Consider the following 133,392-nt stretch of genomic DNA (forward strand, 5'->3'; position numbering starts at 1 on the left):
CTAGTTTGTTAAGTATTTTTATAATGAAGGAGTGTTGAATAGTGTCAAATCCCTTTCCTCAGCTACTGAGATAATCATGTGACTTTGTCCTTTATTCTATTCATGTGGTCTTTTAAAATAATTGAGTTTGGGACCTCCCATTGCAGGGACAGATCCCATTTAGTCATGGGGTGTAATCATTTTTATATGTTGCTAGGCTCAGCCTGCTAGATTTTGTTGCAGATTTTTGCATTCATAGTCACAGTTTTCTTTTCTTATGAAAGCCTTACCTTATTGGGGTATCAGCGTAACACTAGTCTCAAAGAATGAGTTGCAAAGTGTTCCCTTCTCTTCAGTTTTTTGGAAGAGTTTAGTATCAGTCCTTTAAATGTTTGGTAGAATTCACCAATGAAACCCTCTGGCTCGAAGCTTTTCTTTGTGGGTAATTTTGTTTTGTTTTACTAACTCAATCTCTTGTTAAAAGTCTATTGAGACGTTCTACTATTTCCTGAGTCAGTTTTGGTAGTTTATATCTTCCTAAGAATTTGTCCATTTTGTCTAAGTTATCTAATTTGTTGGCTACAGTGTTCAGAGTATTCTCTTATAATCTTTTTTATTTCTGTAAGGTCAATAGTTATGCTGTAAAAAAAAAAAGAAGAAGAAGAAGAAGAAGAAAAAGAGCTTCTTCTCTCAAATCTCTACTCTATGCCTTTTCTCAATACTTAACGTTTGACACCCAAATGTGGGAGGGTTTTTCCAACACCAAGAAATTCTCCAATTTTCTGTAGAAACCAACCGGATGCCCTACAGTGCAATAGCCCTGACACTGTCTGTTGGAGTTAGCAAATCTCCCACAGACAAAGGACTCAGCACCACAGGACTGCACACATGCCCCCACTGTAGATGCCAATTGCAGTTCCAGGTTGTTACCTGTGCTTCTGGCCAACTAACTATAAATCACAGATTCCTATTACACCCTCTCCTTCTGATAATTTGCTAGAATGGCTCACAGAACTCAGCAAACAATTTACTAGATTACCAGTTTATTATAAAAGAATACAACTCAGGACGGCCACATGGAAGGGATGCACAGGGAAAGATATGTGGGAAGGGACAAGGGGCTTCCGTGCCCTCTCCAGCAAGCCACACTCCCAGCAACCTCTGTGTTCACCAACAGGGAAGCTCTCCAAACTCTGTACTTTAAAGACTTTTCTGTAGGCATGATTGATTACATCGTTGGCTGTTGATGATTAACACAACTTCCAGCCTGCCCCAACTCCTCTCAGAAAGTTGTGGGGGTGGGATTGAAATTTTCAACCCTCTAAACAAGTAGCTGGTTCCCCTGGCAACCAGTTCTTCCCTGCCCCAACCCTTAGGAGGTTTCCCAAAGTTATCACATCGTTATAAACTCAGGTGTGATTGAAAGGTGAGTGTTAGGACTAAAAAGACATGGCACTCCTTTCGTCGTTATCTCTCATCACTTAGGAGATTCCGAAGGTTTTAAAAGTTCCGTTATCAGTAACCTGATGGAGACCAAGTACATATTTCTTATTATAAATTGCAATGTCCTCTTTTTCATTCTTGATTTTAATGAGTCCTGTTTTTTCTTGATCAAACTAAAGATTTGCCACTTTTGTTGACCTATTCAAAGTACCAACTTTTTGTTTTTTCTCTTGTTTTTCTAAGCTTCATTAATTTCTACTCCTCACATTATTGTTTCCTTCTGCTTTCTTTGGGTTTAGTGTGTTCTTTTTCCCCATTTCTTTTTTTAAAATTTTCATTTACTTATTTTTGGTTGCACTGGGTCTTCCTTGCTGCCCATGGGCTTTTTCTGTAGTTGTGATGCTCAGGTTTCTCTTGATGTCGAGTATGAACTCTAGGGCTTGTGGGCTTCAGCAGTTTCAGCCCAGCTCTAGGGTACAGACTCAATAGTTAGGGTGCAAGGGTTTAGTTGCCCAGGCACTTGTGGGATTTTTCCCAGACCAGGGATTGAACTTGCCTACCCTGCACTGGCAGGCAGATTCTTAACCACTGGACCACCAGGGAAGTCCCTTTCCCCCACTTCTTAATGCAAAAAGTTGTTGATTTGAGATATTTCTCTCTTTTTTAAATGTAGGTATTTGCAGCTATACATTTTTAACTGTTTTAGCTGCTTCCCATAAGTTTTGGCATGTTGTATCTTCTTTTCCTTTCATTTCAAAGTATTTTCTAATTCCCTGTGATTTTTCTCTTTTACACATTGGCTATTGAGGAGTGTGTTTCTAATTTCCACATATTTGTGAATTTGTGAAAAACAGAAATTTTTTCTGTTGCTTTTACCCCATTATATAAAGAGAACAGTCTTTGTATGATTTTGATTCTATTAAGTTTATTGTGACTTGTTTCATGGTGTATTGTATGACCCACCTTGGAGAATGTCCCACTTGTGATCTTGAGACAAATATATATTCTGCCAGTGTTGGATGGAGTGTTTTATAGATATTTGTTAAGTCTAATTCATTTGTGTTGAAGTCTTCTATTTCCTTGTTGATCTTCTGTTTAGTTCCATCCATCCCCATCCCTGAAAATGGGCTAATGAAGTCTCCAACTATTACTGTTGAATTATATATTTTTCTCCCAATTTTGTCCATTTCTGTTTTATGTATTTGAGGGCACCGTTGTTAGGTGAATATATATACTTGCCATATCTTCCTAATGTATCAATCCTTTCATTATCAAGTGCCCTACTTTAGTATCTTTTGTTTGTTTAAAAGTCTATTTTTTTCTGGTATTAATATAACCATTCAGCTTTTTTATGCTTGCTATTTGCATGTTATTTCTCTTACATCATTTTATTTCCAACCCACTTCTATCTTTGTGTCTAAAGTGTATCTTCTATGAATAGCAGATAATGATATCTTGTTTTTAAATCCAGTCTGACAACTTCTGCCTTTTGATGAGATTGTTTAACTCATTCACACTTCATGTTATTATGTATATAAGTTGGAACTACTGTTTTCTGAATACCAAGTCTTCCTTTTGTTTAGTTCCTCACTTTGAATTTTTTTCATTTTGCTGGAGACCTGCTTCCAGTAAATTTCTTATGGCTATATGTGGATAATACCTTTTCTGAGTTTTTGAAAAACTGAAAATTTTGTCTTTTATTCTTATGCACAAACAATAGTTTGGAAGGGTATAGAATTCTAGAATTGCCATCATTTTTCCTCAAAACTCTGTAAACTTTTAGCCATTGCCTTCTAATACTCACTGTTGAAGGGGAACAATCTAATGCATCTTTCTTTCCTCTTTAATCACATTTTAACCTACTGAACTGTTCTTACTATGTTAACACGGAAGATTTATAAAAATCCACAAAATACATCCACGTACAGACTTTTTTCCAGTCAATTCTGAGGATAAATCAGGAAACCCTCTTGGCATAAAGATTTAAATTTAAGGTCAAAAAAATAAATAAATTTTCAGGTCAAGTAATTTTTCATTTTTTCTTTGGTTATTTTTTCTCCTCTATCTTTCAATATATTTTTCAAATTCCTTTTCCATAAATGCTGAATCATTCTATCTAGTTTGATATCTTATTTTGTCTTTCAGGATTGTTGTTTCTTTTTCCTTTTTAACCAAGTGCTAGAGGAGCTTCTTAAATAGAGCTTTTTAACGAATTAATTTAATTGTGCTAATCTATTTTTTCAATCATGTTTTGTAGCTCCAAAAACTCCCTTTGCTTCTCTGATAATGCCTTTTCCTAGTAGCCTGCTTCTACTTACGTCACTGCCGTATCCTCCCCAGTCTCACTGCTGCAGTATGGCTTCATAAGATGGTGCTTGTTTTGAATCCTCAGAGACTCACTCTGATGAATGTTTTCACGTGTCTAGAGAGCTTTCTCAGAAATAAGGTGAAGATAGTTTAAGGCCAGTAGCTGAAGCAGTTGCATTAATAATTCCTCACATTGATGAATTGTGAGACCAAAGGAAAAGGAAATTCTACATTAGACTGTTTATCTAATTGACCTCAGTTACAGAAACTTGAGATAAATATACTTCTCATTTATGGCATATGACCACCTTCAGGCTGTGAAAATCCTACTTCTCTTACTTTATTTATGCATATATATAGGTAAATAGAGTGCCTGAAGAACTATGGACAGCGGTTCGTAACATTATACAGGAAGCAATGACCAAAACCATCCCCAAGAAAAGAAATGCAAGAAGGCAAAGAGGTTGTCTAACAAATAGCTGAGGAAAGAAGACAAGCAAAAAGTGAGAGAAAGATATATCCAACCAAATGCAGAGTTCCAGAGAAGAGCAAGGAGAAATAAGAAAGCCTTCTTCAATGAACAATGCAAAGTAGAGGAAAACAATAGAATGGGAAAGACTAGAGATCTCTCAAGAAAATTGGAGGTGTCAAAGGAACATTTCATGCAGGATGGGCGCAATAAAGGACAGTAAAGACCTAACAGAAGCAGAAGACATTAAGAAGAGATGGCAAGATTACACAGAAGAACTATACAAAAAAGGTCTTAATGACCCAGATACCCATGAGGGTGTGGTCACTCACCTAGGGCCAGACAACCTGGAGTGTGAAGTCAAGTGGGCCTTAGGAAGCATTACTACAAACAAAGGCAGTGGAGGTGATAGAATTCCAGCTGAGCTATTTCAAATCCTAAAAGATGATGCCTGTAAAGTGCTATGCTCAATATGTCAGCAGATTTAGAAAACTCAGCAGTGGCCACAGGACTGAAAAATGTCAGTTTTCATCCCAATCCAAAGAAGGGTAGTGCCAAAGAATGTTCAAACTACCAGACAATTGTTCTCATTTCACATGCTAGTGAGGTTATCCTCAAAATCCTTCAAAGTAGGCTTTAGCAGTATCTGAACCAAGAACTTCCAGATGTACAAGCTGAGTTTAGAAAAGGCACAGGAACCAGAGATCAAATTGCCAACACTCATTGGATCATAATGAAAGCAAGGAATTCCAGAAAAACATCTACTGCTGCTTCATTGACTACACAAATGCCTTTGACTCTATGGATCACAACAAACTGTAGAAAATTCTTAAAGAGATGGGAATACTAGACCACCTTATGTGTCTCCTGAGAAACCTGTATATGGGTCAAGAAGCAACGGTTAGAAACTTACAGGGAACAATAGACTGGATCAAAACTGGGAAAGGAGTACATCAAGGCTGTATATTGTCACCCTGCTTCTTTAACTTACATGCAGAGTACATCATGTGAAACATTGGGCTGGATGAATCACAAGCTGGAATCGAGATTGCCAAATATCAATAACCTCAGACATGCAGATGACACCATCTTATGGCAGAAAGTGAAAAGGAACTAAGGAGCCTCTTAATGAAGGTGAAAAAGGAGAATGAAAAGCTGGCTTAAAACTCAATGTTCAGAAAACTAAGATCATGGCATCTGGTCCCATCACTTCATGGCAAATAGAAAGGGAAAAAGTGGAAGCAGTGACAGATTTTATTTCCTTGGGCTCCACAATCACTATGGACAATGACTGCAGCCATGAAAATAAAAGATGCTTGTTTTTGGAAGAAGAGCTATGACAAACATAGACACCATATAAAAAATGAAAGACATCACTTGGTCAACAAAAGTCAATATAGTCAAAGATATGGTTTTTCCAGTAGTCATGTATGGATGTGAGAGTTGGTCAATAAAGAAGGCCGAGCACTGAAGAACTGATGATTTTGAATTGCAGTGCTGGAGAAGTCCCTCGGACTGCAAGGAAATCAAACCAGTTAATCCTAGAGGAAACCAACACTGACTATCCATTGAAAGGACTGATGCTGAAGCTGAAACTCTAATACTTTGGCCACCTGATGCAAAGAGCCAGCTTGTTAGAAAAGACCCTGATGCTGGGAAAGATTGAAGGTTAAAGTAGAAGGGGGCAACAGAAGATGAGGTGGTTAGTTAGCACCACCAACTCAATGGTCATGAATTTAAGCAAACTCTGAAAGATAGTGGAAGACAAAGAAGCCTGTCATCCTACAGTCCACAAGGTGGCAGAGTCAGACACAACTTAGCAACTGGACAGCAACAACAGCAGAGTCTAGCGAACTCTGGCTGACATGTAGAAGGCATTTCATAAACCTTTGTTGAAAGAATGATCAAATCTTCAGCAAACACTGGGCAACCACGTGGAATCTATGATGAAAATGGAGGGCTTCAGTTGATCCTGCAGTTCCATCTTTTGACCCCAAGAGAGGGCACAGAACCTGGCTGTAGATCATTGCTTCCTAATGCTAGTGGGACCAGGGGTCAAGGATTAATGTGGTCCTGCCCTGGCAGGCTTCGGACAACAGACCTAGAATCTGAGTCAGTTGAGAGCAAAGACGAAGATGAAACAGGAGCCAAAGAAGTGTGTGTTGCAATTGTGATAAATGCTGTGTTAGGGTTACTTGGAGCTAGAGAGGCATTTGATAGTGACGTTGGAGGAGGGTAGAAGTCAGGGAAGACTTTTCTGGTACTTGAGAAGAAATTAATATGGATCAACCAGGTAACAAAGAGAGGGGGACATCCTTTTCTTTCCTTCTTCATTTCTTTTTCTTCTGCCTCCTCTTTCTACTCTTCCAGTCCTTGTCTTAGAATTCTGAGTGTGCCAAAGTTATGCCAAAGGAAGCCTATGTCAGTTAGGGAAGAGGCTCTTCTGTTGAAACAAAAGACCTAACAATGTGCTACCTTAAATAAATTAACAGGCTTTATTTTCACACAACAGTCCAGAACTGCAGGATTGCACTGCCCACCCCCACATGTGGCTTCCATGTCTGCTCCAGGGGCCAGCCAGCAGGAAGGGGGGAAGGGAGGAAGTGGAGGGCAACCTACTCCCTTTTAAAAGATGTTACTCCCCTGGTAGGCCAGTGGTTAAGAATCTGCCTTCCAGAGCAGGAGATGTGGGTCTGATCTCTGGTTGGGGAATTAAGATCCCACAGCAAAGCCCTCATGACACAACAAAGTCCTGGTGCTGTGCTTAGTTGCTCAGTCATGTCGACTCTTTGCAACCCCATGGACTGTAGCCCGCCAGGCTCCTCTGTCCACGTGGATTCTCCAGGCAAGAATACTGTAGTGGGATGCCATGCCCTCCTCCAGAGGATCTTCCCACCCCAGGGATCGAACCCAGGTCTTCTGCATTGCAGGCGGATTCTTTACCACCTGAGCCACAAGGGAAGCCCAAGAATACTGGAGTGGGTAGCCTATCCCTTCTCCAGTGGATCTTCCCAACCCAGGAATTGAACAGGAGGAAATGGCAACCCACTCCACTGTTCTTGCCTGGAGAATCCCATGGACGGAGGAGCCTGGTGGGCTACAGTCCACGGGGTCGCAAAGAGTTGGACACGACTGAGTGACTTCACTCACTCACTCCTGCATTGCAGGCAGATTCTTTACCAACTGAGCTATGAGTTTACTGTCTGAGCCATCAGGGAAGCCCCAACAAAGACCTAGTGCCCCCCCCCCCAAAAAAAAGATGTGATCTGGACATTGTATATACCACTTCTTCTTACACTCTTTCAGCCAGAAGTTAGTCATGTGACCATACCTACTTGTAGGGAGGCTGGGAGATGCAGCCTCTGGTAGCACAGGGAAGGGATAATGCAGAACAGTTGCCAGTATCTACTGCAGAAAACAAGATCATTAACCCAGAGAAATCAATTCACTTCTTCAATGCCTATTAGCACTTGCTTGGGTGTTGACAGAAGTTTTACGGGCCAGAGCAGGGAACCTGGCTGGGCCCTGGCTTGGATGAGGGTAGTTCATCTCAATTAACCCTAACATTGTGTTCACACTTATCTAAATAGATAGGGAGGCAAAGGGGATTTCTTTTGATCAATTGGCCAAGCGGACAGAAGAGGATGTGTATCTTCCCAAGGCCATTCAGCAGGCCAACAAGCTCCTAACTCCCTCCCCCGAGCTCCAGCCACACGACCTTCCCCGCATAGCTCAAGGCCAGGTCACTGAGCTCCAGGGCCTGTCCTCATCCACTCACCTTGGATGAAGATCAGGGAAATCTAGTTGCTAATCCATTTAACACCAAGCACTGGGCATTCTTCTACCTACTTTACACACATGACATTGAGGCACTAAAAAAAAAACTTAAACAATTTGCCTAGGGCCACAAATTTGGGCCCTAGGGCTTCCCTTGTGGCTCAGCTGGTAAAGAATCCACCTGCAATGTGGGAGACCTGGGTTCGATCCCTGGTTTGGGAAGATCCCCTGGAGAAGGGAAAGTCTACCTGGTTCCAATATTCTGTCCTGGAGAATTCCATGGACAGTATAATCCATGGGGTCGCAAAGAATTGGAGGCAACTGAGCGATGTTCACTCACAAATTTAGGGCATGGTAAAACTGAGATCTGAGCCCAGGTGGTCTAGCTCCAGAATCCATGATTTTAATCTGTTACACGAGACCGCACCTGCTGCAGAGAGGAGGTGGCCTCTCCCGTCCCCATGACCTCAAGTCAGAAAGAAGCCAACCTCAGATTCAGAGCGAACAGACATTTGCTGAACGTCTCAATGTGCAGGGAAACTTGACTCTGCCACTCGTGGAGGTTCTGAAGCAGCAGACACTTAAGCCTTCCCCAATCCCCTCTCTACCCCCTGCCCACCTATTCGCCAGGTTCTCCCACACCAGAGCCTCGCCAGAACATCTCTGCCTCACCCTGCCCTCTGCCCACCCTCTGCCCACCTTCCTCCTCCTTCTCTAAGCCCAGGATGCTTCAGCCAAGACTGGTCAACTGGCCACCCAGCTCTGACCACAGCCACTTCTGTTCCACTGGGCAGGGAGGAGGGTGAGCACAGACCAGACACAGTCTGAGCTACTGTGTGAAGGCAGGCTCTCTGGCCTCAGCCCATGGGGAGGGTCTGGCTGCTGAAACCCTATTAGCCCAGACACACAGGCTCGGGAGAAGGCGGTCAGGGAACACGAGAGTGGCTGTTAAGTAGAAAGCACCATGCGTGTTGCCCCCGTTATTCCCTTTCTGCACTGTCACTCTGACAAGCTCTGACACAGGGGATTAATTTTTCATGCCACTCTGCCACAGACACACAGATTTGTTTGGAGCGATGACAAACGAAATGCAAATGTGGCTGGGGGCACAGGGCTGAGATGCGGAGACCACGGGTCACACCCTGCTCCGGCCTCACCCACCTGTCCCATGACGCCCGCAGCCGCCACTTTGCACCTGCCACATCCCAGTGGCACTGAGGAGCCAAAGGTGACTGGCAAGGAGAGGGCACACAACACTCTCAGCGGGTAGCAGGCAAGTTGATTAAGAAAAATTCACTCCCTCAATACGGCTTCTGATCGCATGTTTATCTTCATTTGAACCATCCTGGGTAGATGTGTTTTAATTGCAAGCCACTTCCATTCTTTTTCCAGAAGCAGGCAGGGCATAAATTATAAAATAAATAAATGATTAAGAAACATCTAATTATTGTTATTAGTTTCTTACTTGAAGGTACTTCTAAGCTGCTTCTTATTAAAGTCATTCATCAAGGAGCCACTGTGCCCTTTCTGGAGGCACTGCTCCCAGGACCAACTCGAGGCTCGACCCGCGCTGCTTAATAAACACAGGAATATTGATGGCTGTGAATTCCTCCCTCAGCCTAAACTCCAGCTTGATGGATTGATGCTTCCTAAACATGGCGACTATTTCTCCAGCCATTCATCAGCCCCACCACAAATACAGGTGTCAGCCCAAACAGACGTCAGCCTCTAACTGCCTCCCCCAGAGCAGACGTGGGGAGAAAGCCTGCGCTGTCCCACACAGGGACCTCATCCATTTTTCATGTGCTGCAGTCCCTTGACTTATTAAATATTTATAACAATGTCATTATTTACCAAACAAGCTACCAGGCTGTGTCCGAGGTCCCCAGAGCCTGGCTCCTGCGTGTACAGAGCAGGGCTTCCCCCCACCCCAGCACCCCTTTTTCCTCTGGAGAACCTTCTCAGTGGGTCTGGCAGACAGGTCTCTCTCCCTTCTTGCATGAATGCCTTTGTAGGTTCTCCCCAGGCTTGCCTGGAGGGGATGGGGTGGGGGGCTGGAGGTGCGTGACTCTGCTGGAGACCGACGCATGAGGAAGCTAAGGCGCTATGAGCAGGGGCTCCCACCGGGCCCCCCTTGCCATTCCGCCATCCTTGCCATGCTGAACTCACCAATCCCCTGATCCACTCCCCACGTCACTCTCGTCTGTCTGGGACCACCGTCCCAAGCTCTAATGCTTCCAGGTCATGGCAGATTACATCTGCAGCCAAGGACAAAGAACTCACAGGCTCCACAAGGATTAACTGGGTGCCTACAGGTGTGGGGCGCTGCCTTAGGTGCCAGGGACAGTGCAGTGTGGCAGACACCGGGCTCTCTCCCCAGCACTCACCAGCTCCCGTAAGTTGCTTCTCTGCTGGAACCTGCCCTCCCACACCTCCCCCAACACTGGCTGGAAATGGTGGTTAGTCACTTCCTTTGCTTTCCTTGTAGCTTGGCCATGGGCAGGTAACCAAGATCCTGGTCAATGGATCCGAGGGGAGGGTTTCAGAAAATGCTGAGGGGTTGGGGTGAGGGGGCGGATCTGAGAAACATTCCCCTCCCTGGTCAAGACACTCTGGTAGAGAAAGGCCCCATCTTTCTCTGCTGGATGTCATCACTGAAGGCCAAATCTGAGGACCTGCTGAGAACGGCAGAGAGAAGAGCCTTGGTCCAGGCTGAGGCGCTGAGCCAGCCCTGCACTTCCCTGCTTCTGACCTTCTCATTAAGCGAGGTTTTTACCATGTCTTTCTTTCACCACCAGAATACCCCCATGGGCCTCCCTGGGGGCTCAGTGGTGAAGAATCCACCTACCAATGCAAGAGATGCGGGTGCCGCCCCTGGTCTGGGAAGATCCCACATGATATGGAGCAACTAAACCTGTGTGCCACAACTGCTGAGCCTGTGCTCTAGAGACCAGGAGCCACAACGACTGAAGCCTGCTTGCCCTACAGCCTTGCTCCACAACAAGAGAAGCCACCGCAGTAAGGAGCCTGTGCACCACAACCAGAGAGCAGCCCCTGCTTGCTGCAACTAGAAGAAAGCCCGCACAGCAGCCAAGACCCAGTACAGCCAAAAAGTAAAAATAAAAACCTCCCTTCCCCAAAAGAAAAAGAATACCTCTGCAATAAAAAAGTTGTTGCAGGCAAGATACACTGGTGGATGCTAAAATTAGTGGGCCACAGGAGGAGAGATGGGACAGTTGCATGACCTAACGTTACCTCCCCAAGACATTTATTAAGTCCATAGGGAAAAACAGCACCTTTACAATGTAGAAACCCAGAAGACATCACCTTAACCAAATGGCCAATGTTTTACCACCACCAGTAAAAGGACATTATCAGTCACCTTCTCCCTCTGATACGTTGTTTTTGGAATATTCTTGCCAAACAATGAAAAATCTCAGTCTGACCATGACAAAGCATGAAATAAATCCAAACTGAGACACATGCTATAGAATAACTGGTTAATACTCTTCAAAATTGTTAAGGTTTTGAAAGAGTGAAAGTCAAAGTTGCTCAGTCGTGTCCGACTCTTTGCAACCCCATAGACTATACAGTCCATGGAATTCTCTAGGCCAGAATACTGGAGTGGGTAGCCTTTCCCTTCTCCAGGGGATCTTCCCAACCCAGGGATTGAACCCAGGTCTCCCACATTGCAGGTGGATTCTTTACCAGCTGAGCCATAAGGGAAGCCCAAGAATACTGGAGTGGGTAAGCCTATCCTTTCTCCAGTGGATCTTCCCAACCCAGGAATCAAACTGGGGTCTCCTGCATTGTAGGCAGATTCTTTACCAACTGCGCTATCAGGGAAGCCCCTTGTGAAAGAGTGAGGTCTGTCAGTTTGGAGGAACTAAGGAGACATGTCACTTCAACATAACATGGGGTCTCGGACTGGTTTCTGGAATAGGAAAAAAAAAGACATTAGTGGAAAAACTGGTAAGATTCAGATAAAGTCTAGTTTAGTTGATAATAGTAAACCAGTATTAATTTTGAGTTTCAATAAGTATTTTGGTTCTGCAGAATGCTGACATTAGGGGAAGCTAGCACTTTGCTGGAGCAGCCATGAAGAGATACCCCACATCCAAGGTAAGAGAAACCCAAGTAAGACGGTAGGTGTTGCGAGAGGGCATCGGAGGGCAGACACACTGAAACCATAATCACAGAAAACTAGCCAATCTGATCACATGGACCACAGCCTTGTCTAATGCAATGAAACTAAGCCATGCCGTGTGGGGCCACCCAAGACGGATGGGTCACAGTGGAGAGGTCTGACAGAATGTGGTCTACTGGAGAAGGGAATGGAAAGCCAGTATTCTTGCCTTGAGAACCATATGAACAGTATGAAAAGGCAAAACGATAGGATACTGAAAGAGGAACTCCCCAGGTTGGTATGGGTAAACTCCAGGAGTTGGTGATGGACAGGGAGGCCTGGCATGCTGCGATTCACAGGGTCCCGAAGAGTTGGACACGACTGAGCTCTGAACTGAAACTGAACTGAGGGAGGAATATATGGGAATCCTCTGAGCTATTTTTTGCAACTTTTCTATGAGTCCAAAATTAATTTTTAAGTTTCAAAAAATTAAGCCAATGACACTCTTCTAAACTGTGTTTCCAAAAAGTAGCAATTTCCCCACTTCTGGAATTCACTGTAGTAAAAATTTACTCAGAGATTCCACACAAAAGAGGACTTCATACAATGTAGAAGGATTCCTCTTCTAGTAACTGCATTACTAAATGCAGTTGTATAGGTTGATTATTAAATTTCCTTAATAATAGTATAGAGTATTGGAGTAATAATGAAAAAAACACACAAGTTTTGAAGTAGTGGGCCTATGTTTGTATCCAAGATGTACCACTTAGACTGGTGTGATTGTTAGGTAAGTTGTTTACTCTCTCTGCACCTCAGCATACATGCATAGATGGCACCCCACTCCAGGACTCTTGCCTAGAAAATCCCATGGACGGAGGAGCCTGGTAGGCTGCGGTCCATGGGGTTGCGAAGAGTCAGACACGACTGAGCGACTTCACTTTCACTTTTCACTTTCATGCACTGGAGAAGGAAATGGCAACCCACTCCAGTGTTCATGCCTAGAGAATCCCAGGGACGGGGGAGCCTGGTGGGCTGCCGTCTATGGGGTCACACAGAGTCAGACATGACTGAAGGGACTTAGCAGCAGCAGCAGCAGCAGCAGCATAGTCAAATTTGGTTGTACACTTTGTTCCTTAGAGCTGAAAACATACAAAATGACATAAGTAACACAGCAAAGACAGAGACTCAGCTTTCATGGTGACTGCATTCTGGTGGGGAAGACTCATGACAAATTAGTACCAGTGAAGAAGTAAGAATATCAGAGACTGGGATGTGCTATAAAAATACAGTAGGGTGATGAAATGAAGAATGAAAAGAACTAAAGAATTGAATATAGAGGTATTCATTTTAAAAAATGACTGCAGAGTCAGGTGACAAGGACGCTGGATGTGGGACTCCGTGTGGGATGAGACAGGACCTGCCATATGGACATGCCAGGGAAGAACATTCCTGGCAGAGGAAACAGCCAGCGCCAAGGCCTTGTGGTCAAGACACTCAGGTGGCTTCTATGCCTGCAGTGAAGGAGAGTGACATAAGACAGGACTGGAGAAGTGGAGAGATTTATTTAAGAGGCTGATGCAGAAGCTCAGTCAGGAGACTATAGTGACCCGAAGTCAGATGTCATCAGTGGAAAGAAAGGTGGGCAGATTCAGTACATAATTGTGGGATCACTGTAGACGGTGACTGCAGCCATGAAATCAAAAGACACTTGCTCCTTGGAAGAAAAGCTATATTAAACCTAGACAGCATATTAAAAAGCAGAGACATCACTTTGCCAACAAAGATTTGCATAGCCAAAGCTAAGGTTTTTCCAGTAGTCATGTACAGATGTGAGAGTTGGACCATAAAGAAGGCTGAGCACCAAAGAATTGATGCGTTTGAACTGTGGTGTTGGAGAAGACCCTTGAGAGTCCTTCGGACAGCAAGGAGATCCAACCAGTCAATCCTAAAGGAAATCAACCCTGAATATTCATTGGAAGGACTGATGTTGAAGCTCAAGTTCCAATACTTTGGCTACATGATGCAAAGAGCCAATTCACTGGAGAACACCCTGATGCTAGGAAAGATTGAGGACAGGAGAAGGGGTGACAGAGGATGAGATGGTTGGATGGCATCACTCACTCAATGGACATGAGTTTGAACAAACTTTGGGAGATGGTGAGGACAGGGAAACCGGGCATGCTGCAGTCCACGGGGCTGCAAAGAGTCAGACACAACTTAGCAGCTGAAAACAACCAGGCTTAGACAGGGTTTGCAGATGGATTAGATGTAAAGATAGGCCTGAGGGGAAAAGCAGAGTCAAGAATGGATCTCGGGTTTCTGGACTGATCACCTGGAGCGGATGGTGATGCCATTTACTGAGCCCTAGAAGCAGATGGGAAAATGGGTCAGAAGCAGTATGTAAAGAGATAATGCTTGAAAACTTTCCCAAGTCTGATGCATGAAGTGCAGGATAGAAACAAACCAGAAGATAACCCCACACCAGACCCATCATAATGAAACTGAAGAAAAACAAAGAGAGGCATCTTCAAAGCATTTAGAAAATAAATACACACCTTCAAAGGAACTGACTTATCTAGAGAAATAATAAAAAGTGAAAGACCATGGAATGAAAATGAAAGAAAATAACTTCCAACATAGAATTCTATCCTCACTGAAAATAACCTTTAAAAGCAAAGGCAAAATAAAGACATTATAATCACATAAAACCTAAGAGAATGCATCATTAGTTCAGTTCAATTCAGTCACTCAGTCATGTCCGACTCTTTGCGACCCCATGAATTGCAGCACTCCAGGCCTCCCTGTCCATCACCAACGCCCAGAGTTCACTCAGACTCACATCCATCGAGTCCATGATGCCATCCAGCCATCTCATCCTCTGTCGTCCCCTTCTCCTCCTGCCCCCAGTCCCTCCCAGCATCAGAGTCTTTTCCAATAAGTCAACTCTTTGCATGAGGTGGCCAAAGTACTGGAGTTTCAGCTTCAGCATCATTCCTTCCAATGAAATTCCAGGGCTGATCTCCTTCAGAATGGACTGGTTGGATCTCCTTGCAGTCCAAGGGACTCTCAAGAGTCTTCTCCAACACCACAGTTCAAAAACATCAATTCTTCAGCGCTCTGCCTTCTTCACAGTCCAACTCTCACATCCATACATGACCACAGGAAAAACCATAGCCTTGACTAGACGGACCTTTGTTGGCAAAGTAATATCTCTGCTTTTGAATATGCTATCTAGGTTGGTCATAACTTTTCTTCCAAGGAGTAAGCGTCTTTTAATTTCATGGCTGCAGTCACCATCTGCAGTGATTTTGGAGCCCCAAAAAATAAAGTCTGACACTGTTTCTACTGTTTCCTCATCCATTTCCCATGAAGCGATGGGACTGGATGCCATGATCTTCGTTTTCTGAATGTTGAGCTTTAAGCCAATCTTTTCACTCTCCTCTTTCACTTTCATCAAGAGGCTTTTTAGTTCCTCTTCACTTTCATTAGCATGGGCTTAAAAAAGAAACACGAAAGGAATTCTTCAGGAAGAAGGAAATTGACCACAGAAGAAACACTGAAATGCAGGAAGGAAAGAAGAGCGATGGACAGTAAATATCTTGGTAAGTCTAAGTGAATACTGGCTTTAACATCAATTATGATAATGTCAGTGAGGACTTCCTTGGTGGCACAGTGGATGAGAATCCGCCTGCCAATGCAAGGGGCACAGGTTCGATCCCTGGTCTGGGAAGATCCCACATGCCAAGGAGCAACTGAGCTACAACTACTAAGCCTGTGCTCTAGAGCCCGGGTGCCACAACTACTGAGCCTGCCCACTGCAACTAGCGAGGAGCCCCTGCCCCCTGCTACTAGAGAAAAGTCCACTCAAAAGCAACAAAGGCCCAGCACGGCCAAAAATAAATGAATGCAAAAACAGGATAGAAAAAATAATAGTAATGTTTGTTGTATAAGTTATATACACAGCCATCCCTCAGTATCATGGGAGATTGGTTCCGGGACCCCCACCCCCACCTCGTGAGTACCAAAATCTGAGGATGCTCAAGTCCAAGGATGGCATAGTACTGTCAGTTGTCCATGTTCACGGGTCTCCCATCTGTGGATTCAACCAATCACGGTGTAGAAGCCACAGAAGGGAGGGCTGACTGCGTATATATATGCTAAACACACATTGAATCTGAATACACAACAAATAGCAAAGGGCAGAAAGGGTAAAATGGGGTTAAAGTGTTCTAAAACGCTGAAGGGGTAAAAATTACCAGTTTTTCTTACACTCTTTTAAAAATCAAGAATGCCTGTTGAAATCACAAGGATAACCACTGAAAGAAAAGCAAAAGAATGAAATACAGAAGTGAAAACTGGAATTTAAAAACTGCAAGGAGATCCAACCAGTCCATTCTGAAGGAGATCAGCCCTGGGATTTCTTTGGAAGGAATGATGCTAAAGCTGAACTCCAGGACTTTGGCCACCTCATGCGAAGAGTTGACTTATTGGAAAAGACTCTGATGCTGGGAGGGACTGGGGGCAGGAGGAGAAGGGGACGACCGAGGATGAGATGGCTGGATGGCATCACGGACTCGATGGACGTGAGTCTGAGTGAACTCCGGGAGTTGGTGATGGACAGGGAAGCCTGGCGTGCTGCGATACATGGGGTCGCAAAAAGTAGGACACGACTGAGCGACTGAGCTGAACTGAACTGAATCTAAAAGAAAGAAGAGAAAAAGAAAAACAAAACAGATAGGGTAAAACTAAATACATTAGTGACCATATTAAAAGTAAATAAACCAAGCATACCAATTTAGCCTCCCCACCATCATATAGATACTGTTAGCCACAATTAACAGGTAAAGAATTTGAGGCACAGAGAGGTGAGCTGTCCAAGATTGTCCAGCTAGGAAGTCATGGTACCAGGGTTCAAACCTAGGAGCCTGCCCCTGAGGCCTGAGCACGCCACTTCCCCTCTGTTCACCCAACACTGTTTCAGGTCAGCACAGGACTCTACCAGATTCCTGTAACAAGTTCCTAACCAGGGCTTGCTGGTGCCACGTCGTTGCCATGGTGACCATGCTAACTGGATCTCATCTCTCTTCCAAATTAAAATCGCTTCCTGGATTCTCATTTACTTCAGGACAAATGTGTATGGTCATAAAAGATCCTTCCAGATGAAGCCTCTGGCAACCTCCCTCCCCCTTCAGTCACTGCTTCCTGCCTTCCTGTCCTACATTCCAGAAGACTGGACTCCTGAAATTTCCAGAAAGCGCAAGCAGTTTCCCCAGCCTGGGATGAGCAAGTTATGCTCAGATGCCTGCTCCTCTGTAGAGGTCCCCTGAAGGTCAGAGTCAGCCCCTCCTTCCCATCCCGAGGCCTTTCTCTGTGCCACGCCCTGTGCTGAATGCTTAGGGCATCTTTCCGGTTTAACTCCATGAAGTACCATCACTCTTCATCTTCTAGACAGAAAGCCAAATGCAGAAAGGCTAAGTGGATTACCCAAGCAAATCCACTCCTCCAGTTGGTAAATATTTACTTAGTAACTACTTAGTAGTGACTTACTTGTGCCTGGCACTCTCCTAGGTGGTGGGAAAAGAACAGAACAAACAGCCATGCCCTCCTGTGAGCACACAAACCATTTTAGGTATACACACTGTACCCCACACACAGCTCTAATGGTAAAGAGCCCGCCTGCCAACGCAGGAGACGCAGGTTTGATGTTTGGGTGGGGAAGACCCCCTGGAGGAGGGCATGGCAACCCTCTCCAGTATTCTTGCCTGGAGAATCCACGGGGACAAAAGAGCCTGGTGGGCTAGTCTGTAGGGCCATGGAGTTGGACATGACTGGAGCGACCTGGCACACACATGACTGTATGTTGCATATATACTGTACAGATAGTGGCTGTTGGTACTAAGTGACATGAAGCAAAGCAGGGAGGAGGGAGAAAATGTGAGGCTGGGTGCAGTGTTTTACAAGGTGGCCAGGGCACACCTAGCTAAGAGGCTGACATCTGATAAAAGACATTAGGAGATAAGGGAGTGAGCCCGGGCACCTCAAGAGACAAGGCTTCTGAGCACAACAGCAGGAAGTGGCTGGAGATGGGGTGGGAATGTGGAGGTGCCTTGAGGGAGGAAAAGCAGAAAGCACATGCTGAAATCTTCATTATCTATCCACCAACCTAACCCCGACTAGACAGCAAGTTCCTTGGAGAACGGTCCTGTGTCCAGACAGACAGGAGGCGTTGCTAAACAAAGAAAAGTGAAAGTGAAGTCACTCAGTCGTGTCCGACCCTTTGGGACCCCACCGGCTGTAGACTGCCAGGCTCCTCCATCCATGCTCCTCGGTCCATGGGATTTTCCAGGCAAGAATACTGGAGTGGTTTGCTGTTTCCTTCTCCAGGGAATCTTCCCAACCTGGGTCTCCCACACTGCAGGCAGACTCTTTTATCATCTGAGCCACCAGGGAAGCTTGGACTTTAATTTTGAATCAGACAATTAAAGGGGTGCTTTCCCCAACACACCCTTTTATGGATTTGGAATCCTGAGGCTGGCGCTGACCACACAGCATCATTGCCCACCCCGTGCCTTCCCTTTCCTGCTCTCTGGAGATGAGGACTCTGACACAACGCCCCTGTGTCCTAGGAACTGGATCTGTACACCGAGGGCCTCTATGAAATCTTCCTAAACCAAGGAAAGCTACAGGAGAGCCTGCTGGCAGCAGGGAAGCCCAATTCTGACCACAACACTGGTTTCACTCACGTTGTCTTCCCACTTTCTTAAAGAAAAACTGAGCTGTTTTAAATCCAAAGAGCAAGTCAAATTACTGTCAGCCTCCTGCATATGCCAAGAAACAGGGTACCAAGCTGATGGGTTACGCTGCATCAGGCAAAAACCTGTCTGGGAGAGGAGAGCTCTGGTCCTCTGTGTGGAAATGTGGGGAGGGGGTGAGAAACACGGCTGAGGCCAGACCAGGTCAGGACTGAGCTGCAGAGGGTTCTAAATGAGGAAGACCCAACCCACCCAAAGAGGGCACACCTACCATACGACCCATCTCAAGACAGAGAACAGAGCCACAAAAAGAAAACCGAAGACGTCCACCTGGGAGAATTCAGGAGGTGCCAGGGAAGGAGAAAGGGCATCCTGGGGGCTGAGGGTGGCTTCAAGCCACACCCTGTGGAGTGACAGTGACCTGGAATCAGTCACGGGCCCCACAGGAATATGTGTGCCAGGAAGAGGGGATTTATCAGGCTTTTGCTTTTTCCAGGAAGACTGACACAGAAGGGAAACATGTGTGGGGAGATATTGATCATTCAAATATTTGAAAATCATCTTCCAAATTCTAAGGAGACAGTGATCTTTCAATACTTGCCTTATTATTAAAATGACTACGGTATCTATCTTTTTTACAACGTGAACATTTTTGGACATTAAAGATGCCTCTCAAATGATGAGTGTACCACATGGTTACATTCTCTCATACAACCTAAAGCACAATCTTACCAGTTAAAATTAGGTTTATGGTGCTGTACTTTAGGTTTTATGGTTCACTCATCCTTGGTTAGGAACAGCCTCCCCGCCCTAACCCTAAACCATAATGCTGTGCCATAGGAAAATAAGATCTGTCCTGTGATCTGTATCCAACAATTCTTAGGAAAAATGATGGCTGGTGGTACTTATCTAAACTGAAACCCCTATCCACTTATAATGCTCCTCAACTCATATAAGAAGCATTCCCACATAGGCTAAGAACTTGAAGGACGGACACCGTTGATAATGCTGACCTCTAGTGCCCCCAAGTGGTTGTAGGTGATGTGACATCCTCAATAGGGAGTCATCCTGAGAGGTGACATCTTCATCACAACAGGATGGCGGAAAAAGAAGCTATCAGGGGCAAGAGGGTCCAGAAAAGATGGTTCCTTTTAAACCGCTGTTGCCTCCCATCATAAAATCTTGGTAGAAGAGAGAAATAATACAAAAGTTTGAAAGCCCACTGGAACTGAGTTAAAATGTGAGGTTTTATCTACTTCCAGGGCCCATGCCTCTTGAAGAAAACGGCTGCATTTACTCTTGGTTATGAAAATTAAATAAGCATGGATGAGATTTTTTGTTTGTTTTAAAATGTTACTTACAAAATGTATGTATCCTTCTGCAACCTGTTTTCACTTAATACTATAACTTTAAAGCATTTTGTATCCATCAGTATAGTACAAGTACCTGTTTAATTTCCAAAGTTAGTTTAAACACCAAAAATATGGAGGTTGGCAAGGGGAGAAAGAGGAATATGGCTTGAAGAGGGCATCATGTAATAAATTTATTATATTTCATTACATTTTTCCACTTTTCTCTTAAATTCCAACTGTATACTATATAATCAACTGCTGTTCCAGAAATAAAACATTTTAAACATAAAAATATAAATTTTGCTTCTTAAAAGTGCATACACTTTGAATAATAAAACATACAAATAAATAACAGAAGTCAGTGACACATCTCATGCACTTGTTCTAAAATAATTTAAAATGTATGATACACTTTGTTCCCAGCCTCAAGGAAAGACATCCTGCCTTCCATATTACTGTACAACTAAAAAAGAAAATCATACACAAATCACTATGAATGGTGCATGACCACCACCAAAGCATTTTGTTATACAGTGATATGACATGCAGCTTTTAAGACAACTATAGAAATTCCACGGTAAAAACTTAAGAGTTCAATCCAGAAACTACTTTTGTAATGGGGCTTGAATTCAATTTTAACCAGTGGTGAGAGGCACAGTTGGTGAGCAAAACCAAAGGGAACATAAATGCATATGTGAAAGGCCTACAAGGAGAACTTCAGCTCCAGAAACACAGTAACTGCCCCCCCCCCCATTTGGTATAATGACACCTCACCATTTAGAATAGCACCTAGGGGATTTCATATTGCATTTTCACCGTTACAACTGGTATCACTGCTCAGGGCAGCCTTTCTAAAGGAGCATTTCCAACTTGGGTTTTTACTTCTAACTTATTCCTTGAAGTGCTGAAAACCTCCAGTAAACTGTGTTTTCTTTTTCTGTAGGCAGCATCATGCTTAACAGGCAGAAATCACCTGGGAAGCACAGCAGCTTATTTTGAATATATTCTTAGTGCATTCAGCTCACCACAGATTAAAACTAAATTTCATTCGCCTCCATAGGTAACATGTACTGCCAAATTTTTGGATGCAAAGTCATTTTTTTAGTTACATGAAAAAAAATACTGAGGGTTACTGACCACCGCCCTCCCCCCCCCAAAAAAAAACCCAAATAAAATGCTTCACAGTCATAAAAAAAAAATCCTGAAACTATATTCTGGATAGTAAGAGAGTGAGCTAAATATTCCTAAATAGGAAATTGGGCAGCAGCCTAGGGTTTGCTACTGTAACTATTACCAGGTGACCATGGTCTATCAGAATCAGGGACAGCTTTTTCAAAGCCACTGGAGGTTTTACTTTAGCATTTTCTAACTCAGAGTGACCACCCTGCTCCCTGCCAAGGTCTGGCCCTGCTGTGGCCTCTGGTAGAGAGGCTGTGGGAAGGAGGCAAGCCCCACGGGACACTGACGACTCCAGTGAACTCCAGACCCCTGGCTCCCACCAGATGGGCAACGGCTGAGGCACTCAATGCTCCGAGCTCCTCACATCAGAAAGGCAGCCCCCCTTATTTCAAACAGGAGTTTGGTCAGTTAACTTTTTTTTTTCCCTTGTCTCTCTCTCCAAAGCAACAGAGGACTCTGAGTCATTTGTGAGTACGTCACAAGGCAGTGATTCTTGCCATATTTCTCAGCAAAGGGAAGGTGTATCACAGTGCTTCTCAATTCTGCAAATTAGAAACACTTCCGAGCTTTAAATATCTTGATGGTAGCTCCTGGGACCTGCCACTACACTAATTAGATCAAAAGCTGAGGAGTGGGACCGAGGCATTTTTAAAAGTTCCCCAGACAATTCTAGTGAGCGCTGGATATCCCAACCTCAGACAAGTTCTTCGCAAGAGGCTTGATGGAATCCAGGAGAGTACATGAGATCTGAAAAAAGCCTCCCAAGTCTGGATCTCCCTTCTCCCTCAACTGGGAAACACCAGTCTTAGACGACTGTGAGCAGCTCTAGAACCTAATCCTCTGTGGACGCTACCGTACGCTCACAGCTCAGTCGCACTGTGACCAGTGGTGGGGAAAGTGCCAAAGCTTTCCAGAACAGCTCTAAGTCTCTACAAAAGTGTCTGAAAATTGTTAGCACTGTTAGAAGTCACATTCTTTCCTTGTGACCACGATAGAACCCTAGAAGATATAAAACATTAAGATCTATAGAAAATGGCAGGTTATTTTTAGAACAAAATACTTTAGGAAAGTCTTCTGGCTAAATACAGTATATAAACCACTGTGTGTTAAACACACCCATTTCCACTCCTGCTTGCAAAATACTTATTTTACACACAATCTTGCCAATGATTAAAAAAAAAAAAAAAACCGGCCAAGAGAAACACATGCAAAGCAAAACAAAAAATCACATTCATGCTTTTCAATACTGATTATAGAATTACAGATTCAAAAATAGAGCTCCAGAATCTAACAGATGTCTTTTTTTTCAAACTCACATTGAGTGTAAGTAGTCTGTATTTTTTCTTAGTTGTTTGCATAGGTAGTAAGAGCATGCTTTCTGGGTTAGACGGAGGCCATGCAAAATTATTTCCATTACTTGGGGGAAAAAAATGATTGATCATGCTCAAAATGCAGATGCAAAAACACTTTGAGAGTTGATCAAACGGCAGTATGGACTGTCCATTTAAATAAACGCATGGGATTTCCCCCCCAAAATATGAAGTTAGCAATAACATTACCCTTTAAGAAATTGAAGACAGACAGCCTGCACGGTAACAGCTATTTTTTGTGTTTATGTTTATGATATAGGCACTGGTTTGTCAGCAACTTTGCTCTTCTCAATTCCAAGTAATACAAAGTTCAGTGTGCCTCATAGAATACGTTTTATTGAAACTGTGCTTGTGATTTGCATACTAGCTCAAAAATCCAACCCGGGAACACTAATAATCTTTGCATCCAATAATTATTATAACCTACACAGGAAAACAGTATCTCCAGCTGCTCAGTAATTGGTCAGAATGAAATTTAACATTGGATGTCAATCTACTTTTTAAAACACGTTTATTTGAAATAAATGAGCTTTGTTCACAGCTCTTCTGTTCCTTTTTTTGTAAAGGCTGTCACCTCTGTTTCCTGTACATTCTGTCCTGTTTTCTTCATGATAGGTTATTTTAGAGGGATGACCATTTCCCCCCCACCACCCACAGAAATCCCCACATCCACCTCACACAAATGCAGGTGACCAAATTCTAAAGAAAAGGGACTGCAGATCGGATTTCCAACCTCTTAGTCGAGACAGCACAGTCTGAAACAGGATGTGACAGTAAAATGTCTCCAAAGATGAAGAAGGGCACTTTTGGTTTCCAGAACAGAGCAGACTTGTTCAGGAGGCCCCCAAGCCTCGGCCGATCACCAGGATCCACTTGAGCTTCCTGCTTGGGAGGACTGTCGCCCCGTCTAGGACATCACTGGCACCCCTGGTTCAGTGGAGCTCCCAGGGCCCATCAGCTGCACAAACTCCCGAAGCTTGCAGCTTGCCTTTACAAGCAAAGCAGGCCCTCAACGAATGTTTGCCGAATGCATGATGAAAGGAAGATTGCAGAAGAGGTCAGGGCAGCCTCACAGACAGTAACAGTACTCTGCGATACCACAAACACTCCCATACCCATTTCTATCGGCCCAGTGGAGCATTACTTACTTTCAGCTAGGCTGCTTTTAGGATGAGAAAATACACAGAAAAGGTGGGAGACGGTCTTGAGGTGCCACACGCTTAAGTTTCTTTGTGCTTCCCCATTACATTAGGGGTTACAAAGGCAAGGTGCAGGGCTGTTGGAAGGAATGATGAAGACTCAGTGCACCCGATGTTCACGGGAAAAGAAATCAAGGATAAAGGTTTTAAAAAGCAAACAAACATTACAGATGCAACACTACTGTTGGTGATTAGTTTGTGCCTATCAGGAAATATGACTGCTCTAATCAGGCCCACCTGGTTGTCAACTAGGAAGGGGTCTACCATCTTCAGCAGATGATTTTTAACCCCAACACACATATAAGCTCATTGTGCCAAACATCTCTGAGAAGAGAAAAAACAGAACACCGAGTCCCTAACTCCACCAAAGAACAGAACTGAACCAAGTGTAATTTTTCTAGAAGATACCTCACATCACAAAGAGCATCTCCAAACTTTTGAGCAAAATATCCTTTTTCTGTGGCTTAAAGGTTGCAACCTAATAACTAAGGATGAAATTTTCACTGCTTACCAAGATGCCTAGACAGTGCCATACTTCCTGATTTCTTTACCATTAAAATCTGAAACAGGAACTAAATTCCATAGACATACAGTTTATAGATATGCAAAGTTTATTTCTAGATCCCATGGAACTTTAATATATTTCATAGATTTGGGTTTGTTTTTTTTATTATTATTATAAAGACACTAAACACAACAGAAAATCCATTCTTGGAGAACTCCGAAATATTTACCCCTGGGAAAATTAAATTACATTCTATTAATGCTTAACTGTTTATATTCCCCACCTCCCCTCCAAAAAAAGTGTTATTAAAACACTGAGTAGTCCAACTGTGATTCTAAGACTGTTTCAGAGCTTCAGATAAAAGATTTAAAATGAGATTTACCTATTAAAGAAAGATGAGAGGTTCAAATAGACAAACACTCAATTCCAGATATTGACAACCCCACATTTGGTGCAATCTTTTTAGGAAATCAAAGTGATACAGGAAAACTCACGGTGGCTAAACACTGATGGAGCTGTCAATGTGCTGCTCGAAGCAACAAGATCAAGATGGAAGGCAGTCACAGCCCGGCAGGGGAGAGTGAAGCTGCTCTGGGGAGCCAGACGCCTGCACGGTGAGATGAGGACTCCTGGTAGAGTGGTGAAGTCAGGATCAAGCACAACAGGCTCAGAGTAAGTGGATTTCACGGAGCACTAGCATAACTCTCACAAGGCCAGATGTGTTGTCTTAAACGTCGCAGGGGTCTACAATTTCAGCTTACCCCCAACACACGTGGCCTCCAGACTTGCAGGTTAACCTGCTCGTGCTCAAATCAGCAGCAAAATAAAGCAACCTACTAGAAGCATCTCCCTAGAGGCATTCACAGAAAAGAAAGGGGGAAAAAAAGAAAAACAGGGCAGTGCAGAACCCATAGCTATGCAGGTAATGTATGTTCTAGTTACTTGGCACACGGCAATACTGAAAAGGGAGATTATATGAATGGATCCGTGTACAAGGTGTTCAGGAAGAACCTGAAGAGTCCATGACTTAAAAAAAAAGTTAATATGTAAACGCGTATAAACTTAGCATGCCATATTTCACAGCAAAGTGACAAATGCTATTCAAAGAGAATCAGAACCATGACTCTCTTCGACATTTTTAAAAAATGGAAAATAAAAAAGCTAAAAATCCCAGAACACCTCCTAAAAGCTTGAAATAATCTATATACATATCTTGCCTATCTGTGAATTTCTTGAGGTTCCCTTTTTCTCTAAACAAGAAACGCAATTTTCACTGACAATGCCAGATGAAACAGGCTCCAGCCTGCTTGTGAGTTTCATTACATCTTCAGCACAAAGAAGAAATAAATGCATTCCTGAAAAACAATCCCAACGAAGCCTGACAGGCAGGACCAGTGTGCACATAACACTGTCACACGTCGCTCGAAAACACCACCACTGGCTGCTGGCATCAGGCGACTTCTTTCCTCTCCAGGTTACAAGACGAGGAAACACGGGTGTGCGCACTCGGGGCAGCATGGGGCCTTCCATTTCTAACATAGGAAAAAAAGCAACACCAGAGAAGGAAATGGCACAGATTTATGCATCCAGTCTAGAATTCATTTCTTTTTTTCCAGGAATTTTCTCTAGTCCATTTCAAAACCCCAATGACCTTAGTGAGCAAATTTACAAGGGAAAAAAAAAATGTTAACTACTAGTGACTGGCTTTCTGGCTATCCGACTTGCCATCTCTTAAAACACATCCCACAGGTCAAGACAGCTTATGGCAATGCACGTCTTTGCAGATAGGAAGGTGGTGAAAGGCTTCATTTCTACCTCTAAAAACTTCTCTCTGTGGCAGTAGGAGAAATAACAGCAACCCACAGGCCACCTTGTCTGATGCTTTCACGGATGCGCAACCGTCCTACACTAGCTGAGTATATACCTGAGAAACGTTAGTGTGAAAATATTGCCCTTGACAAAAACTGGTAAGATGGGGCCAAAGTGCAGAAAGCGACAGTTTTCCCCTCGGTTTATTTCACTGTTAGTGTCACAGTTCACAAGAGTTCCTGGTGCCACGTGACAATCCACAGCTGACGACAAATTCCGCTCAGATGAAACGAGAGTCAAGTAATTCATCCTTCTACAGAGCACACTAGTGATAGCTTAACTGGTTTCACAGGTTTCAAATCCCTAGTGTCCAATGAAAGTCGTTAAGAGTTCTCTAGAAAGAAATATGTACAGTTACTAAAGGGACCGTCCAGGGTATCGTCTATAATTATTTCAGTTAGCTTGGTGTCAATGCTTTGCCTATGGCTGTTATTTGGTTCAATGGCAGAATAAGGCGACGCTTTTAACAATTTGCAATTGAATTCTCCATATACACACACACGCGTGCGCACAAACACACACACACACATACACACACACACACACATGGCAGGCACATGACCCCCAAAAAATACAAAACAGAAGCATAAAGGGCTTTGGTGGGAGGGAAGGGGTTCTAAATAAATTAACATCTTTACAGATAAAACACCTGGACTGCAGAAGTATCACTGAGGTTTCTGAGAAGGCCGTGCAGAGGTTTGCATGCTAGAAGGTAACTTTCTGGAGGATTTCTCAGCAGGCTGCCTGCACCCAGGAGACGAGGGCACTGCAGAATCGAGCTGAGAAGTCTTGGGCTTGCGAGCAGACAGCAGGGAAAGTTTAGCAGCAGCGGGGTCCTTGGAGGCGAGCGGCTCTTTCCCAACCGCACTGGCATTTGGCTGCTGGGAGCCTGGCGACTGGGAGCCTTTCTCTGCCTTGTCATCCACTGCGCTCTTACAGACGGACCTGACGGAGCCCCCGCCCGCCTTCTTGGACAGCAAGGCGGTCTTGCCTAGATCTGTTGACCGCCGGGTCTCTTTCTGTCTCAAGGCCGACTTGAAGAAGGACAGCCCCTTGTCCTCGGACTTGCTGTCCCTCTTCAGACCAGCCTTCACGCTCATGCTGGGGGAGCGCAGGCTGGCCATGGAGGAGCTCCGCACGTGCTTGCTATCCGCCCTGCCGTCCCCGGCCCTGGCCTGGCTCACGCGCGGGGAGTTGGGTTTGGAGCTGGAGGTGACGCTGGCCCTGTCGGAAACCAGGCTGTGTCTGGAGCCCTCTCGGCTTAAGCTCCTGTCTGAAGTCCTGCTCTTCCCAGGAGGGAAGGGGCCCCTCGGGGCAGGGCCTGAGGCTTTCTTTGCAGATGTGGAGGAAGCAGTGTAAGCGAGGGAAGAAGCCGACTTCTGCTTCTGGAGCGAAGGGGACGACACAGACTCATGGGACTTGGGGGAGGACTCCTTCTTTGGGGCAGGGGCCGGGGACGAATGCCGTCCACTGGCCCTGGAGGAAGAATCGGCTTTGCTTCGGGAGCGGGAGGGCTTTACGGACACTTTCACGGGAACGGGAGAAGAAGGGGACGTACTGGAAAGAGAGGACTCCTGGCTGGCCAAGGCTGGTCTCCCCTTCCGCAAGCTTCGATCTGGCTCAGAAGTGCCTTTGGCGCTGGGGGATCTCTTGGTTGTGCTCTCTGGCTTCTTTGCGAGGGAGCCTGGGTGGCTTGGGGATTTCACCTCTTTGACTGGAGAACTGTCTACAGAATCGCTCTGATCCACGTATGCAATCTGGTTATTGTTATCAAATGGATCAGAGACAGGGGGCAAGTGATCCCCATGTGCTGAGCTTCTGCTCTGTGTGTCCACCACGCTGGAGTTCAACTTGCGGGCATCTGACTCGTCTCTAAACACACCTTCCATGACAGCCAGAGGGGCCCGACCCACAGCCTTGTGCTCCCGCCGACTGTGACTGTCACTCGAGTCCTGGTGGCTGCTGGACAGGTTCCTCAAGCTGCCGAAGCAGGAGATGGAGACCTTGTCATCCACTGCCTCCCCGATCTTCTCCAGGGTGGACGCAGAGGTGTGAATCGGAGAGTCCCCTGAGAAGCGGGAAGGGGAACTGGAGCGCATTTGCAGCTTGGCAGACAGGGACCAGGAAGGCCGGATGCAATTTTCATTGACGGCCAAGGGGCTGGTGACAGACGGTCTGGATGACAAGCTCTGGCGCTGGACACTTCTCACGAACGGACGAGTTGAGAAGCCTCCTGAATGCAGCAAAGAGATTACCGTTAAGCCAAGCCAACAAGATGCGCTAGTAACATGTACAGAACAAACGAAGGCCAGCCTCAGGGGACGACGGGAGCGTGACCTTCAGAGCCAGTGCGTCTGGGGTCAGTGAGTCATCACGTGATTTTAACTTTTCTGAGCCTTTACCTATAAAATAGGGGCATTCTAACTTCAGGACCAGCAAAGCACCTTCTTGCTCAACATCAGGGCTCAGCAGACTTTTACTCTAATGGCCAAGACAGTAAATATTTTAGGCTTTGTGGGGCAGCTGTTCAACTCTGCCCCCCTAGTGCAAAAGCAGCCACAGGCAACAAATAAACAAACAGGTATGGCTGTGTTCCAACAAAACTTTTTTTTGTTAACAAATAAAGACAGGGGCCATATTTGGCCTGTGGGCCATAATTTCCTGACCCTTGTAACTCACAGAGCTACTAGAAGAATTAAATAAAGTCTTCAAAGTCCTGTGCCCGGCAAGGTACCTGACATTGCACACTGCTCAATAAACGTGAGCAGTTCATCTTATTAAGGACACTGGGGCCCACAGCAGCAAGGTCCGTGCCCATGACCACAAAGGTAATTAGAGGCAGAGCCAGCAACAGAACCACAACCCCTTCCCCCAACTCAACATCACAGGCAGGCGGGCCTGTGATCGCTGGCTGTGAATGCCATCAGTGGAAAGGACTAGAGACAATACACTTCTACCCTGAGTGCCTTAAAACTTTCAAGAAAAATATTCATAATTAGAGCAGTAAGTGACTTTGAACTTCCAAAGAAAATATTCTAAATGAAATTCTCCACACTTGCTACTGGAGCTGTGGTATTAATACAGCTCCGTCTGGATGAGACCCTGAGAGACAGGCCCTGGTCCATGGGCATCACCCAGCACGACTGTATGATGATGACCCCAAAGAGGATACCGATTCCCCCAACTCCGCCATTTAAAACAGACTGGGGGCAAACCATATCTAGGCTCACTGTTGAAACAGTGAGCTCGAAGTTTAAAGGCTTTGCTGAAAACCACCTCTAAATGATAAACAAGCCGAGGGGCACTGTCAGTTTTTCATGAAATGTCAGGAGTGCCAGCCAGGAGCTTGGTGGTTATATCCCAAGACTCTTACGCTACAAATGAAGACGCAACAGTCGGAAGAAGGGGCAGAGCTGGAGGTGGGAGGGAGTTCTCCACGTCAGGCCTTCCTCCAGACTCCCGTTTTCTTCCTACAATTTGTGTTCAGATTTACCCATCACCACCAGCAAGCAGCAGTTTACTAGAAGCGATGGAAATGCAGGCCACAGACTGACTGAGGCCTGCTGGGGGTGAGTCACCGAGCTCATGGTATCCCATAGAGGCTGAGCTCACTCTCTCCCCCTCCCAACGCTCAGGACTCCAGCTGCCTGATCGCCTCCCCCCAGCTTGGGGCCCTGGGTGGAACGGAGGGCTGTGTTGCCACTAGTCCAGCGGGATCTGAAGGCGAAAACACCAGAGCTCAATTTTTATCAGCTTTTCCAAGCTTGCATACTGTGACTGCTTTCAAAATCCCCCCAAACAGCTTTATAAAAAGGTAATGGCTTCTGTTCTAGCTGCTTCTGCACTCCCCAAGTCCCTCCAGGGAGACAGCGTGGTGGGAAGGAGAAGCCGAGCCAAGTCAGGCGCTCCCACACCAGGCCCCGCATAGCAGCTCATCCCCAGGCAGCCTCCCGCAAAGCCCTCGGCAAACCGCAAGCTCGCCGAGTCCCCTCACAGCTACTCTGAAGAGTTTAAGAAGCACTTCGATTAAACTGTACCCGTTACCGTACAGAGTTAAAGTTCTAACCTCCACGTTTAGACTTTAAAAGTGAAAAACGACAAAGTGGAAGGAGAAAGTCCTGGATCCCAGAGGAAAAGCGAGAGGCCCGGTGATATAAAAGGTTACATACGATGGTGACCACAGCCACGCAGTCCCCTCACTGTCACCCTCTTTGATGTTCCCCCAACCCCTTCTTGGCACTTGGCTCCTCAATACGAGGGAGCCTGTGTGCGTGTCCACAAGTCGCCGTTTTGGAAATCTGTCACCGAAACCCAGACCCACCGTCGTCTTCACTCCTCTCCCCGGTCATCTCCACGGACTCAGACAGCGAGGCCAGGGAGGTGCGTCTGGAGGAAGCCGCAGAGGTCACGCTGGCTTGCTTGCTCCCCGGGAGTCGGCTCACCCAGTGTTCACACAAGGAGGAACTCGTGGAGCCTGCAGGAAAGGAAGCGGGCACCGAGGTCAGGCCAGAAGCCCGGGGACCTCACTGTCGGGCCGGCGCTAACTCCCAGACCCCACACCATGCCCGCTCGAATGACCGCTGTGAGGATGAAAGAGGGCAGACTCCCACTCACGTCTGTAGCTGTAAAATCCAAGTACAGGGACGGACACTTCATAAGGCAAAGTCTTAAGAGCCAGCAACAGAATGGAACAGACACAACTGTTCATACCTTCCATCTACCCTAGAAACGTTTACTGAGCACCACAGCACTGTTCTAAGCACTTGCAGTAATACTCCAGACAGAGAGACGAAAGCAAGCAGCGGTGTACTGTTACTTTCCTGGCCTGTTCGGTGAAATTTTTAAATCATTTAAACCACAGTATTAATATACAACAAGCAAGCACACACACACACAGGGCCACGTGCCGTTCTGTCTTGTCTGTTCCAGGAAGGCCCTTAAATATGAGTTAGGACAACAGAAACCACTCCTGAGATGGAGAGCGTGCAGCAGCATGACCGTCTCGAGACCTCAAGGGGGTGTCAGGTCCGAGCACATCTGACTCTGGAAAGCACTGCGGGACGGCACTAGAGCCGTGAGTTCGCGCCTTCTGTGAACGAAGACAGCAGCTTCAGACTGAGTGCTGTACCGCGTGGGGCGTGATGCACCAGGGGTCTCTCTGCCTCAGCGACGCTTTCTCTGAGTGGCTTCCGGCTTATCCCTCACAAGCTTTGAGGGGCGCAGGGATGAATAACTGATCACACACTGCCACGTTCCAGAACTCTGTCCTATTCTCTCAACCCCAACGTGGCATTAAGACACCTTCTCCCCGTTTGGATTGTGTGTGGCTGCATCAACATTAAGTGTGGATACTGGTTCTTGTGTTTGTTTAACACAACAGACTAGATCTCATCAAACTAAACCCAAGCCCTCTGTGATTATTACAGCCTTCAATCCTTCTCCTAACAGAATAGGCCAGTCTTACTGGAAAAAAAGAATAATTTGTAACGGTGCTTTACCCTTTACAAAAGGCTTTAACGCCAAGTTTATCTGATCTGCTGGACACAACGACCTCATGAGGTAGGTAGTATTATTACACCCCTGTTACGGATGACAAATATGTGGCTTAGATGGGACATGCTCCAAGATAACCCGACCAAGGGGTGGCAAAGCCGAGTCTGGTTCTGTTTCCAAATCGCTCGGTCCCTCTACTCTGTGAGCACCCGGTGGTGCTCCTCAGCTCCCTCGCTCACTGACTCCACAAGTAAGCACACGAGCGTGCACTGAGCCGGACTCCACTCCACCTCCAAGGCAACTCCTGGTCACAGTTGCTCGCACATTCCAGCCCCGTCTCCTTGACTGCAACCATTCTGCCTTCAGATTAAATGCAAATGTGACAATTAACCTGATCCAACCGGCAGAATCAGAGGACCTTCTGGAGAAGTCCTCTGGATCATCAAGTACCACCTTCCGTTCTCAGAAAAACCGCCCCTGGAGTGGAATGGTCTTACCTGCCACCGAGCTGTTGGCCGACCACGATGGTATAGCCGTCCGCCTCTGGTAGAAAAGGATGTATGCCGTCTGCGTGCAGACTTCATCTTCTGACAGCTGCTGCACATCACTGTCGTCGAAGCAGTACCAGAGGCCGTCCACGGAGTTCTTGCAGAACGCTGCCAAAGAGAGCCCACCAGCCATCAGCACCGGGGTGGCCACTCTGGCTGCTCCGCTCCACCCACAGACACCGCTTCCTTGCCTCACATAATTTAATAACTTTTTAAGGTTGCAGGCAGTAATGCAGAGAAAGGATTAAAAAAAAAAAAAAAGCCAAATTCCAAATCATACACAAGCAAGATGTTTCACGAAATTCCAACCTATTCCAAATGGATGAAATTCTACTTAATCTTAGAAAATGAGTATTTGTTAAACCAACGGCTTTCAACCAGAGATGATTTTGCCCCAGGGGACACCTGGAAATGAATGGAGACATTTTTGACGGTCACAACTTGGGGGTTGGCAGGGCAGGTAGGACACTAATGATGAGTCGGGGATCGAGACCAGGGCTGCTGCCAAACAGGCTACCGTGCGCAGAACAGGCACCACAACGAAGAGCTACCAGCAAACATGCTAATGTGCCAGGACTGAGAAGCTCTGCTTTAAGGATGCTGTAACATTTTAGTGTTTTGAGAACTAGAAATCATGATATTAACAATCAGTTCAGTTCAGTACAGTCACTCAGTCGTGTCCGACTCTTTGCAACCCCCTGAATCACAGCACGCCAGGCCTCCCTGTCCATCACCAACTCCCGGAGTTCACTCAGACTCACGTCCATCAAGTCAGTGATGCGATCCAGCCATCTCATCCACTGTCGTCCCCTTCTCCTTCTGCCCCCAATCCCTCCCAGCATCAGAGTCTTTTCCAGTGAGTCAACTCTTCGCATGAGGTGGCCAAAGTACTGGAGCTTCAGCTTCAGCATCATTCCCTCCAGAGAAATCCCAGGGTTGATCTCCTTCAGAATGGACTGGTTGGATCTCCCTGCAGTCCAAGGGACTCTCAAGAGTCTTCTCCAACACCACACTTCAAAAGCATCAATTCTTCGGTGCTTAGCTTTCTTCACAGTCCAACTCTCATATCCATACATGACCACTAGAAAAACCATACCCTTGACTAGACGGACCTTTGTTGGCAAAGTAATGTCTCTGCTTTTCAATATGCCATCTAGGTTGTTCATAACTTTTCTTCCAAGGAGTAAGCGTCTTTTAATTTCACAGCTGCAGTCACCATCTGCAGTGATTTTGGAGGCCAAAACAATAAACTCTGACACTGTTTCCACTGTTTCCCCATCTATTTCCCATGAAGTGATGGGACCAGATGCCATGATCTTCGTTTTCTGAATGTTGAGCTTTAAGCCAACTTTTTCACTCTCCTCTTTCACTTTCATCAAGAGGCTTTTTAGCTCCTCTTCACTTTCTGCCATAAGGGTGGTGTCATCTGCATATCTGAGGTTATTGATATTTCTCCCGGCAATCTTGATTCCAGCTTGTGATTCTTCCAGCCCAGCGTTTCTCATGATGTACTCTGCATAGAAGTTAAATAAGCAGGGTGACAATATATAGCCTTGACATACTCCTTTTCCTATTTGGAACCAGTCTGTTGTTCCATGTCCAATTCTAACTGTTGCTTCCTGACCTGCATATAGGTTTCTCAAGAGGCAGGTCAGGTGGTCTGGTATTCCCATCTCTCAGAATTTTCCACAGTTTATTGTGATCCACACAGTCAAAGGCTTTGGCATAGTCAATAAAGCAGAAATAGATGTTTTTCTGGAACTCTCTTGCTTTTTCCATGATCCAGCGGATGTTGGCAATTTGATCTCTGGTTCCTCTGCCTTTTCTAAAACCAGCTTGAACATCAGGACATTCACGGTTCATATATTGCTGAAGCCCGGCTTGGAGAATTTTGAGCTTTACTTTACTAGCATGTGAGATGAGTGCAATTGTGTGGTAGTTTGAGCATTCTTTGGCATTGCCTTTCTTTGGGATTGGAATGAAAACTGACCTTTTCCAGGCCTGTGGCCACTGCAGCAGCTAATACTTGTTTAACACTTGTTATGTATATCTCATTTGATCCTATGTAATTTGTTCTATCACTACTCCCATTTTACAGAGGCTCAAAATGATTAACCAGCTTGCCCAAGGCCACACAGCTGGTAAAGCACGGGGTCCAGTCTGTTTCAGAATTATCTAGTCCTCGAGCTTGTTCTTAAACCCCCACCGTATCCTGCCTCCCTCAGAGGCAGCAAAACGGTGCCTCATGGAAGTCCCCCAGCAAACTGAGAATGGGGGCTGATGAATGCATGCGGCCTTCTCTCCAGATCAAATTCTAAGCCTGAGATAAGAATCAGGAGTGTTGAAGCACCAGCAAGAATCTTGATCCGGAAAGCTATATGCGCACCAGTACTTTCTAACTTATTGGGGTGAACATGAATGAGTGCTGCCACATTCGGCTGAATGCCGGAACAGACGCAGTAGGGGCCTGGGGGGCAGGACACATAAGGTCCCCGAGTGGCACCAGGAGTGACAGCCTTGATAGGCCACAACCACTGGGTGAGTATGGACTCCAAGGAGATGAAAGGGACCAGGCGAGGCAGGGCTACACCAGACAGGTGCCAACAAAGAAGAGCAGGCGAAGAACCTATGACTGCAGGGCAGGAAGTCGTCTGCAGCTGTGGACTCACTGGAACCAGAGGGGAAAGCGCAAATGGAGCTGGTCAAACAGCAACTGTCTGGTCAGTGGCGTGGTCAGGCGTGATACACTGTGGCCCAGCTGGAGAGGGGGTGCTGTTCAGGAGTGGGAGGAGGGGCGGGAGGGCAACTGTACGGAGGAGCGTGCCCGAGAGAAGGTGGCAGGGCAACCGTGTTCCAGCTCCAGTCTGCTTCTCCTCGGGGTGCTCTGTCCTCAGACACAGCATGGAAACTCTCAGGGGCTCATCAACGGGCTAATGATGTATTCATAAAATAATTCTGTGTGCTTTTCTTCCCAGCGCTGTTTCCTAAATTGTTTTCTAGACCAGTGCTACGCAAATTGTGTCTCACAGACTGGTGCCAGACCACAGGAGAAGCACCAAAACGGGGTAAGCATTTAAAAACATTCAGAGTAGTCTGATGTTTTTATTGTGTTTTTGAGTAAGTTCTGGCTCACAAAGGACTGGAAATTTCTTAAAAGATTTAAGAAATCTTTTAAAAGGTTCTTCATCGCAGATCATTTAAGAAGCACTGTTCTAGAATCATTACAAGTCAGCCATACATATACCATGTAACTATAGGTAGAACCAGTGCAAAATAAAGAACACATTAAAATAAACATTCCAAGTGAAAGCTTAGAAGTAAGGTATCTTTAACTTAACAATGCTCAAGTACTTAAATGTTCTTATGCAAGAAGCAGTGGTATGGTCTAAGCATGAGGAGTAAAGTAAGTCAAGTTGCTCAGTCGTGTCCGACTCTTTGCGACCCCATGGACTATAGCCCACCAGGCTTCTCCGTCCATGGGATTTTCCAGGCAAGAATACTGGAGTGGGTTGCCATTTCCTTCTCTAGGAGATCTTCCCAACCCAGGGATTGAACCCGGGCCTCCCGCATTGTAGGCAGACGCTTTACCGTCTAAGCATGGGAGAGGGGAAATAAATGCAGAAAACATCTGAGTCACTCCTAGGTAACAGGCCCCAAGAAGCAGACATGAGCATTTCAGCTCCCCTGCATGGCCACTAGGTTAGAATACGGTTCTTCGCCTAACGTCACAGAGCTAGGAAGACGTGTCTAGCTTCTAGCCCACACTCCTCTAATTGTACTGCCTCCAAGGTAGCTATGGGTTTCCAGGCACTTTCCAGTCTATCCCATAAAAAGAGCAACATGAGGCTAGCATGTCCTATTTTCCTTAACAGTTTCTAGCTAGAAACCACACAACACGCTTGTCCATATTTTCCTGAGAAACAGTGTTCCGCACGCAAGATTCTTTACCAAAGCTGAGGCTACACAAACACCAACCAGGGATGCTGGAGAAGGTGTTACTTCACCAACTAATGAGTGAAATTAAATTCCCTCTAAGTCCCTTTCAATTCTTAGAGTCCCTGAGTACATAACTCTGTGACTTAGTATCAAGGAATGGAGATATGACCAGGAATGCCCCAAGAGGAAAAATCCAACTAGATACACAAAGGGGTTCCCACAGAATATAAATATAAAATATGTAAGGTACAAAATCTAGTATTAAAATCTGGCTTTAATAGATTTTTTCAGTAGATCCTCTATCTCCTTTTTCTCCTAGAAAGTGCTTCGCAGGGCAAGTGGAGGCCATCCAAAGCGCTCCACTATGAGACACACTCCAAGCTGGATCACTCCTTTCACAAGTGACTGCAGCTTGCAGCATCTAAATATTGAAAGAATTTGAACTTACTGGGTTTCAAGAACCAAAGATTGTGTCCAGTCACACTCAAGCTCTTGCCTCCTGGAGGAAGAACAAGTTAAGAGAGGAAGTGTGCAAGGCCAAGGAGGGGGTCTAGGACCCGCCAGGCTCACTTACCATGTTATGGGGCTGACTGCCAGGGAGGAGTCTCAGAAAGCCTGAAAGACCAACCGGCAGGGCCAACCCTCCTCCACCTCCCCCTGCATTTACGAACCAATAGCACCCTGGGGCCCCGTGGTGGAAACCATTGAATTGAGGACACAAGAAAGTCCCAGAGAAGTGTTTCTGCCAAACGGGCTGAGTGGGAAGGACGCAGAAACCCTAGTCCTGGCCACCCACACATCAAGTTCCCCCCACATACAGATGTCCAGGCAAGAAGCCCCCAGTATACGTGCCTCCCCAGCATGCATGCATGCCCTGAACCCCATCACTCCATTTCTGAGACTCAATCTCAAAGAGATACAGAAGGGGACTATGTACAAAGGGGTTCACCACTGTCATCCTCAAAGTTAAACACCAGAAATAATGTATGTGTTCAACAACAGGAAATGGTTATATATCACACTAGAGTTTCATCATCAGAATATCCTGCAGGCATTAAAAATAACGTTTACAAAAACTAAGTGTCTGCCCCGTGAGTGTAGGTGGCAGGTTACTAACCGCAGCTTCCCCTGACCCTCCAAGAAGGGGGTGCTCCAGCCAGTCTCTCCTCCCGGAACCCACAGTCCACACGTCAATCACAGAACCTAATACACACTTCCGCTCTTTCATATTATGTGTGCCTACGCCGTCCCAACCACTTGTTTACACTCTTGGAAGACAGAGGCTGAGGTTTTTTTAGTTTCCAACATGCCTCTGATATGTTATGGCCCATGGCAAGCAAGAAACAGAGCAGGTGCTCCATAGAGGTTCACCTGAACAGAGCCCATCAGTACAAATCACAACAGTATAAAGTAATGGCCACAACTTACAAAAAACATTGGAAGTAAACGCCACTTATCAGAATGTTACCTACTTACAACGGATATCATTCAGCCTTAAAAAAGAAGGAAAATTCGACACACAGTACAACATGGGTGACTCTTGAATACATCACACTAAGGGAAGTAAGCCAGACACAAAAGGACAAATACCGTATGATTCACTCACACGAGGTACCCAGAGTGATCAGCTTCACAGAAAGAACGGTGGCTGCCAGGGACTGGGGAGGGGTCAACAGGGAGTTACTGCTTCATGGATACAGAGTTTCAGTTTGGGAAGATGCAAGAAATTTGAGACGGAGAGTGGCCATGATTGCACGAAGATGTGAATGGACTTAATGACACCGAGCTGCCGCTGCTGCCGCTGCTGCTGCTGCTGCTGAGTCGCTCCAGTCGTGTCCGACTCTGTGCGACCCCACAGACGGCAGCCCACCAGGCTCCCCCGTCCCTGGGATTCTTCAGGCAAGAACCCTGGAGTGGGTCGCCATTTCCTTCTCTAATGCGTGAAAGTGAAAAGTGAAAAGGAAGTTGCTCAGTCGTGTCCGACTCTTAGCAACCCCATGGACTGCAGCCCACCAGGTTCCGCCGTCCATAGGATTTTCCAGGCAAGAGTACTGGAGTGGGGTGCCATTGCCTTCTCCGGAACTGTATGCTTAACAATAGTTAAAAAGGAAAATTCTGTTGCGTGCTATTTATCACAGTTTCTAAAAATATTACCTTTTTTTTTTCTTTTGAAGTTTTTGGCCATGCCACACAGCATGTGGGCTCTGAGCTCCCCGACCAGGGACTGAACCCCCACCCCCTACAGTGGAAGTGCAAAGTCTTGATCACTGGACTCCAGGGAATGCCCACCACCATTTTCTGAGTAATAATCTCACAAATTATTTTGGAGTGGTATCCTCATGGGTTGATGGCACTATTCTTTTTGCCTCTTTCTAGTTTCTAAATTTCATGATGAGCACTATTGCTTTGACAAATAAAAAAAAATAAATTTGAACACAAAGCAAAAAGAAAAACCCTTACAAGTCACTTTAAAGACACTGTTAAAAAAAAAGTGGTCCACAAACACTCCAAATCAGGGAGATGCTAGGCCCTCAAGGAAGCAGAGCAGAACCTTAAACAGGGCTGTGCAGGTGAGGTCAGGAAGGCAAGTCCTGGTGAGCCAGACGAGGCCACCCCTCTGCACAGGCCACCACTCTCCCTGCTCGGGTCAGAGCCTGACCAGATGAGGCCAGGGAACAGAGAACTGGAAGGTGAAAGCTGCCCTCGTGGTTGGCACACTTCCCGCTGGAAGAGAAAGCAAGGTTCTAAAGCACAGCCACCCTGTCGCAAGCACAACACGTCGGGGGACCGTCAGCACAGGCGCCCGGCCTCTCGCGCTGCAGACCTGTGTAGTGCCCCCCTTGCATGGTGCCATGGTGATTGCACACGGCATACAGGTCATAGATGTAGTCCTCAGGGTCCCTCCCGAGTCCGTAGGGCCGTCTCCACGGAGACCAGTGGGACGGCAGACTCCAGCTGCTCTGGCTTCGCTTGACCACGTGAGGTGTCATGTCCAGGCCGGTCAAAGGGAACTTGACCATGTTCTGAAGTTTCATACGCTTGTCTCCTTCCTGTTGCAAGAAGAAAAACAAGTCCTGATGGCATGTTCATGTGAGCAGAGGGTAGGCCAGTTCAGCGTGAAAGGCAGACTCTATCGGCTGAAGCAGGTTTGGGTTTCCTATCTGATGTTTCCAAAGACATACGACACAGGGAACAGGTTAACACTGTTAACTACCGGGGTTGGCCAAAAAGTTCATTCACGTTTTTCCGTAAGATGCTATAGACTAACCTGAACGAACTTTCTGGCCCACCAATACCTAGAGGGTTTTAATATCACCAAAAATGGAACCCGTGATTAACTACATGTAAGAGGATAATGAGCCTTCTGGCCCTTACCTAATAAAGGCTTTTAACGTGCAAAATGACAATTTCCGGTGGTTCATCCAGAGGCGTGAAAAGGAACGGAGTAACAACATACGTCAAGGGACAGCACGGTGTTGGCACCAAACTCATGGAACAGGGCCTCTTCCTGGCCCACCTCCTCCAGCAAGTACATGCAAAGTTAACAGTGACTTAGCTTGCTACCTTCACTGAGCTGACAACCTTAGGCAATCTGGAAATCTTGCCATGAGTTGAAACATATCTACTGAATGTTTCCTGTGTCTACAGTGAAAGTCACTCAGTCGTGTCTGATTCTTTGCAACCTCATGGACTATATACAGTCCATGGAATTCTCCAGGCCAGAATACTGGAGTGGGTAGCCTTTCCCTTCTCCAGGGGATCTTCCCAACCCAGGGATCAAACCCAGGTCTTCCACATTGCAAGCAGATTCTTTACCAATTGAGCCACAAGGGAAGCCCTCCTGTGTCTATGGGGGCTTTAAAAAAATGAATCAGGTACAGATAATGCCCATTCTAAGGGGAGAGAAAAGTTCCTAAGAGAAAGGGAGGCAGGTCCTGCATTATCAGGCTTAAGAACCTGGATCCTGCTCTGTAGTCAAGGGGGAAGCTTGGGGAGGAAGCTTGGGGGAAGTCAAGGGGAGGCTCTGAGGCAGGAGGTGATGTCATCAGAGCTGTCATGAAGTAGTGGCCAAAATGTGCTCGAGAGGGAAGAGCAGGATAGGTTACAAAACCAATAAAAAGACACCGCAACTGCAACCTGCTGGGAAGGAGAGGAAAGCTGGAACTGGCAGGATGACAGCAAGAATGGGGAGAAGAGGCCACATACGGAAGGAAGTGGGGAGGACAAGCAAGCCTAGGTGTCAGGGACAAGAAAGAACAGTCAAAGATGACACTACAGTTTTGAGCTGGGGCACTGGAGGCGTGCCTATATGCCTTCAAAAGAAACAGAAAGCAAAGGACATCAGTCTGTGTGGATGGAAAGAGACAGAGGGCTGGGCAAACCCCCAGCAGGCCGTCCACCCGCAGACCTCAATGGAGGTGTGCAGCTGGGACACTCAAGGCAAAAGCTCACTCCTCACTAGCACAGGGGCTGGACTCCAAACCTCCGTGTGCAAGCCCCACCCCCAGCGACCACGTGCGCCCCCAACATCTTCACTTCATCAGCGAGTCCTAGACATCTCCCAAATCTATCCAGGTCTCTCCACCTCCACTGCCGCAACTCCAATGCCAGCCATCAGCCAGGCCTGCCCTGGATAAATGGCCTCCTTCAGACCTCCCCATCTGCATCCTTGTAGCCTCTAATTCTCCACACAGCAGCCTGAACGGTCTCTTCAAATCGCGCCTTTGGTCATGTTGCTTCACTGGTTCAGAATCCCACTGTGCCTACAAGGGTTGGATTACCAGCCACCGCCGGCCTCTTCTACTTCGACTCACGCCTTTCTCCCCGACCCCCCGGACCTCCAGCCACACTGGCCGCAGCTCTCAGCCTCCTGCCCTGCTCTGCGCCCACTGCATCCAGGCACTATACACGTGCTCCTCCGTCACCGGCTGCAGGCCTCCTCCTAATCTTTCAGATCCGTACCTTCTCGTAGCCAGGCTCAGAGACTCCTTCCAGCATCTACCTTTCATTTACCTCCCTTACAAGGGGGCAGCCCGGGACAGCTCTAACCTCAGGAACAGACAAGCCTTTTTGGGAAAACTGACTCACAAAGCCATACAATGCAAAGCAGATTTTCTTCGTATACATGCATGACTCATCTCCCCAACTGTACAACAGCTCCTTGGAAGCAGGACAACACCCGTTATTAATTTAGGTAGAAACAGAATTCTTCCCGCCCCCAGAAAGGAGCTCAAATTTTTTTTTAAATCCCAAAGCACACTTACTTGAGCACAACATTTACAAATCTAAAGCAAATCCTCAGGAACAAAGTAAAACATCTGCCGTATGAACTAAAACGGTTAGGATTCAAAGGTCACAGGACGCTTGAACTTTGCTTTGGGAAAGAACAACACAGGGCCCCAAACGCAGGGGAAAATGTGGGTCTGTAACAACACAAGATCATGGGCTCACAAGGGGACACAAAAGAGCCATCCCCAACAGCCCGCCAGTGGGGGCCTAAGACACCTGGTCACAGCGCTCTTCCCTAGGCCAGAGGCTCTCCTTACCTGTCGAAATCTCTTCAGATGTATAATCAGCACGTCGGGCAGAGTCCAGAGGCTCAACGTAATGCTGCCCTGCTGCAGCTGCTTACAGTGCGGGCACCGCCAGGCGTCGTCGGGGGCAAGCTGGAAACAAGGAGCACGACGCTGTTAGCGCTGCTTAAGCAGGACCCATACAGGAGACAGTCTTGTCTCCTCACTTCTGGGCCAAGGCATGGCACAACTCTGAATCCCTCCACAAACTACGTTTAACGGGAGTCAATGGAAAAACACAATCAAAGGGCTAGGGTTGGCACCCAAACACTGGCGGAACAGCTACTGCTGCTATTGTTCACTCGCTAAGTTGTGTCCGACTCTGTGACCCCATGGACTGCAGCACGCCAGGGTTCCCTGTCCTTCACTAGCTCCCGGAGTTTGCTCAAACTCATGTCCATTGAGTTGGTGATGCTATGTAACCATCTCATCCTCTGTTGCCCTCTTCCTCTTTTGCCTTCAATCTTTCCCAGCATCAGGGTCTTTTCCAATGATTGCTGAATAGACTCTCAAAAAGGAATGACCAATGAAGTAAATCCTATATAAAGATGTTAAATGTCACAGAAGCTCATCATACTCCCAAACTCAACTCATCGCCTTTCTGTCAATACAGTTCACCTTTCTCCTCCTCCTCCTGTATGTCCTACCCCAGAAAATATCACTACCAGAGAACACAGGGGTCATCCTAAAGCCTCAAATCCTTCCCTCTTCCTCCACTCCATATCCATCCAAGATAACGCCCCTCTAACGTTCCTCACACCTGTCTCCTTCCTTCTCCGTCCCCTCAACCCAGCTTAATTCAAAGTCCTCACTCACTCTCACCTCTTCTTCCTCTAGTCTCTTAATTGCTCTTCCTCCCCAAACACCCAACTGCCCCAGACAATCCTCCCCCTCCTGCTACCGCCAAGGTCTTTCTCAACACCAGTCTGAAGCCTCAAATCCCTGGGTGTCCCCTCTGCGGGCAAGGGTTTCAGGAAGGGGACATAGAGGTACTAACAGGACATGTCTGGTGGGAGAGGTTTTTAAATTTCATTCTGGATTTCACAAGATGCCTCAGATCTGGAACCATTAACACGATGAAGTGAGGGCAGCCGTGGGATCGGAATGGATAGCCATGCCCTCTGAGATGTCAGAGAGGCCGAGGACAGAACCTGGGGGGATGTGGACTTTTAAGGGAAACAAAGATCAAGAAGTCACAGAAAGCTGAGGATGCATAGTCAGAAACACAAGCAAGTCAAAAACAATCCTTTCATGCAGACCACGTTAAGAGTGGCAAGAACAGGCTGGTTATCAGAACCACATCCCATGGAGAGGCTCAATGCAGACGGAGCGAAGCCACTGAACTGGGCCCAGGAGGGCCCCAAGGACCCCGGACAGCTGTCAGAAAGCCGAGTCAGAGAGATGACGAGAGGCCTGGGAGGGAGGACGCGCTGAGAACCCCGGACAGCTGTCAGAAAGCCAAGTCAGAGAGATGACGAGAGGTCTGGGAGGGAGGGAGGAGAACACACTGAAACCACTAATGATCAAGTTAGGCAGAAAAGAGAGACTGGCAAGAAGGCTTGAAGGGGAAGCAGAGCTCGGAGGATTTCTTTCATGACAGGGAGACCCAGTTGCGTGTGCAGGAAAGATGGGGAGGGACAGGCGTCTGAGTGGCTGGAGCTGAGTGAGAACGCTGGACAGGAGGGACCTACACTGCCGTCTGGCAAGTCCACATCTTGGCAACATGCAAACTGTCTACCTAAGTACGTGGCCACCCGGCCCAGTGCTTCTGGTAAAGAAGCAGGCTGTTTGCTTGTTTTTTCATTTTCAACACATTGTGAGCAGATACACCTTTAGAAGATATGGTAAGAACGTCATGACAACGTGCGATAGTTTTGACAGTTTCTACAGCAACGCCCTATTCCTGTACTGAGCTCGTCATAAACTGCCACAAAGCTGCCGGGCCTACGGAGCACAGCTGGAGCACGGCTGGCCTCGCCAACTCCTGGCAGGGAAGGCGCTGGCTCAGGAGGCCGCTGCTCCATTTTCAGTCTGTTACAGAGCTCGTCCTCAGATTAAGATGAAATTACTCTCCCTGCAATTTCCAGTCTCTGTTTTTTAGTTAAAAGAAGTCCAAATCCTCATCCACAAGATGAAATGGATGAAAATACCTATCAGATCTTCACTTTAGGTCTCCTTTGTCAAAACACATTCAGCCGTGCCAGCATTTCCAGACGCACCATCCACGACCCACACTCTCTGCCCATGCCCCGGGATGTCAGTCTCTTAACAGTGAACAGCCAAGGTGATAAAGCAGGGTGGTGAGAGTAGGGCTGTCACCACCTGAGACCTGGACACTGTTTCCAAAGCATCCTTAGGCGGCCAACTGCACTGACACTCACGGATGCTGCTGCCCATCACTGAGCTTGCAGAGACAGCCTGACCCCAGAATTATCACCACACAGCCTCAGTCTGGCCTTTTCTTTCCTATCTGAACTGTTATTTCTGGACCCAGTGACTGAGCTTCCCAAGGAACACTCACTCATTCATTGCAGGATATATTTATTGAAAGCCTTCTATGGAAAGGCTGGACCCTGCAGTACTTGATAGGGTTATTTTATGACCAGGAAAAGTCTCTTACCTGCCGTGCCCCACCACATCGGCCTCATTTCTGTTTCTCAACCTTTCTTCTACTCGAGGGGCTTTGCTTCTTTATTTACTTGTTTATTCCCACTACACTATAACAGCCTGAGGGCAAAAATGCTGTCTGTCTTGGCCCCTGCTATAACCCCAGGCCAAGCACAGGACCTGGCACATGTATGTACTCAACAAACAGGTACTGAATGAACAAATCCTGATTACAAGATCAGTGAGATGTTTTGTAGAACACCAATGTTGTCATTTGGGCTTCCCTGATAGCTCAGCTGGTAAAGAATCTGCCTACGATGCAGGAGAACTGGTTCAATTCATCATCACCTAGTAGATCTGCCCAACTTTAATCTTTGAACATCTCCCAAATCAAAAAAAAAAAAAAAAAAGGCTAAATAGGATAAGGGTCTACACAGAGCATGTAATCAGTCAGGGTCAATGTCAATTGTTTTATGTAAGCCCAAGATTAGAAAAATATGTCTAATGAAAAACTAGTAAAGGAACTAGCCATTAACTGAGTGGAAGAGAAAAGGCTTAGTAAGAAGATGAAAACTACTTTCAAACATCTGAAGGATAAACAAGAAAACAAAGACCTGTTCTCAACTGTTCTTAATGACCTGAGAGTTTGCCTGTGGGTTGTAGCAACTGAGAACGTATTTCAGGATAACATCAGTTAGTCACCATCAGAGATATCCAAAGAAGAAATAGTGTCTCTGACAAACAGCGGCTGGATAATTATCTATTTGAAATTAGGCAGAAGAACTCAATCATTAGAAAAAAGCTTTGAAGCCCCCTCCAACTCTGAAATTCCATGATTCCCTACATGCAAGAATGAGTAGTAACAATCAGTAGTTGGAATTATGATCCTAAACATCAACTCAAAATCAGATGAACTCTAAGTGCTCTCATCAAGGTTTCTCAAGGTGTCTAAACCTGAAAAGGCTTAAAAACCACACAGGCCTATTGCACAGTGAGCACCAAGAGTGCTTTAATTCCTTGGTTCTGACTTTGCTATCATAATATCTGTTCTTTTTCTCTACACTCAAAGGGCTATTTATTTATCCTTTTAAAAGTACTGAGAAAGTCAGCACATTATATTAGCTGCATGAAAGGGTATGAATGATCCAGAATATCCCTCCATAAATTTGCTTTATCATGAACTACAGTTGCATCTAACTAAAGATCTCCAAGTTGGTGGTAGCTTTCTAACTGTGTATTTAATTCTGTGTGTTTTCATCTCAGAATAATAACAGAAGGATTTTTACAAAACTGCAAAGGAAAAGGCACTTTAGCTTTGTCAATGAATCAAAATACACTAAGAGATGGACAGGAAACATTTACTGACACGGCCAAAACATCTCTATATACTAAAATTCATGCTAAACTTGCTGATGTTTTAACAGAAGCAGCAGTAGATTCCATCTTGGTCATTAACAAAAAAGATAAACATAGTGACCCCTTCATGGTTGAGATCATGGAGATGGAACATAAACCTGAAACTACATAAGCTTAATCAGAGATCTTGTTTTGGATGATGGGACATGCCATCCTGATGTGGAAAAAAAAAAAGTAAAAGATGCATATATCCTTATATGCAATGTGCCATTAGAATACAAAAAAACAGAAGTGAATTCTGGCTTTTTAAAAATAAGAGTGCAGGGGCGAGAGAGAGAGAAATTAGTAAAGAAAATTCACTAAAGATGGAGTTTTAAAAGTAATAAAACTTTACAAAATAAAGTGTGGCTGTGACTTAAAAGGTGTGCTATTGTTAATCAAAAGGGAACTGACTCCTTCACCTTAAATGCTCTTGCTAAAGAAGGCCTAGAAGCTGTGCACAGAGCTAAGAGCAAGGTGGAGAAGCTGACTCTGGCCTGTGGTGGAGTAGCTCTAAATTCTTTTGATAACCTGAATCCTGGCTGTTTGGGACATGCTGAACTTGTCATGACTACACACTGGGAGAAGACAAGTTCACCTTTATTGAGAAATGCAACATCAGTGACATTACTGGTCAAAGGACAAAATAAGTACACCCTCATGCAAAGCACTGTGCTAAGTGGTCTAAACCATACTGTCCTACACTGTACAGATGTACGTCTATATCTACACTGTCCAAAACAAAAGCAACCAGCCACAGTGTCTCCTGAGCCCTTGAAATGTGGCTAATGCAACTAAGGAACTGAATTTTCAATTTTAATTAATTTTAATAAGTCCTGGCATCTATGTTCTCACTACCAAAAAGTTGAGAACCACTGACCTAGTTACAAAGGAAAATAATTTAATCTCAAAGTTAAAACCAAAAAAAAAAAAAAATAACACAATCATTAACTATTAAAAAGGAGGAAAAAAAAGAACTATACAAAGATATGTGTCTAGAACATTTTTTCCCAGAAATTCCAGAAATTTAAACTCCTTTTTGTTAAAGTCCTAAAAGGATTAACACTAAGATGCGTGTTAACACTAACACATGTGCAGAAGCTACATAAATGCAACCAATTCTTGAGGTCATCTCGGGCATAATCTGTTCTTCCCCAGGGTCATCCCACGCTGGTGCCTCCCTACTACCCTCATCACCCAGCGAACGCTGCCCACCCTTACCCGCTCCTCTTTGGTGTAGAGTTGGAAACACTGGGATAAAGTGCAAGTTTGAGGCTGATGGTGACGCTCCTTCTGTAGCCGGACACTTTCGGCATCAGGGATATACTCATCTTCAGTATTCACAAACAAACTGCAGTGAGGGGCAGAAAAGCACGCATCAGAGACGGTCATGCAAACTGACACGAGAGTAGGATTAACCGCTTCACAACCTGCCTGTAAATTCGTAACTGAGAAGATCACCATGTAAGACAGCAAAGGGGCAATCCAGCTTTTCCAGGATCCAAAATGTTCTTGAAAAGTTTTCAATCTACAAAGTCATTTTCAAGAGATAATTTGCAGTTGGTTTTTCCGTGACTAGCCACACACTATGCTGATTAATTCATATATTCTTATCCTTTTGTATTAAAGGGCATGCCTTTGGCGTAACTTGAACAGAGTCAGACATGACTGAAGTGACTTAGTAGCAGCAGCAGCAGCTAGAGTTAATGGGCCTGTAATAATGACCAAAGTAATTTGAATATATAGCTTCTGTCTCATTACCAGCAAACAAATATTCTAAGATTTGGGGATCCAGACAACAGAATGTATAGGAGAGAAATAATACATTGCTTAAATAAAGGATTAGCAATACACTTGGATAGTTAGCTGAAGAAAAGAGAGGTTTGTGTTTCAGCTAATTTGAAAGCTCAAACGTATGCTATTAAAATAAGCATCAAGACAATTGACTATATAAACACTAAGTAAGAAAATACTTACAAATCTTTTGTCTCTTTGTCCCATTCTACTACTAATTTCACATGAGCAGTACCACCTGGTCCACAAGATTTTAGTGCCCTACAGGATAGAGAAGAGAGTCACATATTACTTTCTAAATAAATGATTTTAATTAAATATGTGAACCATCTGAAATCATAGTGTGATTGCTGAAAATCTTCATCATTGGTTCCCATCAGAAAAAGTTTCTGACCATTATAACCTCATATTTAATGATTTGATTACAACTGGACTGAGAAATCCTTAAATTAAAATATTCAACATGGAAATAAAGATACGGGAAGAAATTTAGTACCACACTATAAGGCTATCCATGTAACTCTTAGAGGGTATGATCTTTCCAATTTTTGTCTAATTTCTCACCAAACCAGAGACTAGACAACAATCAGAACGAAGTCTGCCTCTCTCCTCCTCCCTCCATACATCATGCCTGGTCCCGGGACTGTGCCCACACCAATGTAAACTATGCCTTCCTGCAAGGGACCCCTCAAGTTTTACCTCATTTATTGCCCCTGAGCTCCTTGGCTCCTCAGCCATCTTCTGAAACACTCAGCATTAACAGTCAATATTACTTCTCAAATAGTTTTTATTTTTTGCAATGTTTTAGATCATTATCTAATCGATTAACTCTAATTTCTAAAGCCAAACAGTGAATTCCTTTCGAACAGAACTATGTTGCATACTTTTTTGGAATCCTGAAATGCAGGCACTTCAATATTTACTGGAAAAGGCATTATAATAGAGGCAATACTGTGTTTTATGTATATCCATATATGTGTAGTGTGTCTGTGTACACATGTCTATTATTTTATTAATACAGTAGAGTGTTGTAAGAGGACAGAAGTGTATAAAAAGCACGGAAGTAGCATAGGGGAGAGACTAATTCTGGGGGCAAACAGGGGGAGGGGACCGTGTGAAGAGAGTCTCAAAGGAAAGGAATTATTAACAGAGAGGCTGCACATGGGAAGGCCCATGTAGACCCGTGCTGTTACATTCAAACAACCCTCAGCGCTTTGATGCTGCTGAAGGTCTGAGACAGTGGGAAAAGAATGAGGCCTGACAGAAAAGAAGCAGTCAGGGTTGAAACTGTAGAGAAACTGGGCTTATCATTTAAGGATTTCAAGGAGGAAATTGTTATGATTAGAATTCTACTTTGGAAAACTTCAATCTTGGTGAATATGCAAGTGAAATTCATCTATCATCCTGAGACTTAGACCAATTTAGTTTCCTAACGTAAGTACTCTAGGTTTTCCTGATTCCAAAAATGATCATAAAACATATCCCACTCAAATATGAATCAAAGTAAAGTAAGGGTTTACTTTCTAAATGAGCCTGAAGAACCTACCACTCTTCTACGGAAATTACATCAGAAATCACTAGAAATTACACACAAGCATACATGAAATCCTAGAAGGTGATCTTTTTTTTTTTACCTTTCTACCGTCGGGTGGCACAGAGGCTGCTCCTCCTGGGGCAGCAAGTACGTTATTCCCACAACACTGACCACACGCAAACTGAATGGACACACCTGCATCAAACAGCAAAGGCAAATCAGGTTCGGTTTCTCTTCCAGGGCATGTGGTTCACAGGGGCATTTCCCAGCCAGGTTAGCGGGAAAGCACACTGTTCTATAAAATGCTTCTCTGCAATATTCCGTGAGGTTGCTGAGCCACTCTAAGACATGTTAAATAGGACTGACCCAAAAGCAATTTACATATCAAATGTTATGCAAGACAAGTAACATGCTGCTTTAGCTTAACATTAAGTTTCCCACAGACGCCTTAACAAAGTAGTCAGAATTTTGAAAACATAGTTTGTCTACAAAATCTCTCTCTCTACAAAAGCTGAACACGTGCTAAACTTTGTTAGACAAACATAAAGGAATACCCGGCAGTTCACAGAAAACTTTGCAAGAGCCAGCTCCCTTCATAAAACAAGGGATAAGTTCTCAGTTTGGAAAACCTGAATGCAGATTCTGCTAAGGAGCTTTTCTCTGGGGCTCCCCAACACTCCAGCACAGTGGCTAGTCTTCCCAAGGTCAAAGGTCTGAACTTCCCATCTCACTGCGGTGACTGTTCCTGCATGGGGCACACACATGCTATTCTGGAGTATCAAAAGGCTTACATACCTGAATGCAAACTGTAGGCCTCAAGAAGTACTTCATCTTCTCCAAGATTTCCTTCTGCAGAAGGTCCCATGCTATTGTCTTCTCTAGGTGCAGCACAAAAGGTAGTCCAAATCTAACATACACAAATAACTGTCATCACCTTAAAAAGTATGACAAGTCTTTCAATACTGTAACTCTTTTCTCGTGATCTTTTTAAATAGCATCACAATACAATTAGTTTTAGGGCAGTTTTCAAAAGAAAGCAAATAGGAAATTTAACACTCTTAAGTGGATGAAAAGAATCAGAAGAGAAACAGATTTATAAATGAAATTTAACAACGTATACACCAAAATGGCTTCCAATAAAGTATGCTACCATGATATTAGGTACTAAGATGACAGACTTAGTGGAGACAGTGGGGAAGGCAGGTGGGCGTGGACGTGAGTCTAGCAAATAACATGGATCAAACACGTAAGGGGTTAGGTGCCAGAGGAATAGAGAGAGAGGGAGGCCTCGCAGGGAGGCAGCCATATCCTGGTGGTCTGACGAGGAAGACACTGGCAAGCAAGTGACATTAAAAGTCAGCTCTAGTCAAGGGGAGAAGCCATGTGGCCGCTGCCAGGTTTCCTATCCCATGCTGAGCTCACAGGGAGAATGAGAGGCAGAGCTGTGGTTCTCAGCCACGCATACAGGCTGGTATAAGCAAGGGAACTTTAAAATACAGTGACGCCCATGAGATTCTGCTGTAATTGCTCTGGTCTGTGGTTTGAGTACTGAGACTGTTTTAGGCCCTCCCACCCCAAGTGGTTCTAAGATGCAGCCAGGCTGGGGAGCACTGGTCTAGCCTCAACCCTCACCCAAGCCCCAGCCATTCAGACCTACCTACTGTTGCCTTGAATGCATCCAATTCACACCCTCAACAGGCAGTCAACTCCCTCAGCCTGGAAAAGCCTTGTCACTCTTAAGCTATTTCCTACTCAACCATATAAGGACCCAGTGGTACCCTGAGCTCTGGGAACCAAGCACTGCTGCACTGCAAATACCACCTGCTTATTCTGCCTCCACCAACAGACTGCATTATCTGATAGCAGGCACTATGACTGATTTATCTTACTAGCCCAAAGAGCCGATGCCTAGAAAACAGCAGACGCTGAATGAATGAATGAACAAATGAATACACAGACTGAGCCTGACTTAGGCCAAAGCAGAGGTGCTAATGTCACCAAGAAACCTGCTCCTAACAAGTACCAGTTTACTCACAGTAGAATTCAACAGTAAGCCTACCTGCCTAAAAACAACTGTGATGTGAAATATGTTATAAGCATGATGTGTAAATCAGCAGCCATATTTTTCATATGACAATGTCTTCACTTTTAAGAGATCAGCATCATGAAAGGGATTCCATAAGTTCTTTATTTTATATTAAGTCTGATGAGCTGCCTTTCCTTCTGTCCTTAAACATGCCAAGCTCCTTCTAATTTCAGCATCTTTTCAAAAAAATTTTTATTCCAGTACAGTTAATTAACAATGTTGTGTTTCAGGTGTACAGCAAAATGAATCAGTTTTACATATACATATATCCACTCGTTTGTTAATCCTTTTCCCACATAGGCTAGAGTATTGTGTAGAACTCTGTTACACAGTAGGTCCTTATTAACTGTCTATTTTATAAATATATTGATAGTTGTATGTGTATGTCAATCCCAATCTCCCAATTTATTCCTCCCCTTCCCTTTCAGCCAGTAATACCCGGAGAAAACCCTAACCCAAAAAGATGCATGCACCCCAATATTCATTGCAGCACATCTGCAATAGCCAAGAATGGAAGCAATTTAAATGTCCATGGACATAGGACTGGATAAAGATGTACTATATGCATACAATGGAATATCGCTGCTAAGTCGCTTCAGTCGTGTCCGACTCTGTGTGACCCCATAGACGGCATCCCACTAGGCTCTGCCGTCCCTGGGATTCTCCAGGCAAGAACACTGGAGTGGGTTGCCATTTCCTTCTCCAGTGCATGAAAGTGAAAAGTGAAAGTGAAGTTGCTCAGTCATGTATGACTCTTAGCCACCCCGTGGACTGCAGCCTACCATGGGATTTTCCAGGCAAGAGTACTGGAGTGGGGTGCCATCGCCTTCTCCAACAATGGAATATTACTCAGCCATAATCTCAGCAACTTTGTACTCAATGTCCCCTCTTTAGGAGATCTTTTCCCCAGAGGCTCACATAGCTCACAACTTCTCACTTGGCTTGACCCAGCTACCGCCTCCTCAGGAAGGCCCTCCCTCACTTTCCTCATTAATGTAGTTTTGCCAGATGGCACCCCACTCCAGTACTCTTGCCTGGAAAATCGCATGGATGGAGGAGCCTGGTAGGCTGCAGTCCATGGGGTGGCTAAGAGTCAGACATGACTGAGCAACTTCACTTTCACTTTTCACTTTCATGCACTGGAGAAGGAAATGGCAACCCACTCCAGTGTTCTTACCTGGAGAATCCCAGGGACGAGGGAGCCTGGTGGGCGGCTGTCTATGGGGTCGCACAGAGTTGGATACGACTGATGTGACTTAGCAGCAGCAGCCAGACCCCCACCAGCACATTCTATCATACCAGCATGTTTTAATATCTTCAAAGTAACAATAACTGTCTGAAATTAAATGTTTACTTGTCTTTAGTGGCTCTGTCCTAACTAGGTTGCAAGCACCAAGAGAATACAGATCCTGCTGTACCCCTAGTGTTTAGAATAGTGCCCAACACACTATAAACACTCGCTAATGAACATCATAAATATACAAATCAACACATTTTGCATTTATGTTATTTTCCATTCTTAAATAAGAAACTTATTTCAAAACATTTTAAAAGGTTAATATAAATGCTACTCTAATATTAGAAACACTGTATGCTTCCTCCCTGAAACACATCCATATGTTGTTATTACTCAAGTTACATTACTAGTGTGATAATGTTACTTTAAAAGACAGTCTTAAGACTCCCATAAATCCTTAGAGAGGGAAACAGATTTAAGAGAGATATCTAACTCCCAAATGTCTGACTAAATACAGCTGAATGAACAGTGGTGCCATTTGCCGGAACAGGAAATGATGGGAGGGTCAGGTTTATAGGGAAAGACAATGAGTTCAGCTTGGAACACAAGATTGAGGTGCACATGCCCTCCAAGCAGCTTTGTTAAGATTTTCTTTTTTTAAGCTGTACAGAAAGTAGCTGGATACAGGTCTAGAAGTCTTGAGCTCCAGGAGGATCCTGAGCTGAAAATACAGATAAGAAATGTGCCTCTGAAAACTACGTGAGCTTGAAAGCCACCCTAACTCAGATCCTATCATCCTAATTTTATATTCTCCCCGTGTCGACCCCTCAAATCAGGTCAACTTACACACATGCTCTTTCTAAATATCAGAATCAAAAATTAAGTACTCAAGAGTAAGGATTTTTTAATCCCTCCTTTTTAAAATATTTGAAAATGTTAGGCTTTTAAAGTCTCTGTACGTATTGGAAAGTAAGTTGCTTGTCACCTTTTCCCTTGCTGCCCCGTGCAGGCTCGGTTGCACACTAACAGAACGATCTTGTCGCTTCCTGCTCTTGAGAGGGGCAAGTCCGCTTTCCCCTGCTTTGCTGCTGCTTGTGTAGAAGACAGTCTATAATGATCCAAGCCAAACTTCAAGTGGTTTAGGTTGTTGTTTAAGTGAATTCCTAAAATAAAATGAAAACTTACTTTATCTCTTCAAATGTCTTTCTTCTTTCATTATAAAAAACATACCCATCAGAGAAGTTAAGTCGTCATTATGTTATTTACACGGCAACTGAGTGAGGAACAAATGACTGACTTTGAGATTACTCATCCAGCCCTTAAAAAAATTCTTGGCATCCATTATATCATTTAAACTAGCCTTACCTACCTTAAAAACTGAACATTAAAACGATTCACTTCAACGAATATTGGTTTTAGAATGGCAAGTCTGCAGGATGACTCTCCAGGACAGACTTAAAGTGAGTCCATACAACCAGCAACGAAATTTTTTTTAATAAACAATAAAGACCACTATATGTGGAACAATCTTCAACATTCCAAAGGCAGCTCCTTTTCTTTGATTTAGACCCAGGCATCTAAGACGCGCACAGCCATTACAGAACTTTAATCAACTAGACTGGATTGATCTACAATAAAAAGTTATGACCAACCTAGATAGCATATTGAAAAGCAGAGACATTACTTTGCCAACAAAGGTCCGTCTAGTCAAGGCTATGGTTTTTCCAGTGGTCATGTATGGATGTGAGAGTTGGACTGTGAAGAAAGCTGAGTGCCGAAGAATTGATGCTTTTGAACCATGGTATTGGAGAAGACTCTTGAGAGTCCCTTGGACTGCAAGGAGATCCAACCAGTCCTTTCTGAAGGAGATCAGCCCTGGGATTTCTTTGGAAGGAATGGTGCTGAAGCTGAAACTCCAGTACTTTGGCCACCTCATGCGAAGAGTTGACTCATTGGAAAAGACTCTGATGCTGGGAGGGGTTGGGGGCAGGAAGAGAAGGGGATGACAGAGGATGAGATGGCTGGATGGCATCAACGACTCGATGGACGTGAGTCTGAGTGAACTCTGGGAGTTGGTGATGGACAGGGAGGCCTGGCGTGCTGCGATTCATGGGGTCGCAAAGAGTCGGACACGACTAAGCGACTGAACTGAACTGAAAGTGAACAAAAATGTATGTTTGACAAGCACAGTGCTGGCCTGTGCAGGTCTTCAAAATCCAGGTCTTTGAACATGCCCCAGAGCAGAGCTATCTGCCAATCAGAGATACTGAGGAAGTTAGCATCTAGTACAAGGTCTTACACTTAGCTCAGTAAGTGCTTGACTAAATAACCGCTCATTTCCGTAATCCTTTGGAAGGATAGCCTAAGGAAATGATATGCCAACTGGAGAAAAGAAGCCCTCCACCACCACCACACCAAAGAAATAATAACAGTATTACCAGAAGGATAATAAAATAAAAGCTGGTTTACACAAAAGTATTCATAGCAATACTCCAGCAATAAGCTAAATACCCAGCAACAGGTATTGAACAAATTTATTTTGGTATTAACTATGCATTTGTTGAATCTAGTTAATACCAAATACATTCCAAATTAGTTAGAGTCTAAAAATGAGAACACAGAAACTAGAAATCAGGAAGAATTGAATCTTCACCAAGCTAGTAAAGAAAACCTCTTAAGCTTAAATACCATAAAGAAATCACGAAAGAGCAGCAGGTTTCACTTCATAACCATTTTAAACTTTGGTATGAGAAAATACTGAATTTGAGACAATTAATGGGCTCATTTCCTAGGTTCTTAGCAGAGGTAAGGTTGGGAAGACCTGTTCTGCTAAAAGTGATCAGGATTCCTAACGAGATGAGAGGATACACTCAGCTGCTGAAAAATCAAGCTCCACATTCAAAGTCTAGCCCCACCATTACCAGCTGTGTGACCTGGGCCCCTGACCTAACCTCTTTAAGTCTCAGCTCCCTCTCCTGTAAAATGGGGAAAAGAAGAGCCTCGCAGTCATCAACGAAATACTGATGAGGCCTTTGTAAAGAGCAGAGGCTTATACATATTCGCTAAGTGCTATATTCTTCCAACAAAGGCACTTATATAACCATGGACCTCACCAAATTCATTTATAGATAGAAACAGTGTTAACCCTAAGCAACTGGGATATGAAAGGGGATTTGGGGAAAGGCTCTGACCATGTATTAGGAATTATACTCATCTTTCTGGGTACAGAAAGATGAAGCAAAATGCAGCCCCAGCTACAAAGAATTTCACAGTATGGTAGGAAGGACAGAGAAGAAACCAGCATTTCCACACAACACGCTAGTGTCAGAGACCAGCAGCAGCCACGCTGGAACGCGGAAGAGCAGGAGTCAGTCTGCCAGTGTGGGGCTGGGGAAGTGAGGACAGGCTTTCTGGCCTTTCACTATGACGCAATTAAAATTAGAAAGCAACTTAAAAAAAAAACAAAAGCATATGCCTGAAAATACAGAGAGAAAACTGAATCCTAAGCTGGCAGTGGGGAAAGCTGACCAACCCACAACACAGAATTACCACAGGTTCAGAGACTAAAGGCACCAGAGACCTGCGGAAGCAGAGGTGAAGGAAAAGAGGAAGAAGAGAACCGCTAACGGAGGCACCAAGGCCATTCAAGGAGGAAAGAAAAATCTCTTCAACAAATGGTACTGGGGCTGCCAAACATTCACATGCAAAAGAATGGTACTTCACACCACACACAAAGATTAACTTCAAAAGAATCTAAGACCTAAATCTAAGAGCTAAAACTTACAGTTTTCTTAGAAGAAAACAGATAAATCTTCGTGGTCTTGGCTTTAGTGATGGATTCTTGGAAACGACATCAAAAGCAAAAGCAACAAAAGAAGAAAAAGATAAACTAAACTTCATCAAAATTAAGGACTTTCATGCATCAAAAGACAGTATCAAGGAAGTGAAAAGATAACCCACAGAATGGGAGGAAATATCTGCATCATATATCTGTCAAGGGTCTAGTACCCAGCAAACATAAAGAACACATAACTCAAAAACAAAAAGATAAGCAACCCAAGTTTAAAGGAGGGAAAGGTCTTGAATAGACATTTCTCTAAAGAAGAAATGGCCTAAAAATGCATGAAAGGATGACCAACGTCATTTATCATTAGGAAAATGCAAATAAAAATCACAATGACATATCACTTCACACTCACTAGGATGGCTAAAATAACAATTATTGGCAAGAATGTGGAGAAACTGTAACCTTCATATATCGCTGGTGGGAAGGAAAAAATGATGCCGTTTCTATTAAAAACAGTCTGGCAATTTCTCAGAAAGTTAAACATAGAATTATCATATGACCCAGCATTCACACTTCTAGGTATATACTCCAAAAAAAATGAAAATAGGTATTCAAACAAATACTTGTACATGAATGGTCACAGCAACACTATTTCATAACAGACGAAAGGTGGAAATTCAAAAGCCCATTGACAGAAAAATGGATAAAGAAAATGTGGTATATACATATAACAGAATAATATTCAGCCATAAAAAGAACTGAAGGACTGATACATGCTATAATGGATGAACCTAGAAACATTATGTGAGGTGAAAGAAACAAGTCACAAAAGGCCACATATTATATGATTCCACTCATATGAACATCTAGACTAGAAAAATCTACAGAGACAGAAAGCAGAACGGTGGCTGCTTAGGACGAGTGGGATGAGGAGACTGGAATGTGTGCTTAGGGGAGACAGAGTAGGTGTTAATAAAAGCTGCAGAAATGAATTTTCAGCAGAGCAAACAGGAGGGAAAGTACAAAAGCATGTAGCATGTTCAAGGAATAAAGAGTAAATCTGGATAGGGTACATGGGAAAGAAGATGGAATATATTAGGTTGGTGCAAACATAATTAAGGGTTTGTAGCACGAATTTTAAATCATTATAACTAGGCTCAAACATATCTTTATTTGTCAAAATAGGAGCCATTATAATCAACACATTTTTGCCAATAAGAAATCAGTTTGTTTATTCCTGTAGCATAAAAACTCTTAGAAAGCATTTTCTGCATCCTATTCATTGTGGAAGCATTTTCCCTGCAAACAGCTGTTGAGATGCTTATCGAGTGGTAGGTGGTTGGCGAGAGGTCAAGTGAATATGGTGGATGAGGCAAAAGTTTGTAGACCAATTCGTTCAACTTTTGAAGCGTTGGTTGTGCAAAGTGTGGTCAGTTGTTGTTGTGGAGAAGAACTGGGCCCTTTCTGTTGACCAATACTGGTTGCAGGCACTGTAGTTTTCATCAATTGCTGGGCCTACTTCTCAGATGTAATGGTTTCGCCAGGATTCAAAAAGCTCAAGTGGCTCAGATGGGCAGCAGACCACCAAACAGTGACCGTGACCTCTTTTTGGAGCAAGGTTGGCCTTGGGAAGTGCTTTGGAGCTTCTTCTCAGTCCAACCACTGAGCTGGCTAGTCGTCACCAGCTGTCGTTTACAATCCACTTTCCATTGTATGTCACAATCTGATCAAGAAATGGCTCGTTGTTGCTGTGTAGAATAAGAGAAGACAATACTTCATAACGATGTTTTTGATTTCCAGTCAGCTCATGAGGTACCCACTTACTGCACTTTTTCACCTTTCCAAGTTGCCTCATATGCTGAATGCCCATAGAATGGTCAACACTGAGTTCCTCAGCAACTTCTCATGTAGTCGTAAGATCAGCTTTGATGACGGCTCTCAATCATCACCGTCAACTTCCAATGGCTGATCACTAGGCGCATCTTCTCGGCTCTCATCTTCTTTGCAAAACACCTTGAATCACCACTGCACTGTACATTTGTTAACAGTTCCTGGGCCAAACGTGTTGTTGGTGTTGCAAATTGTCTCCACTGCTTTACAACCCATTTTGAACTCAAATAAGAAAATCGCTCGAATCTGCTTTTTGTCTAACATCCTTTCCATAGTCTAAAATAAATATAAAATAAACAGCAAACAAAAAAAAAACACAAAGCAAGAAACACACATTAAAATGATGTATAAAAATAATCACCACATTTATTTAGAATGTATTCCAATTTATCAAATGGCCAATTTCAACAATGCAAAAACTGTGATTACTGTTGCACCAACCTAATAGTAGAGAGGCTAGAGAAAAAGCAAGGCATTCATCCAAGGTATTTAGATTTAAATGCAGACAAAAGGGGCCAGGCATTCTTCCAAGGTATTTAGACTTAACTGCAGACAAAAGGGAACCACTGGGACATCAATAAGCATGTAACATGATCAGAACTCTATGTAAGAATAAGCCTGGTAGCACTGTGAAGAAATAATTGAACAAGAGAAAGCCCAAGGGTAAAGAAATTACTAGAAAAGCCCAGTTGAGACTGGTCTGCACCGTGTCAGCAGCAGTAGAATGAAGAGGAAAACTACAGAGTATTTGATCAGTTGTGAATTTAAGTCAAAATCCAAGAGAAAAGTACTTGGGCCAAGCTTGGGTGAAAAGAAGGACAGTGATACTCCACAGAAGAAACACAAGAGGAGCTAGAAAGAAATGCTCAGTGTGAGATGCTGCGGGGCTCTAAGCAGAGATTCCAGTGGACCGCTGAGAGTCAGGGCACGCAACCAGAAGAAAAGTAGGGGCTAGAGGAGAGTTTAGTTCTAAAAATCACCAGTGCAAAAAACTGGTAAGACTGGCAGCAGTTCTCAAACTTTCACCTGCATCGGAATCACCTGTTAATTGACTGCTGGGCTCTGCCCCCAACGTTTCTCACTCAGTAGGTCTAGAGGGGCACCTAAAAATTTACATTTCTCATCAGTTCCCAGGTGACACTGATGCCTTGACAACCCCTGGGGCAGAGTAAAAAGAACAGAAGCCCTAGGAACTGAAGAACCTAAGGCCAGGAACAAAGTTCTTTTCAAGAATTACCTTCTTCGAGGGAAATATGTTACCTAAAATGGATACCATCATAAAAAGGTATGTTAAGTGTATTTCACCACAATTTCAAAAAATTATACCATCATACAATAAGCTAAAAGAGTAGACAGTTGTTAAACCTGCAAACCCAGGTGGTATTAGGGAAACAGATGCTCATTTACCTCTTTGACTGAGAATTCCTTCAGGCCTAAATATTTCTGGAGTCTCAAAGGCAAAAATGCAGTCACTTTCATGGACTGTTTCCAGGTCGTCTGTGTCACAAAAGGAACGATGGAACCCATCATAGTACATTTCTGTTAACACAATCTAAAAACGGGAAAAATGCAAATAGTTGGGTAACTGGAAAGTCAGTAAGAATTGATCTCCTAATCCAGCTGTGAACTTCTCCAGATCAGCAGGTCTGCAGGGGAGTTGAGGGCATGGAAACACCTCATCACGCCTGGGGGATCTGCCCTTAATAAGAGAGTCTTGGAAGCACAATATCCTCTGCGGTTTTATAACAACAAACTCTGATTTCAGAGTGCTGGGGCACTATATCCAGCTTTGGTGAAGAGAGTCAGCACTTACAAAGTCTAAAGCCCTTGTTTCACAGGGAGAAGAAACTAAAGAGAGATGGAGTGACTTGCCTAAGGTTATACAACTATCCAGCCTCACAGCAATGGTAAGAGTCTACATCTGATTCTGAGATTTTCTACCATTAAATTTTCTTCTTTTCGGATTAAAAAATGTCAAATAACCTAGAGATTTGTACTGGAAAAAAAAAGTAAATTGACTCAAATGCCCAACAAAAGGAACTAGTTAACTATACTATAGTTCTACTGGAATTATAAAGTTTTTGCAAAGAATAAGCTACAGATATTTGCACTAACATGGAAAGATCTCCTAAGTAAATAGTGAAAGTCGCAAAAGAAAAGTATGAGTACACGGTTCCATTTTCGTAAAATAGTAAATAAATATAAGCACAAGACAAAACATAAACGAATATACAACACGGTAGTAAAGTTAATAAGCCTTAGTTCTAAGATCCTTAATACAAGGTACTTTCATTTTCACTAACTTTTATTAAGCTTCTGAAATGGCTGACTACTTTATAAAGAAAGAAAATTAAAAGATGGGGAAAAAGACAACGGAGACACGTAGAGACCTCACTACACACTCAGCAGCACTGTCCAGTGAAAAAGGACTGGACCAGGCCTGAAGAGGTTCCAGTTCTGGCCTGCCACCAACCAGCCCCGTGACCCTGAACAAGTCACGTGGTTTCTCTAGGCCTCCTTCAGATGAGGAGGTTGGACTGGGCCCCTAAGGCCCCCTCTACTATCACAGACATACTAGGAGTCAATGAGGTGAAAGGGGCTTGGTGGCACAGTCCACAAACAATCCAAGAAAAACAATCCTCTCACATTTCTCTTCTAATGATTTTAATGAACACACTGTTTTCCTGCAGGTGAACGTCCAAGTATACGTCACTTTCTCCAGCAAGCTGAGGTCAAAAACAAACCTGTAATTATACCACTCACTTAAACAATGCAAAAAGAGCCAGACAGCACTGCAGGCTTTAAAGATACAACCAGATTAGCCTCAGACACACACCGAAGCCTCCCTCTATCTTTCGCCTCACCTTGAATTTACAAAAAAAAGAATGAACGGGCATTTCAAAGTAAGGAAAATCACGAACATTTTATCAATCTGTGAGCACTTGGCCTACGAAAATATGAAATATTGCTGCATCAGGGCAGCACTGCTGGTGGTATGTTTTACTGCAATACTTCCCAGATGAGGTCACAGGAGGCCAAAATACAAAACACCTTCATTATTTACCTGATTACATAGCAGCATTCAGAAGTTATCTAGGGAAAAGCCGTTCAGCCACTGAATCATCTTTCCTTGGTAAATTTTAAATAGGGAATTTTTTCCCAAATAAAACTCTAACAGTGAATTGAGTAAAAGAGGTATGTAAAAGTATGTCAAGTCACAAACAGGCCAAAATTATTCTGGGTCAATACAACTGTGTATCAAATATTTACCCAAAAAAGAAAGGTTGGGGGTTGGAGGGGGTTACAACTTTCCTTTTTTTTATCTAAACAAGGTAAAACACTCTAATCAGAAAATAAACCACACTGACCCCTGTATGTACAGTACTAACAATATTCTCATTCTTTTCACCATAAAGGGAAGGGATTTTCAAGAACAACCGGTTGGGTTTTCTAAGCCTCTGACCTTCAAATACCACAGGATGCTCTCCCTGTGGCCCACATGAGCATCCACAGAATGATTTAAGGTGGTGGTGGTTTAATTAATTATACTCTATAAACAAAGCTGAAAGAAGGTCTTGGTGTAAAGTCACAGCTTTTCCTTTTAAATATATATATACACACAATTAAATGAAGCACGAAAAGTTTTTTGTGTATATTTTTCTCTTTTGGATCTCGATGTTTTTATCTTTCCTTTAACAGTACAAGCAACTAGTTTTAAATTTCTATCCAACCATGTTTGGCTGAGAACTGTTAAAAAAAATAATTCCAGAAGAAGAGAAAGCAGTATTTTTGTGGCTCGTGTGTCTTCGGTCTTAGCAAGCTTATTACCTGATCAGTGGGGATCTTTGTTTCCACGGACACTGCTTCCCGAAGCCTGGCGACAGTCCCAGACAGAGGCACGGCCACACCAACCCGCATGCAGTGAGAGCACTTCCCCTGATACACTACGGTGACATAGAGAGGCCTGTGCAGATCAAAGTCAGATCTTCTCATTAGTCACTTACTTCAACTAAAATGAACGAGCAAAACAACTCTGACATGAAATCAATAGCACTAAAGCAAACCCACACCTTCAGCTGGACCCATGCAGAACTATCCATCGATAATCAACAACTCGAGAGAACCGGCTCAAGATGGCGGAGGAGATGGACGTGTGCCCACGGGCCCCTGTGAGAGCGCTGAAGAACGCCTTGGGAAGGGCAGCGTTTCTAAAACCACCATACAGCGTACTAATACTTGGTCCTGTGCCTTGTGGTTTCTTTAAAACAGCGTAACTTTTTTTTTTGAGGAACAGTGCAAATAAAACAGCTAATTTAAAAGTGCAATGCAAGGTCTCGAGAGGCTCTAGGAGGCATTCGACAACCTTCTCCAGCTCCCATACTACAGGTGGACAACCAGCTGAACAAAATACAACCAGACCAACCAAAAAGACTTGCCTGCCCCATGTACCTGCCGACCCCACAGGCTCAGACTGGCATTTATAAATTTCTCTAAGGCCTTAATAATGCCTGTATTCAATTTATCACTAATGCTATTACTTGTCTAAATATGTAAGAAGCCCCAATAGAGGAGCCTACGGAAGAAAAGGAACATATAGGAACACAGTTTTAATTTGATTAACTCTGTTCTTACCTTGTGTGGGGTAGAGGAATTGGCAAAGAAATGCAGAGGAAAGGATCAAAGGTGTTGCTCTGCTTCTGACAATGAGGACACGTCAAAGAAGATCTTCAAAAATAAGAATGTAAGACACTCCCATTAAGATCACCTCGAACTATATAAGCAGACAACATCAGGGAAATTTAATTTGCTCATACCTGTATTGGGCTTGAAAAAGTTCTTGTACAAAAGTGCTACAGACAGGAAAAGATGGTCCCTCGGGCATCATATCAGTCTCTGATGGTGGCTAAAAGAAAAATAAAGTACAACTTCACAGACTAGAAGTGCCAGGTCTCGACTGATGATGAGCCTAAAGATGTCACAAATGTCCCAGACTGCCTTTGCCAGATCTGCATCAGATCCAGATGTTTCAGGGAAAGGCACCTGCTCAAGGGGCCAGAACACAGCTGCCAGGCACCTGCTCAAGGAACCAGAACACAGCTGCCAGGACGTGGGTCGCATGGACTCATGGCCTCACAGGCTCTCCCAGACACAGCGCTTATCCGTCTCTCCACACCATCCAGGCCCTTGGGCAGTCCTTCCCCTGAGCGCTGCAATCTTCCTCCAGCTCTCAACAGGCTCCCTCCAACCTCTTCCAGGGAATAATCTCAACCATTCAAAAGTAGCAATTCCTGCCTAAAGGGAATTTATTCTCTAGCACCTATTAGCTCTGCTGCCTACTTAGGCCTAATCATTCTACTCACACTTTACCTAAGCTTTTCATGCCCCTCCCCATCACCACAGTTAGTTACTGAGCATCAGGTACCTCGTGCAGAGAGAGCTGCAAACGGCATAAGGATGCAAAGAGAGGTAAGACACAGCGCCTGATCCTGAGTATGTCTCAGTCTGGAGGGAGAATCAGCTACAAACGCACAGTCATATGACAGTACAGAATGTTCAGGGTCAAACGACCTTGAATCAGAATAATTTAACAGCTTACCAAAACTAGAAATTTAAAATCTGAGGTACAGAATAGAATTATCAAAATTTTTTAAAGCTATGAGAGGAGAATAACACTTTATTTCCATTACATAAATCATTTTGTCTGTCATATTAAGACTACATTTAAACAAAAAACTGATAATGAATCACTGATTTTCAGTAAGAATATTCTAAGGGTTCAGTTCCTACACTCAAGTCTAATCCTAACAGCAGAGATGTCCATACATTTCCTCTTTGATTGTGTGTAGATCACATTCCAGTGATCTACAGACTATGTCTCATTGGAATAGAAGGCAAATTTTTGCTTTAAAGACAGTTTACTGAGTCTAATGTCAGTCTACAGGTATACAGGCACATGTGTCCCCTCTCGTGAGTGTAAGCTCCTTGGAGACAGCGACTCTTGCTCCTGACAACTGCCAGCACAGTGGTGGTGGTGGCAGCGCAGTGGGAGACAGCCTCTAAGTATCCACGAAACTCACTTAGTCAATTTCACAGTATTAACTAACTACAAACTGCAACCACTACTCAGAGGAGCTTTGAAGAATTTACACTCCCTCCTTCCTCCATTCAGCTCAGCACTCCCTGAGTGCCCCAGGGGCGTGCCCTTACCTTCAGAGGAGGCTGGCCACTCTGCTTCACAGCGTGGTTGAGGTCTTCATGAACTCGGTCCAAAAGCCACAGCAGAAACTCCTGGGCGTCGTGCTGGGAATTTCCCCGATACTGCAGCGCATTTTTTGACACAATACTCTAAAACGGGTAGATAAATCAGCATGAATAGTAAGTTTCTGGCTTTAAAGATAAACCATCCATAATCCCAAAGAGGAATGCAAGATCTCAAGGGTGTTAGTGAGTACTTCCTGTAAAGACAGCAGATATGAAACCAGAAAAGCCCCACCTGTGCACCAAAAACCTTTAAATGCACCAACCCAACAATCCTGCTTTTAGGAACATGGTCTAAAGGAAACCATCAAAACAGCATGCTAAGACCTCTAATAGGAAAAAAATTCACTTCTGATTCACTAACAGAAAAAAAAAAAAAAACAACGATTAAAACTTGAACATCTTAAATATAGGAACTGTTACAAATACCAAATCATTATGTTAACTTGCAACCAATATGTTCTATGCCAATTATAACTTCAATTTTTTTTTAAGTAAAAGAAAAAATGAGAATCGGTAAAAGTAAGTATTACGGTGTTGGATGATAAGCCAAAGTATAAAATAAGTCCACATAAGGTAAACGACTGAGTAAATAAGTAGGAAGAGGCAAATCTCCCTTAAAGAATAATTCTAAATAATGTGTCAAGAATCTCTCCTCCAGAAGCTGGACCTTAACCCCCACAACCCCAACCCTACCACCTTGAATATGAACTGTGACAGTGACTTGCTTCCAAAGATTCTAGTCTTTGCAAAGAGGAGTAGCCAGTGAAAGGCTGCAGGTAAAGCAGTGAATTAAAATTAAGATCACGGGCTCTGAAGCATATAGCCTGAATTCAGACCTCTGTCCTGCTGCTTACTATTGGTGAGGCCTGGCCTACTCTGCTCCAAAGTAAAAAGGATAATAAATGTTTAGTGTGATGGTTAAGTGTGAATACATGCAAAACATTTCACAAATAAGTGACATATAATAAGCACTCAAATGTGAGCTATCAGTAATGGATTTGAAAGCAGGGAGAAAGAAGGGGAGACAACTGCACAAAGGAAGCACAGTTAGGAGACAAATGAAACTATGCGACGAGATTAAGGGTCTAAGCTAAGTCTGTGAGGGCGAATTTGAAAGCGCTTCCAAAATTGGGGCAGCAGAACTGATAAGATTTGTGACCTAATGAGGGTTTCCCAGGTGGTGCAAGTGGTAAAGAACCCACCTGCCAGTGCAGGAGACATAAGAGTCATGGGCTTTGATCCCTGGGTCAGGAAGATCCCCTGGAGGAGAGCACAGCAACCCACTCCAGTATTCTTGCCTGGAGAATCCCATGGAGAGAGGAGCCTGGACAGCTACAGTCCATAGGGTCACAAAGAGTTGGACACGACTGAAGCGACTTAGCACACCCAAGCACGTGACCTAACGAATGTGCAAAATGAGGAAGGAGGCATTAGCGTCATTCATGTGTCTTTATCTGAATGATGGGCCACTGCTGGGTCTCTTCATCATGACAAGATTTCAAAAAAAAAAAAAGTCTGGAAAAGAGAGTGATGCGTTCCTATCAGAATCCACTATATCTGAAGTTCTGTGGAACCTCCAAATGGACATACCTGGCAAGCAACTGAAAAAAACAGGTCTTGCACTCAGTGAAAGAGTCTGTGCTCAGGACAAGGATTTCGGGGTGAAGGGATGAGTGGTCCTTGAAATCATGAGTATGACTGACACTGTCCAGACAAGAGCATGAGAGATCCGCCAGAGAACAGAATCCAGAGGACTGCTCTATTTAGGAGGCCCTTAAAGATGACCAAGAAAAGGCCATCAAACATGTGGCAAGAAAATCAAGATAATGAAGTCCCAAGAGTCAAGAGCAGACAGCTAAGGAAAGAGTGATCAACAGTGTCAAAAGTTGAAGAATGACAAAGTAAGCCAAAGAACTAACAACTGTCCACTGTATTTTCTAATTAAGATAATGATAACAGAGATGAAAACGGATAAATCTTTACTTAGGAAGAACCATCCCAAACTGATGATCAAATTCAATGTGAGTAACAAAAAGATGATTTACAAAATTCGAATTTAAGGAGGAAAAAATTTAAAGGGACACAAATGAGAGAGAATATGGAGGTGTCATGGGCAAAGCTCACTAACTGAATAAAGTGAACAAGGAAGAGGAAGGACCCTGGGAACAAACAAGAATTTGTGTGACCTGAAGGATACCATGCGCACACCACCTTAGAAGCAGGAATAAAAAAGGGGGATTGTGGGTAACGAGATCACTGCACTACAGAACTCACCAGAGGTCTGACACCACCCAGTCCCCGAATCTAATTCCTTCTTTCTCAGCCTTCATTTTCCTCAATCCCTCTGTAGCATCTCACATACTTGACATCTTGCTCCATTTTGAAATGGTTTGGCTTGTGGCCATAATTATTTTCTCATTTAGCAGAATCAAAACTAGAGCCATTGTGATGGACAGTGGAAAAATGTGATCCACAGAAGAAAGAGACCTCCTAGCAAAGAAAAATGAATCTGTAAAAAGAAAGAAAGAAAAGAAGTCAGCAGCACTGGCAGGTGAGCCTGCAGCTGATTCAGGCGTGAAGAGAAACCCATGAGCGATGACGCTATACTGAGTGATACACAGAAGACATCTGGATGACACCGAGGTTCTTAGCTTCTGACTTCGGTGGATAAAGAAATTGGGAACAGAGGAAGAGGCGGGGGCCTGCGGAACTTTGAACAAGTTAAGTCTGAGGGACTCACAGGATCCCCAGTGAGGAGAGGTCTGGTGCTCAGGGAGAAGATCTGAGCTGGTAAGTTCAATCAGAGCATGTACACTTATCCTGTGAAAGTGAAAGAGTCAGTCACTCAGTCGTGTCCAACTCTTCGCAACCCCATGAACTGTAGCCCTCCAGGCTCCTCTGTCCGTGGGATTCTCCAGGCAAGAATACTGGAGTGGGTTGCTATTCCCTTCTCCAGGGGGATCTTCCCGACCCAGGGATCGAACCTGGGTCTCCCATGTTGCAGGCATGTTCTTTACCATCTGAGCCACAGGGAAGACACTCTATCCTATGAGCATAGAGAAATAATCCAGGGAACATTTAATGAGAAAAGGTGGGCATCTGGGACGGAATCTTATAGAAGGGACAAGTCCCAGAAAAGAAGCCCGAGAAGAGGACCCTAGGGAACAGCCAGAGGAGGGTGGCACCACACAGGCCCAGGAAAAGAACCCTAAAGGGGATGGAACCGACTCAAACCACCGCAGGAAAGCCAGGTTCAACAAGCACAGAGGGGGGTACTTCAGAACAGCAAATCAAGAGAGTGATTCCTGCTCCGTTTCAGTGACACAGATCAGAGAGGGTACAGGAGAAAAGGCAAGGCAGCTGAACGGTACCAAGAATATCACTCTGCATATCCAAGAAGCTGCGTTATAAAAGGAAGGAAGACCAATGCTCTACTTCTCCAGAGGGCACACTTACAGGACAGAGGGACTTAAGTGCTGAGGGGAGAAGCTAGCAGAAAGGGCATCCTTGACAAAAGGATTCTCCAGTAAAGGGAGAAGGAAGGACTCAGAAAAGAGGCAGAGGAACTGCCTTTAACAGGAGCAGGGAGAGACAGCAGAGGAGGGAAGGATAGCCACGGATTCAGAGAAGTGATAGACAGGACGGCAGGAACGCTGTTTTTGTTTTCTGGAGGAAGCAGAGGCCAACTGCCAAGAGGAACTTTTAGGTTCAGCAGGGATAAAGACAAGCCTCGTGGCATATAGATGAGGCACGCAAAATGCTGGCAGCATAACCAGCTTCTGCTCAAGACCCTCTCCTTTATTTACTTCCAAAGTAGAGGAGGGGTAGTTCCCAGCATACGCTTCCTAAGAAACTAATTAGCGGAAATAAAATGCTTCTCTATGTGTCAAAACAGATACTTTATGCACAGTGTCCATCAAATTCAGGGTGGGGACAACATTCAATTCTTTATCAAGATTGCATGAAACTTGATTTACGCTTCCTGCCGTTATCACTTCAACTCATCCAGCACTTCTCCAATCGCTGTGTAAAAGGTGCTGTGCTGAAGCTGCTCAGCAAGATTCTTGTTGGGCACGACTCGACAAGCAACAGGACTTCCACAGCCCTCTCTAACTACAGCCAAATCTGCTCTAGGGCCAAGCCCATCCTAAATCACAGCATCTCAAATTAAAGGAGATTTTACAGGAAACCTCACTGAACAAACACAACACAAAGGCTCCTTTCCCTCTTCTCAGTGGTGACTTCTTCCCACTGCAGAGACCCAAGGGACTACTGGGATCGTTTCACTTCTTCCCCAGACAAACCAAAACACAGAATAATCTAGGAACCATCCTTTAATGTGTGTTACAGAAGAGGAAACGTAATAGGAGTCGAGGAGCCTGGGCTCCAGCACGGCCCCGCCCCACACCGCTGGCTATCTCGGGGACTCACTGAACCTGACTGCTGCTCACGCGAGGAAGCACTTGAGCTGGACCATCGTAGAGACCCCGGCATCTCACATCTTTACCCAAACTCTGCCCCTAGAATACCAGCAAGTGATTTGGTTTTTCTTTGGGGCCTCATCTGACACTGTTGTCATTTGTCTTTTATCATTTTTTTTCTAATTAAATCTTAGTTTATTTGATGTCATACAGTTAATCCTCCTCTAGTTTTGCAGGTTTTTTAAAAGTTGATTATCAATAGAATATGTCATCTGTAAATATTTCTGCCATCTGAGAAATCATATAAATTTGTCACTTCTATGACAGAGTATGAACCTTCTTAAAATTACACATCTGTAAAATCACACATCTGTGTAACCTTACACGTCTGTCTACTCTGCAGAATCTGGGTGTGACGCTGATTTGTAAAAACATTAAATTGGAAACTGCTGCTTTAAATACTTTACGTACTACTATAAATAAACCTAACCATCTCTCCAATTTTTCATTCAAGATGATCCCTAACATCTAGTTACTAAACAATGAGTAAAAGTCAAAACACATTTTTAGAGCCTTCAAACCTCTTAAAATTTCTCTTCACACTTCAAATAAAACCTTAAAGTCTAGAACTACAGAGAATGTTTTTTCTCCCTTAAAGGTGGGGGGCGGGGGCAGAAATGAGTTGGAAGCAGAAAAGAAAAAGAATGAAGTCTATCCAACTGGAGTTTAAAAAAAAAAATTTGACATGAGGTCCTTTCATTCCATATAGCCCTAGGACTGAAGAAGCAGAATCCTGGGCTCCAGGGAAAATACAGTAACTGGTACAAGACATCCTTTACCTAACTCCAAAAAGATGACAAAGCAATGGCTATTGGTGATTTCCTTCCATGGGGAATGGATGTGGCAATATCTGACATGAACGATCAGGAGTTGGCTTACTCTTCAGGAGAAAAGGTAGCTTGCCAAAACTCATCAAACCAAATCACCACTCACTTTCCTTGGTTCTATGCCAGAAGGAACACAGAATTTACTTTCAGCGATTCTGGAAAAGAACAGAAGAACTTGGGAGGACAATATATTTACATTTTAAGAGAACGATATAAAACTGAAACTTGGTTTCTGGGCTGTGCTGGAAAGGACAGAACGATAAGCACTTGTCCTGAGAAAAGTTTCATCTCTTGTATCTGACCTTCTAGACACTTAAGCTGATGAATAACTAACTAAAAACATAGGGGATGCAATTGGTACTAATCGATGAAAACCGTAAAAGCAGATACGACCCATAAAAAAACAGTGACAAATGTCTGTAAAACAGAATTCCATGCCAGGGTATAGGACACAGCCACACTCAACAGGGCTCTCTGTGACCTTCATCCAGCCCTTCCTCCTTGTGTCTTCACCTGTGGCGGGGAGGTCTATTCACATAACAGCGCAAACGAGGCAAAGAGGCCCTCAGGACTAAGCCAGCTGGGGCAACTACCGCCCTTGAAAGAGACTGGACGGCCTCCATGCTCCCTACGATTGGAATGCCCTCCACTCCCACCCCCCAAGGTCTCCCTCTGCTCCCTCTCCTTCCTCAGAAAGATGGAGCTGGGACCCTGGGGAGGAGAGGAGAAAGACAGAGGAGGAAGGAGGCAATGGGAAAGGAGTTTCCTTCTAGGATGGAAAGACAGCTCAAGGAGAACTGCAGAGATCGCCACAAACCACTTGTTCACACGTACACGTTCGGCCATAAGGACGAGTGAGTTATTCTGGTACAGAGCTCCTTGATCCTTCCAGACCGACAGCCAAACAAAGGGTAGCTCAAGCACAGGTGTCCCCGTGTCCAAGTTCTCAAGTTCCAAATTTAGAAAAGAGAACAGATTTGGACAGCAAGGGACACTTATAGTTACTAGTTTTCAATATTAAATTAATATGTACCAGAACAACTCGGTGGCAGGGACTTACTGATGAAATAAAAATTAGGAAAGGGTTTACTATTCTTTCATAAAAGAAAAAGTTGTAATAGAAGGACTGAGAAATGGCTAGTGCATTTCAAGAAATTATAGCTAAGGCTGGAAGTATGGTCAAGAGCATTAGAGCCAGAATAAAAGAAACAGACCACAAGTGGTTCAGCTAGATGAACAATGAACAAGATTTTTCAACAGATCATAAAGCTGTATCAATAGAAAACACAGCAGCAAGAGAAGACCTTCAAGTATTTCGACACTGGTTGAATATTTCTGGTAGAAATGCAGTAGAATCAGAAAGACTGGATTCTGAATACCTGGGTTTAAGTCCAACTTTTACTTAATGTGTAGTTTTTCTGAGCCTTGGCTATCTTTTCTGCAAAACGGGGATGATAATACTTTTTTAAATTGACCATTGTGAGGCTTTCATGAAATCACAAAAGCATTTTAAACTCTAAATACCTGTCATCATGTAAGTTTCAAAAGTCAAGAAAAAAGTAAGAAATTAGCCTATGGTATAGTATAATCCTGGAAAATGACAAAGAAAAAGAGAAGGAAATATCTAAGGCACTGGCTCTTGACTCATGGTGGTACAACAGAATCACCTGGGAAAATTTATTTAACAAATAAAAACCATACACGGCAGCAGCCATGGGATACTGACTTAATTAGGTCTATGGTGGGGCCTGTTCATCAACAGTTTTGTTTTTCAAATGTGATTTAACAATTCTATTTCTAATGTGAAGCCAAGACTGAGAAAGAGCATGCCATACTAAAAAAAACCCTAAATTTTCAGTTCCAAAAGCATTGAAAACTTACGGGAGGCTCTTTTGTCATAACTGTGTTATATCAATTACTGCATTTTATTCAAAACACCAGGATACATAATCTCATATCCGTCTCTACCACTAGACTGCTCGGGGATGTCTTATTCAATATTATTTCCTAGAAAACTAGCAAATACAGTATGTGACACAAAGAATAATAATAACAAGTTAATATTAGGGTGCCTTTAATGTATCAGGCTTTGTACTAATTCTTTCATAGGTGTTATTTCCTATAAAAATTAATCCCCAGAAATTCCCTAGGCTGTTAAGTACAATATTAACATCATTATTTACAGACCTTGGGCTCAGTAAAGTGACTTGTCCAGTGTTATCACTATTCTCCAACCTCATAAGATTAAAGTGAAAGTCGCTCAATCCTGTCTGACTCTTTGCAACCCCATGGACTATAAAGTCCAGGAATTTTCCAGGCCAGAATACTGGAGTGGGTAACCTTTCCTTTCTCCAGGGGATCGTCCCAACCCAGGGACTAAACCCAGGTCTCCCACATTGCAGGCGGATTTTTTACTAGCTGAGCCACCAGGGAAGCCCACATCTGATTAAAATGACCTTGAAACATTTTTACCCATAATAACTTTTTTCAATGAATGGTTTTTCCCTTATACAACTCAGGATCATGTAGGGCTTGGGTTCTTCATCCTGAGCGCCAGTCTCAATGCAGACACAAAACATGTGCTGGAGACTGACCTACAGTTGCACCAAGCCTGAGGCTTCTGGGAGCTGCTTTGCTTTTAAATAAATCTGTGTTAATCAGTGTCTGTTTTGTTCTAATTAGCATTTTTTTCCTATGACTGAAATATGGCCCAGAAAGAAAAATGCAGTCTATCTAATTGAAATGTTATTATTCAAGGAGTAAGGAGGAATTCGGACTATGTCAGCAGATCAGCTTGCAGCATGTGAAGAAATATGCCCTGCCTGAGCGTCCCGGTTGCTACAGAAAGCAAACCAGAGAGTCAACCATCTGCCCTGAGAGAGCTGCATCTGTCTGCCAATAGCAAATATAAAGGGGAGCGTTCACCTTATAACGCTCAGGCTGGCCTGCTGGTGGTGATGATTCTGATCTCGTCATTCCATCCGTCCTAGGACCCTCTAACTGGCCAAGTCGAGCCAATTCCAAAGTTAACTTGGGTCACCAAAATGTGTTTATGCATCCAATCAACTAACTCAAGAAACTCAAGTGTCTTCTTTTTAGTCTCCTCGACATTTTCCTACACAATCTAAGATTCTTCCCAACTATAGTAAAATAGAGCTTTTTAAAAACTTAACCAAAAAAAAAAAAAAGAAGAAGAAGAAGAAGAAGGAGAGGGAGAATTTTAGCCATCAACACAATCAAAAAAGGAAACACCCAAGCCCTGATGTGACTAAAAGGTCATCATATGGGAAATGCAATAATCTTCAACAGTTAAAATTCAAAACAGGGACTTTCCTAGAGGCAGAGTGGAGGCAAGTCCATCTGCCAATGAAGAGGACACAGGTTTGATCTCTGGTCTGGGAAGATTCCGCATGCTATGGGCAACTAAGCCGGGCAAGCCACAGCTACTGAGCTCCTGTGCCGACAGCTACGGAAGCTCACGGGCCCTGGAGGCCATGCACCACAGTGAGAGAAGGCATTGCAGTGAGCAGCCTGCACACTGTAGCTAGAGAGGGGCTCCCACTCAGAACTAGAGAAAGCCCTCCGCAACAACAGAGACCCAGCACAGCCAAAATAAATAAACACACTCAAAACAAAAACTGGAAAAGCCATCTAAAAACCCAAGCAGTTACTGTATAGTCCTCCCACAGAACATTACAGACGTTTGAAAGTTTTAGAAAATACTAAAAATACATATATAATAAAATTCAGTGGAAAGAAGATACAAAACTACATATGAGTTTGGTTTCAAACTTTGAAAAAACATTTTTTAAAGACCTTTTAGCTTTTTATCTTTGTAAATATACACCAAAACATTAATGACCGTTACCTTAAAGGGGCAAGTTTGGAATGATTTTTCCTTTACGTATTTCACTGTTTTCCACATTTTCTAAATGAATTTGTTGATAATGATAACCAAGTGGTATACAGGGTGATCTTAGTACACCCTAGTATTTTGGCCAAGGAACCAAATCTCATTCACAGAAAGGGCTGGCAAAAAAAAAACAACAACAAAAAACAAAAAACACCAACAAAACACAGACCTTACTTCTAGCTGAGGTTTTGGCCCCAAATCCCTGAGAGTCAGGCTGCACTATGCTAAGAATTTTTTTCTCTGCTAGACAGATCTTGCGAGTTTTAAATCAAAGTTTCCTGCCTTATTAACCATAAACCAAAAACCTAAATCAACCTTTGGATCTTACCAGTAGGGGGAAAAGCAACCAGGACCAAAGAAAAATGAGGGAAAGAGAGAGGAAAGAAAGAGTTTATGCCTCCAGCCACCCACCAGGGGTCTTTTTAGGCCTCCTGGCTTGCGGGGTGGGAGGTGAAAGCTCAGCTTTAGAAAGAGAAAAAAAGAGCAGCAGCCTCAGCTTCCTGATGAAGTGATGGGGAAACAAGGGCTTGGCTTATAAACTCAGCACATGGTCCTGCTCACCTTCACAGAGGCCAGTGATGTTCTCAACTGAGTGTCACTCCCCTGTGGAGTGGAAGTAAAGAGAACTATGGGTTTCCCTAGTGGCTCAGTGGTAAGGAATCCGCCTGTCAATGCAGAAGACATGGGTTCGATCCCTGGTCCAGGAAGATCCCTTGGAGAAGGAACTGGCAGCCCACTCTAGTATTCTTGCCTGGAAATCCCCATGAACAGAGAAGTATTCTTGAACATTCCAGCATTCTTGCCTGGTATGCTATATGGTTCATGGGGTCGCAAGCATTGGATATGACTTAGTAACCAAACAACAGCAACAAAGAGACCTACCCATAACTGGAGGTGGAACAGTGTGGGAAAGACAAGAGTGGGGGAGGCATGAGGCCCTGAACTACTCCAAGGCCAAATAAACTTCTTCTATAGTCAGTGTGTGTGTTCACTGGCAAAGTATACGTCCTCGTGATTTTGAATATGTTGGTATTTGATGATAATCAGATCTAAAATGTTTTTGACCAAACAGACAATTTTCTAAAGGGATTCAAATTATTCTGGAAATAGCCTTGTTTTGAATCAATATTCTGTGATTGCATTTTGATAACTAAAACATTAATTACTAGTAATCAAGAGATGTTATTCATAAGCAGAGACCCAGTCAATTTTACTATGAACTACACATTCATATTGCCATAAACCCTGAGCACTCCCAATAAATTTTAACTGGCTAAAGAGGCTTTCAGGTCATGGACCTGCCATATCACTCTCCTCCACGCCCAGCACTGTGCACGCCTGACAGCCAAGCCAGGCTGACTAGGAAGCCACACACGGCTGTAGTCTCCAAATCTGGCCAGCCTCCGCGGGTTCCTTCAACCCTCACTTCGAGAAGCAGGCAGCACACAACCACCACAGGGGTAGCCTCCAGCTTGTTCGGGCTCTGTGCTTTCCCGGGGAAAGTGCTAGAACCTTTCTAGTCTAGACCTGGTCTGACATGCCCCAATTTCACCCAATGCTAGTCAGTACAGGGAGGACTCCCCGCCTGCTAATGCAGGAGATGCCAGAGACAAGGGTTGATCCCTGGGTCGAGAAGATTCCCCTGGAGGAGGGCACGGCAACCCACTCCAGAATGCTTTCCTGGAGAATCCCACGAACAGAGGAGCCTAGCAGGCTATAGTCTATGGGGTCGCAGAGAGTCAGACATGACTGAAGTGACTTAGCACACAGCACGCACACACAGTCGGTACAGGGCTTGTTCATCTGCCTATAGAACATGAAAGCTAACTCAAAGAGTATGTGAAGACACAGGGAGCAAACAAAAAGAAGTCTGTGAAATTCAAACTGGGTAATGCCCTAAATTATCCCAATGTCAGTCTCATATAAGCGTCCTCCCACTTTAAAGAACAGATGAAGCTGTGTGACCTTCACTATCAATGAAGAAATGCTAATCAAAACAATAAAATGCTCTTCCCCACTTATCAACTTCAGGATTTCTTTCCTGCAACAATGGGGCATGACAGACATTCTTAAACTACTAATGGCACAACCCTTCCCAAAATGAAGAAACAACATGATTTAAGAACCTTCAAAATAAATAATCTCTGACAGGAATTTCACTTCTAAATATCCTGAAGAAAAAGTCAAAATGAAAATGTATGTTAAAAATATGTTCACTGCAACCAGAAACAATCCAAAAATAGGTACTAGAATCTTCATCTAAAGAGTTGTTTAAAAAAAATGACTTACATAATGCAATATGAAGACAATCACACAATGCAAAATTATATGGTTTGATCTCAATTATGTTAAAACACACAAGAAAAGGGGAAAAAAGTAATATGCTAAACAGCTTTTATACATTTTCAATTTTCCTTTTTCAACTGTCACATATTTTCCAAGTTTTCTATCATATTTTAGATATTACACTTACCAGAAGAGATGTTACTCATAACGAATTCTGGCAAAAGAAACCAGACACAAAAGACTCCCTACTGCAAAGAAAAGCCACTGAGATACCACTTCACACCCACTAAGATAGCTACACTAGAAGACAGGCAATAACAAATACTGACGAGGATGTAGAGAAGTTGGAACCCTCACGCAAGCGATAGTGGGAATGTAAAATGCTGCAGGCGCTGTGCAAACAGTTGGGTAGGTGCTCAGAAAGTTTAACTTGGAGTTGCCATATGACCCTGAAATTTCATTCCCAGGTATACATCCAAGAGAAATGAAAACATATTTCCACACAAAATTTGTAGTTAAGTATTTGTGTGTGGGTGTGTGCTCAGTCGCTCAGTTTTGTCCAACTCTCTATAACCCCACAGATTATAGCCCACCAGGCTCCTCTGTCCATGGGTTTCTCCAGGCAAGAATACTGCAGTACGTTGCCATTTCCTACTTCAGGGGATCTTCCTGACCCAGGGGTCGAACTCAAGTCTCTTGTGTCTCCTGCACTGGCAGGTGGATTCTTTACCATTGCACCACCTGGGACAAATGTTCACAGCCTCATTATTCATTAATAGTCAGAGAGAAGAGACAATCGAAATGTCAATCAACAAGTGTCATAAACAGAACATGGTGCATTCATATAACGGAGTACTTTTCAGCCATCATAGGGAATGAAGTTGTGATTCATGGTACAACATAACCTTGAAAAACAGGTTAGGTGAAAGAAGTCAAATGCAAGGGCCATGTGTTGAATGATTCCATTTCTATGAAATGTTCAGAATAGGAAAATCTATAGAAACCAGTAGCAGATTAGTGAACATTTAGCACTGGGAGGTTGGGGGCAATGAACAATGACTGCTAATTGATATGGGGTTTCTTTGGGGATAATAAAAATGTCCTAAAATTGAGATGTTGCATGCATAACTCAGTGAATATATTCAAAATCACTGAATTCTATATACACTTTATGGGCAAGTACACAGTATATAAATCTCATCTCAGGAAAGCTGTCTTTAATAAAAACATATTTTTATTTCACTTATAGTAAAATTCAAAATCAGGCAAAACTAATCAGTGATGTTAGATGCCAGGAAAGTGGTTACATTTGGGGAAGAGGGAGGATATAGGTTTTGGGAGGAGCCAAAAAAAGGGAGCTTCTGGACAGCTAGTGACAACCCATTTCTTGATCTGGTTGATAATATCACTTTCAGTTCAGTCAGTTCAGTCGCGTCCAACTCTTTGTGACCCCGTTGACTGCAGCACGCCAGGCTTCCCTGTCCATCACCAACTTCCGGAACTTGCTCAAACTCATGTCCGTCCAGTCGGTGATGCCATCCAACCATCTCATCCTCTGTCATCCGCTTCTCCTTCTGCCTTCATTCTTTCCCAGCATCAGGGTCTTTTCCAATGAGTCAGTTCTTTGCATCAGGAGGCCAAAGTATCAGAGCTTCAGCTTCAACATTAGTCCTTCCAATGAATATTCAGGACGGATTTCCTTTAGGATTGACTGGTTGGATCTCCTTGCGGTCCAAGGGACTCTCAAGAGTCTTCTCCAACACCACAGTTCAAAAGCATCAATTCTTTGGCGCTCAGCTTTCTTTATGGTCCAACTCTTACATCCATACATAACTACTGGAGAAACCATAGTTTTGACTAGATGGACCTTGGTCGGTAAGGTAATGTGTCTGCTTTTTAATATGTTGTCTAGGGTGGTCACAACTTCTCTTCCAAGGAGCAAGCATCTTTTAATTTCATGGCTGCAGTCACCATCTGCAGTGATTTTGAAGCCCAAGAAAATAAAGTCTCTCACTGTTTCCCCATCTTTTGGCCATGAAGTGATGGAACCGGATGCCATGATCTTCATTTTTTGTGTGCTAAGTTTTAAGCCAGTTTTTTTATTCTCCTCTTTCACTTTCATCAAGATGCTCTTTAGTTCCTCTTCGCTTTCTGCCATAAGGGTGGTGTCATCTGCATATCTGAGGTTATTGATATTTCTCCTGGCAATCTTGATTCCAGCTTGTGTTTCATCCAGCCTGGCATTTCAAAAGATGTACTCTGCATATAAGTTAAATAATCAGGGTGACAATATACAACCTTGACATCTTCCTTTCCCAATGTGGAACCAGTCTGCTACTCCACGTCCGGTTCTAACTGTTGCTTCTTGGCCTGCATACATATGTCTCAGGAGGCAGGTAAGGTGATCTTGTATTCCCATCTCTTGAAGAATTTTCCCGTTTGTTGTGATCCACACGGTCAAAAACTTTAGCGTAGTCAATGAAGCAGCTGTTCCTCTGAAATGCTTTTGCTTTTTTGATGATCCAATGGATGCTGGCAATTTGATGTCTGGGTCCTCTGCCTTTTCTAAATCCAGCTTGAACATCTGGAAGTTCTCAGTTCACATACTGTTGAATCCTAGCTTGGTGAATTTTCAGCATTACTTTGCTAGTGTGTGAAACAAGGGCAATTGTGTGGTAGTTTGAACATTGTTTGGCATTGCCTTTCTTTGGGATTGGAATGAAAACTGACCTTTTCCAGTCCTGTGGCCACTGCTGAGTTTTCCAAATTCGCTCCCATATTGAGTGAAGCACCATCACAGCATCATCTTTTAGGATTTGAAATAGTTCAGCTGGAATTTCATCACCTCCACTAGTTTTTTTCATAGTGATGCTTCCTAAGGCCCACTTGACATCATACTCCAGGATGTCTGGCTCTAGGGGAGTGGTCAAACCATCATGGTTATCTGAGTCATTAAGATCTTTTTCGTATAGTTCTTCTGTGTATTCTTGCCACCTCTTAATATCTTCTGCTTCTGTTAGGTCCATACCATTTCTGTCCTTCAGTATCACTTTAGGATTTAATATTCATTGAGTTGTACACTAATGATGTTATGCATTTTTCTGTATGTGTCCCATACTTCACTAAAAAGGTTTTTTTTAATGACTTCAAAAAGGAAATACTAAAGTTTCTTAATCTAGCCAGATCCCAGGCCCTAATGCAGAATATTTAGTGTTTCTTGAGTCCATTCTATTTATCTGGTTAGTTAACTAGAAGCAGATTAAAAACTGCAAGACACAGGAATGAGGAAGATGCCCAGGATAAAGTAAAACCGGATAAAGCAAGAGAAAACTAAGGAAGGGCCATGATAGAGGATGGGAGAGAGCAAGGAGGAGTATTACCAAAAGCAGAAGAAAGAATTCAAACAATCTAAGCAATTCTAGACCATTTATCAACTCCTGCACAGTCCCACTGTCCCCAAAGATACCTCCATATTACAGAAGAGTGCAACAGATGAAGCTCGTAATACTCCAAATCACCAGAGAGAGTAAACTATGTCCAGGATTCCCTCCCTGGAAAAGTGAGTATGTAAAATATGCTATCAAGCCATCTATCAAAAAGGGAAAACTTAACCTTTTAAAGACTTGATATCTAAATAATTATCTAGGAAATAACTTACATAAAACACTTATTCCCTCAAAAAGTCAGATGAATGGATTATTACTGTCACTCAAAAAAATCATAGGGTGACAACAAAATGATGCAGAATGTATCACGCAGAGAGAGTCCCTCTGGGGAACAGACACTTCAGCGAATCATCTAGCATTGTTACACTGGAGATTTAAATACCATGCCTTCAAAAACAACCCACAATTCAAGAGGTCAGCACACATTCATCAAAGGAGAGCTCAAAACAATCAGAATCACAAGGCCAGACCCAGAGAAAATTTTATGTGGAACACGTTTATTTTTCCTCAGCACTTAACTATAGTGGCCTTTTGAAGAAGTCTCCACATCTTCTTCCCTGTTGTTGTTCAGACACTCATTTGTGTCTGATTCTTTGCGACCCCATGGACTATAGCACACCAGGCTTCCCTGTCCTTCACTATCTCCTGGAGTTTGCTCAAACTCATGTCCTTTGAACCAGTGATGCCATCCAACCATCTCATCCCTGTCATCCCCTTCTCCTCATGCCATCAATCTTTCCCATCATCTGGGTTTTTTCTACTGAGTTGGCTCCTCACATCAGGTGGCCAAAGTATGGCAGCTGAATGGTCAGGGTTGACTTCCTTTAGGATTGACTGATTTGATCTCCTAGCTATCCAAGGGACTCTCAAGAGTCTTCTCCAGACCACAGCTGGAAAGCATCAACATCTTCTTCCTACCAAGCTCCCTTTTCCATGTTCTAGGCTTGCTTTCACAAGCTGGGCTGGTGGGGTTTTCCTGCTAAAGTGTTTCCATCACTCAGGTGTAAAAGAACCAAAGGCTGTTAAACACCACAGTCTGTGAGACTGATACAATCACACGGCAACAAAAAGGAAAATAAGGAAGCTGAGGCTCAGTGATTACCCCAACATCTCAACCATACCAGGATTCTGACTAAACTCCAAATCCATGGGTTCACGGATTTTTCAAAAGGAAAGGAATAGGGACTTCCCTGGCAATCCGCTGGTTAAGACTTCGTGCTTCCAATGCAGGAAGCCCAGGTTTGATCCCTGGTTGGAAAACTGAAAGAAAAGAAAGGAGCAGACCTGTACCCTGGCTGCCCTTACCCTCCCCTCCCAGCACTGGCCGTGGGCACCGAAGCCTGAGAGAGACGTCAGCATCATCAGAAACTGGGTGGGGCAGTAACTATAGCCTAACCAGCTGCCTGACGTCACAATAAAGGCTCAAAGGGCAGCGACCAACAGGTCTCTAACTCAGCTAACCCTTCCTCCTGCTGGATATGAGATAAAAAGCTGCCCAAGTTCCCCAATCTCCCCTGCCTGCAGGGAAATGAGGCTACCCTCCTTCCTTCCTGTCACTATTAAAATCCTGAAATCATTAACTGGTAGCTATTTCCTATGAGCTGTTGCTTTTAAAGGCGTTTTCTTTAGCTATCCTACTTTATTATAACTTTCATAAAAGACTCTAATCTGAGGGAGATTTACCAAGCCATCACTGCACTGTCAAAAAGGAACTCTTATTTTAGGGTAACATTAAAGAATGTTTCAAGTAAATGTATCATTATAATTGCTGGGACCACCTCTGATCAGGAAAAAGGTTCTTTTTACAATGTGTTCTTATCCAGCTATAGAGAGCTACTGACCTCAAAGAAAAGGCTGAATTTCCCTTCCTACAGTTTAAACACAGTCCTTCTCTGCTCCCATCATTGCTCAAAGCAGAGAAGATACAAAAATGAGTTCCCTGCTCATTCATTTATGAATACAAACATAAAGCACCCAACACTATGGGAATAACAAGAATTAGAGGATGAAAGGTCTGGAGAAATGCCTGTTTCTTCGTCCACAAAACAGAAAAAAATAGGTATATCCACCTTACACTGTTACAAGGAATACACAAAATAACCCGCTATGCAGGGCAACTGCTAAGCACCCATGTTACCTACAAGAAGAAAACAAGATAAAGAAAATCATGTATGTATGTGTGTTAACATTTATTTAAGTCAGAGAGAGATTATGAACACACATATTTGCTTCTACTAAAACAATGAAAGAATAAATCATAAAATTTACAGAGAAAGGGAATAGAATACAGTCATCAGAAACTGGGCTTCTTTGAACAGACCTTGTTTTGTATATCTGACTTCAGGCAAATGAATTTTATTTTTTATATAATTACACAACAAAACTAAATTCCGAAAAGCAATTCCGAAAAACCAAAAGCAGAAAGAACAAATGAATGTATATATCACAATGGTGACTAAGTCACACTTAAGAACTATTCCAAGAGACTTTAAAACAAAAATATGACTGCACAGTCCTAGTAGGACATATCCTAGAGACAAAAATTAATCTTAAACTTTTAATATTCATCCTGTTGGTGCTAATATTGAGATTATTGTGATGAGACTATAAATGCATTGTGAGATAATGTAAACAAGAATTTACACTAGGGTTAAGAATAGGATTTTCAGCTTAGGAGAAATATAGATGTAAGATCAATGAGGTTAAATAAAAACCCTGAATTCCTGAATGAAATTCAGTTCAGTACAGTTCAGTCACTCAGTCGTGTCCGACTCTGCAACCCCATGAATCGCAGCACGCCAGCCCTCCCTGTCCATCACCAACTCCCAGAGTTCACTCAAACTCATGTGCATCGAGTCGGTGATGCCATCCAGCCATCCCATCCTCTGTCATCCCCTTCTCCTCCTGCACCAATCCCTCCCAGCATCAGGGTCTTTTCCAATGAATGAGTCAACTCTTCGCATGAGGTAGCCAAAGTATTGGAGTTTCAGCTTCAGCATCAGTCCTTCCAATGAACACCCAGGACTGATCTCCTTTAGGATGGACTGGTTGGATCTCCTTGCAATCCAAGGGACTTGCAAGAGTCTTCTCCAACATCACAGTTCAAAAGCATCAATTCTTCAGCACTCAGCTTTCTTCACAGTCCAACTCTCACATCCATACACGACCACTGGAAAAACCACAGCCTTGACTAGATGGACCTTTGTTGGCAAAGTAATATCTCTGCTTTTCAATATGCTATCTAGGTTGGTCATAACTTTCCTTCCAAGGAGTGAGCATCTTTAAATTTCATGGCTGCAATCACCATCTGCAGTGATTTTGGAGCCCAAAAAAATAAACTCTGACACTGTTTCCACTGTTTCCCCATCTATTTCCCATGAAGTGATGGGACCAGATGCCATGATCTTAGTTTTCTGAATGTTGAGCTTTAAGCCAACTTTTTCACTCTCCTCACTCTTCTTTCACTTTCATCAAGAATGAAATTATCAATATGAATTCTTGACTTATAAATCACACGTTTCCTCACTCTGTCTACTGAGACCCAGGAAACCAGGTACACCCCTATGGCCTCGACTGTGGCCTCTCAGAACCATCTGCTACCAAAAGGAACTAAGTCTCCCTAAAGAAATGACTGATTCCACATGTGGAGCAGGAAACATATAAGATAAGCCTGGAAAATCTTAATTTCCTGTATTTTGCATTGCCATCACAGACTATTACAAAAGGACTTGGTAGCCAACTTATCTCAATGGCCAAAAATAGGACAAGTTGGGCATAATAAGGTTGATAACTGACTCAGTCCAGTTCAGTTGCTCAGTTGTGCCCAACTCCTTGTGACCCCATGGACTGCAGCACGCCAGCTTCCCTATTCATCCACAACTCCTGGAGTTTGCTCAAACTCATGTCCATCAAGTCGGTGATGCCATCCAACCATCTCATCCTCTGTCGTCTCCTTCTCCTCCTGCCTTCAGTCTTTCCCAGCCTCAGAGGCTTTTCCAATGAGTCAGCCCTTCACATCAGATGGCCAAAGAACTGGAGCTTCGGCTTCAGCATCAGTCCTTCCAATGAATAGTCAGGACTGATTTCCTTTAGGATTGACTGGTTGGATCTCCTTGCAGTCCAAGAGACTCTCAAGAGTCTCCAACACCACAGTTCAAAAGCATCAATTCTTCTGGCACTCAGCTTTCTTTATGGTCCAACTCTCACATCCGTACACGACTACTGGAAAAACCATAGCTTTGACTATACACACCTTTCAAACACGCATCTAAATCCATAAGTTCATATAGCTACAACAAAAAACTCACTGACTATATTTGGAAATCAAGTAATTATTTTGAAAACTAGAAAATAAGGGGGAAAAACCCACCAAATATTTATCTTGTCTTTCTTCTCAAAATTTACTTTGAGGTAACCAAACCACCGACAAGGGCAAGAATCTCTACAGAAGTACTCCAGCTAATTAGGGAAGAGACATGTTAAAATTAAAACCGCCATTTTTCAAGCCTTAATGAGCTAATGGATCAAGGACTGCTAACATTGAGAGTGACGCAGCCAGACAGGACAGGCTTCCTGATGGAGCTCTTAACACTTTTCAGAAACTAGCTTTACCAGAAAAAAATAAGAGGGCTTAAAAAAAAAAAAAATTCAACCCTCAATCTCATTATGCCTCTAGATCTAACTACCGTTTTACAGACTCTATTTTCACTGAAACTAAAGCAATAAACAAACAAAATCAGACCCTGAGAAGCTGCACAGCAGTGCTCTTCAAAGTGTGGTCCACAGACAGCTGCCTGTCTGTGAATTTTTTTCACCAACCCAAGATGAGAGAAGTACAGAATTCAAAGTAAGCATTAGAAACATTTAGGACAAATTAAGATAACTGTATGTCTACTGAGTAACTTTTTTTTAATGGGCCTGGTATGCCTTCTTCCTGGAGAAGTTTAAAGGCAAAGCTAAGAAACTTACACATTTTGTATACAAAAGAAAAACTAAAGGCAACTTTTGAAAACAGAAATAATGTAATTAAAGATAACCTTTAAGATTAACCTGGCAGCAAGAAAAACTGTCAATAGGATAGACTTTAGAAATGGGAAAGGGTAATTTGGGTGTCCATAGACTTGGGATGAGCACCTTCTATTTCTGGAATACTTACTTTACATCTTCTCCTTTAACTTCATAAAAACCACCCAAGGCTTGAGTCCTGGCCCTGCTACTTACTAGCACTGAAACTCTGTATCCTAATTTTTTTAATGGAATAGCAATGCTCCTTTCCCATGGCTGTCATGAAGATTAAATGAAAAAATTGTAGGGACTTCTCTGGCAGTTCAGTGGTTAAACACACAATCTGTGATGCTGATATTTCTCACATGGCAATGAAAAGGAGAATCAGGAAACTGAGGCCCATACCAGGCTTCTGACTGAGTTCAGAATTCATGGGTTCACAGATTTTTCAAAAGGAGAGGAGCAGGGACTTCCCTGGCAGCCCCGTGGTTAGCACCTCCCATTTTCAATGCAGGGGAAACTAAGATTCCACGTGCCACTCGGTGTGGCCAAAAGAAAAAGTTGTATGTGAATGTACCTTAATATGGCTCCATACAAACAAACGGTATTTCCATGATTGTGATTATTATCATTTCTTACATTCCTGAGAACCAGACAGCTTTGCCTTGCTCTTAAAGTCAAAGAATTCACAAAACCAAAAAAAAGAGAGAGAGAGAAGTTAGGAAAAAAAAAAAAAGAATTTACTAAGCTGGTAAGGAGCTTACAAAGGTTCCCCACAGTAGAAGCAACGAAGGCATTTCCTGTCCAGTCCTACGCAGTCTTCCGAAGCGTGAACTGTTTGTTTGTGGACACAACGCTACCATCCAAGCTCAACAACTGGAGGGAAGAAGCAACAGATGCTGGGTGACTGGCCAGTTCCTCTAGGAACTGCCGCAGTTCGTGGCATAAAACAATGGTTTCTAAACAGAGAAAGATCACAGTCAAAGAAAAAAACAAGATATCCCCACGTGCTCCACTGCAAACACTCTGTTTGTGAAACATAAAAGGTCATTTGAGGAACAGCCAATGAACAACTAATTAGCAGAACAAACAAGAATCATTTTGAAGGAAAAAGCTACAGGGGACAAAACCTTAAATTACTCGGTTTTGAATGATTTCTTTTCCATGACTATATATAAAAGGTTTTTTTGTGGAAATCATGAGGTCATTGTTTTCCAGTCCTCACTATAGGAAACAGCTGCGGAGAAGGGCACAGCGCACACTGCCCCATTCAGCAGCCCCTCACTGTGACCAGCGCACAGATGGCAGCCGGAAGAATCCACCACACCACACACCGTAAACAAAAGTGGCAGAGGCAGCCCCACCGAGGAAGACAGAAAACCACCAGCTCGGGACCAGCATCTGCATTATTACAGCTCTCTCAGTTTCAGGGAGATTTCCACTTCAGACCACATCAGCACCTTTCTGCATGAGCCACTGAAAACTTCAGGTGATGCACTTTATAGTCCCTGCCCGACAGATGACAGACATTCAACAAATGTAAAAACACCACCACACAAGTTTTCCTAGGGCTCTTATGCTCACATACTATGTGAACTGTCTAAAACTGAGCTCACCCATCCACCTGCAGAATGGATTTCCACTGTGCTTTCAGTCTGAAAAAGCACCATCCTAAGGCGCACTGTTTCAAAGCATCCGAATTATCTTCATCTCTTCGTCCCTCTACCCTTCATGTTAAGCTGCCAAACACTGTCAACTCTGCTTTAACGTGCATTTAATACGTCCAAAAGTTCGAGGAAAGGAGCGGGAGACGAGGAATGAGACATGAACTGAATGCAACCCAGTCTATTAGGGGCTGTGTGACTCTCCCTTACAAGACCACCCAGGGCTCTGGCGAGACCTGTCCAGTGATAAAAATACAGAGGTGAGGCAGTGCATGCCGTTTTCAGACAACCTGCTCAAAAAATTCTGTATACTGAGGCATACCACCTCTTCTCCAATTTCTCCCGTCCTCTCTCAAGGCCTAAAGCCTCAGCGTTAATTCACAGTTCTCAGGGAGCTCTGGCCCATCTGTGTACAAGAGAAATGGCCCATCACCGGCACATCGATGTTTACAGCTGAGGTGGGTCTGCAAGCTCTCCTTCCTTGCTGAGGCACCTTCAGTTCGGATTAACCGAGCACCTCCAACAGAAAAGCGCTGGGCAAGACAGACTCGCTGCCCTAGAGGGCCTCGCAGTGGCGTGGAGGAGACAGACATGAACAGGTTTAGGAAACAGAATCCTCTTGCCTCTGAGAGGAAATTTTTCTACCCTTTTGACAGTTATGCAATACGAGGATTATCTGATCCTTGGAAGAATGTATGACTAAATTCATCCAATTCTGTTATCTTCTGGGGGAACAGGCAGTTCTTTTAATAACTATTTCAATTTCTCCCTCAGTTATCAGTCAGCCAGGTTTTCTTACTGTAACATTATTATTTGTTTATTTTGTTTAAAGTTGTGGATTTTATCAGCGACAGGCAGCCATTCAGCAAAGACAGTTATTTTTCCCAAATTAATGTAGATACTTAACCCTAAAATTCACACAGGATTAGTTTCTGAAACCTGACAAAAATGATTCAAAACTCTTTCTGGAGAACTTATAAAGAAGAGCAAGATAACACTTCTTACCCAATAAACTCAGTACTTCTCTGCACTGGTTGTACTCATGTCTATTATTGCAGAACAAAAATAAATGTTCCACAGTGGGAGGAAAAAAAAGATTAGCATGAAAAGAACAAGCAACAACAATGCCATGTGGTACCAATAAAAGTACTGATGAAACAATACAAAATTCAAAAGCAGGCCATAAAACTCTAAATATGGAGAAGACTCCTATAAATAACAGGGTGATAACAAGGTTGGGGTAACAATACCAGTTAACACTCACTAGCACTGATGATATGTCAGGCCCTCAGCCAAGTTTTTCTCTCTTTTTTTTTTTTTTTAAATGAGGTAGATATATTCTTATCCACATTTTACAAATGAGGAAACTAAGCCCAGAGTTAAGTGCTCAACATCCCATAGCTAGTGAGTGGTGCAGCCATGACTGAAACACAGGCTCTCTGGCTCCACAGTCCAGGTTCTCAACCACTCACTATACTATATAAGATGGGAGATCTCAAACCTGAAAATAAATCCCCACTTTCCACATGCACTAAACTAAACCAAACCCCAACTACTGGAAAGAGAAATATTTCAGAACATAACGGAAAAAAATAACAAAAAATAAAATAGAAAAATTATCCTGTATGAAAGCGTAACTTTTCAGCTGTATAGTAACAAAAACAATAAGGAAAAAGGACAGGTTCCAAAACATTAAAACCTTCTGTAATACACAAAAGTAACAAAGCTAAAAGAGCAATAGACTGAGAGAAGTATCTATATCAAATGGCTCTAAGTTTATGAAGGTGTTGCCTCACACACATCTACACTATTCTATAAAGAGCTATTATAAAGTGTCCCAAAAGAAAAGAACCTTCAAAATCCCAAGGGGTGCCATGACCATAAAGTAGGATTTATTTCTGGAACGAGGGGGTTCAACATACAAAAACCAATCAATGTAACATGCCACATCAAGAGCTCAGTTGGTAAAGAACCCACCTACAATGCAGGAGACCCTGGTTCAATTCCTGGGTCAGGAAGATCCTCTGGAGAAGGCATAGGCTACCCACTCCAGTATTCTTGGGCTTTCCTTATGGCTCAGCTGATAAAGAATCCGCCTGCAATGTGGGAGGACCTGGGTTCGATCCCTGGGTTGGGAAGATCCCCTGGAGAAGGGAAAGGCTACCCACTCCAGTGTTCTGGCTTGGAGAATTCCATGGACACTATAGTCCATGGTGTCACAAAGAGTCGGACACTACTGAGCACCTTCACTTCAAAATGCCACATCAATAGAATGAAAGAAAACTACCACATAATCATCTCAATTGATTCAGAGAAAGCACATGACAAAATTCAACACTCTCCCATGACAAAGACACTCAAACTAAGAAGAAAACTTAATGTGATAAAAGCAGCATCTAAAAAGCGCACAGCTAACCTCACACTCAATTGTGAAACACTGAAAGCTTTTCCCCTAAGATGAAGAGACAAGGCACGGATGCCCATTTTCACCACCTCTATTAAACAGAATACTGGAATTTCCAGCCAGAACAACTAGGCAAGAAAGTGGAAGGGGGAGGGCGAATAAATTAAGAGCTTGGGATTGGCAGTTACAAACAGATAACAAGACCCTACTGTATAGCACAGAGAACTATATTCAATATCTTGTAGTAAACTATGATGGAAAAGAATATGAAAAAGAATACATATATGTAACAACCACTTTGCTGCACACCAGAAACTAACACAACATTGTAAATCAACTAAGCTTTATTAAAAAAAAAAAAGGTAACTAGAGAGAAAGATATAAAATTCTGTTTGCAAAAAAATGATCTTATATGTAGAAAACCCTGAGGATTCACAGAAAACTGAGACAGCTAATAGATGAATTCAGCAAAGTGCAGGATATAACATCAACATACCAAAAAAATCAGTTCCATTTCTATACACAAGCGATGAACAATCCAAAAAGGAAACGATGAAAACAGTTTCAAGTATATAACAACATCAAAAAGGACAAAATAATTAGGAATAAATTTAACCAAGGATGTGAAAAACTTATACATGGAAAACTGCAAAACTTAAGTGACAAAAATTAAAGACAATACATTTATAAAAGACACTCCAGTTCATGGATTGAAAGAATAGTGTTGCAATACTGATTCTACACAAAGCAACCTACAGACTTCAGTGCAATCCCTATAACAATCCCACTGCCATTTTCTGCAAAAAATAAAAACCTATTCTGAAGTTCATATGGAATCTTCAGGGACTCCACAGCCAAAACAATCTTGAAAAAGAAGAACAAATTTGAAGGACTCAAACTTCTGATTTCAAAACCTACTACACAGCTACAGTAAACAAAACAGTGTGCTGGAAAACTGACAGGAAACAAAGACAGAGATACAGATCGATGGAATAGAATAGAGAGCCCAGAAATAAACACCGGGTTCTTGACAAGGGCACCAAGACCATTCAACAAAGAAAAAGCAGTAGTCTTTCCAACAGTGGTGCTGGGAAAACTAAATACCCACATACAAAAGAACTGTACACCATAACGAAGATTCATTCAAAATGCATCAAAGATCTAAATGTAAGAGCCAAAATATAAATTTTTAGTAGAAAACAGGGAAAACTTCATGACATTAAATTTGGCAATGATTACTCGGATATGATGCCAAAAGCAAAGGCAACAGAAGAGCAAACAAAGATGAACTGGACTTCATCCCAATTAAAAGCTTTGTACACCAAGGGACAGTTAAGAGAGTGAAACAACCCACAGAACGGGAGAAAAGACTTGCTTAATCATACATCATGAGGGATTAACATCCATAATATATAAAAAACTCCTACAACTCAACAATAACAACAAAATCCAGTTCAAAACTGAGGACAGTCCTTGGATAGACATTTCTCCAAAGAAGATATACAAATGCCAATAAGCACTTGATAGGATAATCCAAGTCAAGAGTTAAGTCATTAACTAACGATCCTTAGTCATTGAGTTCAGTTCAGTCCCTCAGTCATGTCCAGCTCTTTGAGACCCCATGAATCGCAGCATGCCAGGCCTCCCTGTCCATCATCAATTCCCAGAGTTTACTCAAACTAATGTCCATCGAGTGGTGATGCCATCAAGCCATCTCATTCTCTGTCCTCCCCTTCTCCTCCTGCCCCCGATCCCTCCCAGCATCAGAGTCTTTTCCAATGAATGAGTCAACTCTTCGCATGAGGTGGCCAAAGTATTGGAGTTTCAGCTTCAGCATCAGTCCTTCCAATGAACACCCAGGACTGATCTCCTTTAGAATGGACTGGTTGGATCTCCTTGCAGTCCAAGGGACTCTCAAGAGTCTTCTCCAACACCACAGTTCAAAAGCATCAATTCTTCAGCACTCAGCTTTCTTCACAGTCCAACTCTCACATCCATATATGACCACTGGAAAAACCATAGCCTTGACTAGACAGACCTTTGTTGGCAAAGTAATGTCTCTGCTTTTCAATATGCTGTCTAGGTTGGTCATAACTTTCCTTCCAAGGAGTAAGCATCTTTTAATTTCATGGCTGCAATCACCATCTGCAGTGATTTTGGAGCCCAGAAAAATAAAGTCTGACACTGTTACCACTGTTTCCCCATCTATTTCCCATGAAGTGATGGGACCAGATGCCATGATCTTAGTTTTCTGAATGTTGAGCTTTAAGCCAACTTGTTCACTCTCCTCTTTCACTTTCATCAAGAGGCTCTTTAGTTCCTCTTCATTTTCTGCCATAAGGGTGGTGTCACTGGCATATCTGAGGTTATTGATATTTCTCTAGGCAATCTTGATTCCAGCTTGTGCTTCTTCCAGCCCAGTGTTTCTCATGATGTACTCTGCATAGAAGTTAAATAAGCAGGGTGATAATATACAGCCTTGACGTACTCCTTTTCCTGTTTGGAACCAGTCTGTTGTTCCATGTCCAGTTCGAACTGTTGCTTCCTGATCTGCATATAGGTTTCTCAAGAGGCAGGTCAGGTGGTCTGGTATTCCCATCTCTTTCAGAATTTTCTACAGTTTATTGCGATCCACATGGTCAAAGGCTTTGGCATAGTCAATAAAGCAGAAACAGATGTTTTTCTGGAACTCCTGCTTTTTCCATGATCCAGCGGATGTTGGCAATTTGATCTCTGGTTCCTCTGCCTTTTCTAAAACCAGCTTGAACATCTGGAAGTTCACGGTCCATGTATTGCTGAAGCCTGGCTTGGAGAATTTTGAGCATTACTTTACTAGCATGTGAGATGAGTGCAATTGTGCGGTAGTTTGAGCATTCTTTGGCATTGCCTTCCTTTGGGATTGGAATGAAAACTGACATTTTCCAGTCCTGTGGCCACTACTGAGTTTTCCAAATTTGCTGGCATATTGAGTGCAGCACTTTCACAGCATCATCTTTCAGGATTTGAAATAGGTCTACCAGAATTCTATCACCTCCACTAGCTTTGTTCGTAGTGATGCTTTCTAAGGCCCTCTTGGCTTCACATTCCAGGATGTCTGGCTCTAGATGAGTGATCACACCATCGTGATTATCCAGGTCATGGAGTTCTTTTTTGTACAGTTCTTCTGTGTATTCTTGCCACCTCTTCTTAATACCTTCTGCTTCTGTTAGGTCCATACCATTTCTGTCATTTATCAAGCCCATCTTTGCATGAAATGTTCCCTTGGTTTCTCTAAGTTTCTTGAAGAGATCTCTAGTCTTTCCCATTCTGTTGTTTTCCTCTATTTCTTTGCATTGATCGCTGAGGAAGGCTTTCTTCTCTCTCCTTGCTATTCTTTAGAACTCTGCATTCACATGCTTATATCTTTCCTTTTCTCCTTTGCTTTTTGCTTCTCTTCTTTTGACAGCTATTTTTAAGGCCTCCTCAGACAGCCATTTTGCTTTTCTGCATTTCTTTTCCATGGGGATGGTCTTGATCCCTGTCTCCTGTACAATGTCATGAACCTCCATCCATAGTTCATCAGGCACACTATCTATCAGATCTAGTCCCTTAAATCTATTTCTCACTTCTTACTGTATAGTCATAGAATTTGATTTAGGTCATAAGGAAATGCAAATCAAAACCACAATGAGGTAACACTTCATACATGCTAACATGGTTATTATTTGAAAAAAATGGAAAACAGCAAGTGTTGGCAAGGATGTGGAGAAATTGGAACCCTCATGCTTTGCTGGTGGGAATGTACAAAGGTGTGGTCACTGCGGGAAACAGTTTTACAGTTTCTCAAAAAGGGGGTTGAAAAGAGTCAGACACAGCTAAGCGACTTTCACTTTCATGGGGCAAACTGCCCAACAGGAGAGGACTGGATGATTAAATTATCACTTAGCAGTATGACACCATATGTATCATTAAACAATATAATGACTACAATTTAGAAACATGGGAAAAAGTTTTATAGGTTGCATGAAAAAAAAAATCATAATCCAACGCAGCTTGGCCAGAAGCTACGTAAAACGTGTACCATATATGTAGATAAGTACAAAATGTAGACAAGTACCATATATGTAGACAAGTACAAAAATGTAAACTGATGGCGCTTCAAGGCAACGTGTTCAGTAGAGTGAGAACATGAATGTTATCATCACAGTGCCCTGAGTTGAAGTTCAAGCTCTGTCCCTGGGAATGTGTAGAGAACCAAACTAGATCAAGGTCAGAGATCTAACCTCGCCCAAAGCATTACTCCCCACCCCATCCACCACCCTACCCTTCTGCTCCAACCACACTAGACCTTGAAATTTTTTGAATAAACCAAGTTGTCTGAGGTTCTAAGCCTTTGAACATGATGGGTTTTCCACCCTGTTTCCAACAGGCCTTTCCCACCTCACCCTTTATCCACCAAGAGGATTCCTACCAAATCCTTCCAGACTCAGCCCAGGGGGCATGTCTCCAGTCCCCCACCACTCTCAGATTCCCCCTTTAGGTTTGCACGGCACTTCCGTACATACCTCTATCACAGCACTCATCCGACCCTACTGCAATTGATTCTTTACCCCTGCCTTCCCTTCTAGACCCAGAACCTTACAGGCATAGACCATCTCACTCATCCCGGTGCCTCCCAACACAGGACCAGCACAAGCAACGTGCTCAATAAATCTGTAGATTTAATGAATTATGTCTACAATACTTCAACCTGAATTTGACTCTTAATGGATACAAACTGATGTTTCTGCAGCTCTACACTGTATTCAGGGCTAAGAGCAGGAAGTCAACCAAAATAAGACAAGCTTCATGACTCAGCTTTCTTGGTTTTCCGCCTCTCTCTCTGCCCCCTTAACAAGTCCAACAAGTCCTTCCCTCCTCCTATCCCCTTATTTTTAGTTTCCCACAAGGGGCTGGCCGTGGGCTTCTGACTACACACTCAATACTCCTGGCTCTAGTTCACCTCTATGCAGCTGAATTCAAGCTATTAAGATTCCTTCTTAGATATTCCATGACCCCCGACCCCACATGCTCAAATTACAGTCATGATCTTCTCTGCCCTCAGTGCCCCTTTTTGGACTGCTCCATCTCTGTTGGCGCTCCCCTTATTGTCTCCATCACCCAGGTCTGACCCTGGTGTTTCCTTTACCTCTCCATCTCTTAGCTGGTGTTAATTGCTCAGTCGTGTCAGACTGCATTCCGAAGAACTGTAGCCTGCCAGGCTCCTCTGTCCATGGAATTCTCCAGGCAAGAATACTGGAGAGGACAGCCAGTCCCTTCTCCAGGGGATCGTCTGGACCCAGGGATCAAACCCGGGTCTCCTGCATTTCGGGTGGCCTCTTTATCGTTTGAGCCACCAGGGCAGCCCTAATGGGGTCTCCTTAATGATATCACGACAGCCTCCAAAATGTCTCTGGATGCACCCTTTCCTCCTCCTCCTCACGTCGCTCCTGTGGCTGCCCTTTCCAAACCCTTACTTTCTCCTCCATCGTATTCGCTTTTGCTGAACCATCTTTTTTCATCAAACCAGAGTCTGCCCAGCTCAAGAAGCCTCCACTGAATCACTGCTGACTACTGCCTCAAGGCTAAACAGTTGTGGTAGGCTGTGGCTCAGACGGTAAAGCGTCTGCCTACGATGCAGAAGACCTGGGTTTGATTCCTGGGTCTGGAAGATCCCCTGGAGAAGGAAATGGCAACTCACTCCAGTACTCTTGCCTGGAAAATCCCATGGATGGAGGAGCGTGGTAGGCAACAGTCCATGGGGTCGCAAAGAGTCGGACACGACCGAGCGACTTCACTTTCACGGCCACACCTAATCTGTCCCCTTCCACCTCCTCAGCCATCTACATTTAATTCCTCTTCTCACCAAATCAGTGGTTCTCAACCAGGGGCAGTTTTGCCCCCCAGGGGACATCTGGCAAAGTCTGGAGACAGTTTAGATTGTCATGACTGGGGTGGGGGCAGGAGAGAACTACCCGCGCCTAGTGGGGAGAGGACACGCACGCTGCTGAGCATCCTGCAACACCAGGACAGCCCCCACAGCAAAGACTCACCCAGCCAATAATGCAGGTATGTCAACAGGGCCACAGCTGGGAAAACCGCTCCAAATCCCAGGCCCCCGCAGCAGAGAGCCCAGGGCCTCCTGGCCCCAGACGCTGTGCCTTTACTCAGATTATTCCCCAACAGTCTGAAATGGCATCTCTCTCTCCTTTAACGGGCCAAGCTTTACTTATCTTCAAACCCCACTTCTAAGCTACTTCCCACAGTTTTAAATATCACCTATAGACCAAAGAGTCCCAAATCTTTATCTCTAGCCAGTCCCGATCTTCTGAACACCAGACTCCCTTATCCACCTGCCAACTAGACACCTCTCGAGTGTCCTATTTAACCCATCTGAAACTGAACTCCAAAGCTGCTGCTCCTCAAGTAAGTGCACAGCACCAGTAACCACCCTGCTGCTCAAAACAAACACCGGGGACTTACCCTGACTGCTCCCCTCTGCCTCAGCGCCTTCCCTGGAATCAATCCTTTAGCAAGCCCTGTCGAGTTTACCTCCAGATATATCTCAACTCCATCTGCTTCTCCATCCCATGCCCCACCGGTAGGTAGCTTTACCTTCGCAAAGCCTCCTAACTGGCCTCCCTGCTTCCAGCCTGTGTTCACTATTCAGACTCATAACGCGACCACTTTACATTTCAAGATCATGCCAGAACTCTGCTTAAAATCTGCAACAGCTCCCCACTGCTCTTAGAATCAAATCTAATCTCATCTTGCCCTACAAGGGGGTCCTATAGGCCCCACCTCTGCACACCCAGCCTCCTTTTCCAGCTTCATCTATCAGATGTCCCACCTAGCTCTCTAAGCCATGAAAAAGGCCTGTCAAGACTTTCAAATATACCCCCAGCCCCGCTCCTGCAAAGCCTTTTGAATACATTTTAATCTCCCTACCTGGTCATTACTCTCTCTCATACACCTTAGCTTTTTCTTCTTAGCGCTAATGATTTTGCTTTTGTATTTATTTTTTGTTGTGCTTGGCCTACGCTGCTGTGTGAGAGCTCTCTCCAGCTGCAGTGAGCAGGGGTCGCTGGGGTGCCTCTCCTGCTGCAGAGCACAGGCTCTAGAGCACACGGGCTTCTGGACCTGCGGTTCCCAGGCTGCAGACCAGACTCAACAGTCGTGGCGCACAGGCATAGTTGTTCCGTTGCACGTGGGATCTTCCTGGAACAGGGGTCAAACCTGTATCCTCTGTACTGGCAGGCAGACTCTTAACCACTGAACCACCAAGGAAGTCCTCTAATAAATTTAAAATTTTACATTTCACATTTACCAGTGTGTGCTGATGAATACATCCGCCTCCTCTGTAACAATAAAAGTTTCAGGAAGGAATGGACCATGGGATCTGGCACTATTTTTTCACATTACCATGCTGCTTGGTTTACCCCTATATACCCAATGACTGGGGCCTCCCAGGTAGCTCAAAGAATCTGCCTGCTAATGCAGGATATGAGGGTTCCATCCCTGGTCAGGAAGATCCCCTGAAGAATGAAACGGCAACCCACACCAGTATTCTTGCCCGGATAATCCCATGGACAGAGGAGCCTGGCTACAGTCCATGGAGTCGTAGTCAGACACAACTGAACATGCACACGTAGTACCCAGTGACTAGCGCAGCATGTGATATGGAGTTAGGAGCTCCATAAATTCATACATTCGTAGAAGCTTAACAGGAGACAATGAATGAATGAATCTTCTATTTACACTTCCGCTCACCATGATTTCACCATTCTCTGAACCCCCTCTGAACTTTACCAGTCAATACAATTTTTTAAAAATTTCCCTATAAAACTGGTAAGTTCTCTGATGGCTAGAACTCCGTCCCAGAATCCTCACACTTAATCCTCTATCCCCAACCCCTCCCCTAAACCAGTCCCTTTGTACACAATAACTGCTCAGTAAACGTGGTGTAAGTCAGCAAACATGTGATTCCACAACTGCCCTGTGTATCTCTGTTCCCCAACTAGTCTTCTTTACACTTTTCTTGCACTTTCTCGTGAAGCTGCACACATCAGCTGGGCATGTACTGGAGAGAGAGCCACATGCTGAAGAAGCGTGGAGAATAGGCATACGTAGAGGAACAAACCTGACCCACATGAAAGTAAGTTTGAAAACTGATGAATAGGGCAGCCACTTGTAAGAGGAAACACACGTCAGGGGCGAGGCCCTAGCATGCAGCGTGGATGGGTCAGAGTCTTGTCCTGCACAGGCTTTGGTTAGGCAGTCTGGAGAGGCCCATCTTCAGTGTAAACGCATGTTTCCTCTGACTCAGCACCACCACAGCCAAGACTTACTCCTTAGAAAGGGAGACTAGATCCACGGTGAAGGATTGGCTAGACTGGTTAAAAACTATACAACCAAAACACCATGAGTGGGCTTCTATTGTGTGTGCCAGCCATGAAGTCATGTCTGGCTCTTTTCAACCCCATGGACCCACTACAGCGGGCCAGGCTCCTCTGTCCGTGGAATTCTCCAGGCAAGAATACTGGAGTGGATTGCCATACCCTCCTCCAGGGGATCTTTCTGACCCAGGGACTGAACTCAGGTCTCCGCACTGCAGACAGATTTTTTACCACCTGAGCCACCAGGGCATCTATACAACTGTTAAAAAGAATGACAAGGACCTGTAATTGTTATTAACAATGAAAGCTATGCTGTCTGTGATGTAATTTCAAGTCCAGGATAGGGACATAAAGGAAAGAAAGTTGCAGGACTCTATGGGGAGTGCAAGCCCGTCAATGCAGGAGATGTGTCTGTTATATGCATTTAAATGGTCTGAAAGGAGAATTTTTTAAAGACTTCCAAAAGTACCTAAGCCTCAGGAGCAACAGCACATGCATAAAGCTAGCTGCAGCTGACCTTATCTTCACTACGATTCGGCATTGCAAACTTAGAGGGGAAAAAATGCCACATGTTTCAGCACGTCCACCCGGCCTGTTTGTACATTTTACATTGAGACTTGTTGTTTCAGTGGCTGTGCTGATAAGGAAACCACAGAACCAGAGCTCCGTGTGTGCACTGGCATGGTAGGGGTGGGGTGGGGTGGGGTGGGGTGGGGGGGTGGTGACAAACTCGCAGTCAGAACTCTCCCTCAACCTCTGGCCAGCAGGTGAACCTCAGTTTCCTCACCCAGAAAGGCTGAGGATCACTCACACCTCACCCGAGTCTTCTTCCAAGTCTACAATTTGATGGCAATCTCACTGCCTTTCTCCTTCAGAGCTCTGCAACTCACAAACAGAGGTGACCGCGTTTGACAGACAAGGAAACAGACCAGGAAGGGACAGTCTTTTTATTTAATACTGTCATAAATCGGAAGGTGAGCAACACAATTTCATTTTGTTTCCTACGTTTCAAATCAATCTGAGGGACACCCTGAAGTCAGATTACTTTTTAGGAACCACTGTGAGATGTCAAGGCACTAAACTGCTTCACACAACCAGGAAAACTTTCACCATAGGTCTGTACATAAAATCAGAGCTCCCCAGTATAAGTCCGTGACAAAGTAAGTTGTGAATCCGAGCCAGTGGAAGCCTGATTGCTAAATTGTCTGCCACTACTCATTTATACACATATACTCCATTTGTAACCATTTACACACATATACTCCCTTTGTAACCCAAGAACTCTCACTAATAAATAAGCACTACCAGGCACCAAAGTTCAAGGAAAAAAATGTAGGAGAGAAAATTCGATTCATCAATTACTTTTTGTTTTACAGATTTGGAAGGAGTCCCCATAGTTCTTTTATCAGTAGATCACTCTGTTCCAGTTGTTCTTTGGAAGCACAGTTTGAAAACTGCTTCTATAAAACCTATCTTTGTTACTTGAAAGATGACCATCCGCCTTTCACTTACTGCAAAAGGGCAGTGAGTACTAGAAATCAGAGAGCATCTGTACAAACCTGGAACACCCAAGTGTTCCTATGAAAGTGAGGACAATACACTTATTTTCTCTTAGAACAGTGAGCACTCAAGTTTCAAAAAGATTTACGTACCCTCACAGTTTTACTAATAAGACAGTGATCCAAGGATCCTGCCAGTAAAATCTCTTTTACATGACTTGTGCGCAGTCATGTCTAACTTTTTGCCATTCCGTGGACTGTAGCCCACCAGACTCCCCTATCCACAGAATTTTTCAAGCAAGAATACTGGAGTGGTCGCTGCTTCCTACTCCAGGGGCTCTTTCTGACCCTCGGATTGAACCTGTGTCTCGTGTCTCCTGCACTGGCAGGTGGATTCTTTACCACTGAGCCACCCAGGAAACCCATGTTGTGTGACAGCCCCAACCTGGAATCACCCCATTAGTTGCCAGCAGCAGCCCCACCCCAGCTGTGATACCCAAGTATGGGTCTCCAGACATCACCAAATGTCCCCAGGACTCGGGGGATAGGGGAGGCAGAAGTGCCCTGGCTGAGAACCACTACTTTAAGAACAGGAGAAAGATGTCTGCACAAAAAGAGAAAAAGATATAAGTGGCTGCTAGAGAAGTTGCTTAAAGTTTACCAAGATTGGACCACTCAACTTCTTTCATTCTGGAAAATGAAAATCCAACCTTAACAACCATCCAGCTTACCCAAAACCAAAAATCTGTTTTCCTGGCAAGCTCCTAAGGCTGAAATCAATGTAGTCAGACTCCTAATTGAAAATGTTACAAACAAAATTGTTAGTAACTTGAAGTCGTAAGTCAACAAAAATACATTCAAAGACATATTAAGCATTTTTTTTTTTTTTGAGCTCACAAGGCCAATTATCTCAAGATGGTAAATTGTTTTTTATCTCCTCTGTCAATTGGTAGTGGCCGTCTGGAGCCCAGAATTCAGCAGGGTGCTGAATGTGAGCTCGAGAGAAACGAATCTGCCTCAAATATCAATGCCTGCCACCAACAGGTGAGGGGGGCGTGGTGACCGGTGTGTCAGCATCCACTGGCTTCCTGTCCAGCGTTCTTTGTTTTTCACAGGTGCAGAGTCTTCCCCAAGTGAGAGTGCCTGGCACAAGGCAGGTGAGGCACTTTGGTGGGCCGCCTATGAGAAAATCCCCTCCTTTACCGTCTCTTCTTTTAAGCCAGGAAAATCACATTCCACCTTCCTGCCTCCGTGGCAGCCAGGGGCAGTCAAGCAACATGATTATAGTTAATGAGATGTCAGCAGAAGCCTGTGGAGGGGGCTTCTGGAGGAACTTCTATTTCCCTAATGACTTCCTGCCTTGCCTGGGTAGAATGCCCTGAGGTGAAAAACATTAAGGGAAAACAGCCAGTAATACCTAAGAACAGCGGAATGGAAACACAGAAATGGTCTGGGTTCTAAGTGGGCCCATTAAGCCACTGCACCACCTGAGAACCACCTAGCTCTAGACTTCTCACAGGTGAGCTAATTCAACATCTTTATTGCGTAAGGCAAGGGCTTCCCTGGTAGCTCAATTGGTAAAGAATCCACCTGCAATGCAGGAGACCCTGGTTGGATTTCTAGGTCGGGAAGATCCCCTGGAGAAGGGACAGGCTAATCACTCCAGTATTCTTGGGCTTGCCTGGTGACTCAGATGGTCAAGAATTCGCCTATAATGCAGGAGACCTGGGTTCAATCCCTGTGTTGGGAAGATCCCCTAGACGTGGGCATGGCAACCCACTCCAGTATTCTTGTCTGGAGAATCCCCAGGGACACATGAGTTTGTGCAAGCTCCGGGAGTTGCTGATGGACAGGGAAGCCTGGCGGGCTATAGTCCATGGGGTAGCAAAGAGTCAAATACGACTGAGCAGCTTAGCACAGCACACACTGCTTAAGAAACCCTCATTGGGGTTTGCTCTTTCTAGACTAAATGCATTCCTAACTCACTGAATAAACCTTCAAAAGATAGAGGAGAATGAATGAATGCAAAGTGAAATCTACTAAGGGTTCAGAAGATTACATTTTTTAAAAACAGGGTCTCTAAGAATCTGTTCAACTTCGCCAAAGCATACTTTTCTAGAATTATTGACCCATTTCTGTGATCGCTTTTTAATGGACAAAAAAGTGAACTCAACCTCTTAAAAAGCAATGAAAATGTTCACATACAAAAACGCTGTAGAAATTGATTTTCACATTTTGGAACAGAAAACCAAATTTAAGACACTGGGCCATGACCTTGCAAAGTTGGCAACTGCTGTGGCTACTTTCAGGCACAAGCAGAAAAAAAAAGACTGATAGAAGCTGGTGGGCTGGCCTTCTCTCCTATTTTCTTATTTTGAGATCTCTGACATGAATCTCTTTTTTTTTCCAGTTCCTATCCCTGTCAAGTATTTCCATTCAAATTTCCAAGACCAAATAGCGACCACTTTTTTAAAGAAAAACAGGCTAGAGCAACATAAATAAAATGTAAGTAAAATGCATTAAAAGAGGAAGAGAGTGTTGTTCCAAAGCAAGAAAGTAGGTCCTCGACCAAGAGCTGATTCCTTAGATAGCTGACCCTTTTATATTTTAATCAAATCATTTGCTGAAATAGAAGTATTTTAGAAAGAAACTTCATAGCACCAACGGAAAGCCAGTACCATCTGCCATAAATAGAAGACAAATGTAAAAACAAATCCAAAGAAAACATATTCAATTCTAGCTACTGTTGCCTACTCAAGTCTCTAAACTGGAAGCTTGTTCTCTGTTATTTAGAAAAAAAAAAAAAAATGATGGGGGAGTGAGCAAGAACTGTTACAGACGTGCTATCACCAAGCTGAGACCTTCTCTTTGATATGATCGAAAAAGAAAGAGAATAGAAAAGGAATTAACTTTCTTACTCTGTGCTTTCCTTCTATTTATATATGTTTCTCACCTGAATCCCACATCATCCCAACAATCCCATATCATCTTTCCCTTTTGCTTAGAATAAGAGCCCATTTCCTATTACAGCCTAAATGATCCTACACCATTTGGCCCCAGCCCTCCACTCACTCTGCTCTTGGCTCACACACACCCACAAGGATCCAAGGGCCACATCGAGCCCACTGCCTGTTTCTGTACAGCCCACAAGCGAAGAATAGTTTGTAGAGATGAATATTTGCAATCAATTTGATGACAGGGAACATTAATTTTGAACTCCAATTAAGCTAATCATTATCCTCTCCGGAAAAAAAAAAAAAAAGTCCCATTCTTCTCCCTGGCAGAGCTGTATCACAAAATACTATAATCAATTATTATATTTTTATTTTAGGCAGTAAAAAAAAAAGGAGTAGAAATGTGTTTTCTGTTGTTATATAAGTAACTACCTCCTATCCCCGATTTTGCATTTTGACCAGCAGAGCCTAAAATATTTGCTATGCAACCCTTTACAGAAAGAGTGCACCCATCCCAGAATTACCCTGTCGATCAAGGGCACCAAGTTCTTTCCCATCTCAGGGCGTCCACACTTTCCTTACTCCTGGGAACGGCTCTCCCTGGAGCTCCTCAAGGAGGGCTCTTCCTGTGGTTACTCAAGTCTCAAAAAGTCACTTCCTCCGAGAAGTCGCCCTAATCCTTTCCCCTTCCCATGTAACGTACCCCGCCAGTACAGAAGTCACATCGCCAGCCTGTACCTCCTCCAAACCACTACCTGACATTACCTCGTTAACCTATTAATCATAAAAATAATAAAGGCAGCAAACACTCATAGTACTACACACAACGGAAACACTTTACGTACTAGGTTGAACCTTATAAACCTGCCAATCTGTAAGGCAGAACGGTCAACAATGGGTAACTTCATAGGGTTCAACCCAACATACCAACTTGTAAGCAGCTCACAACCCAACATATCAACTTGTAAGCCGCTCACGACCACCTATGAAGTAGGTGAAGTGGAGTGAAGTTGCTCAGTCGTGTCCGACTCTGCGACCCCGTGGACTGTAGCCCGCCAGGCTCCTCTGTCCATGGGATTCTCCAGGCAAGAGTACTGGAGTGGGTTGCCATTTCCTTCTCCAGGGGATGTTCCCAACCCAGGGATCGAACCCGGGTCTCCTGCATTGCAGGCAGAAGCTTTATCCTCTGAGCCACCAGGGATAGAGCAGAAAACTGTGGCCCAGAGTGGCTGAGAAACCTGCCCGAGGTCACACCGCTTGTAAGTGGCAAAACAAGGATCTGAACCCAAGCTCAACACTCCCATCCCAAAAAATGTTTAAGTTCCCAAGAAAGCGGACGGTCTTGCCCATTGTTCCATCCTTCCCCTGCGCCCACCGCACGCAGCAAGCCCTTAAACGCGCGATGAATCAATGAATGAACGGCTCTCCTTGCATTCCGCACCATATGCCCGGACTCGCGCCCACTCCTCTCTCTTGAGGCACCCAGAGCATCAGTCCTTCGGCCGCGACGGAAGCAGGGAAGGAAGCCCTGGGCGGGCGGCTGCCCCAGGGCTCACCTTGAAGTCGCGGCTGTGCTGCGGGGTGTACTCCAAGGTCCAGAGGGCCCGCACCAGGTGCGCCAGCTGCTCGGTGACCTCGCCCTGGCCCTGCGCGCCGCGGCCCGCGGGCTGCTCGGGGTCAGGCGAGGGCTCGGGCCGCCCCGCCCGGTACTGGCCGAGCGCCAGGTACTCGGCGAAGAGCTCCGTGTTGCTGAGACACTGCAGCGTGGCGTTCATGAAGCACGTGTTGCCGTGGTTCCGGAGCCCCGCCACCCCGGGCACCGGCTCCGCGGCGCAGGCGGGCGGAGCGGGCGAGGCGGGCGGCGGCGGGCACGGCGGCGGCGGCGTGGGCGCGGCGGCCGGCCCGGGCGGGAAGCAACTGCGGAGGCCGCCGCGGTCCGGGGCGGCGCCCTCGGAGCTAAGGTGCGAAAGCGTGGACAGCGTCTTGAGGACGCGGCTCATGAAGCTGCCCACCGAGCGCGCCGACGAGGGCGAGGAGGGCGCGGCCGGCCCGGGACCCCCGGCGCCGCCGGTGCCGCCCGCGCGGCCGCTCCGGAACAGCCGCTTGCTGAAGGAGCGCTTCTCCTTCCCGCCCGCCGCCTCCGGCGGCCCGGGCCCGGGCGCCGTTACCTTGGACATGGCGGTGGCCGCCGACGCTCATCACCGCGCCCGCCCGCCCGGCCCGCGGCCCCGCCACGGCCGCCGCCGCATCCCGCCGCGCCTCACCGGGCCGGGGGGCTCGATGCCCCACACACCTCAGAGCGCAGCCGAGCAAACCAGCAAGCCAGCTAGCCAGCCGCGGCCGGCTGGGCGGGCGGGTGCGCGCGAGATCCGCCCAGCTGGGTCGCTCACGTGACCCGCCTCCAGCGCTGCCCGCCCAGCGCTGAAGCCGCCGCGGTCGCCATGTTGACTGAGGGAACGGAGCTGCCTCCTCAGTCAAACGCGATGACTGGCGGCTCCGGGCGCGGTCCTGCTGCGTGAAGCCCGAGAGAGGACATGTCTAGTGTGGGCAAGGTCCAGGCGCAGCCGGGGAACGCTCGGCTTAGCGCAGGGTGGTGGACCCCCGGGGAGGGTCTCGGTCTTGGCTGCTCTGATGGTGAAGGCCTTGGAAAAGTGCATGAATGAGAATGCCCCTTCTTAACTAGATCCTGGAAGAGCTGATGGACATGGTCCTAACGGATCCTGGGCAAGCCAGCCCCGCCCGGCTCCCGAGGGACCCCGACCTTCTGCGTGTCCCTCGAACGCCATCGCAGAGCCTAACACCTTTCGGCAGGCATGTCTTACGGCGCCACTTACCTTTCTTCCCAGACCCCTTTGAGCTCTATATGCCAGGCACCGTGCTAGACACTGGGAGTACGGCGTGTGAAGCTAACAGGGTTTCTGCATGCTCTCTTATTAGTGGATGCTGAGAGTAGCTGCTGTTACAAGCATTGTGCTAAGCAGTGCAGTATCTCCTTCAATCTTCCATTCAGTTGCTTTGAGATTGTTGTTGTTGTTCAGTCAGTAAGTCGTGTCTGACTCTATGTGACCCCATGGACTGCAACAGGGGCCAGACTTCCCTGTCCTTCATCATCTCCCACAGTTGCTCAAATTCATGTCCATTGGTTGGATGGTGTTGCCATCCAACCATCTCATCCTCTGTTGTCCCCTTTGAGTTTGGTAGAGTCTTAAACCATTTCAAACCGAAGTATGTTCCAAAGACCCTAGACTTGACCTCTAAACGAAAGGTCACAGACACACAAATATCAGAAGGGCACATCAGTGAGTAAAGCATTTTGGCGTTTCAATCATCATATTGACCATTACTACTTTAAGTGACTTAACTCAGTGTTGGAGAGAATATAAGAAATGGTGGGAACACTGGCAAATTGCAAATCAACATCCTTCTAAAGGGGTACTGCCACTCACCTCCAGCCAATTGTTTCCATGCAGAAATGAGGGCTCAGATCATATGATTCTTTAAAGGAAGGTGAAAAGTCTATTTTTAAAATTAAAAAAAAAAAAAGCAGAGCCATTACTTTGCCAACAAAGGACCATCTAGTCAAAGCTATGATTTTTCTAGTAGTCATGTATGGATGTGAGAGTTGAACTATAAAGAAAGCTGAGCACCAAAGAATTGATGATTTAGAATTGAGGTGTTGGAGAAGACTCTTGAGAGTCCCTTGGACAGCAAGGAAATCAAACCAGTCAATCCTAAAGGAAATCAGTCCTAAGCATTCATTGGAAGGACTGATGCTGAATTCCAATCCTTTGGCCACCTGATGCAAAGAACTGACTCGCTGGAAAAGACCCTGATGCTGGGAAAGATTGAAGGCAGGAGGAGAAGGGGGCGACAGAGGATGAGATGGTTGGATGGCATCACTGACTTGATGGACATGGGTTTGAGCAAGCTCCAGGAGTTGGTGATGGACAGGGAAGCCTGGCGTGCTGCAGTTCTTGGGGTCGCAAAGAGTCAGATACGACTAAGTGACTGAACTAAACTGAATAATAGTGCTGTGAATAATCATACACAGGTTTTTGTGTGAACACTTCTTTTCATTTCTCTGGGATAATATCCAGGAATGCATTTGCTGGATCACATAATAAGTGTATGTTTAGCTTTTTTTCCAGAATGACTGTACTATTTTACCTGCCCACCAGCAATATATGAGAACAAGTTTCTCCACGTTCTTGCCCGCTTTTGGTACTGTCACTGTTTTTCATTTTAACTGTTGTGATAGGTGTGTAAAGTGTTATCTCATTTTCCTACTGCCTGGTACTGCTGAATATCTTTTGGGGTGCTTATTTACCATCCTGGGTGAAACGTTTCCATGTGTCTTGTCCATTTTCTACGTAGACTGTTTTTTGACTATATATATATATATATATATATATATATATATATATGTAAAGGGGAAAAAATGCAAAAAAAAAAAAAAAGTACATCTTTGTGCTACCCAGTACACTGGTTTGTGACCTCTGTAGATTCTCCTCTTTGCTAACTCTTCACCCGAGTCCTGGTTACTGCAGAAGGGAGAAATCAGGAAAAGGAGAGCCTGTCCCCTTTGTAAAACCTAATCCCACCTTACACCATGTTTTGGAGTGAATGGCTTTTGGCTCCAACCTCCCACTAGTATTAAGCAGGACTCCTATGGTGACCCTCAGTGGGTTCTTTGCACTAGTCCCCCTAGTCCCCAAATCCCTCCATTCCCACTGCATCTTGAGCTCCTCTGGACATCAGGAAGAAAGCAGTCTGATTGTTCATACTAAAGTGTGAACCCAATAGCCCTCAAACCTTGCAGACATGTTTGAATTTTTTCAAATATGAAATTGAGGAGCAGGGAGGGACCAAAAATGAGGTGAGGGAGGGGAGTAGCTTTTGGTGGAATTTCAAGCACTTTGACAACATTGTATCACAATATTGGGCCAGTATGTTGAAGGTTTGTTTGCTTGCTTGCCTGTTTCTAGTATACGGGAGTGGTCTTGGTGCTGTGGTCTCTGTAGATGTCAGTCTAACTTGGAAGTTAGGTTACTTCCCTATGCTGCTGCTTTGTTATTTTTTTTAAAGCACATCTCCATTTTGAACTCACGTCCATAGCGCTAATCACACTTGCTCAAAATTTGCGAAAGACTCTCAGCTTTTAAGGCAGAAACTAGCTCTGTTTTACTGACCACAGATACCCAGCACTGACCATGGTTCTAATAAATGTTCAGTTGAATGAATAAACTGCTTTAGAATGAAACTGAGCATAGCAACAGCTTCTCATCCCTCACATCTTATGCCCTAAGCCCAGCTCTAATTTCAGCCACTGCTATAAACTGTGTAAGTCCTTGCCATGTGACAGCACACACACACCCACCACCACACTTCAGACACCTGGTGTTCCTTTGTTTGTCTGCTTTAGAGTTCTCCCTAAAGCCAGGGAACTCGCAAGGTGGAGTTGAATTAATAAGTCTTCTTCCCCTGAGCAGGGGCAACCTTCAACCAGTGGGAACTACCTGCTGGTGGGAAAACACCCCAGCCTCCCATCCTTTGAATGAGCAGCTGTGGAGTGCATCCATCAGAGTTCTTCAGAGTCTCCAGCAAGATTGAGCCCAAATGTCTTCCATATTAACTGGTTCAGTGAGGCACCCTTTTCTGGATTTGTTTACTATCCCGTCTCATTCTTCCTAATCCCACAGTCCTGCTTCCGGGATCAGCTCCCAAACAGACTATTTGCACCCAGGTCTTTGTCTCAGGCTCTGATCTAAGGGGAACCAGAACTGAGACACTGAGCTACTTTAAATAGAGCTGGAGAATTCATACCCAAGACAGCTCTGGAATTGGCCCAGACTGGATTGCTGCAAACAACCGTTGACCTCCACCGATGAACTTTGTCCACGTGACTGTCCTGAGAGTTGCTTTCCAGAACATCATTCCCTCCTTTACTGCCATGCGTGCCTAGCAGACAGTAAGTATTAACGAGTTCTTTATTTCAATGTGTAAAACTGAGAGTAGTCAAAGACCAGAGGAAGTTTACTACCCTGCCCCTCTTGTTTATACAGCATTCTTGGGCGAACTGTAACACCATTGCCTGGACCCTCCTTTTGGTTCTCCTTGCTTGTCCAAGCCAGCCACTTAGAATCCCATGGCTGTCATGTGCTTTGAAGAAATTAGGGAACCATAGCACCTCCTTCAGAGAAGGCAGTGGCAACGAACTCCAGTATTCTTGCCTGGAGAATCTCGGATGGAGGAGCCTGGTAGGCTGCAGTCCATGGGGTCGCTGGAAGTCGGACACGACTGAGCGACTTCACTTTCACTTTTCGCTTTCATGAATTGGAGAAGGAAATGGCAACCCACTCCAGCGTTCTTGCCAGAGAATCCCAGGGTCGGCAGAGCCTGGTGGGCTGCCGTTTATGGGGTTGCACAGAGTCAGACACGACTGAAGCAGCTTAGCAGCAGCAGCAGCAGTGGCTCTACAGTCTACAAAAGATCTGGTGGTGAAGTGCATGGAATGGTGGTGGTGAGTGTCCAACTGACTGCTCTGGAGGCAAGTTCGTACTGGTATCTGCCTCCCTGCATTTCTGCCCAAGCCTGTTTCTCCAGTTCTGTTGATTCTGTAAGCTAAGCTGATAGGCTTCCTATAAATTTCTTCCTTGCTGAAACTAACCATTGTCCGCTTCTGTTGTTTGCAACCAAAAAATGAGTAGTTGTACCTTTTTATCAGCAATTTGTATTTTTGCTGCTGTGATTTACCTGGATGCATTTTTTGCCTATTTTTTCCTTTGGTGTTTTCCTTTTATAAATAGTCATTAATGAAAGCCCTTTATATATGAGTTATTCCTTAGTCTATGCAATTTCATTTGGTTATTTATCTTTCACCATCTTTACAGTGTTTTTATATCAAATAGTGAGTTTAAATTACTTTATCTAAGTCAGATTGATCAGTTTTTTCGCTAAAGATTTCTAATTTTTTTACACGCTTAGGAACACTGAGATCAAAAGATTACTCATCTGTGTTTTCATTTAGTGCTGTTATGGTTTCTATTTTTCCCTTTTTCTTAGTTTTAATGTTGGCTCCATCTGGAATTTATTTTTGTATAAGAAATGAGGTAAGGATCTTGCCTTTTCTCCCACCCACATGGCTAGCCGGTTGTCCCAGCACCATTTTTTTTTTAATGATCTAACCTTTTTCCACTGCTTTAAAATATCACTTTTTATCACATGTCAAACTCCACATACATGTAGGGTTTTAAACAAATTCTCTTCTCAGGACATCCTTAGTGGTCCGGTGGCTAAGCCTCCATGCTCCCAGTGCAGGTTCAATTCCCGGTCAGGGAACTAGATCTCACATGCCACACTAAGCATTTGCATGCTGCAACTTAAAAAAAAAAATCTCATACCACAGCAGAGAGCCAGTGCATTTAAATTTTTAAAATTCTCTTCTTATTGAGGTGTCTTTATATCCCATGGTAATATAGATACAGAATATATTGAAATATTTGGTAGGGTAATATCTCCTAGTATTTTATTGTTTGTTCACTTACTCTCTCAAATGAATTTAATTATTTGGGGGGTTAATTTATATAGATTAATTTAGAGGGAAATTGACATCATCATAATATTTATCATCTTTCCTGAGAATAAAATATATCTTTTAGAAGTTAGACAAGGGCTCTCAGAGTACTAGTTTCCTTCCGCAGGTTTGCATAACATTAAGAAGTTTGTTCCTGTTTGTTGCTATTATGAATAGGATATTTTTGTGCCATTATATTTTCTGCTTTTTATCTCTAGGGAAAAATTATTTTTGTAACCATCCACCTTGATGTACTTTAGTTGTTTCTGATAATTTTTAACTGATTCTCCTGGGCTTTTCAGGAATTCATATCAGTGCATGAAATAATAACCTGGCCACTTCCTTTAAAATATTTGTACCTCATCTTTTCCTTTCTCTTGTCTAATTGCCCTTCTAGAACTCTGTTAAGTAATAGCAATGAGAGTGGGAAAGCCTGCATTGTTCCTGACATTATGCTTTACCATTAAGCATGATGCTTGCTTTTGGTTTGAGATATATATTATTTATTGCATTAAAGTGGTATCCATTTATTTCTACTTCAGAAAAAGTTATTATCAGAAATGGGTCTTGAAGCTTATCAAATGCCTCTGGGCATCAACAGAAATGAGCATATGCTGTTTTTTCCTTTGACCTGTGTACCCATCAAAAGTTCTTGGTAGCAAACAATACAAACTACTTTCAGCTAACTTGAAAAAGAGGGGCTTACCTGGTAGCTCAGTTGGTAAAGAATCTGCCTGCAATGCAGGAGACCCCAGTTCAATTCCTGGGTCAGGAAGATCTGCTGGAGAAGGGATAGGCTATCCACTCCAGTATTCTTGGGCTTTCCTGGTGGCTCAGCTGGTAAAGAATCTGTCTGCAATGTGGGAGACCTGGGTTCGATCTCTGGGTTGGGAAGATCCCCTGGAGAAGGGAAAGGCTAACTACTCGAGTATTCTGGCCTGGAGAATTCCTTGGACTCTGTGGTCCATGGGGTCACAAAGAGTTGGACACAACTGAACGACTTTCACTCACTCAAAAAGAAAGGGAGTTTGTTGGACGGATGGATATCAAGCTGCACACATAGCTATTGGAAGAGTTTCAGAATCCAACCTGGGAAACCAAGAAAACAGTGCGTAGGACCCTGCACCAGAAAATGTTGCCTTAAACATCTTGCATATCGTTGTTGGCACCACTGGAGAAGCTGAACACACTGCTGCCACCAAAGCTTGCACCACCATTGGACAGTGGCAGCTCCACTTCCGGACCCTGGGTTCTGCTATGTGTATGTGTTCTCAATTGTGTCAGACACCGTGACTCCATGGACTGTAGCCTGCCAGACTCCTCTGTCCATGGGATTTCCCAGGCAAGAATACTGGAGTGGGTTGCCATGCCCTCCTCCAGGGGATCTTCCCAACCCAGGGATCGAAACTGCGTCTCTTGCATCTCCTGAATTGGCAGGTGGATTCTTTACCCTCTGAGCCACCTGGGAAGCCCTGGTTCTGCTATACCAGATAAAAATAATCCTGAATAATTTCTGATTGTCTTGAACTTTTGCTATCATAACTTGAAAATTCTAAGCCTGAAGTGAAAGCATCCATTTGGTTGGGTTAAATTCTAGGTCTGATTACTAGCTCGTGGAAATTAGGAAGAGGACCATATCTTCCTACAGCTTCCATAGTGGGATAAACAGCTGCCTTCTGTTCATCTTGAGATTTCCTCCAAAAGGAGGACTACTCAAAGCTAGGCAGCAAAAGTGACAGATGACCATTGTAACCTACTCATGGTATGTCTTGCCGACAGCATTAAATATCTTGCTTTATCTACTTGCTACTATTTTACATAGAATTTTAAATCGATTTTTGTAAGAAAGCCAGCCTGCAGTCTGTGTATGTGTGTGTGCCGACTATCCTAGTCAGGTTACACCTTTACCAGCTTTAAAAAAAAAAAATACAACCATGAAACATCTTTACTTTCCTTAGGCTCTGAAACAATTTAAATGATGTGTTTGTTTTCAAAGATTTTAAGAATTCTCTCATTTACTCTCTGGAACTAGTAGGGTGGAGAGTTCTTTGAAATAGTTTTTAGTTTCCATCCATTAATATTGGTCTGTATGGATGAATGGATAAAGAAGATGTGGTGCATATATGCTCACCCATAAAAAAGAACAAAATAATGCCATTTGCAGCAACATGGAGGCAGCCAGATCTCATACTAAGGGAAGTAAGTCAGAAAGAGAAAGACAAATATGATATGATATCAGTTATAGTCAGTTCATAGTTCAGTCACTCAGTTGTATCTGACTCTTTGCGACCCCATGAATCGCAGCACGCCAGGCCTCCCTGTCCATCACCAAGTCCCGGAGTTCACTCAGACTCACGTCCATCGAGTCAGTGATGCCATCCAGCCATCTCATCCTCTGTCATCCCCTTCTCCTCCTGCCCCCAATCCCTCCCAGCATCAAAGTTTTTTCCAATGAGTCAACTCTTCGCATGAGGTGGCCAAAGTACTGGAGTTTCAGCTTCAGCATAATTCCCTCCAAAGAAATCCCAGGGTTGACCTCCTTCAGAATGGACTGGTTGGATCTCCTTGCAGTCCAAGGGACTCTCAAGAGTCTTCTCCAACACCACAGTTCTAAAGCATCAATTCTTTGGCGCTCAGCCTTCTTCACAGTCCAACTCTCTCATCCATACATGACCACAGGAAAAACCATGGCCTTGACATAGACGGACCTTAGTCGGCAAAGTATCAGTTATAAGTGGGATCTAAAATATGATACAAATAAACCTATCTATTAAACAGAAACAGAATCACAGACATTGAGTTACAGACTGATGGTTGCTAAGGGTGAGGGGGTTGGGGAAGGATAGAGTGAGATATTGGAAGTAGCAGATGTAAGCTTTTATATATAGAATGGATAGACAACAAGATCTTACTGTAAAGCACACAGAACTGTATTCAATATCTGTAATAAACCATTTGAAAAAGAATATTTTGAAAAGAATGTATATATCCATATAACTGAATGACTTTGCTGTATAGCAGTAAGTAACACAGCATTGTAAATCAACTATACTTCAACAAAAATATTGGTCTGTCTAAATTTTCTTCTCTTGAATAATTAATTTTAGTCATTTTATTTTGCTAGAAAATCACATGTGTTTTCCAATTTCCTAGCATAGTCTTACAAGGATTATCTTAAGAGTCTCTTTTTTTTTTTTTTTTTTGGTGACTCTCTTATCACTGGTGGTGACTCTCTTATCTACTGCCCCGGTCCTTCTTTGCCCAGACATTCACTAAGCTCCAGGGTTGTGGCAGGCACTATTAGTGCCCCACCCAGATGCATGGGATCCTTTGGCTCTTTCTGTGTGCCAGTCCCTCCAGCTGTGCTTTTTTTAGTTAAAAAACTAAAAATAGAGCTACCATATGACCCGGCAATTCCATTCCTAGACATAGATCTGGAGAAAACCATAATTTGAAGGATGCACTCATCCTGATTGTTCATTGCAGCAGTATTTACAATAGCCAGGACATAGAAGTAACCTAAAAGTCTATTGGCAGAGAAATGGATAAAGAAGCTGTGGTATATATGTGATATGTGGTGTATATATATAATGGGATATTACTCAGCCATACAAAGGAATGAAATAATGCCATTTGCAGAGGCACAGATAGATGTAAAGATTGTCATACAGAGTGAAGTATTAGATTGATGCATTGCTATTAACAAAGCTAGTGGAAATGATGGAATTCCAGCTGAGCTATTTAAAATCCTAAAAGATGATGCTCTTAAAGTGCTGCACTCAGTATGTTAGCAAATCTGGAAAATTCAGCAATGGCCACAAGACTGGAAAAGTTCAGTTCTCATTTCAATCTCAAGAAGGGCAATGCCAAAGAATATTCAAATTACCATACAATTGTGTTCATTTGACATGCTAGCTAGGTAATGCTCAAAAATCCTTCAAGCTAGACTTCAACAGTGCATGAACTGAGAACTTTCAAACATACAAGTTGGATTTAGAAAAGGCAGAGGAACCAGAGATCAAATTGCCAACATCTGCTGGATCATCAGAGAAGGCAATGGCAACCCACTCCAGTACTCTTGCCTGGAAAAATCCCATGGACAGAGGAGCCTGGTAGGCTACAGTCCATGGGGTCGCTAAGAGTCGGACACGACTGAGCGACTTCACTTTCACTTTTCACTTTCATGCATTGGAGAAGGAAATGGCAACCCACTCCAGTGTTCTTGCCTGGAGAATCCCAGGGACAACAGAGCCTGGTGGGCTGCCATCTATGGGGTCACACAGAGTCAGACACGACTGAAGTGACTTAGTGGCAGCAGCAGCTGGATCACAGAAAAAGCAAGGGAATTCCAGGAAAACATCTACTTCTGCTTCATTGACTATGCTAAAGTCTTTGACTGTGTGGATCACAACAAACTGTGGGAAAATCTTGAAGAGATGGGAATATCAGACCACTTTACCTGCATCCTGATAAACGTGCATGCAGATCAAGAAGCAACAGTTAGAACCGGACATGGAACAATGGACTGCTTCAAAATTAGGAAAGGAGTGCATCAAGACTGTATGTCATCACTCTGTTTATTTAACTTATATGCAGAGTACACCATGTGAAATGCCAGGCTGAATGAAACACAAGCTGGAATCAAGATTGCCAGGAGAAATATCAACAACCTCAGATATACAGATGATATCACCCTAATGGCAGAAAGTAAGGAAGAACAAAAGAGCCTCTTGATGAAAGTGAAAGAAGAGTGTTTAAAAGCTAGCTTAAAAGTCAACATTCAAAAAATTAATATCATGGCATCCAGTCCCATCACTTCATGGCAAATAAATGGGGGGAAAAAATGGAAACAGCGGCAGATTTTATTTTCTTGGGCTCCAAAATCACTGCAGATGGTGACTACAGCCATGAAATCAAAAGATGCTTGCTCCTTGAAAGGAAAACTGTGACAAACCTAGACAGTGTATGAAAGAGCAGAGACATCATTTTGTCAACAAAGGTCTATAGAGTCAAAGTGATGATTTTTCCAGTAGTCACATATAGATGTGAGAACTGGACCATGAAGAAGGCTGAGCACCAAAGAATTAATGCTTTTGAATTGTGGTGCTGCAGAAGATACTAGAGAGTCCCTTGGACTCCAAGGAGATCAAACCAGTCAATCCTAAAGGAAATCAACCCTGAATATTCATTGCAAGCACTGATGCTGAAGCTGAAGCTCCAGCTTTGGTCACCTAGGTGAAGAGTCAACTCATTAGAAAAGACCATGATGCTGGGAAAGATTGAGGGCAGGAGGAGAAGGGGGTGACAGAGGATGAGATGATTGCATGGTATCATCGACTCAATGGACATGAGTTTGAGCAAACTCCAGGAGATAGTGAACAACAACAAACATAATTACGGTTTTCGACAGGGAATTTTAAATCATTGTAACTAGGCTCAAGCACATCTTTATTAATTAAAAAACGTCATGGTCATGAAAAATCTTCATGAAAGATTGAACACTCTTCATGTGTCAAGGAAATGCAAGTTCAAGGTAGCTCTACCAACTCAGAAATACATGAAAAGCAAAGTATGTTCCTGTCATTCATTTCCTTTTGAAAGGAAAAGTCTCTCTGTGGTACCAGTACATTTTGTAAACCCCTCCACCATTTGCTAATCTCTTTCTTTCTCTGCCTTTTAAAACAAGTTCAGAGCCTTCAGCAGGCAGCACAGTTCGGGTAGTTTGTGGTTCTTATTCCACATGCTCTTTGAGAACCTTGCTATTCCCCATCAAGGGTAGAATCTACATGCCCTCCCTTTTGAAACTTGGTGACTTTTGTGACAGCCTTGACTGAGAGAGTTCAGCAGAAGTGAAAGAATGTGACTCTGAGGCCATATCATAAAAGCTATATACCTTCCTCTTGTCTCTCTCTCTCTCTCTCTCTCTCTCTCTCTCTCTCTCTCCCTCTCTCAGAATGCTCACCCTGGGAACCCAGCCACCATGCTGCGAGGAAGCCCAAGCCACGCTGGCAGGCTCACATGGAAAGTGATCACGCCAGAGACCCTGAGCCCTGGGCCTTGCTGAACTCCAGCTGGTAACCAGCACCAATTTGCCAGCCACGTAAGTGAGCACTCAGAAAAGGATCCCCCACCCTTCTGTCCTTCCACCCAATGAGGCACATGTATCAAAGACAAGTCTTACCTGCCAAGCCCTGACCAAACTACAGATTCGCAAGCAAAATAGATTGTTGTGTGGTTTTAATCCATTAAGTTGTGGGGTGATTTGTTATGATTGGATAACTGAACACCTGTCTGGATAGATTTCAATTGCATCATTTTGTTTTCCTCCATTTGTTTTTACATTCACTTTCTGCTTGTGGCAACACTAATTTTCTACTTGCTGCAATGATATAAGGTTTTCTTTTTAAGCACGTTTACTCCTTGAGTGTGGGCGAGACTTAATGACTTGCTTCCAAAGAACAAAATGGGGGAAGGGGGAAATAGTAAATTTGTGATGGGGAGACCCGGCAGACACTTCCTAAACCAAGTGATGAAGGTTAACACCACTCAGAGATAAGTCATGTTGTTATCAAGTAATGCTTTGTATTAGTCAAGATACTAGAGAATCATAACCAATAAGTAGGGTATGTGTATGTGTGTCTGTATGTGTGTGTGGAGGGAGGTGAGGGGAGAGAGAGGGAATAAAAAAATAAAGAAGATATAAACCTACAAAAGAGGGGTTAAGATATGTTAAGATATGTAAACATATAGCTTATTCACTCTGTTGTACAGCAGAAACTTACACAACACTGTAATGCAATTATACTCTAACTAGGAAAAAAACAAGAGCATACAGTCAGTGATAGACTGTGTAAATCAAAGTTCCATCAGAAGAACAGAAGCCACTCTGAGTGTTTTGATTGGGAAGTGGAAATGTAGAGGTTACCCCACTAATGCAAGGCTGGGGGACACAGCACAGGCAAGCCATTGTCATTAATCTCACCCCTTGGCACAACAGTGAGTGAATCTCTGGAACAATCTGACAGCTCTGTGCATCCCAAGGGCAGGGTCGGGCATAGGGTGAAACTAGCGAGACAGTCACCTTGGACACCAACTTTAAGAAGGTACCAAAACATTCATGTATTAGGGGGTCGCCAGAGAAACAGAACCAACAGAATAGATATGAGATTTATAAGATTTATTGTAGGATTTGCCTCACATGGTTGTGGAGGCTGAAAAGTCCTGCAATCTGCTGAGCCAGAGAACCAGGAAAGTTGGTCGCATGATTCCGTCTGAGTCCAAATGCTGGAGAATCTTGGACCAATGGTTCAACTCCCAGTCTAAATCTGAAGGCCCAAGAACCAGGGTGCTGATGTCCAAGGGCAGGAGACGTTGAATAGCCTGACTCAAGCAAAAAATATCCAGGTTACCCTTCCTCCACCTTTTTGTTCCAATCAGGTCCTTGATGGAGCGGGTGATGCCCAACTGCCCTGGTAAGGTGGGTCTTTACTCAGTCTACTGATTCAAATGCTAATCCTCACGGGCACACCCAGAAATCATGTTTTACCAGCTGCCTGGGCAGCTCTTAGCCCAGTCAACTTGACACTTAAAATTAACCGTCACAACTCATTTAGCAAAATGAAGAATGTTTTATTACCATTTTTTTAAAAGCCAAACAATGCAAGAAAAAAAATCTATGATGAATAAAATGTCAAAATTTTACAAGAGAATTTTTTTAATTTAATTTTTTTTCATTAAAAACATTTTAACAGAAAACATCTGAAAATGAAAAAAAAAAAAAAAGAGAAAACATCTGGTCCTGCATTTACACAATCCTGCCTTGCCCACTTCACCCTCTTCCCACCCCTGCTCAGTAGCTCTGGGAGGACCTGCGGTCTGCTCAGCTACCCATAATATTAAGAGGAGTGATTTATTGTCCCTACCAGGAAGATACTGAGAACTTTATGTTTACCGTCTGCTCACCCGTCTGCCCATAAATGTTGACAGAGAATGGCAATTTCTCTTTTATCTTCTGAGTTCTTTGTTGGTACCTCTCGTGAGCAAACATTATAAAAGAGATTCTTGGAAATGTAATTCTAGGTTTCTTCCCTGCGGTGCAGAGGAAACCATAAAAGAGAGGTGATGCTGTCAACTTACTAACAGATAACCCAGCAGAGAGATGTGAGGATGTTTCAATAGCTGTAAATCAGGTAAAGCTACCTACCAGGTTCCTCCATCCATGGGATTTTCCAGGCAAGAATACTGGAGTGGGGTGCCATTTTGGTAAAGAACCCGCCTGCCAGTGCAGGAGATGGGAGAGACAGGAGAGATACAGATTCAATCCCCGGCTCCAGAAGATCCCCTGGAGAAGGACATGACAACCCACTCCAGTGTTCTTGCCTGGAGAATCCCACGAACAGAGGAACTTAGTGGGCTGTAGTCTATAGGGTCACAAAGAGTCAGGCACAACTGAAGCAACTTCACGCACACACACCTCTGGGCTTCCCTGGTACCTCAGGTGGTAAAGAATCCGCCTGCAGATGTAGGAGACCTGGGTTCAATCCCTGGGTTAGGAAGATCCCCTGGAGGAGGAAATGGCAACCCATTGCAGTATTCTTGCCTGGAAAATCCCATGAACAGAAGAGCCTGGCGGATTTCAGTCCATGGGGTCGCAAAGAGTCAGATACAACTGAGCACACACGCGTTAAAGAGAGGAAGAAAACAATAAGCAAGCGAAATTGTAGAATCTTAGAGAGTCTACAGTTCTACAAGCTCAGTGTTGTGGGTTGAATTGCCCCTCCCCTCACTTCCTAAGTCCTAACCCCAGGACTTCAGAATGTGACCATACTTAGAGATAGGCTCTTTAAAGAGGTAATTAAGTTAGAATGAGGTCTTTAGGGTAAGCCATGGTCCAATACAGCTGATATCCTTGTAAGAAGAGATTAGGACACAGACACAGAAAGGGAAGATCACGTGAAGGCGCAGGGAGAAGACAGCCACCTACAAGCCAAAGAGAGAGACCTCAGAAGACACCAACCCTGCCAACACCTTGATCCTGGACTTCCAGCCTTCAGAAATGTGAGAAAATAAATGTCTGTTGTTCAAGCCCTCCAGTCTAGGGTCATTTGTTATGCCAACCCTAGCAAACTAACAGAATTAGGAATGAGGGGCATCAGACATTAGCAAAAGATGGGGTAAAGCATGGGGCTTAAGGACTTCCCTGGTAGCTCAAGTGGTAAAGAATCTGCCTGCAATGTGGGAGACCTGGGTTCAGTCCCTCTGTTGGGAAGATCCTCTGGAGAAGGGAACGTTGACCTACTCCATTATTCTGGTCTGGAAGATGCCACGATCTATTCCATGGGATCACAAAGAGTTGGACACGGCTGAGTGACTGTCACATGGGGCTTAAAATAGAGAGCCTAGATGAAGACTGTGTATTTAGATCCTTAGGTACCCTCACTTATCACGCACAGTCAAAGCAAAGACGCTTCTAGCTCCAGCTTCCAGCGTGAAGTATATTTAACAAAGACATTATACAAGAGAGATTCCAAATTCAGAGAAACAAGGCCCAGTACAGGGGGGGCAAGAGGAACTCTTCTGAGAAGTAGGGAACCACATAAGAGACAGCCACCTAAAAACTGTGAAACCATCCCTAACCTGACCCACTTTTGGACCCAGACTGGTACAGAAGACCATCGGCAGGAAATTAGCATGCTTTTCTAGAGAAGAAGGGCTCTGAATAAGCTCTGCATGCAGTGACCTTTGGGAGTCTGACACAAAGGGCTGGTAGATTCCTACCCAACATGGAAGCCCTCTGAGTTGAAAAGACACATCTCACATTCACAACTTTTTAATACCTTACTGTTAAAGGTAAATAGCTCAGGGACTTCCCTGGCGGTACAGTGAATAAGAGTCTGCCTGCCAGTGCAAGGGACGCAGGTTATCCCTGGTCCAGGAGGATTCCACATGCCACAGAGGAACTGAGTCCATGCACCGCAACTCCTGAGCCTGAGTTGCAACTACAGCCTGTGTGCCTAGAGCTCTGCAACAAGAAAAGCCGCCGCAGTGAAGAAGCCTGGGCAGTGCAACCAACAGTAGCCCCACTCGCCAAAGTTAGAGAAAGCCTGTGCACACAGCAGTGAAGATCCAGCACAGCCAAAAATTTAAAAATTAATTAACTTTGAAAACATTTTTTAAACAGATAAATAATTCAGGATCATCAGACATGTAAGTAGGATATTTTCCTTCCTTTGGAGGAAATTGAGACAAAGCAGAGAGCTAAAGAAGAAAATGTTTAAATTGCACTTAACATACTCAAAGAGATAAGAAAAGATATTGTATCTATGAAACAATAACACGATTTTTTAAAAATTAGAATATAAATTACTTTGGGGAATTAAAGTTTTAATGGAATAATTTTAAAACTGAACATAAGTGTTGGAAGATAAAGTTGCAGAAATCTCCTAGGAAGTTGAATTGTTACCAAACAAGACTCTGTGGGGCCTTCTTGAGACAAACCCTTCCCCCATATTCTCTGCTTTAGCTCCTTTCTGAAGTAGCTAGATAATAGTATTAATATCGGATGCCAATTTCCTGAGCTGTTTTACAGAGGTGGAAACTCCCACCAAATGGAAGATGTTAACTTCTTGATGACCATGAGCATGTAGCCTCCTGAAGCCCAAGGGCTGATAATGTTCACCCCTGTGACATCACCCAGTAACATCATCCCACCATCACCCAATCAGAGAATTGTGCATGAGCTGATCGTAGACTCTGGGACGTCCCTCCCTCGCCTGTTCTTTAAAAATGCTTTGCTGATATCCTTTAAGGAGTTTGGGGTTTGGGGGGCTAGTTCAGAAGGAGTAAAATTACAGGTCAGCATGGACTAATATTTACATAAGTCAAATAACACAAAACACTGAGTTCAACTGTCCCTAATTGTCCCTTAGAAGGAAATCTAAAACAGTGAGAATATATGTATATGGATAACTGACACCCTTCACTGTTCGGCAGAAACTCACACACACTGTAAAGCAACTATACGCCAATAAAAATTTAAAAAACAACAAAAAAAGGACTGTCCCTTAGCCATATGGAGAGGCTGGTAAGAATACCCAGTGATTTAGCAAGAAGATGCTAAATATATGGTTGTCAGTGCCAGTTGACTACCTAATATCTATTCTCCCCTTCTGAGTTTTTCCCCTTTAAATGCTTTATTGACTTACTATTTGGCCGTTGCTGCGCGTGGGCTTTCTCTAGTTGCCCTGAGCAGCGGCTGCTCTCTGGCTGTGGTGCACAGGCTTCTCGCTGTGGTGGCTTCCCCTGTTGCAGAGCGCAGGCTCCAGGGTGCGGGCCTTCGGTAGCTGCAGCTCACGGGCTCCAGGCCACAGGCTCAGCAGTTATGGCGCGTGGGCTTAGTTGCTCCACGGCAAGTGGGATCTTCCTGGATCAGGGATGGAATCCATGTCTACCACACCAGCAGGCAGATTTTTTTGTTGTTGTTTTTTAACCACTGAATAACCAGGGAAGCCCTCCCTTCATGGTATAACAATAGAATCTGATTTTTGTTGGGGGTAGCAATGAACCTGGTTTAAAAATACCATTTTCACCTCCAGAAAGTAGCCAGACAGCGTCCTCATGCCTAACACCTCTGTAGAGATTTCTTGGAAAAGTTTTCTCTTCCAGTCTAGGTGCTCTCCGTTCCACATTGTCAGATACTTCTTCCGCCCAGGAAAGTCTATTCCAGACCAAGAGATGAAGAGGTCATTTTTCAACCCTGAGATCCTAAAGATGATGGAGTCAAAGAAAACAGAAGGCTGGACCTTGACACCCTTGAGAAGCTGCATTAACTCCTAGGTGCTGGTAACACAAGCAGAAAATGAAATTTAAAATAAAATCACTTATGACAAAACCTATCAAATATCTGGGAATAAATCAGACAAGAAACGTAAGACCTCTACACTAAAAACTACAAAATACAGTTGAAAGAGATTAAGAAAATCCAAATAAAGGAAAGGATATACCAAACTCACAGTTAGACTCAATATTGTAATGTCAATTTTGTCAATTGTAAATTGACAAAATTGTAATGACATTGTCATTACAATGTCAATTGTAATGTCAATTTCTCAACATTGTAATTCTCTTAAAATTGGTCTATAGATTCAACACATTCCCTATCAAAATCACAGCAAGATTTCTTCACAGAATTTGACAAGCTAACTCTGAATTTTATAAGAACATGCAAAAGACCTAGAACTACCAAAATCACCTTGAAGAATGAGGCTTTACACCACCAGAGTAATTACGTAACTTTCTATAATTAGCTTGTTTGTATTACTTGTTACCTGTTCTTTATCATTCCTTCCTTCTACTTCCTTTGGGTTTTACTTTGCTGTTCTTCTTCTAGCTTCTTGAGATGGTAGCATAGAGTGTTGATTTTCAGATAGTCTTTAAAATTTTTTTTAACTTTTTACTTTGAAATAATAGTACAAGGGGCTTCCCTGGTGATCCGGTGGCTAAGACTCTGTGCCCCCAGTGAAGGCAGCGGGGTTTGATCCCTGGTCAGGGAACTAGATCCCCATGTTGAAACTAAAGATCTCACATGCTGACATGAAAATCGACAATTCCACGTGCCACAGTAAGACCCGACACAGCCAAATAAGTAAATATATTTATATTTTCCAAAAGAAATAATAGTACAAGACTTACAAGGAGTTTTAAAACTAGTACATAGAGTTCCTTGATCCCTTTGGTCAGCTCCTACCTATGATGATGTCTTATAAAACTAAAGTGCAATATCAAAACCGGGAAACTGATATTAGTACAACATCGTTGAATGACCACAAACCCCATTTGGTTTTCAGTGCGCTTCAAATGTGCTCATTTGTATATGTGAGAGGAGGGAACTCTGTGCAGTTCAGTCCCATGGATAGACTAAGTGACTATGCTGTGATACAGAACTGGTCTACCACCACAGAGCAACTCGCTCCTGCTGCCCAGCTATACTCCTACTCACCCTCTCTTACCCCCATCCCTGCTTCTTAGCAACCATCAGTCTGTCCTCCATTTCCATAGTTTTGTCAATTGAGAATGCTATATAAATGGGATCCTCTAACGTATGATCTTTTGAAATTAGATTTGTGCATTAAACGTAATGCCCTTGAGATCCACCCATGTTGTTACGTTTGTCAACATTCATTCTTTTATTACTGAGTGGTACTCCACTGTATGGATGTATCACTTTGTTTAACCATTCACTTACTGAAGAACTTTTGAGTTAGTCCCAGTTTTTGACTCTTACAAATAGAGCTGTAATGAATATTTCCATTAAGATATTTGTCTGGACATAAGCTTTCATTTCTCTGGGGAAAATGCCCAAGGATGTGATTGCTAAGCTTTATGGTAAGTGCACATTTGGTTTTATAAGGAACTGCCAAACTGTTTTCCAGAGTACCAGTTTACATTGCCACCAGCAATGTATGAGAGATCCAGTTTCTCTGCAACTTTGCCAAGAAGTATTCTTTTAAAATACATGTGTTAAAGTTATACGTTTCCATCTGAGCACTGCTTTGGTTGGATTTTCTAGACTCAGTTGTTTAAGCCACTGTTAATCAGTTCTTCCAATACTCAAAGCTGAGTGAAGTCTTAATCAGTTGTGCCCTATGCAGCTCCAGGGGGCCATTATTAACCTCATGGCCGAGAGTTTTGTAATAAGCACTAGCAATTCTGAAATGAGTGTAAAATAGGTTAACTGATTACAATACAGGTTGACGATTTGTCTTCAAAAGCCAATAAAATATACAGTTAGAAAAAAAAATCTGAAAGCTTCTAGTAGATATCTAGAATTCAGTTAGGAGGAACAAACCTGATTTAAATAGAGTGGTCATGCAAGACTTGCTGGAAGGGTGAATTTTGAGCAAAGCTCAAGGCGGTGAAACAATGAGCTGGGAAAAATTAGGAAGACGGGCATTTCAGGCAGAGGGGAGCACAAATGCAAAGGCTTTGAGATATACATGTGTCTGGGTTGTTTGAGAAATAGTGACAATGAGGGCAGTTTGGAAGTGAGGGAATGACAGGAAAGTAGTAGGATATGAGGTTAGTATGGTAACGGGTTTAGTGGCACTCGCTCATGTAGGGATCCAGGATAGACCATATGGGAGGTTATAAAGCTGACCTCAATATGTTTAAAAGGATTGAAATCACATATCGTATGTTCTCCGACCACAGTTGAGTGAAATTAGAAATCAGTGACAGAAATAAATGTGGGAAATTCACACATGAATTGTGGGAAATGAAATGTGGAAATCAAACAAGACACTTAAATTTTTTTTCTTTTATTTGGCTGTGCTGGGTCTTAGTTGCAGTATGTGGGATCTTTAGTTGGGGCATGTGAACTCTTAGTTGAAGCCTGTGGTATCTAGTTCCCTGACTAGAAATTGAAACCAGGCCCCCTGCATTGGAAGCACAGAGTGTTAGCCACTGTACCATTAGGGAAGTCCCAACAAGACACTTCTAAATAACTAATGATCAAGAAGAAACCACAAGGAAAATTAGAAAGTACTTTGAGATGAGTGAAAATGAAGACACAACATATCAAAAATTATGGGATGCAGCTCAAGTAGTTCTTAGAGGAAAATCTATAGCCTTAAACACCTATATTTTAAAATAGAAGAAGAAAGATATCAATTCAAGGGCATCCCAGATGGTTCAGTGGTGAAGAATCTGCCTGCCGAAGAAGGAGACACAAGAGAGGTGGGCTCAATCCCTGGTCAGGAAGATCCCCTGGAGGAGGAAATGTCAACCCGCTCCAGCATTCTTGCCTGGAAAATTCCATGGACAGAGGAGCCTGGTGGTTAACAGTCCATGGGGTCACATAGAGTCAGGCATGATTGAGCACGCATGCACACACACACGCGCACACCCACACACACATCAAATCAGTAATCTAACTTTCCACCCTAAGAAACAGAAAAGGAAGAGCAAACTAAATCACAGAGAGCCATATGGGATTTGGTGTCTATAACTTTTGAGTACCTTTTGTATCCTGAGATGGTTAATTTTATGTATCAACTTGACTGGGCAAAGGGATGCCCACAAACCTGATGAAACATGATTTCTGAGTGCTTCTGTGAAGCTTTCTGAGACATTAGCATTTGAAGCAGTAGCCTGAGTAAAGACCATCCTCACCAGGGTAGGCAGGCATCATTTAATCTGCTGAGGACCCAAACAGAAGGACGAGAAAGAGGAGGGGGGATTTTCTCTCTTCTTGAGCTGGGATGTCCATCTTCTCTGCTTTTGAGCGCCATGCTGTAAATAGCTACTGTTTTTGGAGCTTATTTAGTCCCAGTTTTTCCCACTTTTGTGCTTTTTGTTGGTGACCTTGTTGTTTAAAATGGCTTCCAAGTGTAGTGCTGATGTGCTGTCCACTGTTCTACCCACAAGAAGGCTGTGATGTGCCTTTCAAAGAAAATATGTGTGTTAGATAAGCTTTGTTCATTCATGAAGCATATGCCATAGGTGAACAATGTTCATCAATGCTGATGAACTAACTATATATATATATATATATATATATAATATTTTATATATTTATTTATTTATTTGGGCTGTGTCAGATCTTAGTTGCTGCACACAGGCTCTTCATCACAATGTGTGGGCTCCAGAGTGCACAGGCTCAGTAGTTTTGGCATGCAGACTCTCTAGCTGCGGCGTGCGGACTTACTTGCCCCACTGAATGTTGGATCTTAGTTCCCCAACCAGGAAGAGAATCCATGTACACTGTCTTGGAAAGCAGATTCTCAGCCACTGGACCACCAGGGAAACCCCAACAATATATATTAAATAAGATATTTTAAAACAGAAACACACATTTTTTAAATGTATTTGATCAGTTGATGAATACACTGTGACCAGAGGCTCCCAGAAACTTAGCTCTCAGTTTCTCCTAAGAGTAATGTAATGGCTCAGTATTTGCTAATTCAGTGTTTGTGATGACTTTGTAGCTTCAAACACAAATATCAAGAAAAACTCTATGTTTTTAGTTCTAAAGGTAATCTGACTGTGACATCTCTTATCAGTCATGTGCTGGCTGGAGGAGGTCACTTTCACTATTTCATCCTTCTTGCAGTTTCCATCTCAAAGCTGCAAGTGGCATTTTGGGGGAGAGGAACATATCATGAGAGACCTCCTGCATACAGGGAGAACCCACAACTGCACCCGTAGCTGCTGTCCATGGTGCTGATCATCTAAAGCAAGCTTGCTGCAAGAGAAGCATCAGAAAAATCATTATGAAATTTGCATGAGTAAACCTAAGGATCCTGTCCTCTACTCCTCCATGATCAAAGAGAATAGGTTTCCAAAACTGGGTAAATGAGCATGCATGATTAGAGACTCTTGATCCCATCCTTGTAACATCCACAAGTACTGAGGAACACAGTACTGGAGCCACAGGAAACCTGGAAAGAGCCAAAGTTGGGAGCATACTTAATGATTACAATGGAGTTCCCACACTTAGCCAATCCTGTGCTACTGAGGACTAAGCCTTAGCATCAGTTTAACCGAGCCTTCTAAATCACTTCAGATTCTCCTCTGACTCCCCAGAAGATTTAAGATCTCCTGGTATTTCTCATGACTGGCTTCTTGAGTCCCCAAACCTTGATCCTCTAAAACCCAGAATCTTTGCAGACTCTGCATTACAAAAACTTTCAAAAAGCAGAAGCAAATTTTAGATAAATTGACACAACAGAGAAGACAATGTTTCACTGAGACAATAATCAAGAGCAAGTGCCAAAGAAGGGAAATTAGGGAAATTAGGGAAGATTAGCTGTTTTGAAACCCAGAATGTACCTGAATTTTGCTTTTGGAAAAACAACCACTGTCTCACTCTCAAACCATGTGTTTTGGGTAAAGATGGTTCCAAACCTAAGCATGTGATCCAAGCCTAAGCCTATCAATGCATTCTCTATTCTAATCACAGCTTTCAGGTAGAGGTTGGGACATGCTTCAAGCAAGGTAATAAAGCCTAACTAGGACAATTCAATAGTCATGCATGGATGTGAGAATTGGACCATAAAATGGCTGAGCACCGAAGAATTGATGCTTTTGAACTGTGGTATTGGAGAAGACTCTTGAGAGTCCCTTGGACTGCAAGGAGTTCCTTGCTGCTACTGCTGCTAAGTCGCTTCAGTCGTGTCCGACTCTGTGCGACCCCATAGACGGCAGCCCACCAGGCTCCCCCGTCCCTGGGATTATCCAGGCAAGAACACTGGAGCGGGTTGCCATTTCCTTCTCCAATGCATGAAAGTGAAAAGTGAAAGTGAAGTTGCTCAGTCGTGTCCGACTTCTAGCGACCCCATGGACTGCAGCCTACCAGGCTCCTCCATCCATGAGATTTTCCAGGCAAGAGTACTGGAGCGGGGTGCCATTGCCTTCTCCGAAGGAGTTCCTTAGTCAATCCTAAAGGAAATCAACCCTGAATATTCACTGGAAGCACTGATGCTGAAGCTGACACTCCAATACTTTGGCCACCTGATGAGAACAGCCAACTGACTGGAAAAGACCCTGATGCTGGGAAAGACTGAAGGCAGGAGGAGAATGGGATGAAAGAGGACAAGATGGTTAGATGGCATCACTGACTCAATGGACATAAGTTTGAACAAACTCTGGGAGATGGTGATGGACATGGAAGTCTGGCATGATGAAGTCCGTGGGGTCACAAAGAGTCAAGCATGACTGAGCAACTGAACAACAACAAGGGCAATTCAAAACTAATTCTACAATCTATTCTGAAGCCACAAGTCTTGCTGGACTCAGTTATGTACATTAGAGACTGGAGCTAATGCAATCCTCTTATGATCGAACTGGACAGAAAATGGCATGAACACTGAGAAAGTAGAGCCAAGACTTAATCATAGAAAAAAACAGGTCCTGGTGACATCTTTTTGTGTGTGTGACATCTTTTGAATCCAGGCTTATGCTAAGCTGAAACCAAATTCCTCAGTATATGAGATGATTTGTTCCATCTTAAAACTAAACTAGTTCAGAGTTGTCTGTTTCAGATACTTTCAAAATACAGAGTTCTACTTAGATTACAAATAAGTACTAGAAGTGGGCTAAAATATTTTAGGTGATGTATGATAAAATGTGAAATTCACAAAGGCCAAGTAAGTTGGATACAGGGCAGTGAAAACCCTTCTGACATAGCTAGGAAGTTGGGAAGCCTTTCCACCTGTTAGCAAAATGCTGATTAAATTCTCTTAAGGGGAAGGTTTTTATCAGCTGGCTCAGGAAGCATACCCTTCCTGAACAAATGATGGCCAGAGAGAAAAATGCCATGGTTGGTGTTGAAGTAGGGGGCTCCTACCAGAATCATATAGCTGTAAGCTAGGGGAAGATGATTTCCCAAAGGAAAATACAGGTTCTGTTGCCAGTAGAAAGTGGAATGAATTCCATGCAGCCAGGAGAAATAGAGTCAATCAAGAACTCTCCTGAAATAGTTGTCTTGTAGGTGCTTTCAATAAATCCCCTCATAAGCATGTCTCTTGAGCCTTAAAGAATCTGATTAACAAAATAATGTTTCTTATACTAGAAAATGATGCTAACTTTTGTTAGAAGCATTTATGTCCCTTGGAGAAAAAAAAATGTCGTAGAAGATTAATGTAACCAGATTTGCATTTCTTTGCTATTATGAAAAGTAATGCTATTGGCCCAAGGTAAGTCAATGTGCAGAAACAGTATTCAGGTCGCTGGACGCTAGGGTTGGATTAAGAAATAAGAATAATTGGTGTGTGTGTGCGTGTGCATGTGCACGTGTGCTTAGTCACTCAGTTGTGTCCCAATTCTTTGCAACCTCATGGATTGTAACTCACCAGGATCCTCTATCCATGGGGATTCTCCAGGCAAGAGTACTGGAGTGGGGTGCCATGCCCTCCTCCAGGGGATCTTCACAACCCAGGGATTAAACCCAGGTCTTCCACATTGCAGGTGGATTCTTTATTGTCTGAGCCTCTAGGGAAGCCCTGGTTGTCTGTTATGTCACCACTTTTCATGAGCTCAAGTTGTGAAAGACGGCCCTTACTGGAGTTATTTGACATAAAAATAATGTTCTCCAGAAAGTCTGTAGATCCTGCATCTGGGACTGGATATGGAATACACTTTAAGGAGCAGAAGATGGCATCACCCTAACCAAGTAGATTGTTGGTTGAAACTCCTTTGATTTCTAGTGAGAGAAACTGAACTCAAAATATCTTAAGCACAATAGCCAATGTATTAACTAACATGACTGAAAAATTTAGAAGGTAAACCCAGCTTTGGGTTGTGCTAGGTCCTGAGACTCACATGTTATCATCAGGGCTGGAACACTTTCCATCTCTTAGCTCTCCTTTTCCTTATTCTGGCATTGCTTCCAGGTCTCATGTGATTTTCCCAGCACTTCTTAGACTACACAGTCCTTTCTGCTACTAGCTCCCACAGTAAAGAAAGTTCACCTTTTCAGTCTTTCAGAAGACATCCTGTGTGGGCCTGACTCTCACTGGATTAAATTGGGGCCCATGCCCACTCCTGAACAAAACACTATGACCTGTATGGTAAGATAAGCTGATTGGCCAGACCCAGAGCCAGAGGTGGGATCAATCCAGCTTGAAGCACAGTTCAAGTATTAGGAAAGAAGGCTGAGTTGTTTTCCAAAGGAAACTCAGAATGTCCCCAGAACAAGAGGAAATAAATGTTGATTAAAAAATAGAAGAAACAGATGACCACTACACCAGTGCTTTGGGCAAGCAAATCTACAAAATCTGTGCATTTAGGGGACAATGTGTGTGCATGCATGCTCAGTTGACTCAGTCATGTCCAATTCTGTGTGACCCCATGGACTGTAACACACTAGGCTCCTCTTTCCATTGGATTCTCCAAGGCAAGAATACTGGGGTGGGTTTCCATGCCCTCTTCCAAGTGATCTTCCCAACCCAGGGGTTGAACCAGTGTCTCCTGCAGCTCCTGCATTGCAGGCAGATTCTTTTAACCACTGAGCCCCTGGGGAAGCCCAGGGGACAGCGTAGTAGTACTGTTAGTCGCTCAGTCATATCCAACTCTTCGAGACCCCATGGACTATAGTCCAGCCAGGATCATTTGTCCATGGAATTCTCCAGGCAAAAATACTGGAGTGGGTTGCCATTCCCTTCTCCAGGGGATCTTCCAAACCCAGGGGCTGAACCTGGGTCTCCTGCATTGTAGGCAGATTCTTTGCCATCTGAGCCACCAGGGAAGCAGGCATCAAGGAAGCAGGGGAGTCTTATCTAAATGTATCTTTTCCTAAGTGGCCTTGAAGTAGTACTACTAACTCAAAAGGAAGTGTTGATTCACTTCATTTTAAGATTTCGTCTTTACTCATAGCCACACGCTCTGAAAATTGCCCATTCTCCCATAGTGGTGGACATCTGCTGTCATGTTTAATCCTACTCTCATGCTGCTGGCTTATTGGACATGAAGACACCTGACCCCCAAAATCTAGCTCATTGGCATAATAGTGGCCAATCAAATTCTTCATGGGCTCCCCTGAGACTGAGAGGGGTTGGGGAACTTAAAAAAAAAACCCACAAAATCCTCCTCCTGAGAGATCCAGAAAGTTCCTGGTTCCCATTCTCCTGAGGCCTTATTTATGTTTCTTTGTCTCCTATTTAAAAGACTTCTGCTTGCATCATTTAATAATTTCTTGGTTTTGCTGATACTAATTTAAGTCTATTTCTGTTCATTAAAACCAACTGACTTTACTGAGACTAATTGCACTCACAAAGTTTCTAGTATCATTGAGAAAGGAGTAGCTGGTTTTGAGTGTAAGCAATTTTACTCTTCTCTGAACTTGGCCCCTGTGGTTGCATTTTCCAGGCTCTGAGCTCTGGCTACTGAGCCTAACACTAGTCCCAGTAGTCCTGAGATGCTTGGGTCATTCAAAGCTTCTGTGTGAGTGAAGATATACCAGTTGTCAATTGCCACAGCAATGTTGAATGACTGGTGCAGCTGGGATCAGCTGGGGAGGGGAGGAAGTATCGCAGTCTTCCTAATCTTGATTGGGCCTGTCATATTGAAAAATAACAAAGGAAGTGGGTATGAGGCATTTGGGATGATAGGAAACACTGTGATTTAAAATAGGGCAACCAGGGATGTTGTAGCCGATAGAATAATAATAATTCAAAAACTTGAAGGAGGCAAGGGGATAATCCATGGAATTATCTGAATGACTCTGTGTGTGTGTGTGTGTGTGTGTGCGTGTGTGTGTAGAGATGTGTAGAGAGAGAGAGCAGCTCACATAGAGTGGACCCCTGTCACAAGGCCTGAAACAGGAGTGTGTCCATCATATAGAAGAAATAATCAGAGGTCAATGAGAAAGAAGCAGAATAAACCAGAGTATAAGCCATAAAGGAAGCTTGATAACAGGAATCAGGTCATGGAGGACCTTGTAGGTGTCATGAAGACTTTGGCTTTTACCCTGAGTGAAGTAAAAAGCCACCGAATGGATTTAAACAGAAGGTGTTATGATACGGCTAATATAGCAGCATCCCAGTGGGTAGTGTACTGACATCAGGCTGTAGAGGATGGCCTCATCCAGACTAGTTGGGAGGCTATGGCAACGATCCACAGGAGAAAGATGATGGATTGGAGCACAGTGGTGGCCCCAGAGGTAGTGAGAAGTAGACTGTAGATACCTTTCATAAATATGCTTTCAGGGGGAAAAGAAGTGGCTTATGGTCTAATAAGGGCTTCCCCGTTGGCACTAGTAGTAAAGAACTCAATTGCCAAGCCAGGAGACAGAGAGACACGGCTCCATCCCTGGGTTGGGAAGATCCCCTGGAGGAGGACGTGGCAACCCACTTAAGTATTCTTACCTGGAGAATCCCATGGACAGAGGAGCCTGATAGGCTACAGCCCACGGGGTTGTGAAGAGTCAGACATGACTGAAACGACTTAGCACACAGCATGCATGGTCTAATGATGATAGAGTTGTTTCGGTTTTTATGACTTTGTTTAACCATGCTGCCTTATGCAAGCACCTTGAGAGAAGGCTTGCAGTCCCATGGCCTAGGAAGTGAGGGGCTTCTCTCCATCTCAGCCGTCCCAAGGATGTTTTGTCATCCTTCATGTGGGACCTGGAAGGATGAAGCTTGGTCCTACTCACAGCAAGATTCTCATGCAGCCTTGTGGGTAAGTGTGTAGGTTTTGTATTCTATAAAGCAGACTTGGGTGCAGATATTGGCTCCGCCACTTACAAATGGTAAACTTCAGCTTTCTGAGTCTCAGTTCCTTCATCTATAAAACTGGGGTAATAATAATTCCATAAGCAGAGGCAGTGATTGCATAGTAGAAAAACAAAAGTCACAACTGAATTCAGGGGGAAAACCAGACACAAAAAGACACACGTACTGTGTGACTCTATTTACATGAAGTTTAAGAACCAAGAAAGTGAATCTATTATTTGCCCTAAGAAATGCTGGCTATCTGTGGAAAGTGAGTAAAAATGGGCTGAGGGAACTCTCTGGGGCAATGCGCTATATTTTGATTTGAGTGACGCTTACATAGTGCATATATTTACCAAAATTCATGGAAACCAGAAAACCTGTGCATTTCATTGCATATACATTTAACTTGATTTTTAAAGAGAAGGCAATCTAGCCTAGGTTAACTGTATCCACAATTGCACTTATCTCACACGCTAGTAAAGTAATGCTCAAAATTCTCCAAGCCAGGCTTCAGCAATATGTGAAGTGTGAACTTCCAGATGTTCAAGCTGGTTTTAGAGCAGGCAGAGGAACCAGAGATCAAATTGCCAACATCCGCTGGATCATGGAAAAAGCAAGAGAGTTCCAGAAAAACATCTATTTCTGCTTTATTGACTATGCCAAAGCCTTTGACTGTGTGGATCACAATAAACTGTAGAAAATTCTGAAAGAGATGGGAATACCAGACCACCTGACCTGCCTCTTGAGAAACCTATATGCAGGTCAGGAAGCAACAGTTAGAACTGGACATGGAACAACAGACTGGTTCCAAATAGGAGAAGGAGTACATCAAGGCTGTATATTGTCACCCTGCTTATTTAACTTCTATGCAGAGTACATCATGAGAAACGCTGGCGTACATAATTAGAAGAAGCACAAGCTGGAATCAAGATTGCCAGGAGAAATATCAATAACTTCAGATATGCAGATGACACCACTCTTATGGCAGAAAGTGAAGAAGAACTAAAAAGCCTCTTGATGAAAGTGAAAGAGGAGAGTGAAAAAGTTGGCTTAAAGCTCAACATTCAGAAAACGAAGATCATGGCATCTGGTCCCATCACTTCATGGGAAATAGATGGGGAAACAGTGGAAACAGTGTCAGACTTTAGTTTTTTGGGCTCCAGAATTACTGCAGACAGTGATTGCAGCCAGGAAATTAAAAGACAATTATTCCTTGGAAGGAAAGTTATGACCAACCTAGATAGCATATTGAAAAGCAGAGACATTACTTTGCCAACAAAGGTCCATCTAGTCAAGGCTATGGTTTTTCCAGTAGTCATGTATGGATGTGAGAGTTGGACTGTGAAGAAAGCTGAGCGCCGAAGAATTGATGCTTTTGAACTGTGGTGTTGGAGAAGACTCTCAAGAGTCCCTTGGAATGCAAGGAGATCCAACCAGTCCATTCTGAAGGAGATCAGCCCTGGGATTTCTTTGGAAGGACTGATGCTAAAGCTGAAACTCCAATATTTTGGCCACCTCATGCGAAGTGTTGACTCATTGGAAAAGACTCTGATGCTGGGAGGGATTGGGGGCAGGAGGAGAAGGGGGCAACAGAGGATGAGATGGCTGGATGGCATCACCAACTCGATGGACGTGAGTTTGAGTGAACTCTGGGAGTTGGTGATGGACAGGGAGGCCTGGCGTGCTTCGATTCATGGGGTTGCAAAGAGTCACATGACTGAGAGACTGAACTGAACTGAACTGATAGTGACATAGATCTGATCTTAAATGTTATTTCTGATTTCAACTAGCTCCAAATCTTGTAAAAACATTTTTTTTATTTTTATGATACAAGTTTTATATTTATATGTATATATATCTATATTTATATGGATTAGCATTGAATAATTGATGCTTTCAAACTATGGTGCTGGTGAAGACTCTTGAAAGTCCCTTGGACTGCAAGATCAAACCGGTCAGTCCTAAAGGAAATCAAACCTGAATATTCATTGGAAGGAGTGATGCTAAAGCTGAAGTTCCAGTACTTTTGCCACCTGATGTGAAGAGCAGACTGATTGGAAAAGACCCTGATGCTGGGAAAAACTGAAGGCAAAAGAAGAGGGCAGCAGAGGATGAGATAGTTGGATAGCATCACCAACTCAATGGACATGAGCCTGAGCAAACTTTGGGAGATAATGGAGGACAGCGAAGCTTGATGTGCTGCGGTTCATGGGATCACAAAGAGTTGGAAATAAATTGGTGACTGAGC

At 43.8% G+C, this 133,392-nt stretch overlaps 1 protein-coding gene across 1 annotated transcript; it reads right to left on the reverse strand.

The window, feature by feature from the left end:
* Window positions 1-23,248: 23,248 nt before the first annotated feature.
* On the reverse strand, window positions 23,249-103,710 carry USP31 (ubiquitin specific peptidase 31). The gene is made up of 16 exons (XM_069570348.1): window positions 102,917-103,710; window positions 64,415-64,552; window positions 63,022-63,110; window positions 62,840-62,932; window positions 62,036-62,171; window positions 59,615-59,759; window positions 53,516-53,693; window positions 50,003-50,114; window positions 49,308-49,402; window positions 47,857-47,934; window positions 47,101-47,230; window positions 41,851-41,970; window positions 39,129-39,354; window positions 32,318-32,476; window positions 30,649-30,801; window positions 23,249-28,560 (listed from the first exon to the last, which is right to left on the reverse strand). The coding sequence occupies exons 1-16, from the start codon at window positions 103,535-103,537 to the stop codon at window positions 26,993-26,995; spliced, it is 4,041 nt and encodes a 1,346-aa protein (XP_069426449.1). The 5' UTR covers window positions 103,538-103,710; the 3' UTR covers window positions 23,249-26,992.
* Window positions 103,711-133,392: the final 29,682 nt, after the last annotated feature.

The sequence above is a fragment of the Ovis canadensis genome, chromosome 24 (genome assembly GCF_042477335.2).
Source record: "Ovis canadensis isolate MfBH-ARS-UI-01 breed Bighorn chromosome 24, ARS-UI_OviCan_v2, whole genome shotgun sequence".
NCBI lineage: Eukaryota > Metazoa > Chordata > Mammalia > Artiodactyla > Bovidae > Ovis > Ovis canadensis.

Excerpts from the sequence above, each read along its gene's own strand:
- USP31 (XM_069570348.1), bottom strand. The coding sequence starts at position 103,537 with ATGTCCAAGGTAACGGCGCCCGGGCCCGGGCCGCCGGAGGCGGCGGGC. Across the intron at positions 59,760-62,035 it reads CAAAGATCCCCACTGATCAG|ATTGTGTTAACAGAAATGTA; the intron begins GTAATAAGCTTG and ends TCCCGTTTTTAG. Across the intron at positions 47,935-49,307 it reads TGCCACCCGACGGTAGAAAG|GGCACTAAAATCTTGTGGAC; the intron begins GTAAAAAAAAAA and ends TCTATCCTGTAG.